General features: G+C 42.3%; 9 protein-coding genes across 9 annotated transcripts in view; 4 read left to right on the top strand and 5 right to left on the bottom strand.

Moving 5' to 3' along the window:
- narfl (nuclear prelamin A recognition factor-like) overlaps positions 1–3656 on the bottom strand; it is a gene marked incomplete at its 5' end in the record, with an annotated part of 3657 nt that extends 1 nt beyond the window's left edge. Inside the window, 11 exons of the mRNA XM_079232583.1 lie at positions 1–657; positions 853–1010; positions 1200–1337; positions 1431–1503; positions 1601–1730; positions 1844–1962; positions 2278–2412; positions 2498–2627; positions 2741–2884; positions 2968–3063; positions 3591–3656. The exon at positions 1–657 is cut by the window's left edge and continues 1 nt beyond it. Coding sequence (XP_079088709.1) covers positions 416–657; positions 853–1010; positions 1200–1337; positions 1431–1503; positions 1601–1730; positions 1844–1962; positions 2278–2412; positions 2498–2627; positions 2741–2884; positions 2968–3063; positions 3591–3656 — 1431 coding nt within the window. The 3' untranslated portion in view covers positions 1–415. The remainder of the gene's footprint in view (positions 658–852; positions 1011–1199; positions 1338–1430; positions 1504–1600; positions 1731–1843; positions 1963–2277; positions 2413–2497; positions 2628–2740; positions 2885–2967; positions 3064–3590) is intronic.
- A 1153-nt stretch (positions 3657–4809) lies between these two features.
- Positions 4810–11838, top strand: e4f1 (E4F transcription factor 1; the record flags this gene model as incomplete). Its single annotated transcript, XM_079232643.1, has 14 exons — positions 4810–4906; positions 5181–5305; positions 5386–5470; positions 5832–6007; positions 6192–6312; positions 6418–6570; positions 6962–7188; positions 7368–7604; positions 7765–7876; positions 8068–8285; positions 8405–8603; positions 8696–8859; positions 9743–9805; positions 10166–11838. The coding sequence occupies 14 exons, from the start codon at positions 4810–4812 to the stop codon at positions 10535–10537; spliced, it is 2349 nt and encodes a 782-aa protein (XP_079088769.1). The 3' UTR covers positions 10538–11838.
- A 1071-nt stretch (positions 11839–12909) lies between these two features.
- grid2ipa (glutamate receptor, ionotropic, delta 2 (Grid2) interacting protein, a) lies at positions 12910–36009 on the top strand (the record flags this gene model as incomplete). Its single annotated transcript, XM_079233229.1, has 23 exons — positions 12910–12991; positions 14555–14808; positions 14907–15239; positions 15331–15485; positions 23374–23649; positions 24595–24680; positions 24874–24943; positions 25184–25480; positions 26300–26451; positions 26549–26716; positions 27156–27262; positions 27382–27529; positions 28569–28900; positions 29734–32148; positions 32260–32347; positions 32793–32879; positions 33143–33339; positions 33443–33598; positions 33974–34060; positions 34168–34297; positions 34405–34523; positions 34621–34785; positions 35929–36009. The coding sequence occupies 23 exons, from the start codon at positions 12910–12912 to the stop codon at positions 36007–36009; spliced, it is 5985 nt and encodes a 1994-aa protein (XP_079089355.1).
- Positions 36010–38912: 2903 nt separating this feature from the next.
- slc5a11 (solute carrier family 5 member 11) lies at positions 38913–44497 on the top strand (the record flags this gene model as incomplete). The annotated part of the gene is made up of 15 exons (XM_079232704.1): positions 38913–39011; positions 39195–39266; positions 39384–39488; positions 39590–39649; positions 39735–39839; positions 39969–40074; positions 40161–40241; positions 40330–40535; positions 41258–41393; positions 41623–41730; positions 41824–41974; positions 42885–43053; positions 43293–43508; positions 43963–44137; positions 44268–44497. The coding sequence occupies exons 2-15, from the start codon at positions 39198–39200 to the stop codon at positions 44495–44497; spliced, it is 1917 nt and encodes a 638-aa protein (XP_079088830.1). The 5' UTR covers positions 38913–39011; positions 39195–39197.
- A 1409-nt stretch (positions 44498–45906) lies between these two features.
- Positions 45907–65848, bottom strand: arhgap17b (Rho GTPase activating protein 17b). Its single transcript, XM_079232619.1, has 20 exons — positions 65609–65848; positions 61586–61625; positions 56481–56585; positions 55838–55914; positions 55039–55150; positions 54663–54739; positions 54419–54521; positions 53868–53936; positions 53618–53699; positions 53066–53193; positions 52481–52592; positions 52317–52398; positions 52096–52176; positions 51407–51520; positions 51222–51313; positions 50545–50683; positions 49454–49738; positions 48719–48840; positions 48216–48626; positions 45907–46340 (listed from the first exon to the last, which is right to left on the bottom strand). The coding sequence occupies exons 1-20, from the start codon at positions 65659–65661 to the stop codon at positions 46189–46191; spliced, it is 2436 nt and encodes an 811-aa protein (XP_079088745.1). The 5' UTR covers positions 65662–65848; the 3' UTR covers positions 45907–46188.
- Positions 65849–68416: 2568 nt separating this feature from the next.
- On the top strand, positions 68417–70185 carry aqp8b (aquaporin 8b; the record flags this gene model as incomplete). Its single annotated transcript, XM_079233347.1, has 5 exons — positions 68417–68676; positions 69124–69250; positions 69345–69559; positions 69903–70037; positions 70143–70185. 5 exons carry the CDS (start codon positions 68417–68419, stop codon positions 70183–70185), a joined length of 780 nt encoding a protein of 259 aa, XP_079089473.1.
- A 3959-nt stretch (positions 70186–74144) lies between these two features.
- On the bottom strand, positions 74145–77203 carry LOC306749387 (meteorin-like protein; the record flags this gene model as incomplete). The annotated part of the gene is made up of 4 exons (XM_079232669.1): positions 77069–77203; positions 76236–76642; positions 75035–75094; positions 74145–74479 (listed from the first exon to the last, which is right to left on the bottom strand). Exons 1-4 carry the CDS (start codon positions 77152–77154, stop codon positions 74145–74147), a joined length of 888 nt encoding a protein of 295 aa, XP_079088795.1. The 5' UTR covers positions 77155–77203.
- Positions 77204–79594: 2391 nt separating this feature from the next.
- Positions 79595–82326, bottom strand: cbx8a (chromobox homolog 8a (Pc class homolog, Drosophila)). Its single transcript, XM_079233020.1, has 5 exons — positions 82228–82326; positions 82066–82109; positions 81627–81692; positions 81179–81245; positions 79595–80726 (listed from the first exon to the last, which is right to left on the bottom strand). The coding sequence occupies exons 1-5, from the start codon at positions 82294–82296 to the stop codon at positions 79902–79904; spliced, it is 1071 nt and encodes a 356-aa protein (XP_079089146.1). The 5' UTR covers positions 82297–82326; the 3' UTR covers positions 79595–79901.
- A 7097-nt stretch (positions 82327–89423) lies between these two features.
- Positions 89424–95551, bottom strand: cbx4 (chromobox homolog 4 (Pc class homolog, Drosophila)). The gene is made up of 5 exons (XM_079233340.1): positions 95204–95551; positions 95071–95114; positions 94324–94389; positions 92224–92290; positions 89424–90882 (listed from the first exon to the last, which is right to left on the bottom strand). Exons 1-5 carry the CDS (start codon positions 95270–95272, stop codon positions 89467–89469), a joined length of 1662 nt encoding a protein of 553 aa, XP_079089466.1. The 5' UTR covers positions 95273–95551; the 3' UTR covers positions 89424–89466.
- Positions 95552–126459: the final 30908 nt, after the last annotated feature.

The raw sequence follows: 126459 nt of genomic DNA, 5'->3' as shown, positions 1-126459 counted from the left end.
ACAATTAAATAAAGTCTTTATTTTTCAATATACATATGGTTTAATAAACAAGGAATGATTATATGTTTCTGTGTTATTTCAGCTAACATTTTCAAAGTGTAAAAGGTGCCACACAAATTAACTATTTATACATTTGAAAGGACAATCAGCAGTACAAGGGCAAATGAGAAGATAATTTACATAATTTGGTTCGAGTTGAACATTGTGTCTATTGTCTTCTTGTTAGGCACACAACTTTTGGACACTGGTTTTAAAAGGTTATTGGCTTCATCAAACCATCTTATATTCAACTTTGCCCATAATCCTTCCTTTTCTCTGAAGAGAGACAGATATGACCTCATTTATTTGGACGGTTCTGTAGTCAGTGCTGGCTGAAAAATTATCTAAAAATCATGGATTGTAGCAAAAGCTTTCGTCACCACTTCATAGTTAGTCCGTTTGTCATCTTCTCCACAGCGTGGTAGCGTGTGTGCAGCAGCTCTTTGGCTCTCTCCTCCCCGACGCTGTGGAGCCAGGACTGGTACAGCTCGGCCACGCGGGCGTCATCTTCTGGCGATAGGGGGCGCTCTGCCTTGTAGAGCTCCTCGACCTTCTGGAGGAGCTCTTTGGGGTTCTGACCCGGTAAGGGCTTCACCTGACCACCACCATTTAGACAGCCTACATGTAGATGAGAGGCAAGGAGAGAGAGAAATGCTGGGTTTATCGCTTTCATTTTAGTTGCAAACATCAAGTTAGTAAAGCAGTTGAGTTATGCTTGTCAGTTATCCAATTGATAAAAACTAAAAATATATGCTCTACCATTGGATCAACAGAGCAATGATACACATACAGGAAATGCATATTTCCATTTACCTGATGGACAGGCCATAACCTCCACAAAGTGATAAGGCGACTTCCCCCTCTTGAGTTTTTGCACCAGGTTCTGGATGTTACGGAAGCCGTATGCGGAAGCAAAGGACAACAAGACAACTCCATCTTTCTCTAGAGTCACTTCCTGGAAGTCTTTATTCCTGTGGCAGAGGGGTTGAGGTGGGGAAACAGGGTAAGGAGGAAATTTGTATCTAAATGTAGTGCAAGACAATAGGCTGGTGCAATTAATTTTCAAACAGACAATCGGGCCTTCCTCTCAGCCGTCATGCCAACTATTCCACCAAATTACCACAAAGCAGTCCAGCCTCTTAAAGCGGAGACAGACTCACCGGAGGGTCTTGTAGGTTAGCTTCTCCACTTCCTCTCCAAACAGCTGCTTGGCTGCATATGTGAAGACATGATGGAGGTAACCCCCTGACCCGCTCCCAGAATGGCTCAGGAACTCATCCCCACTCACACTGCTGAACCTGGGTCAAGAATAACATGTAGTGTGTGATTTCCTCTATTCTTCTGGGAATTCATGCCGCGGATAAAAATAACTAAAAGATCACATAACTCACATTGTATCTAGGGGTGCAGGTTCCACATCATTAAGAGACACATTTTTCTCCTCCAGCATTTTCTGAACCTCTCCTGTGCGAGGCGTGAGAAAAAGGACGAGAAAAGTATTACAAGAGATGATACAGCACGTTCATATAGACAAAGAGCATCATAATAGTTGTTACTGTACCAGATGTGATGACACAGTCCACTTCTCGAGTCTCAGCTTCGTTCAGGAAGAAGTCTGACCTCGAGGCCTCAAGTTTCTTGTCAAAGCAGGGCATTACTGCTACATGGTAGATCTGCTGTGGACTTAGCCCCTAACGGCACACACACAATACACAACTCTATATATATATATATATATATATATATATATATATATATATATATATATATATATGCAATGTCTGATAAACAGGTGTCCCGGTACCTGTTGTTCAGCAAAATAGCCTTTAACTAGGGAACCCATCATCTGCTGGGGAGAGCGAGTGGTACTAATGTAAGGAAGAATAAGCTCCCCGTGGGTCTTCTCTGCATAGCAAATCCAACCTGAGCAAATCACAGACACAGACACAGACACACACACACACACACACACATTGGGAGATGTCTTTGAGCAAACACTGAAATTGAGTCATTATTACACTGAAGTGACTGACACTGCATTTTGCCTTTTGTTAAGCATATCAGGTCAGCTACATACAAATGAATAACCTTTTATTTGACCTTTACATTATATTAATGTATGAAATTTCACATTGCGGGATTCAAAATATGTCTGCAATTAAAAAAAAGGCATTGAAAGCTTGTGCAGTAGAGAGCTGACAAGAAATCAGGGGAGACAACCAGGTTTTCGAGGAATACCTGGACAGGCTGATGTCAGCATGGGCAGACTCTTGCCGTCCTGCTCCTTCCTCTGGAAACGCTCCACAAACTCCCTCTGGCTCTCCAGCAGGCTGAAGGTGCGACTGAAGCTGGTGTCGAACACATGATGAACCCCTGCAACAATGATAATGATCTTCAGAAGTGTCTGTGTCTGCTTGAATCAACCTCTCAGAACAACATAAATAACATTTGCACTCACCAAGGCCTTTAAAGAAAGACGTAAGCCTCCTGCCTGCCTCGCTGGTGCTGAGGTTAAAGCGCTCTGCGAGGGAGGCTCTGGACTGCGGCGACACTGACACCACCACCACCTTCTGCTCTGTCACGCTGGACTGTGGATGACGAATACAGCAACACCCAACATTATTACCATCGCACTCCCAAAGCTGCAAAAGTGATCATAACCAGGCAAATACTACACAAGCATTCAAACACATAAATCTACCTTGTTGCTGCGCAGCACTTTAAGGAGCTCCTCGTGGCTCTGCTGAGTGATGAGGACGCTCTCCGCCGAGGTGATACAGCCACTGCAGGCTAGACAGTCATCCAGTGTGATCTTTGCTTTCTCCAGCTTCTGCTTCCCACCATCCTGCAAACAGAGAGCTAATTATTCAAGGTAAACAGGGGTGCAATTTTACTTCACACAGGTTTTGATGAAGCTGCGACACCCACCTGATTGACTTGGACGTAGCTGCCATCATCTTCTATTTGAATCCTGGCCACAGATTTGCCTTGTTTCTTCTCTGCTTTAACAGGTTTGACACATTCCTGCAAAACAGAAAACACATTATAGTTAAATTAAGTTTCTTCTAATTAAAGTTATAACAACACCCAGAGGCACCTGACTGAACTGTAACCAAGTAAAGAAACAATATACAAGAAAAAAAAACTAATTGATGGGACCACCAGACCGATTAATTGAAGTTATTTTCTCCACTAAAACCCACAGGAACTGATGAGTAAGAGAAGATATGACCGGAATATTCGTGACAGGTGAAGAAATTAGAGTTGGACATCAGTGTCACGTTATTCAGGATATATCACCTCTTTAGATATCTGACAATACATCCAGTGACTCGTGCTGCAGTAACGGAGCTGGTTGTTTACCCCACATTGCCGTTTCACCGCACTTAGTTACATCACCGCTGACATTAGCAGCCAGCTAACAGTGTTAGCATTGATGTTCTACACGTTAACGGGGTTTGAGTTCAGTATCAGTGACATTAATTTGTTAACATCATCATTATCGTTCACAGGTCCCTTTTTAATGGAAGCGATTTTATGTATTTTACTACCTGAGAGGGGGTGATAAAATCGTCGAGATCCGTCAACTGCAGCACACCGCTGAAGTGGGAAGCCATATTCACTGCCGTAAAGTGTTTGTTGTTTACTATTGTGTCGTAAACGAGACCCTTGAGTCAACTCCAGCTGAGGGACAAACATCGCATTGTTAACCAGATGTTGCTGTGTTTGCCTGCCATCTTTTACCGTATGGATCTAATTAGTTAAGGGACAGTCAGACAAAGGGAAAGTAAGGTCAAGAAAATAAAGTATAAAATAAAATATATAAGTATAATATATATTCATCAATAATTGCTCATCAATTACTAGCTTTACATTGTATGTGTACTGTGTCCCTCTTTAAAATGTTGAATTGTGTTTATTTTATTTTATTATTTTATTTAGTTTATTTTATTATTGTGTTTATTTTAAATTGCATCAAAAATGCAGCATTGGTTTTCTCTGCAAATATCCCTGGAAGACAAATTGTGTCAAAATCAAAACGATTGTTTAACCGTTCAGTAAATGAAAAGGTGCCACCTGGACTGGCCTTCACTTGCTTTGTGCGAACAACAGTGGAGCTCACACTGTTGTTTCAACATAACCTATTATGTTGAAACAAAGGATATTGACTCACAGAAAGGACAGTTTTATAAATCATTATCATGGGGGAGAAAGGTACCTGAACAAAGATTGTTAAGGGGGACATTTGTTTGTGGCAGCAGCAAGCAAGTTACAGGGTAAACATACAAATATGAAGTATGGCAAATGTTAGTTTTGGATGTTCTCCATGTTTAATAAAGCATCTCCATATTACTGTATATCCTGATCCATATCACAGCTGCTGCATACAGCTGCAGATAATGTTTCAAGAATATTTTAACAGTAAGAGCAAAATTGAATGTGATTATTCTCAATAATCAAATATGTATTACGTATACACATAGCTAAATGAAAGTCATCTATGTGATGTATATGTATAATATATATATATATATATATATATATATATATATATATATATATATTTAACACCACATTTTGCACATTTAAAAAAAGTATTTCATGTAAGTGTTGTGAGAAAAATTAGGTCAAAGAAAGTTTTCTGATTGTCTCTTCGTGTAAGAAAGACACGCGCGCACGCGCCCTTTTGTTGTTATGACTACGAGGTCGTAAATCCGCCATGTTTTCCCTCCTCGCAGCGTTGCGACAGAGACGGAGAATTTGAACGACATGAATGTAGAAAATAATCATACGGCAGAAGCAGAGACGGAGCAAACGACAAACGGCAGCGAGACGATCACCATTCAGACAACACTGGGAGATGAAGGTATTCCCCTTCCGAGCTGAAACGAGACTGAAATATGTATACAATATTGTGTTTGGGCCTAGCTGACTTCCTTCATCGGGGAATGTTGCTAGCAGCTAGCTGCCCTTAGTAGCAACATTGGCTAGTTACTCCGACTAGAAATGCAGCCAGTCGGCAATATTCAGGCAGCGTTACGTTACACGTTTCATAAGCTAGCTAGGTGCTAGCTTGCAGCACACATACTTCATGTCGTTGTCCCATGTAATGTGTAACGTTTTGTCTCCGTGCTGTTTAGATGAAGATGTGCACAAATGCGGACGCTGTCAGTCCGAGTTCTCCACGCTGGAGGCTTTCATCCAGCACAAGCTGCAGCACAACTGCAGACGCGTGGAGGCGGGCAGCCAGGAGGCCAATCCAGAGGTATGAGCTGCTTTCTATTCAGTAAAGACTATAATCAAAATAGGAATAGGGAGAATACGGGTTTCTCTACATTTTTCCAGGTTACTGCAGCCAATGAAAGTTCTTCATCAGAGGTGAAAACAGCTGAAGGTGCATCTTCGGATGAACCATTGAAGACAACTCGTGGTGGGTCAACATTGAGACTGCAACTTCATATTTGTATCTAATAATTTGCCCATTGTTTTATTAGCAAAATCGGGATATTTTGTTTTTGTTGAAAAATGCCTATTATCATTTCCAACAGGCAAGTTATTCCGATTGTTTGTTTTAACCCCACCCAAAACCCAGTGACAGTTAGTTTACTACCATATAAGACAAAAGAAAGTCAGACATTTGAGAAAATGAGATTAGCAAATATTCAGTTGTTTTTTTTTTAAATCAAAAATGAATTGCTTAAACATATTTTGTCTGGTCCTTTCAACCTGTCAATTAGATTTTAGATCTGCAGGGGGACTGATTTTGTTATTTTATCGTTTTTTTCCCACAGACACGTTGGGTCGTGGTCGCAGGAAGAAAGTTGTTTCACTCAAAGTCCCTGACCACTCGGATGGGACTGAAGGATCCTTATCTGACAATGCGGACAGTGACAACAAGCAACAAGTTTACAAAGTCACCCAGGAGGGACGCTATATTTGCCAACTTTGTCACAAGACATTTAAAACAGTGAGTCATACAATAGTGTGTGTCTTCTATCAGGACATGTTGGTTATATTTTCTCACATAAGTAACTAAGATGAGTTTCCCTAATTGCTAGACATCCTTTTCATGAATGATACAAGGCAGGGTATTTATTACAATCTATGTTGCCAGTGTTGTCTTTGTAATATGTTCTATTTTCACTAAACAGACTAACATCTTGAGAACTCACATGAAAACTCACAGTGACCAAAAGAACTTCTCATGTGACCTATGTGGGACCTCCTTTCGCACAAAAGGCTCCCTGATTCGTCACAACCGTCGTCACACTGGTACAGACCGTGATCTGGATTGTTTTGTTAAATCTTGAATTTACGTTCTCTTATGCACATTTTACCTAATAATAACACAACTTTCTTCCTGTTCTCTTCTTGCAGATGAGCGGCCATATCGCTGTACCCTATGTGGCCAGTCCTTCAGAGAGTCGGGTGCCCTCACCAGACACCTCAAGGCCCTCACACCATGCACAGAGAAGATCCGCTTTGTTCAGTACAAGGAGATCTTGGTCAGCAAAGATGGAGTTCAAAAAGGTCAGATTCATACTGCAGGAGTTGTTATATTATGCCAAGAGCAGCTTTATGGTGTTGCACAATTAATGATATTAAAGCAAATGTTGTTTGTGAGACAACAAGTTGTCAATGTAGTAGTTTTAAAGATACTGCGAGTAAGTTTAATTTTGTGTTGATTTTGGTGGTCCCTGTGGACAAAAAAGCAGCACAAGAGTCCCTTTTTAGAAAACCTCTCATTTGACTGGAGCAGGGTCTGACAGTCTGCCCTGTGCAGTCCTGGTTCTGGTTCTCTCGTGACTCCCTTCAGCGGGTCCAGCAATACGGCCTTGGGCTCCAACAGCATGGTGTCTGTGTTGTTGTTTTTTCAGCGGAAAGGAATTGAGTCACTGACAGATCTGTGTGAATTGTGCAGGAGTCGTAGATGATCGCGTTGCAATGGCTGCTCAGCAGCATGAGGTCGTGGTTGTGGAACAACAGCCAGAGGAGCAGGAGCAAGAGCAGGAGCAGGAGCAGGAGCAAGAGCAGGACATGGTTGAAGCGCAGACTGCTGTCGTCACTGTGGTAGAGGCTGGTTCCCAAGAGATTCTCCATCAGGTTCACTTCACGATGGAGGTGAATGGAACTACACAGGAGCAACAGGCAAGTACACAATGGGTGCACATTTAGCCCCGTCGGGGTAATTCCCAATCATAATGTGCAAAAATTGTTGGTACATTTTTGCGATGATAAAGTGGAGTTTAAGGTTTCCATCTGAGATGGTTTTGCTTGTAACTCTAATACAATCTTTTCTGTTTTCCTGTTGCCCTGAATCTGACCAGGTGGTAGTAGAGCAGTCTCAGGCTGAAGCCCTGGCGGTTGCTGCAGCTGCGGGCGACAACCTCATCTGCCAGGCCATCATCAACTCTGGCATTGCACTGGGGACAGAGGAAGCCGTGGTCGAGGAGACTTTGCAGGAAACTGAGGAAATAGATAAAGAGGTTTCTGACTGTCCTGATGTTGATGAGAGTATCGCTGAGATCCAGGTGAAAGAAGAGTTTGTGGAGATGGAGACGGAGGTAAGAATGACAGTAATTGGTATTGACCAGTGCATTTACTGCATTGCTTATTAACATTTGAACTGGTTCTTAGCGGAGCTTGCTTTTGTGTTGCAATCATTATTTGCACACACAGGTTTATTTCTTGATGCCTTATTGTCTGCACGTATTTCTTTTTCAGGAAGCAAGTGATGGAGTTGATCAAACGTCATTCAAATTGTACACATGTCCACACTGTAATCGCTCTTTCAAGGGATTGAATTACTTCCGCTTTCATGTCAAGGGCCACTTGGGTAAGTCCATAGCTATTAATGAATACTTGCTGTATCACTGTATGCTCCCCTCTGAAAAACATTTGTATGGATGTATTTTAAAGAAAGCAGTTGATGGGACACTGACCAAATTCATCATGTTGGACTTTATGGACCTTTTGTTGTTCCACGGATATGTAAATCTTCTCTGTGTATACGTTCTTTTTATGCAGGTTACAAGCCCTTTAAGTGTACACTATGCCACAAGGAGTTTCTGACTGGTTACCTGCTGAAGAAACACATGGAAGTCCATGTCAGTGAGAGGAGGTACAAGTGTGGCGAGTGTGGCAAGCTGTACAAAACCATCGGGCATGTACGAGAGCACATGAGGGCGCACTCTGATGAGAGACCCTACCGCTGTGCCAGATGCAACAAGGGATATAAGACCAAGGTGATTTTATAGATATAACTCCAAGCTTTTATTTAATTGTTTAGTTTGTCCCCACCAAGTTATCATTCAGAGACATGAAAGGCAGTGCCATCTCTAACATATCTCTTTGTCTTGCTCAGAATGCCTTGCAGGTGCATCAGCGGACCCACGGCGATGATAAACCTTATGTGTGCAAGTTCTGCTTGCGAGGCTTCAGGGAGAAAGGTTCTCTGGTGCGCCATATCCGCCATCACACTGGAGAGAAGCCTTTCAAGTGCCCAAAGTGTGGGCGAGGCTTTGCTGAGCACGGGACTCTCAATCGGCATATGCGTGCAAAAGGTCTGTGTTATTGACAAGACGACAAAACCTAAAGAAAACTAGTGGTTTGCAGCAGTGTTGAACATAATAACGCAACTTGTGATTTGCACCAGGAGGCTGCCAGAAGGATGATTCCAGTGAGCAGCCGGATCTGTTAACAGAAGAGAAGGAGTCAGTGGACAGCCTCGCTACAGCGGCCATCATCTCAGAGGATCCACACGCTGTGCTGGTGGAGTTCTCCTCAATGGTGGCAGACACACAGGAGTACATCATCAAGGTGAGACACTGGGAAGCAGGGTTTAGAGAAAGTGCTGCTTCTCTCCTGACATCACAGCTCGAAGGTGTATCTAAGGGTAAATCATTAGAATTGTATTGGGATCTTGTTCAAGCACCTCTGTGCCAATCAATGTTTTAACGGCAAGTGTTCTTTTTTATTTCCAATCAATAGCAGAATACGCGCCGATACATCTTTTGTGTACATCCGTGTACATTGATTGGTTTTCTGATTAGAAGCAATCAATCAACACTTTTCTTTGCCAAGTACAGAGACCTCCGACTTTGAATATTACATTTCTGGACCATTAAAGAGCAAAACTCAATGCTGTGAGGACATTTTTGGAAGACTATCTGAAATGAATGGTTCTTCATTATGCTCTTAATCTTAGTCGTATCATTAAAACACAATTTAAAGACACACAAAATAATGTGCTTTTTCTTGTTGAAGATATTTAAACATGTGTTGTATCTAGGAGCTGCCTCCAAAGTTCTTTTAAAGTAAAAACAACTTTGACTGTAAATTAGAAGTTCTGGATAAGGGGTCGGATTGATGGCTGCAGGAATCAATGGGGTTGAAGGTTTATTGATCATGAAAGAGGCTCAACTACTATCTCCATGCTTCAATAACTAGATGCTGTCATAGAGTAATTGACTCTTTTGAGTGCAAACTAGAAGGACTTGATGACGTGTCATGTATGTAGGTGACGTGCATAACAAGTCTTAAGCACAGCTAGTTGTACTTTTGTTTTAACAGCATGTATAAACAATTTCTTCACAATGTAGAGCTATTTGTCTTGATTATTTATTTCAAGGTTCTTATGGCTGGATCCAGCTAGTTCTGTCATTCATGTTATTTGCTCTGCTTCGCTCATTTCCACATCTAGACACAAACAGACGAGGAGGTGCAGGAGGAAGAAGTTACACTCATTCAAGACAGCCAAAACGAGGTCAGTACACACACTCGCACAAACATGAACAATCATGAGCAGAAGCAGTATGTGAGAATCCTACTGTTTTTAATTTGGTTGATGAACATATATTTGTCAGTGCTGCACCAAAGGATCTGATAACTGAGGGATAATGTGCAGCTACTAAAAAAATCACATTTAATGCAAATTATTGATTCATAAAGTATTGTTTTGCTTCTGCTAGAAAAAGTAGTCCATAGCAGCGGCCTGAAGAAAAATGTCAACTTTAAAGAAATAAGATCAGAATCAATTATTCAACAAAGCGGTGGTAATTGTTTTTTCATTATTTTAAAACCCTTCTCATCCCTTTTTTTTAATTTTTATATTGCACCCTGCCAGATGGGAAACCAAATCATGAAAGTGGTGCAGCAAATTGTCAGCCAGTCACATGGCGCCGGCGGCACGGGCAGCCACCAGATTATCGTGCGCAACATGGCGATGGACGAGGAGAGCGCGTCCATCTCCGACTGCGGTGACACGATCACCATCGCTACCCCTGAGAGCCTGACTGAGCAGGTGGCCATGACGTTGGCCTCCGCCATCAGTGACGGCACGCTACTGGCCACGGCGGGCACCGTGGAGACGGTGGACGGAACAGTTACTATGGTTACCACGGAGGAAGCGGTGGAGGAGGAAATACAGATGGTGCAGCAAGAGGAATATGTCATCACCTCCCCAGAGGAGGTGGAGATTCAGACTGTCATTGTATGATGGAGGAGGATACTAACTATGAACTGATGAATTCTGCCGGACTGAACTTGTGTAGCTGATTACTGGAGAGTTTATATGAGCCTCGTCTGAGATTTGATCACAAAACAAAGGCCAAAGTGTTTATAAGGTTTATGGTTCCAGAAATAGACATGTACATTTATGTGTGGAACATAAAGGATGAGTGTGCATGAGGACCAGTTCTATCATTCATCTTTTGTTGATTGCATTCAGTATTCTTAATACATGGGTGCATACAGCTTGAGGATAGGGTTGGTAAACTTGACGAACTAGCAAGAGTATGTTAGTCTAGAAACCCAGCCCAGTATTTCCAACTCTTTCCCGATGTAGCGAGCAGCATTCGCTCCAAAAGTCCCTGAATCTAGGGAGAAGGGCAGTAAGTCTTTAGGCGTCCCGCCACAGCTACGCCCCTAAAATGATCACGATGGACATAAACAACGGACATGGCCGTTGTTAGTACCCGCAGTTGTTAAACTAGCAGTTTGAGGAAGACTCGTATGCAATGAGAGCAGGTGAGCAGGTCGGCCAGCCAATCATTTCATTCAGGAGAATGAATGAAATGAATCAATCATGCCCGATTTTTATTTTCTAAGAGCATTTGATTTATTGATTGACTGTTTGTAAAAATAATTTCAACAAATATAACAAAAAAGACATTACCAACCTTCATTTTAAACAAACCTGATGCATTTAGTACGGTTTTAATTTTGGAGGCCTCCTTCAGGTGGTACAAACTGAACATGTATGTGCTGTTGCAGCCTGGTCTCGGTTCTTTGCTGCTGTCAAAAGGGAAATCCATTCTTATTTTTTTTACGACCTAAAACGGCATCACTCCATCACAGTTTTCACCTCTGCTCTCGCCAGTAAAGTTTTGGAAGTCTTCATCCTCAAATTGAAACAGGATGCCCGTTTAAAGACTGACCGATCTGAAACTGTGCATTCTTGCCTGCCTGTTTAAGGAGTATAAACCTCCCATGGTACAGTGTTTAATCATAATGCATATTTCAGCATGACAGATGCACCAAACATTAAGATGTGGTCAGTTTACTTAAGCAGAGTTACATTAAATAAATGCTATTTTGTGATACAGTTTGCTTCCATTTATCTCCTGTTTTTCTCATTGATTGAGAAGATTGCCTGACCTTTCAATGAGTGATTTATTTTCTGTGATCATATTTACATATATTTCTTTTTGAAAGGATATTTTTGTTTATGAAACGTTACTTTAATGAGTGGAAATGACCACACAGAGCTTAACATTTGTCTCGGTAAAACTCAAATGTATGAATTTTAGATGGTAATAAACCACTGTAGCTCTTTTTTCTGTTGGAGAAAGAGTTGAGAGGCTTGTTTATGTCTGGTTGTTTCCCATCTTTTCATTCATAGCCCCCTACTTAAGTGAAAAACACTTGAACATCAGCCCATTTCTTGCCTGTGTGGATTACTATGATGTACTAAAATCATGCAGTATTTTCATTGTATTATTATCATCATGTGTAGCAGTCTTGTTCCATTCCTCTTTGTTTTTAGAAGTGTGTGGCTGCAGAGTGAATGTCATCTACCGTCTCATGGGAATACCACCTGCTTTGAAACCACACACACCTGCCAGGTAAAACGCAGCATCCTCTGGGACACTCGTTCGCCACAGGCCTTGTACTGACGGATGTCAACTTTGTATTAGCATTTGCGATCCTATGCTAAAGTCACCACAGCTTAAATATCGCAGGTAACCTTGAGCATTTCTGCAGGCTACATCTCTGGAACTGGTGCTCCAGTACTGAGGTTATAATCAGAGAAGTGTCCCTGACTGGGACGCCACACACTGGTTTCTGGGTCAGTCCTCAGCCCTCTGAGAGGGCCCTATCTACATGAGCAAAAGAGGAAGGCAGAGAGCGAGGGTGGGAGAGAGAGAGAGGGAGAGGGAAAGGTATTTATAGAAAAATGGGGCTTCGCAGTACCTTTTCTTGCAAAGAACCATTTCAGGACCAAGTGAGCGTGTCCCAGTTTCCTGATCATCGCTCAGCCATAGGGTTCGGGCTGAAGCTGAGGCTGGACCGCCTCACCCACGATGGAGAGCCTGACTTTGAGATGCTCTCCCCCGGCCTCCCTCTCCTCAGCTGCAGACCACTGGTTCTCTGATTGAGAACAGAGGGAGGCATTGGCCCAGAATACCTACAGATGTGACCTTTCGGGTCCACTTGATTTGCCTAGCAGGGCCTCTTTTGGAGGCTGTGAGCTCCGTTGAGTAGCAGCAGTACAAAGGTGTCCGAGGGGCATCCTTTGGCTGCATCGACCTCCAGGCCGGGGGTGAAGGGAGGCTGGCAGGAACGTGCCCTGCCGCCAGCCGGGCGAGGATGAGGCGTTTCCTGAGCAGGAAGGGCCGCTTCTCCCTGCGCCAGAGCAAGTCTGGGACCCGGAGTGCCTCCAAAGATTTCTGTAAGTCTCTTTCTCTGAATCGTAGTTTTTTACGTGATGTTCCTGAACTGTTTTCATCTGCTGGAGGTGAGAGGGAGAGAAGAGCTAAAGCTGACATTGTGTAACTGGATGCAGAGAATATGACAGAAAGAAGTCCTGACAATGCTCTTGAGTGCCGCTTGTGTTCTGGTGGGGAGACAAGATTATGATCCACAGCTCCATGTCAGTGATTTCCCAATCTATTTTAGATCAATAATCAGCTGCAGTTTGATGTTTCCTCTCAGCGAGCTGACACCACCTTCTGTGGCTCTCTGTGAGTCTTTGGATTTGATGTATGTTTTATTCACTCAGCCACATCTCACCATGAATATTTTGCCCTGTGCTCCAGTGAGATCTCATTTGTCTTTTTTATTTTGCATTGAAGCAGATCAAACATTTCTACATTCTTTTTCGAACTTATTTTGCACTTGTTTGTTACTTTTTTCACTTCTCGTCTCTAATTTAGTCTTTCTCCGGCTGTCTCACTTTTCCTGTTTTTCTTTTTGTAATGATCAGAGGCATAGAAAGATGGAGACGGAGCAGTTTTGTGCTGGTGGTTTGATGGATGGCTCTATGCAATTGTTTGTATATCTGCAGTTTTATATTGTATCTTACATAATTATTTTCCAATATCACATTTTTCCTTAAAATGTTGCACCTTGGAGACATTTTGTCATACGCTGAGACTCAATGTAGATCCTTCTTGATGAGACTGGCTGCGCTGCCATGACTTGAGGCAAACATGTTTCATCAAATTACATATAATCAGGTATTTTTTGCTTTAACACAGAAACTGTATCTGACGAAGTTTCTTATTTTTCCATTTTAACTGTCAGTGGCCCTTTTAATACGAATGTGAAAAATGAATAGGACAAGAGGGTGGGGCAAACAAATTGAAAAATAATAACTAAACAAAATTAAACCAAAATATCCACAAGCACACATGTTGTGTACATCTTCATGTTGTATCCACAATATCATGTCATAAAGTGGGCTGAGCAGTCCCTATACTATCATATGTCTTTGACATATCTACATGGCTCTAAATGAGAGGAGATAAAGTAAAGTGAGCCTGTGGGGACATTTTCTGCGGCAGTAGAATGAGGCCAGTGACCAGGGGAAGACCAGCAGGTCATGTGGACCAGATACCAACAGGCAGAAATAACCTCCTTCACTCTATTCTGTCCTTTTACTGTCATTCAACGTACATAAAAACACATCTATCTATCTAAAAGTGCTTTTTGACTTGACTTCTGTGTCTTCACATGTGTGGCTTTATTAGGTAGACTCGTGTTCCTTCTGCTACAGCTCCATCACTGAGATGCCCTATTTATACCAACGGACTGCTTGACCTCCATTTTACAGCTCACTACCTGCTTGTTTGTATGAGAAGCTTGTTCCAGATTAGCAATGTGTCCTACATGCTAATGTAACATTCATATCCTACAAGCAGTAACACATTTCACCTCCCAATTACAAACCTATTAAAGTCTAAGCCGATGTACTTTGGCCTTTTCCAAGTTTCATCTTCTGTCCGTCCTCCAGACCTCGGCCTCCCAGCCACCAATCAGAACTGGCCTGAGGCGTTTGGCTTCCGACTGGGTGGCATTGGGCCGAGCTACATCCTGTCCGTGGTGGAGAGCAGTAGTGCCTACCTGGCTGGCCTGCAGCCAGGGGACCAGGTGGTGGACATCGAGGGCCAGGATGTGACCAACCTCAGCACACCAGCACTGGTCGCTCTGGCTCAGACGCTCAAGACGGTGCCACCCAGCATCGGAGTGGTGTCACGGATTGAACAAGTAAGCTGACCATTTGCTCTATATTTAGTGTTTTTTTTTTTAATAACGTTTAGATGAAAACAGCACTAAGATGGCATCCATGTTTTCCCCCTCCTCAGATTGACGTCACTCCCGGCCCGGATGGTCGTTTTGGCTTCACCATCGTTGGCGACAGCCCTCTGATGGTGGAGGACTGCATGCCCAACGGTCCGGCTGGTCGCAACGGCCTCAAGGTCGGGGACTACGTCATGGAGGTCAACGGCATCCCAGTGAAGCATCACGAAACGGCAGCGGCCATGATCAAAGCAGCTCAGGGTCGGCCTCTGCATCTGGGCGTGCTCAGTATGGCCCGGCGGCCGAAGCGGCTGAGCAGCAGCATGAGGGTGTTGTCGCAGAGCGGGGACAGCATCAGGGATAGCCGCGCCCACAAGGCCATGGAGTTCAACAAGAAAGTGGGTCTGAAATAGGTGTTTGTAATTTTGTGCTTATGTGCATTTGTATTTTGTGAATTGATTAATGTACATGCGTTTGCTTACCCATCAGGTGGAGGAAGTGCTCGGAGAGGAGCCGGATGTGAAGGAACAGCTGTTTGAGGTGCTGAAGCTGTACGCTGCTGAGAGGGATGTGGAGAGTCTGGCTGAGGCCCTGCCCGACATCTTGATCACAGAGGAGCATCAACAGCTGATCGACAGTGTCAGGTATCAGTTGCTCAGACAGACATGTCAATGTGTGCATGTTGTGTGTTTCTCGTTTAGAGTCTACGTGAGTCTTTTAGTCCTTCTCGTGCAGTGATCAAAGAAGCCTTGTCAGACACAAGAACATTTCTTAAAACTGCTTTTACCTTCTCTTCTCTCCCGCACTTAAACAGACTAAAACTCTGATGTGCTGCTAAATACAGTCGGTGGCTTTATATCTTGTTTTAGTATCTGTCACTGCCAGTGATGCAACTAGGACCATGCATTAATATTTTAATCTGCTGTGCTGTTTCCAGTCTGAACTCTCAAAGGGTTTACATTATGTGCTTTTTAATTATAGAGTTGCTTTTTAGTTTAGCTTGTGAAGAAGTAACGGAGATGTTTATTTGTAGGGGATGCTACTTTCTAAAACCTAAAAACTCTTTTTAAAAATGTTTTGTTTGCATTCTACAACCTCTGTAAATTCTTGGATTTGAGCAACGACTTAAGTGTAAAACATTAACAAAACACAGGAACACAGTTTATTAACAACCCAGAAAAACTAATCAAACTGTGCATCTCAGTAAAAGTTGAACCTTTTTTGAAAAGCAGAAAAACATTAAACTAAACTATCCATAATTCATTATATTTAGTGGCTTGTGGAAATTAATATTCAACAAAGGCTAACTGAAATCCCCATGCAGATAATGTTCTAACTGTGTTTAAATGGTTTTGAGAAAGCTTGTAGAAGTAGACTTCTATTCTATTGTGTGTAAATGATCCACTGCACAGCAGTCTTTACACAACAGTAAATGCACAGAGAGGGAACAAAAACTCCTTACTTGCCTTGTAAAATAAATCGTTTAGGAACTCCCCCTCTCAGCATTTTACTGTGAAATGCGGTAGAGGTGTTCACCAGGAGCTCATATGAATAACTTCCCTGATGTCAAGCACTGATTGCTGCCCTTGGGTGCTTGAATTGTTCCGTTTCCTCGCTCTCGGGTACAATACACAAGAGTATGGTTAAAAATTCTCTACAGAATATTGCATTTCTTCCTCATCAGCATTGATCGGAAAATCAAAACCCAAAACACAATACCTATGCATTTTTTTTCTCAGTCCCCACCTCCTCTCACTTTCTCTCACTTTGATTTTCTCCCTGTTGGTCTTTTTCTTTCCCATTTCTCCCTGTCAGCTGTGCAACACTCTTTGATACAAGCACCATCTTTTTTTGTGTGGCTCACATCACTGGATGCTCTTTATTCCCTCCTCTGCATACAGCGCTTAGCTGCAACAGCCAGTTTGCTGCTGCTGGTGGAGATATGCACATACACCAACACAGAAAACATGCAGATGCTTAGACTGAGTGCCCACAGCACTGATTCTCTCACACACATGCATGCAGTCGTTGCTCTGAAGGTCTATGTGGGAAGAAATGATGAATTGCTGCCTCAGGTAAGTACTTAGAAATACTTTGACATTGTACATTTGCAGATTTTGAAGCATGTAATTGGTCATCAAGTTTATATTCTATGTTTGATTGCTCTAGAAGTAAGCTGTAGTGCCTCTAAAGCATTCTCTGGTATCTTGTGAAAATCAATTAACGTGGAGTTTTTCCAGTGACTCATTTTTGGGGAGTAATTCGTTCTCCTTCCAGCGAAACAACAAAGCTGTTTCCTTCGACACCGCTGTCTCTTATCACAGCTTTGATAGCACGTTTCCTTCCTTTAGAAAGCTGCCTGTGAAAATGCGTTGTAATGGTTCTTCTTAGCACAGAAGTACCATTAATTATGCATTAGCTGTATCCATAGAGGACCAACTGTTTTTGCTGATTCCCTCACCTCTAGCCAGTGAGAAAAGTACAGTAACAGCAAGCCTCTCTTTAGGTTAGATATATTTACATCAGATAGCAGTCGTTACCCATGATTTAATTTTGGTGTGTCAAGATCAGGTGCACTGTAATCTTGACATGTTTTGATATGTAAAGTTAGTGCCATTGTGGTGTTGTCGATATCAGTGCGGTTTTGTGCAACAATATGTTCATTAATGCCAATTAGGCTGTGAAAATCTTTGGAAAGGGATAAAAAAAAAAAAAGATTTTTTATATTCCAGGTTTAGAATAGCGCTTCTCCCGGTGAACATGTGTCTGATGTAGCGCCTGAGGGAGTTCTGCTTCCAGGTGGTCCATGAGCCAGGCCTCAGGGTGGTGTTGCTGTTAATGGCTCCTGCTGACAATGAAATGTCACAGACAGCTGGAAATGTGCGGGAAATGTGTTGCTGATTTATATTTTTGATTGGCATGCTTCAAGGCAGCTTTTTTTAGTCTTTGCCATTCTAGCAGCATGGCTGTATGTATGAATTGGCATTTGTACAAATATCTATGGTGCTCAAAGGATGATTCCTAATGAATTTGACGATTCCTTGACTTTTCCTCGGCCACCGTGAGGTGGACATTTGTGCGTTTGAATGAATGTCTCGAAAACTTTCAGATTGCCATGAACTTTGGTGCACATTCATCATATCACCTTCACGGTTAGGGATGATAAATGGTGATCCCTGAACCTTTCCTGTAATGCCATCATCAGGTTGAAATGTGTATTTGTCCAATCTTTTGGTTTATGACTAAATACCTAATGGCATTCCCATTGAGCTGCACTTTTAGTTTAGTGCTAATTAGCATATATTAGCATGCTAAAACAATAAAAAATACAGCCTTAGAGCGAACCAGAATATGTTGATTTGATTGTCTTTTTCCAATTAACCGTTGGCCTTAAAGCTTCTAATCGGAGTGATTTGAACAGTTGTGCGTCCAACCTACCAGCAGAAATGACTAGTACATACATTGTTAATCATGAGCTGGATGCCATTGTCCTAGTTTGAGGTGTGGAGAATCTATGCGTCTGCCACTGAGGCTGAATCTCCCTCTTTTATTCATTCGCTGTCTCCACTCCCTTCTGTCAGTCTCGCTCCCTCTCCCTCAATCACTGTCACTTCCTGTAACAGTGACACTCACATAGGAAAGAATCTCCACCCGCCCCACTTCAGTCCGATAATAAGGGGTCGTGTGTCAGAGGATGTGAGGTGTGCTTAACAGCTCACTGAGTTATTTCTTCCTTATTGCCTTGTAAAACCTGACCAGCTGGGCCGTGCTCCGCTCAGTCTGCCTCGGTCCCCTCGCCGATTTGCCCCACCCTCCCACAGGATGTATTCTATTTTTAAGCAGCCTACTTCTTTTAATAAATTCTCTCTTCGGTTTCTGACATATTTGCCAGTGTTGATTTAAATGGCTCTGAAACCCAGGGGTTAGCGAATGCTTGAACACTTCAAAGCTATGCAAAAGATTGTGCGTGATTATGAGTGTCATTAGAGTCAATATTGGAACATCGAGTCGCTCTTTTGTTCATGCTGTCCTGTTGTGTTATGGTAATTGATTGTAATTATAGTGAACTGAAGGCCTTTGTCTCACACTCTATCTGTATATAGACTGGAAGATATGAATTTATTAGAATGATGCATTATCAACCCAGTGCAGTGTTTTCTTTTGTTTTCATTAATATCTGAATACCAGAGCGTTTCTGTCTTTTACAAATGTTTTTAAGAATCTGTCAAGTTGTTTTGGGCTGGAAATATCTGCAGACATTTGGATAGATGTTGTCATAGATGTCGCACAGACATGACAAAGTTTCTGTATGTACACTCTCACACACACACACACACTCACACACAGACACTCACACATACACTCACACATAGTCATTGTGCTGACCTGCCTATGAAATTCCACTGGGGGTCTCCTCTCTTCTCTCATCTCTCCCTCCTCACTTACTCCTTTGTTCATCTCATTCTTTCCTTCCTCCTCCTCTGAGGAAAAAGAAGATTTGTCACTCACTAGCTCTGACTGCAAAATGATGGACGTCTCAGTGGCGAGGATTATCCTTTAACTGTGACGAGAAGACTTCTCTGCGGTGACCTGACTTGGCCCTGGCTTCTTTTGAGGAAAAGGGGGACAAAAGATGGGCACAAAGAAAAGAGTGCTGCCCCAAACAGCTGATGTTGCTATCTGAGGATGTTTTGGATGTGTGGAGGGATGTGAACCACAGCCACTCTCCCTCTCTCTCGTCCTCTCTCTTTCTTCCTCTGGCTGCTTCTCGAGCCAACAGCCAACGCGTTTGAAAACCAGGACACCTTTCTTTTCTCAACTTTCTCTTCTTTCCCCTTTGTCCGGGACAGTTGTTTTGTTCAGACTAGATGAGGACTCACCGAGATAGAGGAGAAGCATTTGCATTGCTTAACTGAGCACAGGCGCTTGCTCAAAGCCCCGAAGAGCCATGGGAGGGGATAGGAGCCTTTCCAGACACTTTCGGTATGGCACTTTTACTTTGATCTCAGCAGCGCTCACTGTGCTTTGTGATGACTTGTATTTGAAGTTGCTGAAGTATTGTTGTGCAACTATTTTCTGCGTGTTTGTTCTAAAGTTTGTATTGGTGATTATTTTACACTTTTGGTTGGCGTATACAAATATGAACCTGAATTGTACCTAAAGCTGTTTCCAGCATGTGAAACTACAAGAGTCTTGTAAAACTCAGAGTTTGACATATTTAAATAACTACTGTTTTGCTCACTGTGGCTTTTTTAAGTTTAACTCTGTGTTTACAGCTATGTCTTTGCAAATGAATAACTGGCTCAGCTGTGGAATTAGCTGATCAGAAGTGGGTCTGATAATAATGGTTCTTGCAATGAGTTTTCCAGCTGATTGCAATTGTCATTCATCCCTCTGTGCACTGTGTCCTTGATCCACCCCTCCTTCAGGCCTAATTATAGACTCCTTGCGCCCTCTTTATAATTGAGGGCATCCCAAGGCCTACATCCAACTTCAACAGAGGAAAGCTGTGAAGTTTCTGTTCACTTGTTTTGGTTGATTTAGAAGATGTGATAAATTAAATATTCCTTGACGGAGGTCTTAATATGACGAAGAGGTGTTGGAGGTGATACAGTTAATGGAAATCAATACAGCCAGGCCTATGACTGTCATAAATACATAATAAATGCCCCCATTCTGTTTAGTTTTCCCTGTCCGACATTTGTCTGAGCAAATGTGACGTCTGAGTGTACTTTGGGAAAGTTCGGTGGCCTACATCGCCTGTAAGCACATACTTGCCTGCTTCATTCCCAATAGTAACATGACCCTGGCCTAGAAATAGCTCTAGTTCTCCATTTTCTCTCTTTCTTTGTTCCCATCTTTGTGATATTTCACTCCTTGTGTGCTGCAATGATTTTCTTCCATTCTTCATATGAACTCATCACTTTCGGCTTTTTTTTTTTTACCAACTTCTGTCTCTTTCTTTCTTCGTCACTCCCTCTGCTTCTTTATTGGCTAATTTTACCAATTGTAGTACCAATTTATGTTATTGTGTTATGTCTCTAATTCAAGTTGTTGTAGTTCTACTCTTGCTACACAAAACTGATCCTTGTGAGCACATTTCAGCTATCTGGTGAAGTTGTGACATCTTGCTGCAAGAACACACACATCACTTCATCACTGTTACCCATCTACACCAATTCCCTTGGCTTTTATTTATATGATTGTTTTCATAGTGAGTAGATAACATTATATCTATGGAAGTGATTATCCTTTCAAGATGAGCCTTCATGTTTAGTTTCACCCTGGCATTTTTATGTCCACAATACTGAGTTTACTGATAGGACCAAGATCATCCATGAGAGATATGATGGAATATCATTATCAATATTGTGGTTATAATGCAATGATGGGTTAAGGTTGTAGATAGAGGTAAAATAAAAGGGGACCCACGATTGATCCCTGTGGAGCACCATAGATTCACAATTGTTTTGACACATGTAGAGAGTTGTTAATACAATGTAAAATAATGCCAAGGAGTCCAAGTCACTTTTTCAGTCTTTCTGGTGATTGTGCTTTGTGCTTTTTTCTTTTTTATGCATAATTGATTGCGTTATTTGACATTTTTTCTGTGATATAGCTTGTCGTCAGTGTTGTTATTGTTATGAAGCTGTAGTTTCTTATGACACAAGCAGTGTTTCCACAGATGGGTTAACTCACAAGAAACCGTATGCACTTATCAGATGGCACACAAACTCAAACTCCGTGATCAGCAGTTAACTCTCGGATTCCCCTTTTGTTACTGCATGTGTGTGTATGACTCCACAAGGTATCAGACCAAGTGGAATTGTGGATGGGACAAACTGTACTGTTGCTGAAGAGTTATTCACTGAATGCTGTTTCACTTGCCATAAATACAGCTGAGATAAATAAGATGAAAGTATGTCACACTATAATTGGACAAAAGACTTTGATGCATGGATTGCAAAGCAGAAAATATGCCTTGTGATTTACTCTTTATATGATTAAATGTAGCTGATTGAATTAATTATCTCTGTTGGCTTCCCTCAACTTTGGGTTGTAAGATATTGGAAAGAATCAGCTCACCTTATGCAAAACTTTTCATTCGGACCTACTTTCTGTATGTTTTTCATGAAACTACCAAATCATCTAATCTTTGCCTCCGAACAATGTTTCCCAAATGTACCTGCAAAAGGACAGTGACAGCTTTGAAAACCAAACTGTACCACTGAGTCTTATTCTCAACAGTAGCATTGGAGCGAAGAGTTGTGCTGCGTGTCTGCTTGCACACTGGAGCTGGTGCAAAAACCAAAGCATTCGTCTCTCCTTAGCACAGTGGAAGTACCCTGGAGACTCACATGATGAAGCGAGAGAGACAGCGAGAGGCTTGTGTTGAGGATGGAGGCAGCATCATTTTGTAGGGGGGGAGTATGCAAAATAGAAAAGGGACAAATGAGGTGTGTGTATGGGTGTGAGGTGGAGGTTTTATTGTGTATGTGTATGCAGACCCATCAGATTAAAGAGAAATAAAAAAGTGCCCTATATATACACAGGAAAATCATAGCCTGAAACATATTGCACAACATTGGCAATGATTCTTCCATATCTGGGTCATTTCTGTTGTTATGTATCTTTCCTTTTCTTGCAGATAATTGGCCTAATATAAACAGGGGGTTTAATAGGAGTAGACATTTAAAGCAGAACAAAAGATCAGTGGTAAATGTCAGAAAATGCTGCTTTCTTTACAATTCTTTGCTGATGTTCTGTCATAGAAGAGGCAACGATAAATCCCAGACAGCTAAAATACAAGCCCTATTTGACAGGTCTGATGCCAACACTACAATCTTCATTTTATTGACTGGACAGTTTCTTTTCTAATGCGGCACACAAAACAGACTGCAGGAATGTGGGTGCATTACACTCACAAACCCACCCCTGGAACACCCTGAATCTCACAAACTGATATCTCAGAGTATCCGAGGGTGGGTTGTTCCTTAAGAGGATAACTGCATAAGGCGTTGATTATGGGAGGGGGAAATAACACTGATAGGGGGAGAGGAGCACTTTCTCACAGAGTTGGCTCCTTTTTGAAAATTAGCATAAAGCTGTCACTGACACTGAACACTCTTACCTGCAGCTGCTGATGTGACAGGACCACAAAGACACAGCTCATCTTTTATCGCTTTCATTCTCTCACACACATGCACACACCCACAAAAACACACAAAGACTAATGTTGGACCAATCCTTTCTATCTACCTCGGCCCTCCCATGAGACAATATGCACTGAACTATTTTTGAACCAATTAAGTGGATCCTGCAGCTGGAACAATATGTAGTCAGAACAAGAATCCCGCTTTTGTTTCTTGGACACTTTGGACGATGGATGCTTTGAGAGATCAGGATGAATACTTTTAGATTGTGTCGGGTTTTGGGCTGAAATGCTTCTCTGATAGGATTTTGTTGGCTGTGAAGATTTTTTAGTAAAGCCTATTTCTGAGTTTGTGTGTGTGTTCCCACAATGTTCGCCAGGATCTTCATTCCCAAGAAGCACCGGGAGCGTTTTGACGAGGTGGTTTCCCAGAGCCTGATGAGCCGGATTAAAGGGCGGAGCTTCAGTGACCCTAGCCGCAACAACCTTCGCCGCAGCCGGAGTGAGGATCACCCCGAACGCCTTCTGGTGTCCACCCGCGCCAGTTCAGTGCCACGCACCCACGCAGAGGAAGGCGTGGTCCCCCCTGCCCGCGGCATGCGCAAGACCACCTCCCTCATAGCTGGTCACTCCAGTGGCACCACCAACAACTGCAGGTCTGTGTTAAGTGTCATGTTGCAGATTTTTATTCAACAGAATTTTCTTTGCTCATCCTGTCTTTTTTTTAGTCGACCTTTTATCAGCAGCAGTCCCATCATCATTATCATCATCATCCCATTTGCCTACTAGTTACAGTGCCGTGTCATTTTAGCTTTCAAACGAAACCTGTTTTCCTAAAATAGCATCTCCTCTCTCTCCTTACGTCTGATCAAATTTATAACCATTCCACATGAGAACTGCTGTGACAGGTCTTCCTGTGTAGCATGGAATTCATGTGAATTAAGATGAGTAGGAGTTAAGTAAAAAATAGAGCCTTTAGAGATTAAGCCAATGGGAACATGGACCTATTGAGGCAGTCGTGCCTGTCCTCTTGCTCTCTTCCTCTGCTGTGACATTGTTTCTTGTCATATCTTTATGAATTGATGACATTAGGATTAAAAGATGGTCAACAAATAAGCACAAACATCCTTTCACTATCTATTGAAACGGTAAGAATAAAAAGCCCCATATCCCTTCAATGGCTCTGACTTATGAGGATGTGATACAGCTCTCCTGGGATATATTGTCCATATTGAATTTTTTTTTATATGCCGGATGAGAATTTAAAGCAGTCTGTTGAATATGGAAATCTGCAGTTGGACTCCAGATTAAACTGCATACTTTGTCTCATTGCAGATTACTTTTTGAATAGATGACACTGTGTGCAGCAAAGTATCGTGATTAATGGGCTCTACCACCCTTATTTAAGCACAGTTTTGTGTCCTTGTGTCTTAAGTCTAGCAGGGTTTCTATTATATTATAGCCCATGTATTATTTACTCGTAGCAATAATATTATTGTTACTTTATTCATTATTATATGTGTATATATGACTATTTTAATTCATGCAGCCCCTATTTCCTCAGTCCTGTCATTAATCAGAGCTCAAATGTGTCTCTTTAGGACAGTGAGAGTGTGTAAGGGGAACGCCAGTTTTGGCTTCACTCTACGAGGCCACGCTCCAGTGTGGATTGACTCTGTCATCCCTGGTAAGTGAAAATATTTCTGTGTATTTAGCTCATTATGATTATCTGTGTGTAAATTATCAAGCTGTTGTCGTACATATACTTTTAGTTATTACACTGTACATTTAACAGTTTATTTCTTCATAAAGCTTTCAAAAGCAAATGTATTAGGGAAATGATCAAATCAGACATCTCTTACTCATTTTCTGTTCTGCAGGAAGCCCAGCAGACAAGGCAGGTCTAAAACCAGGAGACCGCATCCTGTTTCTCAATGGACTGGACATGAGGTTGAGCACTCACGCACATTCATTGTATTAATTATTTGTACAGTTATATATTACAGTTATATATTACAGATGTCATGTTATCTGCACAATACAAAAAGCATTTCATATAAATGCATAACTAATTTAAATTGTGAACTATTGACCTTTCTAAAAAGGAATGGGCAGATTAAACGGTTATTGCAGTGTGTGCATTCATGTGCGTTCATGTGTTTTCATGCACTACCGTGTGTCTGCCTGTAGGACGTCCTCCCATGAGAAGGTGGTGTCCATGCTCCAGGGCAGTGGCGCCATGCCCACTCTGGTAGTGGAGGATGGTCCGCCTACTTTCACCCTGTCAGAGCAGGACCTGGCGGGGGGCAGTGGTCCCGCAGAGCGCGCCCGCTCCCCTGTGCTCAGCTCCCTGCAGTGGGTGGCGGAGATTCTTCCGCCCAGTATCCGGGTTCAGGGCCGCACCTTCGGACAGCAGCTGGAACACCTGCTGACCATCCAGGAGAGATACACCATCTGCAAGGCTCTGGAGAACTTCTTCAAGCACAGGTGAGCAAAGGCTAAAGGGGAGGAAAAGAGGGATGAGATAGAGGGGGCCAGAGGATAGATGTGAAGTGATGTGCAAAAAAGGAGGATGGTAGAGGGACAAAAAGTATTGAGAGCAATAACTGAACATGTTTATATTTTTGTACTGTTGGGGCTGGTATGTGCTTTCATATTAAACCATAATTGGCATGTAGGTTACTGTGAAAAGTGCATTCTGGAGGTATAAATACATTAAAATAAGGTGGTTAAGTATCACAATTTAACACAGGAATCAAGAAACAAAATTGACTTATATTGGAATAAAATGTTAGTCTAAGTAGTCACACATTCTTAATTATGTTTATACATTTATGATAGTAATAAAAGGGGTACTCCAGTGATTTAGTATTTGAGTTTGGGGACTTACAAGATACAGTTCAAGACAGATTGTTCAAAGAGGCTAAGATATCATCACTTTGTGTTGTCTGATTTGGGTTAAGCTGCTAATTACTGGATCACCAGCCTACATTTCCCATAATGCCACCGTTAGCATCACTTCAATGGAACCTCCCTGCTTGGTATTTGCAAGTTTGTAACAAAGACTTTTTGTTAAAGGTTTTTAGTCCTTATGCCTAAAGAAAGATACACGGACGACATCATACAAACTTGGTAACACTCCTTGTGATGAGTGAACTTCTCGTATAAAATCAGTGGAGTGCCCCTTTAATCTCGTGTCTAGTTTGCCACGTCCGTGGATGACCATTTCCATGAGCTCAACGTCTGACCTCTGATTGGAAAGCCAGGCGATCTCTGTCACCTTGCCTGTGTTTCCGTGGCAAACAGGAATGTTGACACTCTGATCGTGGATGTGTTCCCGGTGCTGGATACTCCAGCCAAACAGGTGATCTGGCAGTTCGTTTACCAGCTGCTGACGTACGAGGAGCAGGAGCACTGCCAGAGCAAGATCTCACGCTTTCTTGGATACAAAGCGCCAGGTGTGTGGCTCTGTAAAGTGCAATCAACTCGAGCGCTGCAGCCCTTCATACACCTTTGCCTCTTCCTCTGCAATGCCAATATGTGTGTGTGTTCCAGTTCCACCACCACCACCACCACCACCACCTCCTCCTCCTCCGGAGCCCGAGGTTGCCTCCGAGCCCCATCGACGTAGCAGCTCCATGAGGGTGACAGGGACCACGTACAGGAGCAGTGTGAGGGGACGTAGCTCTGATGACCTGGTCATTGGCACACACTTGGGCATGGGTACAGAAATTAATATCTTCATTATCATTTATAGCAACAGCAACGCCATGCAGATTGATTGTGTGCCCCACCATGCCACCCTTGATTAATTTCACCAACATTGCTATTATTTTCAGTGTTAACATTTTCCTCATTGAGAGCATAAACGCAGTCCTGTTAAATCCTAGTGAGATTTATTATTTCGAATCTGTTTGCTTTTTGTTTCCAGCTTCCAATTTATTTTTACGTGGCAAGAGTGGCTCATGCTAGTTAAGTTCCCACCGTTTTTAGATTCTGAATAATAGTTTAAAATAGTTCAAAGTTGTCAAAAGTGCTTGGTTGGTGGCCCAAAAGTTAGCCTGAGATAACTGTCAGCCCCAATCAGTCCACACCCTAAAACCTGGCCAAACCTGTCCACCATATAAGGGCCGGAGCTAACTGGGTCACCTGGTTGTCTTAGGCCTTCATGTAGAGACGGTGATGGAGACGGGTATGAGGCTGGCTCCAGGAGAGAGACAGTCAGGAGATGGTACTTCCCTCCCTGAGACTCCTAACAACCTCACCAATGTACGTAGAAAAGTCCTCATGTGAAATAATACACAGTAAATATCAATGTAGATTTCACCATTCACTTCATCATGAGGACAACTCTTACTCTGGTTTCTTTGTACATTTCACCATACAAGCTGTCAGCCGTGTACGCTGAACTGGAGAACATGTATTCAAGCAAGAGGTCCAAGTCTCTGAAGAGTCGTCCTCCTCCCGGCCCTGAGAGTTTGCTGGATCTGGAGCATCCCTCGCGCACAGCCTCCCCTACAATACATGCTAACACAGGTAGCTTAACTTAAAGTATACATACAGTAAACTCTTGGAATTATATTTACCTGACTGTAAAAAATGATTACCTTACGGATTTGTTGTGTGCGGAAGTACTGCGTGTGTTTTTGATGTAAGACAAGGAGGATAACAAAATGTTAAATCCAAAGGTAGCCAACTCATATCTGACTCAACTGAATATCCTTGAATTTTGCATTGAAAGAATATTTGTGACTTTATCTACATACATATACAAGATGGAGGAATCTGAAAACTGCTTTCAATATTTTCTCAGCCTGGGTGTTATAATTAGTATAAGTTTGTTAGATAAGGACTCGTGTAGGAAAGGTCAGAACTGACCTCACACACCTTGATATCGCATTATTTAGAATTTTTTAATAAGTTGCCACCTTTGACTTGATTTAGTCTAACCATGAGGTGTGGATGCAGAGCTCACATATGAAGGAGAGATAGGAATGCCATCATATTAAATCTACTCAGGTTGCAGGCATGTTGGGTGGAAGGAAGGTTCTTTCAAGTTGAGTCTAATATAGTCCAGAAATACTGAACTGCATACAGTAAGGAGACTATGGTGATGGTGGAAGTGGAACCAGAAAACACACATTTAAAGAGCCCCTTCAATCAAAAATGTGTTTCCTGCAATGTATAGCTTCTCTGAGAGACATTTTCAATTTGACCTTTTTACATTTTACATTGAAGAGGAAAAGCCTCTTCTTCGTGCACACAATAACAATTTACTTTGTAAAATCTAATTAATTATTGACCAGTGGGAGATTGGGGAAGATTCCTACATATTGTCTAGAAGGGAAACGTGTCGATGTTTTTTTCTGGTTTATTGTATATTTAGTTGGAAAAGAACAATCTCTAGTATTATACTCGTTAATGTAACAGTTCTGGGTGAGAAGACCCAGCCAAACTTGACTGAATTAATTTACTTGTCAGAGCCTGTTATTGATTGTCTTTATGTCATTTTTTCTATTTAAACAGATATTTAGCTGTCATTATATAACACTGAATGTCTCTTCCTTAATCTCAGGCAGCCGAATAGGCCCCCCACTCCCAACATGCTGGCCCGAGCCCCTCCCCAGCCCCCCCCAATCCCACTTCTATTCCTCAGGGCTGACGAGCCAGACTAGTGGGGAGTCCAACCCCTACATCAGCCTGGACAGCCCTCCTCCATCCCCCCCAGAGCCCCCGGACTACCCATGTACTCCCCCTGGCGTCCGCAGCAACAAGCGGCGTTACACCTTCTCCAAACCACCTCGCTCAGAAGACACAGATCGCTTTCTGGATGCTCTGAGCGAGCAGCTGGGACAGAGGGTGGCCATCATTGATGACTTTCTGACTCCGGAGAACGACTATGAGGAGGTAGGATCACAGTTATTAATGAACATGAAGTCTCTATCCTCATTATGAAGAGACATTTTAAAAGAATTAGCTAATAATTTGACTATTTATGTTTATTTTAGTAATCATGTGTAGTCGGATGTTATCAGTGCATGATGCACATTACAGATTATTGAATTACTTCTCTACAATAGGAAACTAAGACAGTAGAAAAGCCTCAGACAGTCTTTTGAAAAGTATTGTATATGTTGTTTTGTTTGGTGTAGAAAGAAAAAGACACATTTTATATTACAAATATTTTGAAGTCTTAAAGGGTCATCTATGAGCTATAATATTTTTGTGAAAATACCCATGTTCACATAGTTTCTGGTGATAGCGGGTTAATTCTGCATGGTGAACTGATTCCCTACGGTATGTAGAGCTTGCATCCAAATGTGAAATAGGACAGAACCCTTGACACACATACAGAACAAGTGCAGAACATACTCTCTTGTAAAACTAGGTTTCAAGAATAATCTTTTGCAGAAATAAAATTTCAACGTAACAAAAGAGCAGCTATACGTTCAAAATATAAAACACACACAACCATTAAAACCTGCTGACAGTCACAGATTCATTGACAGATCAAACACACACCAACTACTTTTGATGTGAGACGCCTTGATTGATTCTGTTGATGACAGAAGCCATTAAAGCTGTTCCCGTTGAAACCATGTTTGCACAGCTCTTGCTAATACATCCTGTAGAACCTGCCCAGTTTATTTAGATGACTATATGTATGTGTACCAAAATAATTTCACAAGTTCCACTTTGACCTTAAATGGCTAATGCAGTGTAATTGGTGTTAATGCCAGGATGTTGTGCAGATGGGCTTCCCAGATGAGGAGGATGAGGATAATGATGAGGAGTTGGGGGTGGAAGAAGATGAAAATGAAAATGGAGGATTTGTGGCCCCAGAGCTCAGCAGTCCGAGTGATGTTCAAAGCAGCAGTGGAGAGGAGAATGCCTCCTCCCTCACCTACTCCTCCTCCTCCGATCACATCCCTCCACCCCCGATGAGCCCTCCGCCACCCCCGCCTGTTCAGTTCAATGACACGCCTCTTCCACCTCCACCTCCAGCACCTGCACAGACTCAGTCTCAGCAACAGCTTAGCTACACCCCAGAACATTCTCCAAGAGCGTATGTGCCCATCCGCCGAAAATCTGGGCCCCCTCCCCCACCCCCGCCCCGCAATAATCCACCACATAAACGTCTCTCCTTACATAAAGTGCTGCCCACTAGAGAGGACCTTCAGGTCCATACAACCATACAAGAGCTAAAAGCCTTCCAAGATCAACAAGTCTACCAGGAAAGACAAGCCTATGTGGAGAAACAACAAGCATATAAGGAGAGGCAGGCTTATGAGGAGCAGAAAGCCTATGAAGAACAACAACTGTTCCAAGAGCAGCAGGCTTACCAGGAACAACAGGCCTTTCAGGAGAAACTGTTCAAGGAGAGACAGGCTTACGAAGAGCAGAAGGCGTATGAGGAGCAAAAAGCTTTTGAAGAGCAACAAATGTACCAGGAGCAACAAGTCTACCAAGAAAGACAAGTATATGAACAGCGCCAAGCTTACCAAGAACAGAAAGCGTTCGAACAGCGTCAAGCCTACAAAGAGCAAAAAGCACTTGAGGAGCTACAAGCCTACAAGGAGCAAAAAGCACTTGAGGAGCTAGAAGCCTACCAGGAGCAAAATGCTTATGAAGAACGGAAAGCATATGAGGAGCGTCAGGCCTACGAGGAGCAACAAGCATTTCAAGAGCAACAGATTTACCAGAGCCACCACTCGATGCCTAACCAGCCAACACAGCAGAAAGCCCACTCTCCGCTGCCTTTCCAACAGCTCCATCAGTCCTTACCCCCAGTCCCCTCTCCAGACTCCTCTCATCCCCACGCTAATCATCCGCTGTATATAATGCGTCAAGCACAGCAGCAACAGGCCCTCCAGGGTCATCATCACCGACGTCTGTCCCGTTCAGCCCCACCTCCACACCAGGCATCGCCCCAACCAACAGCCCACCCAAGCCAGCAAGGTCAATACGCTGAAGGCATCTACCAAAGCCACCAGGTTATGAGACCCCAGGCCCACCATTCCTCTGCAGAGATGCTTCACCAGATGCACCAAGCCCCAGCCCATCACGCTTCTACCGAGATGCTCCATGAGTTGCAACAATCCCAGTCCCACCATTCATCTGCTGAGATGCTCGAGCAGATTCAACAAGCCCATGCCCACTTCTCGTCATCGGAAATGCTCCACCAAATGCACAAAACCAAAGCCCATCATTCCTCAACCGAGGTTCTGCACCAAGGTCACCAGATGCAGCAAATGCAGCCCCACCACTCCTCGACTGAAGTTCTCCATCAAGCGCACCAGATGCATCGGGGACAACCACACCATTCATCTACTGAGCTGCTCCATCAAATGCACCAACCCCAAGCCCACCACTCCTCCACAGAGCTGCTCCATCAAGCCCACCAGATGCAGCAAACCAAGCCCCACCACTCCTCCACAGAGCTTCTGCATGAAGCCCAGCAGGAGCCTGCCTCCCTCCCTTTTCAGCTAAACCGGGACAGCCACTCCCATCAGAGTCGGAAAAGTCTTAAAGGTCATCATCAGACCCAAGTGTCACCGCAAGGGAGACCCCAAGAACAGCAGATCCACCAAACCCATCACCCTCAGCACACCAAACCCTCTCCCCAAAGACCCCACTCTATCCAGCAGACCCACCACCACTCCAGCACACCTCAGATCCACCACATCCACCACATGACCCCACAGCCACCTCCGCAGGACTACCAACACCAGATTCATGTGATCCACCCTCCCCAGCAACCCCACAGGCCTCAGCCTCTTCTTTCCACCTTTCAGCCGCTCCCGCCGCACCAGCCCAGCCTCTCCTCTTTTCAGCCTCTGTCCCAACACCACCAATCCCAGCACCAAGTCCAGCCCTCCATCCAAGCCACCCGCTCGCAGTCCCAGCCCTCACATCATCTGCTGCAGCAGCAACACCAACATAAGCAATCCCATGGCCAGCCCCAGTCCCTCCCGCACTCGCTATCGGACCCTTCAGAGCACCTGGAGCTCCCTCCGCCTCCACCCTTGCCCCCACCCTGCTCACCTCCACCCTTACCCAGGCCTTTGCTCTCCAGGATGGACTCCAACCACATGAGTGTGAAGAGGTTACGCTGGGAGCAGGTGGAAAACTCAGAGGGGACAATCTGGGGACAGGTGAGCTTTGTGGGGTTCGGACTTGGGGGAGCTGATATCTCATTAATGTAAATTATCTAACAGTCATGAAATCGTAATTTGCATAGCATCGTTTTTGCATGTCTTTGGTAGTTGGGAGCAAATTCTGACTATGACAAACTGCATGACATGGTGAAGTATCTGGATCTGGAGCTGCACTTTGGGACACAGAAGAGCTCCTGTGAGTACAAGTGGCTCTATGCATATCTGCAGTGCTTTAAATGGAGGCACTGCGGAAGATCATAAGATGATATTAAAGCATTCTGAATGTATCAGTAAGCCCCACTCATATGCTACAACTGTTTTAATCAGAATGACAACATGCATCGTTATTTCTTCGCAGCACATCATTATCAAGTTCCTGGATCTCTGCATCCTTGGGGTGTGATTATTTAGTCATTAAATCTACAGTATTTCACCGCTGAATTCTGTTTGGCTGACCTAAAAAAACAACACTACGAGAATACCCAGCTTTTAAATTACTTTCCTATCATTTTTGTTATTTTTGACTGTAATTGTGAGATCTAAGTTTGTTATTCTGCACTTGTACTCCTTGTAATTTGCTCCAAACCTGCTGAAAAAAATGTAAGATGTTAACAACTTACCAACACTGATCCCATTTTTAGTGGCTGCGCCAGAGCCATCCCTGCAAGAAACTTTCAAAAAGAAAGATGTGATTGAAATCCTGTCCCATAAGAAGGCCTACAATGCCTGTAAGTATACGAAGGTACATTATTACGTATTTCCATTAGCCCAGAGTCATGCACTCATATATGGTTCAGAATTAGGAATTCACAATCTGTTTAATATGATGTTTCATCTGTCTTTTTAATTGTGTGCTTTTATTTTGCTGTTTGTATTTCTTGATAATATGTATTGGTAATGATCTGCTGTCTAAGGGAAGCACTTTGTGCTCCCAGCTAAAAAAGTGCTTTACAAACACAATTATTATTATTATCTTCCTTTCAACATTAAGCCATCCTGATAGCCCACTTAAAGCTGTCTCCCGGTGAGCTGCGCCAGGTGCTGATGAACATGGTCACTGACAGGCTGGAGCCAGCCCACATCAAACAGCTACTGCTGTATGCACCTGATGCAGAAGAGGTCAAAAAGTATGAAGGTTACAGACAGGACCCCAGCAAACTCAGTGAGCCAGACAAGTTTGTGTTGCAGGTATAGTGCTGGCAGGGTTTTTACTGTGTCTTACATTGTCCATATGCTGTTATTATGTTCATCACCACTCACTTATTGGCTTTTTGTGCATGTTGTCCATCAGTTGTTATCAGTACCAGAGTACAAGACCCGCCTGCAGTGCCTCCTCTTCAAGTGCTCTCTACAGGAGAAGACGGAGGAGTTGAGGGGAGCGTACGACTGTCTCTATAACGCTTCGATGGAGCTGAAGACGAGCAAGAAACTCGCTAAGATACTAGAGGTAGCCTGCTGTTCAGCTAAATACATAAAACCGATGAAAAAGAACATTTTGTTGATAGTTTAATGCAATCCCGCTGTTATGATGATACCAGCTTAAAAGCCTGTGTGATTCTGAGATGACATGCCGCAAAAACAACCTCCCACTACGTTTCTAAATAGATAAACAGTATATTGTATTTTGTATTTCTTTTTTTCTTGAACTTGAATCCAGTTGTATGTGATTTTTGACTAGAATAAAAATATATGAAAAAATTATTCACATTATTTCAAATGAGAGATCAAAAATATGTTGCAATTTAAACTGTAATACACATTTGTTGATAAAGCAGTTGTTTGATAGAGTTACATTTCTGCTTGCTGCATTCTGTCTCAACAGTTTGTGTTGGCAATGGGGAACTACTTGAATAATAGCCAGCCGAAAACTAACAAGACCACAGGCTTTAAGATCAACTTCCTTACAGAGGTGCATCATTCACTAATACATATTTAAACCATGTGACCAAGAAGTCTGTGTTATATTCTCATCGTATTATGTTTATGCTGTTGATAACTTCATTGTGTCCTCTGCAGTTGAGCACAACTAAAACAGTGGATGGGAAGTCGACATTTCTACATATTCTGGTCAAGTCGTTATGTCACCACTTTCCTGATGTGTTAGATTTTGCCAAAGATTTAACTATGGTTCCTCTCGCAGTCAAAGGTAAGATACCTTTTATTTGGCTCCAAAGCGATTTACTGAGCAAGTGCTCCAGATTGCTTATCGTTGTGTTTTTCCCATTTCATTCTCCTTCTATCGTCTGTCTCCAGTGAACCCGAGGACTATCGCGTCAGAGCTGAACGACCTTCACACGACCATCCAGGAGATTCGCTCAGCTTGTCAGAAGATGCCTGCGACTGCTGAGGATCGCTTTGCTGTCGTCATGAGTGTATCCTTTTCGAAATGTGGAGCCCTGATGAAGATTGAAATATATATAGTAGAAGAGATGATGAAACTGTTGGGCCCCTTTACTCCAGTTCGTGTAGAACTTTCTGGAAAACAGTCACCCAGCAGTCCAGTCTCTGGAGTCCCTGCAACAGAGAGCAATGGAGGAATTCAGCAAAACTGCCTCTTTCTTTGGAGAAGACAGCAATGCCACAAACACTGAGGCCTTCTTCAGTATCTTTGCTGAGTTCATGCACAAATTTGAGGTGAGCAAGAGAGATTCAGGTGTTCATTTATTACAATAATTCCTGCTGTCCCACCTCTACAGTGTTAGTCAAAACTATATGCATGTTGCCCTCTATAGTTCCTTCTCAGCCTTCCAGCAAACAATAAAACATAAAACTTCAGGTTGCAGATAAACCCCTTTTATGATTACCTAATTTAAAAATATATTTAGCTTTATAAACAATAATTTTTAAAACCAAAAATGAGTTACACATTCTTACATTTATGCTAGCATTGTTCCATAATTTAACAATACAAACAAAACCAACAATACACACTTTTTTAGCTTTTTGTACAGTAAACTTATCAACAGCTCTCAAGTCATATTTACTTCAGTGACTTTGTTTTAGCTCTGAACATTGTTTGCATTATTTTAGTTTTATAACTTGCACACATTGCAACTTGTCTATTTTTCAAATAGCTTTTTCGGCCAAGAGTGAGCTTATCCCTTACTTCCCAATGTTCTCAATAATTAGCTGTGTTCTGGAGGTCAACGTAAATACCAATAGAATACTCATAATTTTCAACAGCCTTTGTAATTCCTTCCAACATCTCAAATAATGCATGGGTAGTAATTCATTTTTTCCTAAATCCTGATGTTCACTCAATAATTCATTTTACTTATAAAGAGATCTAATTACGCACAAGATGTTCTACTCTGCCAATGTTTTGTTTTTAGAAAAAGTTCCCTGCAATGTGTTTAGTAATGAGCACAGTGGGAATTTCCTCAAAGATGGAGAGAAAAGTCTGCCAGGCGTTGATACTAATAATGAGCTACATGCAGTAGCAGGATCATTACGTTGATCATTAAATCTTCAGCACAGATCTGAATAAAGAATTTTAAGAAACAAATTTTAAGTTATTTAAAAAACATTTTTCTAATTCAGCAGCTCAATATGAGCACAACATTCAGAGCACATGCAGCCTCAATGAATAGCGCTTTCAAGATCAGATTTATTCACGACTCAAATCCTAATTACCCATTAAAATACCTAGATATAAGAGCGCCAAAAGTAAAAAATAAAATATATAGATGAAGTATAACTACAGACACACACAACATTGTAATAGTAGGTAATAATAACGTTTATGTGAGCTGACACACTGTTGTTTCTTTACCAAAGAGAGCTCTCAGTGATCAGCATGCGGCAGAAAATCAGAAGAGCCCCAGAAGTCCACGATTGGCCTCCCCAATGGCCTGGTAACACACACACATATGGGAATGATAACATAGTACACACACACACACACACACATGCACAAGCACATACACACCTCTTAATGCACACTTTTTTTGGCTAAAAACTAGATTCTATGTATTCATGTGTTTTGGGTCAAATTAAGGGAGGGAGAAGTGTTGACATGAGGCAAAAATAAATGTTTTTTTGCATCAAAGATGGACGATATAGCTTTATACCAGTGGTATAGTAAATATTGTATATCCTTTCCAAAACAAAGCGACATAGAAAACAACTTTATTTGACTGTCAGCATATCTCTTCTCTTCTCTCTTTAAAAGACAGTTCCTCAGTAACATCCTGTAGTTGAAGATTTATTTCTCTGAGCCTGAGTGTATGTGTGCTATTACAATTATACAGTGAAATCTTTGTTATGTATCCACGATTAAGACATAGATTTACAAAAATAATTTTTTCCCTGAAATAGATATTTAATTAATATACATTCACATTCTCTTGGTGGTTTTGAAGAAAACCACAAAAGCAGATAGTTTTCATGTTCTGTATTTTTGTAAGCCGCCCAGCACACTGAATGTAACATAAGTTCTTTACTGACTAAGTTTAGCTTATTTTCTCTAGTAAATACTCAACTGCTTTGTATCTATGCCTCACTGTCACCGGATTTCCCATATAATTTCTTCTTTTCTAATTCCAACTTCAAGTGTTATTAACATATATATATATAAATATGAGACAACATCAGTGAGAAGTTGGCCCCGACCGCTTGTTTTTCTACAGTTTAACTGGTTAAAACTGGTTAACTTGATCTGGTCTGCAGTCTTTAATACACCAAGTATAGTTGGTAGAAGTGGGATTATGTGGAGCTAACAGCGGGCAGTGTGCAATATGTGAATGTTTAACTGTGTTGGATATTATACTACATTTGAATATACTATATGAAACTTTAACAGAAATATATTGTGTTTGTATTGTACAGAATGAGAGTAGATATAAAGTAAACAGAATCAGAGGCTACAGTATATGAAGCACTTTGTTACTTTCATGTGTTACTCGAATATTTATTTTATTGATTGTGTCATATGGAACAACTATAAAGTCATTAAGTAGAGTAGCAGATGCAGCATTTTACATACATAGTGAACAGCTTCTGAGATGTGCCAGTGCTCTGTGAAACATACATGTATTCTCCAAGTGATATTTTTAAATGATAAGGCAAATTATTATGATAATAATGTGTGCAGCTCGTAAAAGCTTTGTTTTCTAATAGTCCAAGTTGTTTTTTTTCTGCTTAAATTACAGAATGTAACCCTCTAAAGCATAAAGGCCTATACAGTGTTATGTCTGTATTTTGTATTGTATCCTAACAATGTCGAAAACTACAAAGAATGGAATAAAATCTACTTTTGCCTGGATGTCTTTAAGATTTTTTATGTAAAAACTGGAAATGGAAATCTTATCGAGAAATAATACTGTATGCCCAAGTGTGTTATCAATAGGACAATAAATAAGATTAAGACTGGAATCACAACACTTACTACACGTTCTGCAACTCGTCTTGTCTTTACTGCTGCTGACACACCTACTGTTGCTGCAACCAGTTTATCTGTCCTGCGGTGGCAAAGTCTCAGATTAACACTGAGACAAGCCTTCACACAAACACACACAAATCATACATTTTACATATTAATATCCTGATATCACAGCACACATCTAATGCCCTAATTAAAACTCATTAAGCAATCATTTTGCTCTTCCATCAGCAGCAGCAGCCTTTTATGCCGCTCTGTTTAAAAAATAAATCATTTACATTTCAACTAAACCTTCTCGTACACAAGGTGAAAATGGAGTTTGATCTTTTGGCATGTAAGGGAAACTTTTGAAACAAACACAAGATACCTGGGAACATCCTTGTGCAGTTTGTGACAACTCGGCTCAAGGAAACAATGGATGACAGCTTGAAAGGTGAGTTAATTTACCAGATAATACTCTTCAATACACAACCTGAGGATAGTAAGAGACTAAGTTGTAGTTTGTATTTATCTAAATTGCTGTAAAACCTCAACATGTATTGATTGTGTGCCACAAAGTGCTTCATAGATGCGTTAAAGTGCAAAATCTGTCTCTTCACATGCTGATAGAAGTGCAGTTTCTATCAGCAGTATAGAATTAAACATTACGCTGCGTTCCACTCACCAACAGTTCATTGCCTTTGATAACAGTACAGACAGTTTAATAAACATGTCTTTAGTAACAGATGCATTTTAATATTATATAAATGTATTCTAAGCTTTGAGTTTAGAGTAAGATACAGTGTGTCTCAACCTCAACGCAACTGGTCAGTTTTAAAACATTGGTTCACAATCTTTCAGGACGACTAGTGTCTTCATTCACCAGCCAGGTGGACATCATTTCAACAGTTTTTCCTCGATGCAATCGTACTTCCTGTTCTTTACGGCAATAAAGCAATGGCTTTATAATTGTATATGATAAGAAAAAATGCACAGTCCTATACTCTGTGCAAGTTAAACAGGATGTTGACACTAGAGCAGTCTGAGTTAGAAAAATCGTCTCGAAAGTGTTTATACAACATGTCTTATTCTTTCTGTTTCAATTAATAACAAGGCATTATGTTTAATAAACTCCTCATATGTTTTGTCCAATCTGTTCAACTATCTGTCAAATAATTGTGGTGGAGCGGGAGAAAGTACGTAGCAAATAAAAGAACGAAAGTACCTCAAACTTAAAAACGTAAACTTAGTTTAGTTACTACCTTGTTCATGACTTTGGAATCTATTCAAGGCTTCACTTTTGATTACTCTACTTACTATCAAGGTAGTGGACAGAATTTCTTTGATTCCACAAATTATCTTTGATCTTACAGAAGGCCGACAAAAGATGAACATGCCCCCGTCTCTATCGGCCTCTCCAGGCAGCAGGAATACCCTGGGCACTGTGGATATAGTTGTACTGGTAGTCTACTTCCTGCTGGTTCTGGCTGTTGGATTATGGGTAAGTACAAGAAAAAATGCTGTCTTATAGCTTTACCAAACATTCTTACACGTCACGAATGGTCTACATTAACAACCATTGATGGAGCAGTCCTATCTCTCAGTTGAGGATCCTGGTGTTTTTCTGGTAGTTCTCCTGGAATTGTATCTTCAAGATATTCCCCTTTTTCTTTCTCTCTACCAGTCCATGTGGAGGACAAAGCGCAGCACGGTGGATGGATACTTCCTTGCTGGGAAAAGCATGACCTGGTGGCCAGTGAGTCAAACAAATTGATGTTTTTTGTTGTTTTCACAGCCTGTCAGAGGCAACATTTTCTGCAGGTCAAAGTGATATACGGAGGTAATCCTAATTCTGGCTCTTGTCTTCATTTAGGTGGGTGCCTCGCTGTTTGCTAGTAACATTGGCAGTGGTCATTTCATCGGCCTGGCAGGGTCTGGAGCTGCTGCAGGAATTGGGGCTATTGCATACGAGTGGAATGTAAGAGATGTTATATATGACATGTTAATATAAAAACAAATTTGATATAAAATGTTGAGTGTTTTTTTAAGTGTGTAAAGCTCATATTTGGTGTTGGACAGGGTATACTGATGCTGCTGCTGCTGGGATGGCTTTTCCTGCCCATTTATATCGCCTCTGGGGTGAGGCACACGCACAGGTGCTTATGTATTATTTTGCTCATTTACTCCTTTATATATAATCATCTTTGAACTCTTTCATCTCCAGGTGATAACCATGCCAGAATATTTGCAGAGGCGTTTCGGTGGTAGAAGAACACAGCTATTTATAGCTGTCCTTTCCTTAGTTATTTACATCTTTACAAAAATATCGGTACGATACTAATCCACAACACTTCTCTGTAACAAATAGATATATTTGTATTTGTGGATGTATTTTAAATATGTAGTGTTTGTATTATCTTGTAACCACATATGTCCCTCTGTGTGTGTTTCTCACCAGGTGGACATGTATGCTGGTGCATTGTTCATTCAGCTCGCATTGCAATGGGACATCTACGTAGCTTTGGTGATGCTGCTGTCAATCACTGCTCTCTACACTGTAGCAGGTAACTTTTCTCCTTCCCCCGCCATAAAAACAAACAAACTCTCACTTAGAAAGTATACATGATGTTCTGTGTATGTGGATTTCTAGGCGGTCTGGCTGCAGTTATCTACACAGATGCAGTTCAAACTGCCATTATGCTGGCCGGAGCTCTCACCCTTATGGGCTTCAGTAAGTCAGATCTGTCTGCACGGGACGCCAGCCCATCACCAGCACCTTTGTGTTCCAGTTTTTCTGACCCTGCTGTCCCCCTGTTGAGGCTTTGCTGCGGTCGGAGGCTGGGATCCTCTGATGGACGGATATCCAAACGCCATCCCTTCGATACGTGTGCCAAACTCAACCTGTGGCATCCCTCGAGATGACGCCTTCCACATATTCAGAGACCCTGTGAACTCTGACCTCCCTTGGCCCGGGGTTATCATCGGCATGTCCATCCCCTCCATGTGGTACTGGTGTTCTGACCAGGTAGGGTAATACAATTGTGTACTTTTTTGTGTAGCATTTTTTCGAACAAATAAGAGCAAATGAAAGATTAGAGAATTACTACTGCAGCAATTAAATAAATGTCCAACAAGTAAACAAAAGAGTAAAATCAGATATCGCAAATCAGGATATATAAAAATGTATTCTAAATTCTCATTTTATTTAAACTAGATAATTTACTGGAACGCCTGATCTTAACAGAGAGGGATATTTAGAGAATATAGAAGCCTAGAGTTGCCAACATGGATATACAGAATGTGTTATAATTTGATTTCCTTTTAAAATGTCACAAGGTCTTTCATCTATGAAAAATGAAAGTGTAATTTAGTGCTTTGCCCTCTTGTTTCTGCATACCCTCTGAAGTCCTCATCTGAAAACCCCCATCTCAAGAATTTGGCATGTTTTGCTCCTGTGAGAAGTAAAAAATTCCTTTAATACAATATCAGAGGGATAGCTCACCACCCAGCCCAAACTCGAGACAACAAAAGACAGGAGTGGTTTTAATGAGCATTTATTTTCTCCAAAGTTCAGCACTTCTAATCTAATCTAATTTGTGCACATAAAACCCTTACCCTTGATACCTGCCAGACTGAGTAATAACTGCAAGCTATGTGAATTTCTTATCCATTCTGATTAGAAAGCGCCCCATTAAAATGTACTTAAAAACTGTTGAGTAACTGAGGGTAAGCTGTGATTTCCTGCAGGTTATCGTGCAGCGCTCCTTGGCTGCTAAGACCCTGACCCATGCAAAGGGCGGCTCACTCCTGGCTGCTTATCTAAAGATTCTGCCTTTCTTTGTTATCATGCTGCCCGGCATGATCAGCAGGATACTTTACACAGGTACAGTATGAAATAGATGTTTTAATGAATCAAGACAGCAGCTGGGAAAATGTGCTTGATACACGCTTAATGCGAAACTACATATGACTTCTGTTAAATAGTATTTACCCTTATAAATGTACTAGAGGCGTATTCAGTACTGAACAGACTGGTTGCATTAAGATCTTGTTGATACATTGGGAGTTTTAATGTTTCACATTTTGTTGTGTGTTTGCATGATATTGTGCAGATGACGTGGCGTGTGCAGACCCGGAGCTGTGTAATCAGATTTGTGGCAACCCAGTGGGTTGTTCAGACACAGCTTACGCCAGACTGGTCATGGAGCTGCTGCCTGCAGGTGAGATACATGTCCCTCGTTACACCTCCTGTATCGACCCTTTGCTCTCTCTATACATATATTTTATGCCAATCTCTGTGTTTTCCCTCCCAGGGCTTCGAGGTTTGATGATGGCGGTCATGATTGCTGCCCTAATGTCCTCTCTGACCTCCATCTTCAACAGCGCCAGCACCATTTTCACCATGGATCTATGGATGACTTTCCGATCCCGGGCATCCGAGTGGGAGCTTATGATTGTGGGCAGGTAAGTGACATCATCCTGCAACTCCAAATATGGACCTGGTTGTCGCATGCATGCTGTATACTGCAGTCTGCAACAATAACATGTTGTTTAACATGTCAAGAAAGTTCAACATTATTGATTAATAATGATTATCATAACTTTTTAGGTAGTTATTAAACTTACTCATCAACTTCATTATAATTTTAATTTATTTATCTCTTCTTTCTCCTCCTACTCGTTGGACATACCTGCCTCTGGTATGTGCAGGTATAGCTATGGTACAGCTATTTATAAAACACTAGGACTATGACACACACAACACACATTCACACTTACTCTACTCCCAACAACCAAAATGTGTACAATATTCAAACAAAACATTGGTTTCATATGTCGTTTGTAAATGTTTGTATATTTTGTGCTACACCTTTGTTTGTTTGATTAACAAAAAGCTAGAAAAGAAAAAAGCTTTACAAAATGGTTTGACATTGTCTGAGGAGTCTTCAAATGTCTCTATACAGAGGGCCACCCTGCGGTCTGCATTTTCCACTGAGGCTTTAAGTTCATGGTTAAGGACTTATACATCTTCACAAATATGTAATTCCCACTCAGACATCTACAATTAAAGTATACACCACAGATGGCATTATAATGCACCAGATGAAATCCCCCACAAAATGACATCGTAAATCATTAAATGCATCTTTCATGCACACCCAAACCATAACCTCTCTTTCCACATTTTGTTAAGCGATGACTTCACAAGATTTTCCTTTCTAGCCAAAACACACACACACACGCACACACACACGCACAGTGATGATCACATAGTTTTCTATTCCTTACGAGCCGTCTTGTAATCAAATCTTCAGTATACCGCGTCCTTGTAGAACTGAACTGAATGACTGTCGTTGTTTCCTGTGTGTTGCAGGGTGTTTGTGCTCGTGCTTGTGGTGGTGTCTGTGCTGTGGATTCCTGTCGTCCAGGCCAGTCAGGGTGGGCAGCTTTTTATCTACATCCAGTCCATCAGCACCTACCTGCAGCCCCCAGTATCCATCATCTTCCTCACAGGCTGTTTCTGGAAGCGGGCTAATGAAAAGGTAAAATCAACCTCTTTTTTTTTCATCCAGAATATTATTTATTTTTTGAGACCGGGAACCAACATAGTACAGAAATATCAATGTTGGGGTATATTCTACATGGAGGCGGTTGTATATGTAACGCATAAACTGAAGATCACAGGCTGTACACAATGCTAGTAACCGTACTTATTAAATGTACAATCAGAAATAATACGTTCATATTTACGAAGCGAAATGTGAGAAATCTCTGTTTTCAGGGTGCATTCTGGGGCTTGGCTGTCGGCCTGCTGGTGGGCTGCATCCGCATGTTGTTGGACTTCATTTATCCTGCGCCCCTGTGCTTTGAGGAGGATGACAGGCCCGCGGTGCTGAAATACGTCCATTACCTGTACTTCTCCACGTTGCTGTCCTTCTTCACACTGGCTGTGGTAGTTGTCGTTAGCCTGGCTACAGATAAACCCAAACCAGAGCAGGTGAAGTCCCTTATTCACTTTAATATTCTCTATTATTCTATTTAAATATATAGCACTCATAGTGATCCTGATGGGGGAAAAGAACAACCTTATTTTAGGCCACTGATTAAGATGTAGAAAATACCTTTTGGATAGCTTTAGATTTGTTGCCTCTCACCCAAAACTTGTGCATAACTGAAAACATAAAATTTATTTCGTTTCATAGAATTGTTTTTAAAATGTGTTTAAAGAAAACAACATATTCCATTATTGCTGCTGCACACAATGTTTAATCATTTGGGTCCTTCAAAAAAGAACGGACGCCTATTTTTGCTGTAAATTACACCCGACTTAATATAAACAGCTTTAGGTGTCTGTCAGCTGCTGATCCCCTCTGAATAATGACTACAGGAGAATAAATCAGATATTCTGAGATCTTTGTAAATTCACTTTTTGCATATTTTTCTTTGATCAGATTAGCCGCCTCACCTGGTTCACTAGGTCTGACCCGGTGGAGCCCAAAGAGCAGGTCTTCTCAGTGGAGCGGAGCAATAGGAGCTTTGAGGGGATCTCTAGTCAGATACATGACATGGACATCACAGGAGCAGAGCAGGAGAGCAGCAACGGAAACTCATTTCAGCCCAGAACAGGTGGGTCTCTGTCCTGCGTTGCCACTTCTCTATTTTTTCATTTGTCAGTCAGTCCTGCAAGTGAACACACACACACACACACACCCTCTCCACCATTCAGTGTTTTCCTCCTCCCGCCTGAATGCTCCAGACTCATCATCCGTGTCCAGCGTCCAGAGACAGTCCCGGCTGACGTCTGCCCTCTACTGGATATGTGGCATGGAGAGAAGGAGGGAGGGAGCTGACGATCCTGTGACGCGTCCTGCACCGGAACAGGCGATCTGCTCTCTGGAGGAAAAGCCACGACTAAGACTCATTGTTAACATCAACCTCCTCATTTGCCTCACTGCAACGGTCTTCATCATCGGCTACTGGGTTTGACAGACAGGTCATGACACTCGGTGTGTATGTGTGTGTAGGAGAAACTGTACATATCTTTTGTTTTTCACAGAGTATGAGAAGAAATTCCACTTTCTTGTTTTGGTCCGAACACTGGCAATAAAATTAGACCTGTTCATACAGTGATGCTATTTCCTTCAAAACAAACGGTTGTTTGCCATGTTTGACAATCATTTCTAGTACAATTTCACGACATTGATGCCTGAAAGAATGCTTAAGTCACATATTTTGATAAAAGCTCATCATCTCATCTTTTATACCTAAACTGAGTACGATGACAGATGCAGGTGAAGTCTTTTTCAGGCTTTGCGTCCACCTTTGTTTGAGGATCAATTACATTTTGACAAATAACTGATAAGAAGCTGACAACACTGTAAAATGTTGAACAACCTTTAATTATCAAGAGTAACGACGCATTGTATGATGCATTATGTGCAGAAAAGCCAACATAAAAAGGCTAAGAAATAACAAATAAAAAACATAATCAAAGAGCTGAATACTACCTCAAAAAGGAAAAGATTGTCAGCCGGGGTAAATATTATACACAAAGAAGAATTTGGCTGTACTTGGTCATAGCTTTGAGCTTCAGTGGGAGTGATTGATTACAAGCTATGTATTAACGATACAATTAACACAATGCATTTGTTAGAATAATCCCTTTTAATGAGAAAAGCTAATCTAATCTGAGGTTTAAAGCCATTCTGAGTTTGTCAAATCAGGTCATTTGTAATCAAATAAAATGAAAACTACCCTACTGGATTAATAGAATGAAAATTGAAATACCCAAATGTACAGCATGTGTATTGTGGAGAGGACACCACTGGAAGACAACTGCACTTTATACTGCTCAAAATATTTGGCCATGAACAACCATAATAGAAGATGAGCAGCGCTACATTTTCATTACATTTCCTTTGGCCCAGATTTCTTTCTTTGGTCCTTTACGTTTGTTTGTTCAGTGTGAAGTTTGACAATTATTGAAAAGCCCTTTAAGATGAACATCACATTTAGCCAGTTGAAACCGACAGATTGGAAAATGATAAATAGATCATCAGGCAGGCTAACGCTCAAATATCTCCGCACAACTCTACTTAATAAAAAAAAAATACTAGTTGCCAGGTCCATGTGGTGTTAAAACAAGATTCACAGATTTCTGTCTCCAAACACATTCATAGCATTGAACTTGTGTTATCAATAGCTAGAAGAAAAAAATGAATAATCTTTGAAAGCTCAGCACCCTTTGAGTTCAGCTGCTATGTGTTCAGGTTATACACACACACATTTTATATATATATATATATATATATATATATATATATATATATATATATATATATATATATATATATATATATATATATATATATATATCTCATTAGCCTCGAGGCTAGCAAGGCTCTGCAGTCCAATCCTAAAATACCATGTGAAATAGAACCAAGGGAGTTTGATATGAAGTCCAATAGGTGGACAGGAATCTTTAGGTTTTTCTGAGGTAAGTCTCAGCAAATCAGAAGAAAAGGCAGCCGTTTTCCCGAGAAAGCAGTCTGGTCTCATGTGCATGGAGCGTGAGGAGCAGGGGTGAACCAATGTGTTTGAGTTATTTGATTTAAAACATTCAAATCTGTTACATGGACTGGCTGAGTGATGGAGGATTTGGATGATCCCTCTATTCTTCACAGAGCAGTGAACTCTGTCGGACTCTGAGGGTCCATTTGCGAGGCCGGGTTGGTGGCGGGCTCTTGACCAGCAGAGCTCTCCGCTTGTTGGTCCGCTATCACCTCAGGGATGAGGGCTCGTCCAATCCCCTTTAGGAACAGACCTCCATCTGTGCAGGACAGTTAGAGGGACGCATCAGCAAAAAAAATGTAGTTTAGACGTCTTGAGACTTGAATTCAAGCTGTTAAACAAACATAATAGCAACACACACACACACGATTTCAAACAGGGGAGCGCACACACCCCCTTTGTAAGACACCAAGGATCAATCGTTCTATTAAGTTTAGTCAATATTGCAATTTTAGTACCAGCTAAGTGAGGTTTTTAGAGGTGGAGGCAGTTATTGGAGAGTATCCTTGGTGTGTTAATCATTAAATGAAACACATTTTTCACACAGATCTGGTCAAGAAAATGTACGTCCAGAACAACGGAACACGGTCAGTTTAAAGTCTGCTTAGTTTATGTCAGTAATCACAGAAAGTGTTAGAAGTCAAAAGGCCTCAGCATCGGGAATAGTGTGGAAATCACAAGCATGTTAGTTTCACTTGACAGCGGGGTTAAAATGCATACTAATATACATACATATACAGGATGTATGTATTTAGTATGTACACAGCAACACACACATGCAGTGGACACAGGCGTAAGGCTAACCCATCAGCCAATCAGATCCTTACCATTACCTGCCTTGCAAAGCTCATCTTACAGGCAGACATCTTCAGCTCAGACATCTGTAATATTTACACATTTCCTGTCATGCGTCAGATCACCACATTTACATAAAGTATGTGAAGCAATATGACACAGTGACACCCAACAGCCAGAAAGCTAAATACAGCAATGCTTTGAGAGGAAGCGGAAATCACTCGATACTGAAAACAGTATCAGACGAGCAGCAAGTGATTTCTGTCATTGCAACGTCGACACAGAAAAATAAATCATGTTAAACACTAAAGATGTGTTTCTGCTGATGTTTTATACCCCTTCATGAAGCACTGTAATTTATAATTACATATCCACACACACACACACACACACACATATACATATATATATATATATATATATATAAAAATGTCATTAAAATGTTGCATAAATGGTAAACTTATTTATTCTTTGGTTCAACTTCATGTTGGAATGTAACCAACTCAAGTATTGAGCTTGTGTATACTTTTTAGGTACTTTACCTGAGTATTTACAGTTACTTTATACTTCTACTCAACTACAATTCAGGCATAAATATTGTACTTTTTACTTTTACTATATTTATTTGACAATATATGTGACTAGCTACTTTGCAGATTCAGATTGATAATACAAAATATGACCAACCAAGGAAATAAGATGTATTATTTTAGGTTAAACTTCCTAGCAGTATATAAAGTAATAACATTAGCTACATTTGTATCAGCTGAAACAATACAGTGATTAATACATTGATGCATCAATGATTATAATCCAGTTGTATAATACATACTGTTATGAAAGCATAAAGCCTGTCTGCATAAAGAGACCTTTTACTTTTGTAATAGTTGATACAAAAGCTTTTCTACTTTTCATTTTAAGTAAAACTTTAAATGCAGGACTTTTACTTGAATATTTGAGTAAAGCAGTACCTTTTACTACATTTATTTTACAATTATAGCATTTTATCTTGCAGATTATGATTTTGCATTGTAAACACACAAGCTTATAAAATATGACAAACAACTAAAACATTTATAAATCAGTTAATTAGCAGCAACTCAACCAGCTACAACATTGAAATGGTTCTTACATTTTAAAATATTATAATACTTCTGTGCTTTTACTTAAGTGTCATTTTGAATACATTAATTTGACCTGTAATGGAGTACTTTTATAATGTATATAACTACAGTTTTCATTTCAAGCATTGCTGACACTTTGAATTTCATGATATCTAGCTATAAAATTAAAATATTGAACAACAGGATTCGTGAGGCACAGAGATAAGATGGTTTACCTGTTATAATCTTGGAAGCGGAGCCGAAAATGCCATTATCGTTGTCATTTGCTGGTTGGGGGGGCGGCGGCATGCTGGGTCGGGGCCGTGGTTTGGGGGCCGGCCTGGAGGGGCGAGGGAGAGAGCCAGAGTGGTAGGAAGACAGCGGGTTGGAGTGCGGCCCATCGTGTGGTGGAGTGCCAGGAGGAGTGGGAGTGCTGGGGGGAGAGGGCTCTGACTCCCCCTGGGCCTGCTGGGCTTGAGGAGGCTGCGGGGGCGGGTGGCTCGGAGCATGGATTGGGCTTTCTTTGACGGTGTGGCGTCGGGGGGTGATGGGTGGATGATGAGGGGAGACGGGTGTCTGGGTGCCACTGGGTTGGGAGGCAAAGGGGCTGAACTGTTTGGGCGGGGCTGGAGCCTGCTTCTTGGTGCCTTCGGAGGAAAGCAGTTATTACATGATATTAAAAACATTGACTTGATAGTGTGACAGAATCAGAATCATAAAAATCGGTACATTCTCTCACCTCTGCGAACCATGTGTGGACTTGGCCCCCTGGATCCACCCTGAGAGTGGGGAGTTCCTACTGCAAGATGGGCTGAACCATTTCTCTGGGGTGGGGGGGTGGACATGAGGTCACGTTGTGGGCTGTGGGAATACAATGAATCCAAATGTCAATCCACCAATACGTCATCTGTACATTAACAGATTTTAACAAAGAAGTGATGCAAGAAGTCATGCGAGCAGGATACAAAACAAACAGCACACATTTCCATTCAAAAGCTAATTAGATTAGATGAAGGTTTTCACACAAGAAACGCACAAAACCGTACAAAGACAAGTGTAGTAAAGCGGATGCAAAACCCGTTTGTTCAAAATGTTCAGTAATGGGCTACATGCAATATCAGACACTGTCAAGCACTGAGACATGCAGGCAAGAAGAAGGGAGAGCGGATCTTTAAAAATAGACCGGTAATTCATCACAACAAGCAGGATGGATGATGTGATCAAAGCATCACATATTTTTGTTACATTACATTCTTAATTTGTTAAATTAAAGTCAGATTCAAAGCTGAAGACGTATCAGACATTGTTATTCTTCTGATTATATATATTTTAGGACATCCGACATGGGAACTGAACTTAAAGACCAATCAAACACATGACAAACAACATAAAGGGCGGGTGAACTCCGGATTTGGCTGATTGTCTGCGAGCAGGCGGTGGAGTATTGTTGCTAGCTCAGCTTGCTCCTCCTTACCTGCTCTCCTCTGCGCTGAGCTGGGTTACAACCTGAGGTTGTACCGCCGCTACCTGGACCCCACCACCCAGAACGCCAACAACACCACCACCAATACTAGCGCCATTCAGGCCAGGCTGCTCAGCCTCTGTAGCCGGGGAAACAAGCTGGGGCTCAGGCTGGGCGGGACCCCCGGCTTCCAGAGGGGTCATTGGGGGTTGGAAGGTGGGCGAGGTTAGCTGTGGCTGCTTTCTATTTACAGTGCTGGCTCTACGTGGAGCGGGCTCCGGCTGTTTGTTAACAGTGCTATAGGGAGGGGGGAGAGGGGAGAGAGTTCAGGAGGGAAAAGCACACGCCATCAGACAGAACGAAGAAGCGAGAGACCAAGAGAGGGGAGAGAGACAGATTGTGCAGGAGACGGAAAGAGACGCCACTTCCTGAGTTCAGTGAAACCAGTTCAGATATATGAACCCAAAAAAGAACATGAAACCACATGAGTGACCTTTTTAAAATAGAACTGTTTTAACTGCGACATCTCTGCAGAAACAGAAGAGACAGATGCCGCATCATACAGACAAAATGCAACAGAGGAAGCCCACACAGAACATAAAACCAGCAACCTACAAAGTGAGCTAAGCTTTAATTAGGAAACAAAGACGATAACACAAGAGTACACAAGAGCAACACACCAGAATTATAGCTCTAGACAAAATGGTATCCCAGTGAGGCTGAAAATTGTTCAAAATTATTTGTGTTAAAGAGAACTGCTTTTTCATGTTCAGTACCAATCTTGAGGAACACACAACTGATTAGCTTATGCTTAAATCACCTAAACATAACAAAACTGCGGTGCAAAAATCACACAAAGCATCATCCCCTTGTTTTACTTATCAGTAACTGGATTCAGGGGAGCTACTTTGGACTGCGGCACAGCTTTGAAGTCTGGACTGGGCAGATCTTCAGTGGGCGTTTCTGTGACCGTGATGGACTCGTTGGCCACTACATAGAGTGCCGACACGACCGGGCCCCGCGACTCCTGCCTGCTCAGTGTCTTGGGACGAGACGGAAGGGTCAGGGGCAGGCTGAGGCTGAGGGTGGGGCGAGGCAGGTACCTGTCTTTACGGGGGGTGTGACTGTCCCCGTCCTGCCCCACCAGGCTGCCGGGGCGTTTCCTATCCACGCCGGGGTCCAGGTCTGGGGTGGCTGGGTGGGTGGGCATGGCGAACATGCCCGACACGTTGAAGTCCACCTCTGGAAGGAACACAGCAAATAGAAAAGAGATGATGATGTTTGTCTTGTTTTCAGTTGTAATGAATACGGTCATTTGATTTGGTGGATTTAGTTTCTCTCAACTACTTTCACTTTGTTTACTGATTTCCCAAATTTCCCAAAAAGCAAGCCCTCAAACAACATTAATGGATACAGCAAATACAAAGTAGGAGTAAGGTTATTTTTATTTTAGCAAAGACAACACATTCCTCACTTAAAGCTGCACAGACAAGTTTAGAAAGTACCATCATAACGAGCAAAAAAAGTGGTTGAAACATGTCGTAAACTCGGCTGTCGTTGCTTTCAGTTTATTCAAATGAAACACCACATGGTCTTAGTTTGGGCAGTCATCATAAGGAATTAGTCCAAACAACATTAAAGGGGCGAACAGTTGGTTAGTACATTTCACCCCAAATATCCTCGTTACGTTTTGTGTTCTTTGCTGTTCTTCTCAACTTCACCTCTTTTAGGTAAGACAGAGAGAATTACTGATGCAAATACAGCAAAAGAGATGCTTTACCGTCAGGGAAGAACCAATCAGCATGCTGGATAATGGGCTCAATGATGGCGACCACATGGATAGATGTGGCTGCTGCCATCTCTGCCAGCGTCCTGAACACAGACAAAGACAGACGGGCTTCATCAGCCTCAGCTTCACGTTGGACTTGGACATAAATGTGAGGTAACGATGCACAGTTTTCTTACCCCTCCATCTTTGGCCAGAGCAGGTTGGGCCCAAGGACTATGGCGATGTTGCTGGGAGTCATCTTATTAACGTCACTGTCCTGAGCCAGTTTAGCCAGAAACTTCACCAGATACCTGGAAACAGACTCAAATTGCTATAAAAACCTCGAAGCTACTGCAAAAGTGTCTTACAGGCTATTAGGTAACCAGTATTATAGGCAAATAAATCTAAAAGACCGGGGTGAACGCCGCAAGACGGTCTGTGAGAGCCGGAGCTAATAAAAAGCATCACGAACCTTAATACCTGGAGTGCTGGTGTCATTGTGCAGAGGGGAAACTCACTGGGGTAACGGGAGCTCGTTAAAAGCATGATTTTTTACTAAAGGATTTTATTTGGGGTTTGACCTTGAAAGATGCCTGAAAGGTAAAACTGACCAGTATTTTAGAATTTTAAAAAGCATTTTTTTTTTTTTTTTTAAACATCTTCAACCCTTCAGGTTTTTCTGGGAACCATTGTCTGAAGCAGTGGTATGCCTAATAAGGCATACCACTCATAAGTCTCATGAATGAAAGTGAAAAATAGAACAGAAAATAACTCGATGCATTCAGTTCAATTGACGTAGAGTATTTTTAGAAACGAAGCGCACACCACTGTACAAGAACCTGTTTCTATTATCGCATCATGTAAACAGAAGACAAGATGCTCTTACCTGAGGTTTGCCTTGTGAGTTTTTGGCAAATGGTCACATGTCACCCACAAGGCCTGAAGCCTCTTGTCTGGGTCGGGCACACTGAAACCACACACACAATATTTACTTGTTACACAAGTCTCAGATTATCTAGCGGAACCTGTGAGCACACACTGCTTCAGGTGTGTGTTTAATGCTTATTAGAACAGAGGATATTAAAAGAGATCTGTGTGTCTTCTTACTTGGAGGCCTGTGTCCACTCGTCATACAGCCCAAAAGTCATGAGAGGTTCAGGCAGTTCCCTGAGGTAGGACTTCAGGGCTCCTGCGTACGAGGAGAAAAGCTATGAAAAAATGATCTGGACCAGATGGGCTTACTTTTTGTGAATTTGTATAAGAGGTTGTACCGGCGACAGCGTGGGGATCGGAGTAGAACTCCTCCAGCTGCGAGGTGGAGCAGTCCAGCGCTGCTTTGAGTTTCTTCAGTTTTGAAGCTCCGGCAGCTATTCTGAAGAGACCCTGCAGGGGAAGTGACTGATTAGTGCCCTTTGTTCAGGTACAGATGACTGGTTTCAGTCCTGAAATTAAAGAAGTGAGTCTGGTACTGGGTTTCTGGAAAGGAGAAGCAAAGCAAACAAAGTGCACCATCCAGTAAATGACCGAGAAAGTCAAGTTGAATTGTTTTTGTTGCCAATAGAGATGTGGCTCTTTACCAATGAGCAGCAGACAGACGTGCAGCAAGAGTTTTGTTTCCGTTAATAAAAATCTCCTTCTCGGGGAGTCTTGTTATATGGTTACATTTTAAGAAAGAAATAGTGAACATGCTAATGCATAACAGATGCTCTCACTCACAGACAGACAGACAGAGAGCTAGTCCTTATGAACCACAGAGTGGAGTGAAGTTTTATGGGTACACATTTATGTTCAAATTCTGGTTAATTAACCTCAACTTTGCTCTACTTTAGCTTCTCCTGCCATCGCTCCTTCCATACCTCCTCCTTCATGCCGGTCTCCAGCAGCATCATGACGCAGGCCTCTATGGGCAGAGCGATCTCACGGTTACTCCTCTTCAGGTGCTCGTCCAGAGCCGTGCCGAACGCCGGCTTCTCCATCCAGGAGTCTAGGAGGAAACGTCAGTGTCTTTACACTCAAACACATTTCTGTTCTGTGTCCGTCAGCTATTCTCCTTCAGTTTTTCTATAGTCGACAGTGAATATGTTACAATGCCAGGTGTAGCGATCTCTGCGATGAGATTGTCGTCATTGTGTTTTCTGGAAAATTCATTGACTTTGCTTCCGTTGAGCTGGCTCGGTTATGATTTACTTTATTTGCAGTGTTAACCTGAACATGTGACAGCCAACAAGCCATGACAAGCCAGTCTACATTTCTCAGAGCAGCTTGTGTGTTGTGCACTACAACAACAACAACAACAACTATGGCTGCCAGCTCTAGAACTATGTTGTAGTTTAGTGACACATGCATGCAACGGTTATGTTCTTTTATTGTTAGCATATTTAATTAATCTTTTAAATTGTGCTGTTCACCTTGCTGTATTTGGATAGTCGGTATAGCTGCCTCCAGAGCTGCTAGCGACTTCCTGTGGTAGTCTGCCTGGGCCTCTAATAACTGGTACAAATACACAAACACAGGTCATATATACAAACCTTTGGCAGAGAGCCAAAAAGGTAGCGCATTCACTCTGCATAACAAAGTGATACAGTTATGGTGAAATGGATCATATTTGCATCACATTTCCATTTCAGTTGTAGGTCATTCAAACTGAAGTGCACCCACCATGACATAGTAGCGTGCATAGTCTCCCTCTTTGGAAGCAAAGTTGTACAAGTCTGCAGAGAGCTGGTCCTGCAGGATGAAAAAAAGAAAGAAACATATATATACACACATTTTATATATATATATATATATATATATATATATATATATATATATATATATATATATATATATATATATATATATCTCCATGCATGACAATTATTATGGCAACCTTAAACCTTCTGCTTTACTTTGCACTGAAACTTTTCATTAAGACGCAGATGAACTCCAGGGGACAAAGCAATGACCTTTAATGAAGTGTTCTTAATAATGTGCAGAGTGTTGTGCGTTCCTGTTACAAGGCTTCCTTTGTTCAGCCAGTTCATGAGATATGATCCTGACTTAATGAAGAGGTCCTGACTGGAATGTATATTCATTAGATTAAATATTGTAAAAACAGTACAACATTCCTAAACCGGCAAAGCATTGTGTGACAACAACACAAATACTATTTTGAGTAATAAATTAGAAAACAGAGCACTGCAAAGAAGATCTAAAGCAGGATCTACCTTGCATATTTCTACTTTGTTGACAGCCTCGTCCATCTCGTCTTTGAGGGAATCGGTCTTCGCTGCCATAGCCTGGTTGTTGGACTTTGTTGCCTGGTACCACCTGCAGGTCAATATATTATTTAGACACGTAGGCATGCCTATAGTAATATTGAGCTTGTTTGATTTCAACATTTACTTTTTTATAATTTAAAATGTGCATTTGAAAATAGCGGGGTTAAATAAAGATTCTAAGCCAGTGTACCTCGTCTTGGCCGAGTCATAGTCCAGAACCAGTTTGGCCAGGTTTTTTCTCTGCTTTAGTATATTGGGAATCTCAATCTGTGAGAGAAACGGTGAGGATTAGCATGAGTGCACACACACTTCATAGTCAACACTGAGGCTAACACCTTTCCAGTGAGAACATTTTGTCAATATGAATCATGCAGAATGGCAGTATAACACAAAAAGATGCCAAAGGCCATGTTGAATTTGGCACAGTGAATGAGTTTAAACACACGCAATGTGAACAGATCCTGTTCTGAGAGTTTCAGTCAATATTACTTTGTCTTAAAATGCAGATACAGCCATGCAGGTCATAAGTGATCGCTACAGTATGAAGAGCGCTGCTGTGTTTTTACCTCAGCCAGCTGGTTGAGAGGATCCAGGATGTCTCTCTCAATCTGGACTTCATGCTGCATCAGTTCAGCAGCTAACCTGCTCTCAGCCTCCCCACACACATCCATCATCTTGCTGCACACACACACACACACACACACACACACACACACACACACACACACACACACACACACACACACACACACACACACACACACACACACACACACACACACACACACACACACACGATCATTGAGAATGTATACAGATAGGGTGGTTATCACAGGGAGAAAATAAAAGATTTTAAAAAAAAACACACTGACACAAAACAGGCCGCTTGTTAGACCGTAAAGGTTCCTTCCACAGTACATGTTTACACTTTTAAAAAAGAAACATTATTTTTCTCATACTGTCCGTCTAAATGTAAATACCGGTATTCACCCTCTGTCTGAAACACTATTAGTTGTACCAACTGTCTCTTTACGCCTAGTCTGGGTAGATTGGTCAGCGTCTCCAGTCTTACGCGACCACCGTGTAAGTCAACGACAGAGTTTATCGGTGCTTCTAGCAGTGACAGAGTTATGATCCCTCAACCACAGTCAGAAGTCCTGACGGCTCGATGAAAGACACCGTTTTTGATAACAGGCTGTGTGCATTTTCCTGTGGATTGAGCGTTCTGATACTTTCACACACAGTATTTTTATAGCGCCTAGACCGGCTTTATATTTTAAAATAAAGACATTGAAATCTCACTTTCTACAATATGGAACATTTAAAGTCTGCTGAAACTGGCCTCTTAATATAACAAAATCTCACCCAATCAGACTCTCGTCTCCCAGCTGACTGCCTCCCTCCTGCATGGCCTGGGACAGCGTCGTTAGAGGCAACTTTTTCTACAAGCAGACCCGCAAACAAAGTTTAGCCAACAGCCAAAATACCCAAACAATAACCCAATTATTAGCTGCAGGCATGTCAAAAGAGAAAAAGTGATCTAAAAAATAAGACAAGTAACATAAACCACTGAGTTTTGCCAGTTTTAATGTGTGTGTGTGTGTGTGTGTGTGTGTGTGTGTGTGTGTGTGTGTGTGTGTGTGTGTGTGTGTGTGTGTGTGAGATAGTGAAGCTGGCTTGAGGCCAGTGCTGAATATTTTTCTCCTGAGTGTCTCTCATATCAATGTGTTACATAAGATGAGATACTATGTTTTCATAGCACAAGATAGCAGGGCCTTGCGAATACTGACAATAATGTCAGAGTGATTCACCATTATTTCATTTCTGTATGAGCGATAGTGATTCTTACAGCAAAATGGAAAATCTTTGCATAGAGATCCTAACAATGTAGCACGTTGCTAACATGCTGAGATGGTAATAATATGGCAGACCTGCTCAAAGTTGCGAGTATGTACAAAGTGCAGCTGCTGAATGAAAGAACAGTCAAGAGACACCGAGTGCTTCTTACATGTCTCTTCTCTGTGTCTGTGCCCAGTTGACCCTGCAGACAGGACACCAGCCTCTTGTGATTGTTGTGGGACACAAAACGCACCAACTCCAATCGCCTCTCGATCTGCGCACATAAAACACAAAATGTTATCATATCAGAACAAACAAAACAGGCACACATCATTTACTGCAAAAGAACAGAGAAAACCTCTTTGTCCTGACATATGAGGACTCCATGCAGAGATATTATCTGGGAAAACAGATAATCATTCTGACTGCGGGCCTGATCTTCATGCTTCATGAAGAAATAAAATACACCATTTTCCCGTTTTAACCCTTTACCTAAACATCATATATGCTTTACCTTCTCACAACCCATATTCCAGAGCATGACTTATCTTTTCAGATTGATTTACCTCCTTCCAGACTTGAGTTCATTTCACTTATCTGCCAATATTGAATGCCCATCCAATACATTTGTTCAACAAATTTAAACTCTGTGTAACAAGTACCTTATTACAGGAACTCATTGAGTACACACTCTGGATTTCGGTGACTAAATGTAACTTGCAGCCGAAACTTTGTGACTTTTATAAATGTCATTAGCATAGAAACAGTATTCAATGTGAATTGGTCACATTTGTCCGACTTGCTTCATAAAGTCGGTATCGAGGGCATACTGAATCAAGCAGATCTTTGAAACATTTGACAGGTTATTAATCCTTTACAGTTATTATACTTCATTCATTATATTTGTTGAGTTACAGTGTCATCGCATGGCAATAAAGCTAAACACATGAGCATTAAAGAACAATCCAATAAGAGTGGGCTGAAATGTATAAAGTTCTTCTCTTCTTCAAAATGAATTAAGAATATATCCAGCAATATAAAAACAATACAATTCAAAGTGTAAAAATGTTATTTATCTCTGTTAAATGATTAGCTACAATGGCCAAAATTAAAAATGAGACATTACTACTGAAAAACCCTGGATGCCAGAGCTTGAAAAAACACTGATGTTTTGCTCTTGAAAGGATTTTCGTTGGCATACAACTCTGTGATCCCAGATGTCAGTGTCGTTGAACGTTGAATGTGCCACATGTGAGAGTTTTCAGTTCCTGCTCGCAGCTTTAATACCATGCGATAATAACTTAAGTCGGACAAGTCTCCAGTTTCAAGCAACTGCTGGCTGATTTACATATGTTACCGAAATGAACTGAACAGATAACTATGGTACGCTATGGAAAATGGTCAGCAGTAATCTTAAGTGTACAAAGTGTTGTGTGCTAATGCGTGCAAAATAATAGTGTCTTTAAGTATCCACTTCCTCTTCCTCTTTCAGCGTAAACATCCAGCTGTGCCACTACATCTGAGGCCCCTCATGTCTGATCACCATAGCTCTTACTCTTTTTCCATTACTTTTATCCTCGCAAATTCACTGTTCTCTTTACGACATGCAAGTCTCTCTCTCTCTCTCTCTCTCTCTCTCTCTCACTCACACACACTTTTCTTCCTGCATCCCCTTTTACTCTCTTCTCCCTCCTCCCTGCAGCTGTTGCTCCATGCCAGACCACAGCTGGATTTGGCTTCCTTGCCCTGATCCTATTGATTCGCTGACTATTCGGCTGATCCTCAGCTCTGATTAATGCATGGATGTCTAACTCTATCTGGTGCCAGATCGATTGGATCCAGACCTCCAACACTCAAAGCCAAGAGGGAAAGAAAGAGGCCTGACCGGCTACAATTGGTGATCGCATCGTCTCGGCTGAGTTTTCCGTAAATTTACAACAAAAGACCCTCAAGAGATGCACGAAAGCCCAAAATATTGCGTCTCTGATATTGAATTGAATCTTGCGTATTGAAAGTATGTTGTGCACCATTTAAAATGTCTAAAATAATGATTTGTCTGCGTCTCGTCACATTGGGCGTTATGACGTTGTTACTCTTAGAACCTCGTTTTGACAACAACAGTTCTGATGGTTTTTACTTTCAAAGAGCCTCTTACGTCTTATGTAGCCAGCTTTACTGAGCTCATTAGAAGAGATCTGGCCTCGGGGAAAGACTCGCTTTAGAAAACGGACACACACACACACACACACACACAGTTGAAGAGAGTAGAAAAATAAAAGCAGGAAAACTCCCTGATCATAGGCACAGACAAGCACACACACAATCCCCTTCCGCCTGCCTCTCTAGTTCTAGAGCTGTCCAAAGGTTTACAGGACAGTTACTACCATCTTTTTTTCTTCTTCCATAAAGCAATGAAAACAGTAAACGGAGTGAGCTGACGACCTCTGAGATGCAACAGCAAAAAAAAAAAGTGGAACGTTTAGTGAGTCACAGAGGAACCGGGAGGGTGGAGACAGTTTAGTTTTCTGGTTTGGAGCTACTTTGGTGGTCTAGAGATAGCTGGTGAACCGATGGGCTGGCTGACCACGTTGGCAGGATGGCTAACTGTCTGGTTAGCTGATGACAGAGCAGGAACAGGATCTCTGAATTGTCATGCTTGCTTAAAAGGAATAGCTTTTTTGGGGGGGAAATACGCTCATTCTCTTTGGAGTCTACAGTAGAGTTAGAAGAGAAGATTGATACCACTCTCCCATCTGTCCATTAAATAGGAAGCTGGTTATCTTAGCATAGCTTAGCATAAAAACTGGAAACAGGGGAAAACAGCTAGTCTGGTTTTGTCTGAAGATGACATAATCTGCCTTCCAGCTTCTTTAAAGATTACCAATTAGCTCATATACATTGAAATGTTGCAATTTTACAGTGCAACTTGTTACGCTTCGGATTTTGTGTTGATTGAAGCAATATATAAGATGTTAATTAGTAAGCTAGCGGTTTCCCCATTTTCAGTCTTTTAGTGATAAACTAAGTCTCTCTCTCCCTCTCTCTCTCTCTCTCTCCCTTTTTCTCTCTCTCTCTCTCTCCCTCCCTCTCCCTCTCCCTCTCTCTCCCTCTCTCCCTCTCCCCCCCTCCCCCCCTCTCCCCCCCTCTCTCTCCCCCTCCCCCTCCCTCCCTCCCCAGAAATAGATGGTTTTATCAACGAAACATCAAAAGCTGTGGTTGTATTTTTAGTTCACTAGCTGGTTAGCTAACATACCTGCTTAACATATCAGATGAACATGCTCCAGCATCCACAACAACAGCCCTTTGTGTCTTCGAAGTTGTGATGAAATACTGAGCTAGGAAAACAGTTCCAGCCTGACTCTCTCTTTACTGTACGAGAGCCTCTCAACTCTACTGAGGCGGGACGCGTTCAAACAAGACAAAGGCCTGGGCCAATGCAAAGGACTATTGGAAAAAAATGGAAAAGGAAACACTACTACGACACCAAGTAAATCATAGTGTCAAATTTCAAGTTGGATGGTTGAGAGAAGGGGGTGTGGGAAAGAAGAAACTACTCTTTGCTCGCAACTGGAAAGAGGGAACCATTTCCCCAGCAAGTGTGACTGGATTGAAATGCCAATCCTGATCGACTGGTAAACGAATCAGTAAACCGCCAGCCACACATTTTATCTGCATGATCGTAAATCAGGTTGCAGATTCTGACTTGGTGCTCAAGTTGTTATGCCTGAAGACTTCCAAACCACTTCCACAATGCCGACCTCTTGACAGTCGCATTCCTCACAGAGAGCTGGAGCTGAAGGAATGTCTAACGCAGCACAAAGCTCCTGTCGTTCAGAACGAGGACCAAAGACCAGAGAAAGCATTCTCTGGAAGGGTTGGGTCGGTTTGTGCTCTTGGGACAATGGTGTGTGTGTGTGTGTGTGACTAAATGTAACTACTGGCACTGTTAAAGCAAAAAATACAAGATTGATTGCAGCCAAACAGTGTATATATATTTAAAGAAAAATTCCCCTTTCTCACCACCAAGCATTTGCCTTGTATGTTACCGTGTGTGAGAACCACATGAGGTTCATAGTTCACTGCTGCATGTCATAAAACATTGACTTTCATGATTGAATAAGACACTCAAGACTTCACCTTCACTTTTCCTTCCACAAAAGCTCCTTTCTACTGTAAACATGCTTCGTCTTTTTCAGCCTCTCTTGTATTTCTTCAAAACTCTTTTCCTAGCAGTGATCTCACAGTTTCACATGCCAGAGTACTCCCATCCCCCAACACAGACACACGCACACACAGCGTACATCCAGTATGATTTCAAGATAACAGAACATTGCCAGGGTTTCGGCTTGAGCGGAAAACCATAAGGCACTTTTCCGACAGAGCAAAACCCCCGAGCTGGCGAGGTGCAAGTGAAGGAAAGTCTCCCCAGTAATATTTTAATGCCAGCAGTTGTGCTCCTAAGACTGCAGCGAGACTTGGCATCAACAGGCATGCTCAGGCATGATGGCTTTAACAGAGCATGTGAGGAGAACTTGTAAGTCTTTTCATAGTTACGGCATTTTATTCTTCCAGGTAGAGTGGTTCAGAGGGTCTGGCGGTGAATAGGGCGTAGCGGCCTTCATGGGTGACAGATACTGAATGACAGTCACATACTTGAAAACAGTAGACGCTAGGAGTGAAACAATACAGTCCACTCATAGTTTGCTATGATACAGGTTTCACAGAGTTTCACTTTTTCTTTTGATTTGAAAAAATTATATTCTTTAAAATATGATAATTTAAATACACATGCCTATTTGTTTTACAAGCAGGTCCTTATTGGTTAAAATGTTTACTGAAGAATGCAAAATTTTTATGTAGGATTATTTTCATTATCCCTTAATCTGCTCTTTCTCCATTAATCATTCTGTCCACTAATACGTCAGAAAATAACATGCCTGTTAGAGTTTCCCACAGCTCGAGATGATTTATTCAAATCTCTCGGATTGTGTTCTTTGTCAATTTGTTTGCAAAATTATTCAAAATATAAAATAAATTACCAAATCTAGTTGTCGATTAATAATCTGTTGGTGGAATGATCGAATAATATATGGTATAAATATGGTAAATATTGCTGTTCAACTGCATAAACGTATAATAGAAGAAGTAGAATAAATACCATTATGTTTTTGTAGCGTGAAATACTGTGCTACAGTCATACCGGAATCCTGTTTAATCCCAGATGTTGTCACTTAAATATATATAATTGATAAAGAAGAAGAAAGTAATATTCACCAGTAGGAGGTCATCACTCAGCACCTCGGTTTTCTCAGCCCTGTTGAGGGAAACAGGAAGTATGAGTCAGAGGTCAAACACTGACAACAAGTAGAGAAATAAAACAGAAAAACACCTTTAACATACGACACTTGAACAATAAAATGCAATGCTGAGGATTTTATTTGAGAAATGCGTGACGAATGTATGTTAGAGTATTTGAACAGGTCTCACTTTGTTCTTCACTTTGTATTTCAACAAAACGATACCCAACTTGATGTGTAAACTGAGATGAACCGATGAGCCCAAAGCAAAGACCATCAAAATAAAGCAGAAGTTTTTCCAGTCCGACCTGTCAGCAGTTTGTGCCTGCAGCAAAGTTGCAAAGTGCATAATATGCCTAAATGGCTAAACTCACAATAAAATGTCACATGATGGTCAACAAGCATTCTGTGAGCTACTGGGTACACATACTCAACATGTATGCACGCATGCACCAGCCAGCCCGAGCCTCTGGCTGTTTTCCATGATGGACCAGTGGGATTCCTCTACCCGGTCCGAAACACACACTTCCTCCCGTGTCATCTGCACCTGGTTTGTTATGGCAACAGGGGAAGGTGTGTGTGTGTGCGTTTGTGTGGAGGAGGCTGGGAGTTGCCAAGTGTTTTGTTGATGGTCTGAAAAACACTGCATGTTGTAGCAGAGTCTGCAGAAAACAGGACAGTGACATTACTCCAAAACATCTCGGAAATGTCGAAATGCCAAAGTCCCCCTGAAATAGGAAACGCATCGGCTTCTCTAAACAGATCTTCACCCATTTTGTAATCTTGCTGAGCTAGTGAGAATCATTGCTCACCTTGTCGATATCCAACGAATACACCGACCACACACACATACAGATCCCTGAAGGCCTCTCCCCTTCTTCTACACTATAGATTTAAATCTCGCAGGGATCAATTAACCCTCTCCCGCACAAGAACATGACCTAATACTGCTGGAAGTCACACCCTGAAGATAAAGGCTTACCTCACTTATGCTTGAACTATCCCCTGCGTTATTCAAAAACACCTTTGGCTGCACTTCAGAGATAACAGATCATTGTTTTCCATGATCCTACAGACAGTTTCATCGTATGTGTTCAAAAGCTTGCTGTTTGGCTCGCAGAATGTACTGGTTTAAGTATCTCAGATGCTAGTATTGCTTGGTCTATGACAGTTAAGAGAACATATTTAGGTTCTGGACTGTTGGTCAAACAAAATATGACATGTTTAAGTCACACTGGAGCCTGGGATCTTTTGATGGGCATGTTTTGCTTTGCTGAAATTCTTTGGGCCAAACCATTTAACAAGAAAATGTATCGATTAATCGATAAAAAAACAATCGTTAGTTGCAGGCCTAGTTGATATCAAATATCTTGTCAGATTCATATTGACTTATTCTTTGATCAGATAGTTTGAACACTTCTTTTTGTCAATTTTTGACTATTTTATAAGCAAGAGTTCATATTTGTGACTGCTTTTTCTGCCAATTGTATTCAACATACACAACATCATGTCCTGAGCAACGGAGGATCTGTCCAGGCAAAGAGGAAACTCTAATCATGTATAAAACGGAGCATATGTACAACACGTATCTATATATATTTGATGGCATGATATACGATCTGGAGCCAGAATATCTACACACTGATCCACATGATGGCATTACACATTAGGCTTTACTGGCTCACTACGTGGGCAAGCTTTAGATTGCTATCCGTATTGAATCAGCATTGATTTGACTGGAGTTCTGCTCGACTCTGGCCAGCAGCTATTGTTCTAAGAATAGACTCAAAGCTGGATCCCAGACCCTCAAAAACAACTTGGAACAAAACAACACAGAAAGGCAGACAGAGTAGAAACAGAAACTGTGTTTTGTTAAATCGGTATAAAAAAAGAAAGAAACATTGCTACCCTACGAGCTTAAACCAAACTGCAACAACTATGTAAATCAAACCGCTTCCTCTTTTAACAATAAAACGCCCCTGTGGCTGTGTGACGTCCTCGGCCCTTCACTGTGTCCCCGTCGTCAACAACTCTGGAAACGCTTACTCAACAAAAACCCTCCGTGCCCGGCCCTTCCTGTGCCAAACAGAGAACTACATCATCCACACACACACACACACACACACACACACACACACACACACACACACACACACACACACACACACACACACACACACACACACACACACACACACACACGTTTGTGATATGGAAAATGCCCATCAGTTCCAAGTTTATGCTCATGATTTCTTTTGTGTGTGTTTTTTTGGTACATGACTTTTTAAAGTTCATGGGAACAGACAGAAAAACTGTTTCCAAAGCGATGTAGATCAGATCCTGCTGAAGGCAGTTTGATATAACTTACTTTAAGTGTGTGTCAGTAAACTGATGTAGAGCTACAAGATGTGGTTGGTTAATATCTTAAATTAAGGATTCACTGCTTCTGTTTGTAACGTTTCAGAGTAAACTTTTGTTTACTTTTGCATTTGGGATTAATGATCAAACGAAATAAGACGTTTGAAGACATCATCTGGAGCTCTGGAAAGTTGTAATTGAATTCAAGAAAACATTTTGACATTTGACCCACTGGTTTGACCTCAGTGGTTGCTCAATTTAAAAAAGCATAGTTTTACTTGACCAACCTCTGTATTCAACGTTGACACTGCTAATCTCACCAATGTATTCATAAAACAGCATAACTCCCACTTTGATTTAGTTGTGCAGAGAGAGCTACCAATGGCACCAATGGATTTCCTGGTATCCTGCAGTAATCCACAGTGGGTGTGCGTAAGCTTGCAAACATTTCGGCCTATCAGTAAGCAAGCCGTCATTCTGCTCTGAGTTTTACTGCTCTTACACAACATAAGAAGCAATGTATGTGACGAATCAGAGGCCAGTGGCTACAGGCCATCGCTTGGAAAGTCATTTTGCAGAGACGTTACGAGGACATCATCTGCACACACCATTAACGCAGCAATAACTGGAGACATCGGCTCATGGGGGCTGCTGATGGAGAACAGGGCTGGAAGCCCATGTGGGGACGGAGATGAAGGGGGGAGATGGTATAGATAGTATGAGTGTTTGTGTGTGTGTGTGTGTGTGTGTGTGTGTGTGTGTGTGTGTGTGTGTGTGTGTGTGTGTGTGTGTGTGTCCTAACTGCCAGTATCGCCACAAATCAGGAAATATGTGTTTGGGTACACACCCTAGCCTTCAAACGCAGAATATCAATAACTCCAAAATAGGCTTTTATAATGGGTCAACTTCCACTGAAGCTGGTGACATCACAGGGGCCCGAAGTGGACGAGGGCCCACAGGGATAAGCTGTTATTCTTCTGCAAGGCCTTTAAGTATACTCAGATATATACAGAGGAAATTAAAATAATGTAATTCAAACTAAAACAATTAGTCGACTATTTTGATAATTTGCTGCTTTTCTCAGGTTTATATAACTTCAAAATGGATATATTTGTGTTTTAGAGTGCTGGTCAGACAACAAAAAAGACATATGGGGATGACATCTTGGGCTCACAGAACCTACGTTGGACATTTTTCGACTTTCCCTTCATATTTAATCCAAAATTACAACAAATATAATTAATCACTAATGAGAATACTTGTTATCTGCAGCCCTACATGTCATGAAGTTACTAACTTGTATTGTCACAGACACACTATTACTCCCCACATAGATAGTAGAATAGGAAAGCCACACGCTTAATTAAAACCAATGTACCTTTTCAAACCCTTTGTGTTGCTCTAAGAATCAAAGTTCGTGTCAGATGTGAGCAGGTTTAGTTTCCTTTCCTCCAACTTACAAACTCTCCAGGTATGCATTACGTAGCCCAGCCCTTCCGACTGTACATATATATGACAATAGAAGAACAATAGCTCTGAAGATTTCACAAATCGTGGGAAGCAGCAACATTGTTGCCCTGCCAAAAACATAAACGTATGACATCAACTTGCAACAATGCATGTTGTCCAAACCAACGCTCACCTTCCAACAGTCTGATTGGCCAGCTGTTTCATGCGATTAAACTGTTTCTTCATCTTGTCTTCCTGCTCTGCGTCTCCTTAAGAGTGGAAAAGTTAGCGGCGCCTCGGAGCGCTGTCGTTCATCCGCCGTGGATCCACAAGTTGCGCTTTACGTCGCAGCCATTGCGGCAGAAAGGGCTGCGCTGGCACCACTTTAACGCACTGCAACCGGGTGGTTTAACTCCGGAGAGAAGTCAGTTGAAATCGCTCCTGAATCCACATTGCCACGACTATCCGACTTCCTATTCCACTCACTGGTTTGCTTGCACCCAGTGCGGTAAGGAGGAAGTGCCTTTACTTCCCGACTGTACGCCGAGCGGCCCATGTGACATGTGATACCTTTGCAAGAAAAAAAAAGAAGAAAAAACAAGTATAGACTCAGCTATTGGTCTCACATAGTCATGGAAAAGTCACAGTCGTTGTTTTGGTTGACTATAAAAACGTTTTTTTTAAATATATTTTTGTTAAGTTAGGCTGATTATTTAAAATAAGTAATAAATAGCTGAACTAATGGAGTAAATTGGAGACACGTGACACTAAAATGACACTCCACTACACGTGGGAAAGCTGTCAACAGTTGCAGAAATTGACCGACAGGCGTTGAATTGCATTTATTCCACTGATCCAGGGTCAGTCCATGTCACATAGGGCTGTTTCTGCGGACTGATGTTCGGTCTGTCATTAGTCACTGGATCAGCTCTCTGCTGCCACCTTGTGGCTCTGTGGCGACATGGGCACCGTCTGAAAATCAATTCAGTTCAGTTGTTTCTTATTTGAGCAGAATTACACTATAATGCATGTTATGATCAGAATACAACACACACAGGACCTTTGTCACACCACTAGGTGTAAGTATCTGAACATACAGATCATGTTGGCTTCATCATGGCCACCTCTGAGATGTTGTGCCACCACCCAAATACAATGGAGGTGAAGTAAATGTGTCCCACGGTGATCAATTCAGTCTCCCTTCATTACGGTGAAAGTGAGTGTTATAGAGTTACGATATTCAGACACAAAATGTTTCTTTTCAGACAAAGGCCACACCTCGGCCTTATCTGCCTTATATAGCCTATCAATTAGGAGGGTCAATATTGTACACATGGTAAAGTCATTCCTATCTGAGCAGCAGCAATGGCATAGGACCTATGAACTGTTTGCCATGGGACTGATAATGACTATATGACCCCAATAAATGGAGGGACATGTGTGGGGTCTGATCATTCCTCTGTGCAAGACTTCACTTGGCTGCTGGTACTTTAACCCTGGTTTGTGGACGTTAAAGAACAACTAGCGGCTTAGTTGCATATCTGTAAAGTCAAGTGAGAACTCAGAGCCACACAAAATCCTTTGCATATGAAATGAGGGTTACTGTGTTCATGTTTTTTCTGGTTATCTATTCCTCGTTTAGCTTTCAAACTCTTCTGTCACGTTGTTTTTAAGGGTTGCTTTTAACGTTTTGTCAGTAAAAGCAGTTTTGGAAAAGTAGGACTTTTAAATTTAGAATGTATGTTTATGTTCTTAAATCCATGTTTTTTTAAATAAATAGTATGTGGTGCACATTTCCAAAAGCAACAGTCCGACTTCAGATATAAATTGCCCAAACATTGCTGAGAAAGTAGGAGAGGCTTTTAAAATTAAAAAGATGGAATGTGTTTGCATCATAAGAATCTCTTTTACACACATCAGTGCACATTTATTTTTTGATGAGACACTACACTACACAAGTTTGTATTCTCACAAGCTCCTGTATGTTTTAGGTGGTTTAATAATATATAAACGTAACCAAAGGATCTCCGGTGATCCTCTAAGTGTTTTTCCCCACCTACTGGAGGATCTTAACCACTGTGCAAAATGATCCTTGTCTGACCATAAAGGCACATCTTTAGTTCACTTTTGTATTACTAGACGTCTTAAATATAAACAATCCATGATATGAGAACAGCAAAGCATCAGAATTACAGTTTATTTTTGTGTTCTACCAAATAAAGATGACAGGGTGGCCATGTGTACTTAGAGTCTGTTTGCAGGCTCTCTGTGGTCACCTCCATGACACTTTTTCTCTTAATGGGTGATCATCTTGTAGGAAATGATTAATTAGTGGGTGGAATCTGCTGTATCATGAAATTATACTATTTAACTTGAGTTGTAACTTTATGCAACATTTTCCTCATTTAAAACCAGACTTTGCTCTGGGGCAAACATTTATCAAGTGTTTTGGCTCGCATCCTTATAGGCTTATGTTTTTGTTGCAGCTCTATCCATCAACTTGGCTTTTACAGAACTGAATTCTCTATCTACATCCAAATACCAAGAAAATCAGACGAGCCAAATATATAACATATAATAGGAAATCTGTATATTTGTTGCCATAGTCCCTGTCGTGTCCTGCCAAGGGAATGTAGCATCTGAATACCTGCTTGTGTAACTTTGCAGTGAATTATTAAGTTCCAATCATTGACAAAAACTAGCTGATTTTTAAACAGTTCATGGCACAGTTCACAAACTTGTCAGCCAATGTATGAAATATTCACGTCTGCAAGTGCCCTCTTGTAACGAAAGCACATGTGATGAACAAACTAGGCTGGATTAATAAGAAAATGAGTCAGTGAGTTCATAGCAGGTCAGTGGAGCAACTCTACCTAGACTCTAACCTTAAGCCCCAAGGTCTGTGTGATTAGCAGGCACAGATATATTTGTCTGCACACCCCAGGTGAGACCGCTCAGTGTTACATCCTCAGCTCGGACCCCCAGACCTCACTGAAGACTCATGGCTGATGAGAAGATGGAGATGGGTGAAGTTGGGGCGTCTCTGATGTCTTCAGAGTCTAAGTCGCCTCCAGCCAGACCTCCGAACAAATTTGAGAAGTTAATTCAGCCCTGTCTGGCCGAGGTGGTGGGAACTACTTTCTTCGTGTTTATCGGGTGTGTGTCGGTCATAGAGAATGTGGAGTCTGCAGGGAGGCTCCAGCCAGCTCTGGTGCACGGTCTGGCTGTCGCCGTTATGGTGGCTTGCATGGCTGAGATCAGGTGAGGAGCATCACGTTTATAGTGCACCATGGATTATAAACTCTTTTTTTGTTATGATATAATTATTTCCTGTATGCTGAATGGACAATTAATCACATATTCATCAGAAACAGGATTTCAAAGCATTCAATCTTGGGTAGCTTTGAGTGCAAATATTCTTATCTTAAAGATTCATTGTTTGAAAACATTAAAAAAGAGCACAATGAGCATTATTCTTTCACATGATTCTGCACATTTCATGAAAGTTAGAATGTTATAGAAAAGATGTGTGAATGGATTAGTCCTGTATACTCATCCGTGTTAAACTATTTCATCCTCTGTAAATAATGCACCAAAACATTGACCTTTGAACCCCTGTAAAAGTTCCTACCCTAAAGACAGCATTGCCAAAAACTCAGAAGTTTACCTGCAGAACGTAATTTGTTTTGTCCTGACTTGTCCCTGCAGTGGATCCCATTTCAACCCCCCATTCACCCTCGCCATCTATCTATGTGGGGGGATGGAGATGAATATGGTGGCTCCGTATATTGCAAGTCAGTTGGTCGGAGGGGTGCTTGGAGCTTCTATGGCGAAGGTGAACCGGTCGCATTTCTGTGTCATGAAAACATCCAATTTAGACTCTCTTATATATGCATAGAGTAGACTAGAATCTTTGATGCTCCCAACAGGTAATGACCTCGAGAGAGAACTTTGCCAAAGCCCACGGGGCTGCGTTTGCTCTGCTGCAGCCAGACAGCGAGATAGGAGGAGCCGTGTTTGGAGAGGTCGCCATGACCTGCCTGGTCACCATGGTGGTGCTGCTCGGGGCCGTCAACGCCAAGACCAGGAGCCCCATGGTGCCATTTATGGTGGGATGCACTGTTGTCATCAACATCTTGGCTGGGTGAGGAAACATTATCGTAAATAGAGATAAGTGAGATAAGTAGAGTTCATTTCTGGAAGAGTTTGAGGGGCATTCTTGCAGTACAGTTAGTTATGACTTGACATCATGAGGGATGCATCTATGGTATTTGACAGGTTTGTCCAAGTAAAAGAATGTAAGATATCTCATCTGATTTGCATTTTTCTTTCTACATCTCACATAGGACGGTAGGGTGTCATGTTTATGCTGCAGCAGTAATGCAAATGCAGAAATACACGATGACTAGTATTAAACTTCACATACATATTGTTTTCTGAATAATGGGAAACTCCTCTGAAGAGCTCGTACCTGTTTATTTTGTCAGTGGAGATGTATCTGGCACCTGCCTCAACCCAGCCAGAGCCTTCGGTCCCGCCATAGTGAGCAACTACTGGGGTTACCACTGGGTCTACTGGGTGGGACCCATCACAGGAGGCCTGATAGCTGCTGCACTGGTTCGGTAGGTCCAAAAACATTTACACATCACACTTTCAAGGAATCCAATGTCCCTGTATTTGGTTTAAAGAGTACAGTACTGATTGTTCTTCTTTTCTTTTTTTTGCAGACTCCTCCTTGGAGACAGGAAAATCCGACTCATTCAGAAATAAGATCCTGTGCATGGACTTTAGTGGGATGAATCATGAGATGGTTTTATCATCTCCAGTTACAATATAACCCCTTCTCCACTAAGATGTTTGTGTATGTCTATGCGTTCTTTGCTATTCAGTAAAATAAGACTTTTTCACATAATTAAAGATACTTATTTTTGTTTTGGGCCACGTTAAGGATGCATCTTGACTCTTGATTCTCTAAGTACAAGTGACAGAGTTTGATGGTTATAAAACAAAGCGTGCCAGAATGTGATATTATGATTCACTCATATTATTTAAGATGATACTGGTCCCACCACACTACTTCAGATAAAGAAGAAACACTACAAAAAAGGTAATTACACTCAAATCACATGACATATACAGGACATTAATAGCTAAGTGTGTAAAAAAACTGTCAAGTATTTTACAGAAATACTATGATTAAATAATAAGCCTTCTTAAAACCTTCAATGTGTGTTGTTCCTAAATGTTTCAAGAGGTTTCTTGTGTTGCTGTTTGTGGCACTTCATTCGCATTGATTTAATGTGGCCGCTAAATATGTCAGGGCGTTTTTGGAACAAACATACTACACTAACATACTATGAGTTATTTTTTGGCCAGCCCTTCTGTGTGGAGTTTGCATGTTCTCCCAGTGGCAGCGTGGGTTTTCTCCAGGTGCTCAGGCTTCCTCCCAGTCCAAAGACATGCAGCTCAGGTTATTGAATCTAAATGCCCAAATGTGTGAATGTGAGCTTGAGTTGTTGTATGTATCTATGTGAGATATTATGATGTACTGGCATACTATACAAATAGTTTTATTGTGTACTTTAAATTGACATACATACCATGCTATGACTTTATTATGACTCTATTCAACATACCATAATATAATATCACCATATTATACTACGACTTTATTAAGACTTTTTGACATGCTCTGTACTATGACTTCTTTCGCTATACGATACTATACATTTTTTTATGAACATTGACATACTATGCTGTGAGTTTCATATGACTCTTTTCAACATCGCATATTATGTCTTTTTTCACCATTCTATACTCTGACATTTTGGCTTTTTAGACATAATATACTATGTCTTTGTACAAAACATTGTACTTACTATATTCTGACTTATTTTGTGATGTTTTATCTTCAAACTAAACTTTTTTGTTAGCTCTTTTTACTCTATTGACTTCTTTAGACATACTATACTGTGACTTTTTATGACCTTTTGCAACAAACTGTACTATGGCTTTTTTAGAGATACTAACAAGAACATTAGGGTAATCTAGTTTTAACCAGGTGCACGAGGGATCACTTTCAGATGTAGAGATTTAGTAAAACTCTCACACTATTTCTTTTTGAATTTAGAAAAAGATTTACAAAAAAGCTTGAGCTAAAATTCAATTACTTCAAATATTCAACCAATAATACTGCTCGACGTTAAAAGGAGACCAAATGGCAACCTTTTCAAAGCCAAGAGACATCTCTGCTCCAGCTTTGTGTCCCGGGCTCTCGGTCCCTGGTCTCTATAGCTGGAGCCGTGAATGCCTGTTCGGCACTAGAGAGTATCACGCTGTTTCCATATTGTACCCCTGGGCCTCCCCACAGCAGTGGCCCACATGGGAAAGCAGGCCAGGCGGTGGGATAAACCAATTACCCCCCAAGTCTGGGTGGACTCCTGCCGGTACACCACGCAGCCGCTCCGGGCCGAGCCCTCCTGGGCTCGTTCCCCGTGAGAGCCTGTTGGAATTCCCAGAGATGAGAATTGTGTGGTCTCAAAAGCCTGCAGAGAGGCTATATTTCGCTTGGAAATTTGACATGGTGGCCCCCTGGGACAATAATGAGGGAGGAGACTTCCAACTGGACTCCTGCTGGATGAAAAAGGTTTTTGGAAAGCTTGACTTTTGGGCAACATTTATCAAAGTAATTTGTTTTCGCCATCTTGAACCATGTCTTACATACATAGATACTTCTGGATCAACCACGAAAAATGTTTTTCATACTACAGGTGATTTAAAAAATGGATCAAAAAACAATTGTGCATCATTTATGTGTATATTAAAGTCAGAAAATGCCTAAAACAATCTCAGGAGTGAGATATCTATATAAAGGAGAGATATTTTACCAAAGCACCATATGTGTATGGTGCTTTTCTAAAATAACATTGTCAAAATAACTGAAAGAAAAGAGATATAGCGAAATAAACAAGAGGATAACATATCAGAATCAGTCAGAAAAAAACGGCCCAGCTTCTTGGATTCATGAGCCCTGATGGTTTCTAGATGACGGCAGCTGTGACAATGGTCATTATGTCTGCTGGAGGCCTTGTCACTGCAGGGCCATTGTGTGGTCCCCATTCACCACACAGTCATTTACACTTTCATTGGCAGCTATTTAGTCCTCATAAAAAGTTCAACACACCAATTTGTGAGCCCTGCTCAGCCAAGGAGAAGTGTGGAATAGCCAAAGAAAGCAGTTGCTTTTAAAGTCAATTAATTGTTCCCCTCTTGTGGGAGGGGCTGAGAGGGAGGATCCCGGGCTTTGGGGCCTCACATCTGTCCATTCGTCTTCTCGGCCGTAGAGGGGCCACACAACTCAAAAGAAAACTCCAATTCAATCTGCTCAGAGCTTTTCGCCATCTAAGGAGATTTTTGTATTGCATGTATGGTAGGGCTATCCTATTATCATAAGAATCTGATTACAGGGGGAAAAGATTGGACGCAGAAGGAAAAGGGGCTAAATAAGCTTGTAGGATACTTCAGCTCTAAATCACATTCTCCTAAAAAAAACTGAAATTATGCAGCATATGATGGGAAATGGGGGTGTTAGTTCATTTAAGCCTTTACTCAGTCCCTTAAGGGGCCAGAGTATTCTTGTGAACCGGAGGGCCTCATGAAATTTAGATTTTTATGCAGTGTTCATGAGCTCTGTTCACTTCTAAACACTTCATCAGGCACAGAGCTGCATAAACTGACCAGATTCTCCATTAATGTTTAAAATAAATCAGCAAATTATAATAGTTGAAAATGTTTTATTTATTATTTGTGTCGCAAGAAGAAACACAATGTGAATTGCAGATTTTATTCTGATGTTAAAAAACGTTTTTACTGATCACCATGTTGTAGAGCAAATATCCACATATTATTTGTTGTGTTTGTTTTGATGTTCACTTTTTCTTACATCCCTTTGAGAATAAAAATATTGAGTGTTACTGATGAAAACTGAGTCTTACAGACCTATTTAATTGTTATGTCTGGTCAATGATAAACAAAGCTATACTTTGCACTGAAAGGTCAATATGGAAACTGAACAGATAAAGAAATGTCCAATTCTTACCTGCATTGGTCAATGTTATAAATGCTCTTTTTAATGAATAAAACAAATATGATCACTAACACAGTAAAGAATTTATTTTGCATTATAAAAACAATAATTCTGAATTAGATGCAAAAACATTTTCCGTAATTCAAAGGTCATGCTTGGGGTATAACACAAATAAATAGACAGAACAAAGAGAATTTGAAACTTAAGCACAGATTAATCTGAATAAAAATAACTTCACAGTCGTATATATATATGTACAAGCCTATTCACTATGACAAACTGGCATTGGCTGTGCTTCATTCTTTCTTCCCACCTCAGTTCAGGGGGCAATTGTCACACAGAGGCAGCAAAGTGAACAACGGTTGATGTGGGGAGACGCACAAAGAGAGAGCAGCAACCCAACCCCTTCTCCCTCTCCCAGGGATAAGGGCAGTGATGGGAGGGAGACAAAGGCCGGCCCTATCTGAGCCCCAGTGCAGGAGGCCCTGCTGTTTGCTCTTGCTCTGCTCCTCTAAATGTGACTTTTTTTTGTTTTCACCAGAGATTCAATTACTTTGTCCATGCTGGTGATGCTAGATGCCACCTTCCAGGCGCATGACAACTTCACAGGGATCCCACAGCAGAGCTCAAACACCAAACTTCCTCAGTCCAAAGGGAAGTCGCAGGAATTCTGACGCGCTGCCCAGGCGGTCTGGTAGACGGACAGGAAGTCTTTGTATCGCGGGGCACACCCTAACCAAGCTTCCCCAAAGTGTTCTGACCCTGTGAAGAGGAATTCTCCGTCCCCGGGCTTCACGTGGCACTGCATGAGCGTGTGGATGTGTCCACGCCAGGTCAGGGCGGATCCAGATGCAGAGGCCGCCGCTCGCTGCTCAAACACTCCACTGCGCTGCCAGTAGACCCGCTGTGCTGACACCTCCACCCGCGACGTCTGGCGTGAAGAGTCGTGGGTGACATTGGTGATATAGCCTCGGACCACTGAAACAAAAAGCAGAACCATGTCCACACGTGCTAAGAAAATTAAATGAAAAATCTGAAAAACAAGTGTGTTTTCAATGAAGAACTCTTGGAGGTTTCTTCTGTGTTATTTTTTCTTTTCTATCTTTGTTTTTCTCCATTTACACCTTAACTGCTCATCCATCCCTTATCTTAAAATGGACACACCACAAACATCCTAAGTCACAAACAAAGTCAGACTGAAGCATGTCATATAAGATATATAGTATAGTAAGTCACAAACATCATAGTTTAATGTTTCAAAGTAAGTAAGTCATGGAAATCATGGTATAGAATGTCATAAAGTCATACTTCACTCGTATTGATGTCGGTATCTCTTTCATGCTTAATGACAGCCACCATTTACAAGTTGGATATCTCTTTGCTTGGACCAAATCTCATTCATAATCAGTTTTGTTTTCCTTTTTTTGTTTTTTAAACTCCAGCTACTTCATTCTGGCTCCACTACTTTGTCGCTCCACTTCATCTTTGTGGGAATGTGATAGTGTTCTGTCAGTGAGAGAATAATATACCTACCAAAGTCACTGTTGCAGATGGCCATGAGGAGTTGTGTATTATTGCAGGGTTGGCATGACGCTGTGAATAAAGAAAAGCAGTACAGAAACGTTAATTTAATGATAAAACTTGCATCAAATCTGTCGATCGTTCAACCTCTCCCCAACCGTGCGTGACCCAAAGCTCTATGGCTGACATTGACTGATGGGTGTCGCTTCTCCTGACTTAAAATCAGACACACATACCAACTTTGTTCATCTCCCTGCTCACATCAAAGAAAGAAGAAACCAGGGGTTCGATGAAGGAATGTGGCTCTATATGTTTAGGTGCTCTGCCCACCAGAACGCCTCCAGATCAAAAACCCTCACTAGTCTTGACCCCGTGTTTTGACTCCCATTGTCTAATTGAATGACCCTTTGCCAATGCAGGGGACAGCAGGAGTCAAACACTTCTGCCAGTCTGGCAATCCAGAAAAGATAAACCAGCAGCTGTCTATTATGGACATAGAATGACATCACCGCGGTGGGGACAGGCCCTCACACATGGATAAATGCTAATAAACAGACATGCACAATGAAAAGGCATTTGTGGAATTTGCAATGTATTTGCGGTCTCAATTCAGGCCCCTTGGCCTGGTGCCCTTCAGCCGCCCTGTGGTCTGCTCTGTCTTCGCTGCTTTGTCTCCCCGATGGAAACCAGACAGCCAGACAAAACATGCAACTGACCAGCAGCTGCACGTCCAAGTGAGCATGATTGGGACTGTAATCAAATGACCGCTATTTCTCATATAGGAATTAGGCCTGGTTGGTCCCTCGCTCTACACGATAGGTAACGCAATAGCAAGATGGCAAAGCAATATGGCATTAAAATTGTATTCGATTACTGGTACCAAGGCACTCTAAGGTTTAGCTGATCAAACTAGCAGCTGCACTAATGCTTATGTTCATATTTTTGGTTACCAGGTTGTGAACATTATTTTTGTTGAGATCCTTTATATGTGCTGGCACTCTATTAATAAATGCTTAGTAAGTTGTGTATAAATAGATTTTGGTCATGATCCCCTGCAGCCATTCTAGAAAAGGAAAGTGTGGTCCCATCAGCAAAAAAATCAATTTCCACAACCTGGCAACCCAAAAGTTGCCCTTTTCAATGGCTTGTAACTCATAGTTTTATGAATAATTCCATGTGTTTCCTGAAGCAAAGTGAAAGAGGGTCCCCTCACCCTGAAGCCCGCCGTGGCCCACGTTGGTCGCAGCGCTCCTGTTGCTCAGCAGCTCATATCTGAAGCCCATCGTCCGTCTGCTCCAGGACCCCGCGGTCTGCGGGCTGGACTGGAGGTAGATGGCGGGCCTGTGCGGACCGTCCGCCCGGAAGCAGAAGATCTGCTGCTCGGGCCGCCCGCCTTCCGTCACCAGCAACTCCAGCTGCCCGGCCCGCTCGATGAACACGCTGGCTCCCCGGAGAGAGGGAGAAGGCTTGATGCAGACGGTGGTGCGCCTGGCGGTGGACAGGTTGGGCTCCAGGACCACCCGGAGAGCCTGGCCCGGGTATATCCAGCGCACCGAGCCCTCTGTGCAGCGCAGCTGCACCTGCAGTACAATCCTGGAGTCCACACCAGCTGCAAAACCGCTGGATCATCGGGGAAAAACGAGGAAATTCAAATTGTGTAATTCAAATTATTGCTCTATTGGATGTATTACATTGTTACTAATGGCTTCATCAATTCTTAATAAATAATATACAGATGCCATTATATTATAGTTATACACCACGATTAAGGACAAAATGTAGGTTGCCGGGTTACACAACATCTCATTGACTGCAGACTTTCCTTTCTTTTTGCCGTTATATATGCCAATTCATTCACTCATGCTCATATGTTCCTTGCTCTAATTAGGATCATGTAAGCAGTTCTACATGTGAATAATTCATTATTTCATCTTAAAGTCTGCAGTTGCAAGGGTTGGCCAGGTTGTTTTCAGCCCATCAAATTGTTATTACAATCCCCTTCTTTTGTAAGGCAGTAATCTTGCAGTAATGACATAAACTGCTCACCTTCCAGTCCAGTTGCACAGATCAGTTGCACAGCTCCGGAACTGAAGACCCAGGAAACACATCCAAATAATCACACCAGGCAACATCTCACCCACATGCAGAGAGATCCAGACAGAAGTTGACGGCAGTGCATGGCGAGAGGGTTTGTCTGCTAGTCGAGAGCACGCGCGCTCTTGTGCGACTCAGAGAGAGAGAGAGAGAGAGGGGGAGAGAAAGAGAGAGAGAGGGAGAGAGAGAGAGAGAGAGAGAGAGAGAGAGAGAGAGAGAGAGTTTGAAAGCCTTTAGCCATCTGTTAACGTCATCTTTCTACACAATAATTCCTCTACTTCTGAGAGGCTAATAAGTTTACATGTACTCAAGTTAAAGGCTACTTTGCATTTTTTTTATAGTTATATTTATCCGGGAAAATTAAATTAAAAAATCGAGATTAATTTGACCACCCTTCCTCCAAAAGTCACACTTTACGTGACAGCCCGTGCTTTAAGAACAGTTAATCAAATCTTTACGAATGTATCATATCGGCCAGCGACAACAACAAAAAAATAAATAGATCCGCGTATTTGTGCTGGAGCTTCATCTAGTGGCGGGATGGCGCAGCGCACAATGGCCTCACATCTGGAGGACCAAAGTCTGCTGCAGGCTTTCAGAGTCTGTAACTCAACAACCACTAATATTGTAGATGAGTACACACGTAACCAGCTTTCAGCAATGATTAATCCACTTCGGGTGAGCGGTTTCACTCCATTTTAACTCGCTGGGTCTTTGTGAGAAAATGACTTGGCGCCGTTTCAAGGTCTCGCTGGTGGCGACATCTCGTGGAGGCGCAGTCTGTGGAGCGTGACCGTGCAGGCCGCAGCCTCTCCCGAGGTTTGCTTATAGCTTATTGCTCAAAGGCCCCCAGGCAGCCTCACATCAAAGGGCTGAGCTTCTTGATGGGCACGTCGTTGAGTAAATTACACTCATATGGAGAATTTGACCAGATGTTGTCACAGCTGCAGTAAAAAGCCTTCGCTGCTCGAGTAAATCTGGATGTTTCGGGGATATTATCAGTGACAATTTTGAAAATAGAAGCATATTGACCACACATTTGGAGATGAATGCGGAACATGATATATGTGATACATTTTAGACAATGCAAAGTTGGCGACGTTGCAACACATTTAAATTTTTTTTTTGCATCAATTTCGCATTAAACCACAACACCAAATTCAGATATTGGCCGATTAGCCACATTTTGAAATGGCCATCGTGAGACAGAAACCAGACAGACAGTTCTTCCAGTACCGGATGGTCAGATTAGGTCACGTGTCTCAGAGAGACAAAGCGAAGTCAAATGAATGGAGGCTTTGTGCCTGACAGAAGTGGCCTCTGGTGGAGCCTGCATCATTCATAAACTGTAAAGGCCTGAAGGATCAAGGTGATCCAAACTGTGTGTAGACAGAAACCATCTTCATTGATTGCAAACATCACGACCTATAGATTTTTAAATTACGCAGTTTAACGCATAACAAACTTATTAAAATATCACCTCTTTACTCAACCAGACACGAGGTCGCCGTTTGGGAAAAACTGTGATTCAGTATGTTCTGTGCTTACAGCAATCAAATGGCTCACTAATGACAATAAGCAATCCTATTAAAATCATCATCATTATCATCCAACTGTCGAAACACTCCCTCATAGACTCGCTATCAGCTTTAAGGCCCTTTGGCGTTTTACTCTCTAATCGTAACACGTCAGCGGAGATGATGAAGATAATGATGATGACGATGAAAGTACAATATGCATGCTGGTACATTTTAATTACGTACGCCTCCAGTTCTAAGATGTAGGGTACTCATATTGTCATAACATATAATGTATAGCTTTTCAGCAGCTATACTTAAAAAAATAAGATAATTAAGAACTTTAAATGAACGTGAATGCAAATGAATAACGGGATTTCTTCAACTTGAGATCAGGCCCTCGTGGTTTGATTTGAACCGGTGGGATCACAGAAACAGTATTATCGTGTGACAGAAAGCAAAATTACAAAAGAAAATTATATTTTGTTCATAAATACAAATGAGTCCATTTTAGCTTTTGCATGTGTTCAAATAGGGTTATTGTATTAATTTATTGTAAAGAGTATTTCGTACAAACAAAATCTTGCTCAGCAGGAATGAGCAAAAACGAATATTATATCCACCGTCTAATCAAGCGTTTTAGATTAGGGACCATGCAGGCATGGGTAATTATTAAATCCTCTAAATAAATTGAAGTTGGAGTAAAATTGTCCTGCAGAGTGAGACATATTATTGCTATTATTGAACGTGATTAAGCTGCCTGAACATCAATAACACGTTTAGAAACTAAGAACCATATTAGACTCACGTGGCTTTTTAGTTCAACCATGACTGGAAATTATCTTCAATCTTCTAACTTTGGGTGAAACTTGGATCAAACTTTGTCACTTTAAAATTGTTTTATTATTATTGAGGGAACACTGTCACAATCAATAGTTGAATGCATTTTAATGAAGTCTAATTGTGGGATTATTCCACAAATTATATTTTTGATAATGAATGACATGGTGGGACAGTTAAAAAAAGAAGACAAAAACAGCATAATCCTAACAAGACGACAGGACTGAGTTCAAAAACATGAACTCACAATAACTTTCTTTTTTTATTTTCTCAGCAGCGTATTAAATATTTGTATGTACACGTTTAACAGTTACATAGACAAAAATATAGTATTACGGTATGCGTGTTAGTTAGTTAGTAGCTTGTTAAACAATAATATACGCATATATTAGCTCCCTCTGACCTACATCCGCAGCGCATGGGCCTGCTTATCTTTTCTTTCTGAAAAAGCCTTTCTCGGTGCTGCTTTCTCTGACGGTGACAGTCAAAAGGTTCATGGTGACATCTGTCACGGTCACGGTGTCCAGACTGGTGAGACTGGGAGACCAGGTCGAGGCCGATCGCGTGGACTGATCGCGGATGGACTCGGGCTGTGTGGAGAGGGCAGCGGGCTGGTCCCGGGTCGGACAGCACTCCTTCCCCTCGTGTCTCCGGTGCTCTGCGGAGCCGCTGGGCCGAGGAGCAGACAGCCTGGACACACAGTTAGTCCTGCGCTCCCCCGGATCACTTCCGCGCACATCTGGACTGAATGCGCAGCCGTAAGAGAGCCTTTGCACGCTGCTGTGTTTGGGTGTGATCGTGGTCTCCTCCTGAAACCTCCGGGTCAGCTGCATGAGGCTGTGCTCGGACGTCTCTCCGTGATGGAGCACGTGTCGAGGCATGTTGGACGCGCCGTGTGACCCCGGCTTCTCCGCTGGCCTGCTCCGCTTGTTGTCCGGCTCTGAGCTACCGCCATCGTCCTTATCATAAATTAAATGCAGCTTCGGTTTGCGGCCTCTCTTCTTGGGGAACCGAACGGCGTCCTGGAGCGTCAGAGGAGCTGCTGGAGGCGGCCTGGGCCTCCGCTCCAGCTCCGGCGCTCTGACGTGGACACTTTCCCCTCTGTTGACCGAGCTCGGTGGATAGATTGTGGGGACCACGGTGCGCAATCCGTCCCGGGCCCTCGGAGTTATGACAGGCTCCGGGATGGGGTAGGACACCTGGATCCCTCTTGGAGCCTCTCGTTTAAATTCATACTTTTCTTTGGCTTTGGCCTGAGGACAGAGCAAATACCGTTTACAAGAGGAGCTTTCCCGGAGATGAAAATGTGAAGTCTAGAGGAAATTTAAAGTTTTAACAGAAGCAGCAGATCTGACTTTGCACTGAACGTCCAGCTGCAGATCTGACTTTGCAAACGTGCTTTGCATCAGATATATCAACAAAAATCATATAATGTGTCGAGGATGTTTAAAAATTCACAAGCACCGTGCCCAATTTAACCTCATAAAAAAATACTGGGTAATTGACGGATTTTCGTCTGGTTGCAATTGTCATTCTACAAATTGGTTTATTCTAAGTCCAACAGTTTCATAAAATTAAGGCTGTTGTTGTCATATCATAAAAACGATCATCTTCTCACCTCAGTAAGGTAAAATCATCTTCTCGCCTCAGTAAAGCGAGAAGATGGAATGAAACCCCAAAGATGCGCATCAAACGATCCACTCACCTTCAGGAGAAAGGTCTCGGGTTTGGGACCCCTCTTCTTTGGGCCGAACAGCTCCCTTTCGCGCTCCCTAAACCACGAAAAGCATTAAAAGATTAATTTAATAATTACATCAGAAAATCTAATTTCCAAATTGGCCCTATTTGCCAAAATTGGAATGAGATGGGCTACTGTTTTTAGGACGTTTATATTTTAATAGGTTAAATTACAATAAAATAACGTGTCCGAAGAAAGCAGATAGCCTGTTTGTGATAATAAAATAGTTGCACACATTGCAACAGAGTCAACTCGCTCCACTGACACTTGTTACCACTTCCTTTATGGAAACATATATAACATTTAAAGGCTCAAATGTGGACTTAATGTGTTACTCAGATGGCCGTTACTGGTCCAAAGTGCCCCGGTTCTGCAGAGAGAGAGAGAGAGGCCTACGCTGCTGTCAGAGCCTCACCTCTCCTCGAAGGCAGCGAACAGACGAGCATCCAGAATGTTTTCCTCCGGCTCCCAAGTGCTGTACCTGTTCCCAACAACAAGGAGGAGAGCTGTTGGTGTCCATGCCGGAGGGGAAGGATCATGTCAAGGTGGTGTAATACTTGTATATCACGTTGCCGATCTCGCTGGCTGGCGCCGCGATTACAGAGCACACGTAGCGGACAGTGACACATGGTGAACCGGCCATGGCTAAAGCTAGTGAGGAGTGAACGCTCGGGCGGTCACAGCCCTTCAACATGGTGCACGCGAGCATATACTGCACTACAGCACACACAACGGATCATATGGTTATACAAAAACAAACATCCACAAGCTGAATACACGACAGTGTGACGTGGTGCAGTTGTTCGCGCGGCCAGGATGGAGCGCTGTCCTTCAGCCTCGGCTACAATACTCACTTCTGAGACCAGCCCTTCCATTTCACGAGATATTCCCAGCGACCCTGCAGCAGAACAGAACCGAGATAGATTCAGGTTCGGGTTGCCTGCTGGCGCCGTACATACAAAACGGTTGCGTAATAGGTGTGAAAACAGCGTGTGGGTGAAAACCGAAGCACATACCCGTCTGATTCTCCGTTTAATGATGGACTCTGCCGCGAAGACGCTCTCACCGACAGCCGAGAGCTCCATGGTTCACCATACACCTCGCTTATTTCTGTCTCTTTTAATATTTTAGGCTTCCCCGTGTGCTCTTCGGGTTGTTTAATTCCGCACATCCCATAATACGCAATCTGGAGAGGACGTCATCACGTTTTTTTTCTGTTGCCAGGCACCGCAGTCGGAAGGACGGATCGCGGTGCAGCGCATTGGCTCGGTTGTTGCTACGTGCTCCGGGTTTGTGAGCGAGGGGGCGGAGTCCCGCTGAGGGGGCGGGGCCCCGCTGCTCGGGCTGCTGTACAGGAATGTCTGGCTCAGTGGGGACGAGCGCAATCAGAGGCGATCCACGGACCCCCTGAGGTCCCTGAAGGGGTCTCCAGAGCCCAAACCAACACATACATTAAAAACGCTTCTTTGACTTTCTTCACAATAAAAAATATAGAAATTTAAGTCAGAGAGAGAGAGAGTAGAATGACTGCAAGGTTTCATACAGGCGCAACATCGGAATCTAAACACATTTACACAAGACATCTGTCAATATTAGTGTATACGTTCAATCGTGAATAATTCAACAATACAATTTAAATCAATATACTTACAATATAAATCCCTCTATTAAAATGTGCCGGAGAGGAACATAAAATGTCAGATATCGGCCCATTTAAGATAAAACGTTTCGGGTACCCTCAGACAAGCTTTGCTTTTGATCCAAAGGTGCATGTCTGATTGTTCAACATCATTTGATCAAACAATCTGCTACAATGCAGTTTGATATACAATTTCAGACTTTCAGGGGATGAATATAAAAAGAAAGCGCCACAATGTAATGCCATGTCTTGGGTAATTTGACTTTTGCGCATTACGTTTTTTGCACGCGGTGCCGGAAAACGCCCTTTAAAAAAGACTGTCAGTTTTTAATGATCATTCCGGAAGCTATATATATTTTCAATATTTCACGGAAACATGAAGCAACGTCAGTTTATTTAGAATTTATATTATTTGATTTTATAAGACGAACCAAATTACATGAAGAGGATATATGGTCTAAAACGAACACATGAATATCGATTACTTCATTATTCACGGCCTTTTTATTCAAAGGGAGTAAAATCATTATTTAAAGTGTTGGATGAGTTTTGAGACTCGGAAAGCTTTCAGTCAAGGTGAAACTAAACTGGACCTCATCCAACAGGGCAGAGTGGGATTTACCTACATTATGTATCTACGTAAATCTACAAAATATTGAGAGCCAATCAATGGAGACATACGTTTGACTACATTTGCAGACATAAACATTTCTTAGACAATATTAAAATATAATCTTTTTGTAGGCTAAATGTCGTCATGAGGGCCTATATTGTTACTGATATTTCGGTTATTGATGGCAGTGGTAATAATATAAACAGAGTTCTGACACATTATTACAATTAATATTTGTATTATTATTAGCATTAATATTATTGGGTTTTTATCTATTATTTCTAAGCACTAATTATTTAATTGAATCTTTGTATTTTTCAACTCAGGAGCAAAGTATTATCACTATTATCATTACTATTGTATCATTAGTATTATAGTTGTGTGTGGGGGCGGGGGTTGCCCAGCAGTTTTTGGGAATATATTGAACCACTAATATGCTTGTGATGATAACATTTACTCGGAATATTAATCACACAAGTGAACTACAAACATGGAAAAGGTGAGGGCGCAGAACGCATTTTTCTGTCGGACTCAGGTGCAATTTGTTTTACATTAATCAGCTATTCATTTAAAATGAAAATAAAATAGAATAATAATTACAAAGTTGTCCTAAATCTTACATTTGGCCAAGATACACGTCAGCGTATCTTAATCGTGCAGCCTTCTACCTGCTAAGGCCTCCAGGGCATCCTCATGATCCATCCAACTAATTGCACTTGGAAAAATAATCAAATTAATTAAAAATGCTCTACACACAACAGGGCATGGACACAATACTGGCTCGTTTTCATTCTAAGATTTTTCCTTCGATTTTCTTCCTCTTTGCCAGTTTGTCTATTTCAAATGAAATACAATATGCAGCCTGTGCAGAGTTTAAGTCCCCGCATCAGGCTCTACAATCAACGCCTTTTTGTTGATGCTGTGGGCCAGAATACAAATGATGTGGTGATTGTAAAAGACGTTGCAGCTTTCACGGGAAGACGCAGCTAAAAACTGACATCACAAAATTAATATTCACAGTTATTTGACACAAATTGACTGCGAAATCGTTGTATTATTGAGAAATCTCGCCTACAAATTGCTCTCTAATCCTTCTTGATCTGCGCTCTTCATTAGCTTTGTTGTAATAAGCATGAAATTCCGACTTAATATATCCCATAAATTACGCGCATTAAAGTAAACAGGCAGGGTTCTAACCAATTGCAAATATGCGTGAGGTCAAATAGATGTGGGATCATTTACTGCAGATGTGTGGAATGAAATCGCAACACAAGTAGGGAGGATGTTTGTCGTGTGTGTGTTCCTTCTGGGTCACGTTTAACACGCTGCACTCACACATGTACACGCGTTGTGTATTTCTGCCGCTATCTGGTTAAAGTCTCCTCGCTGCGCAGCAGACAAAGGCGGGCGCGCCGCGGACAAAAGATGCGCTGTGGCTGCCGCAGAAATATGAACCACCATTTTGATAGTCGTAGCCTGTAGACCGACATTTCCTGTCGGTACTATAATGGCTCGAGCCTGCACGGTCTGCGTTCACAGAGAAAGGCGGCTGGTGCGCTGCGGCTCTCCATATTTGGCTGTGAGTCGATGAAAAGTGAGTCTGCGGGAGCCGCAATGGCGACAGCCGTACATGAATAAACAGTGCTGGCTCTGTGAGAACATTATTGGCTCTCTGGTTTCTGGGCAACTGCTGCGCACAGCTCGCTGTTGACTGTCCTACTTTACCGGGCGACATTTTCTGCTGAAGGTGGCTCACACGCAAAAACCCACAGGCGAGAAACTGCGAAGCCATATTTCAGCCCATATACTTTGAATTAGAAGGCACCTTTTACAGCAGCCGGATAGACCACACCACAGCAACAGCGCTCCTTTTCTACACTATAATCTATTCCGCTTTTTCTGGATGAAAATTCATTATTCTGTCTTTAATTATCGTTTAGTCTCTGTTGTCTTTAATCTCTTTTTTTAAATAGTTATCCTGTTTATTGTATAGAATATGTATGTATACGATGAGAGCTACGTGAAACCGGAGTTCCACACAAATTCCACACACATGGCTAATACAGCTGATTCTGCTTCTGATTAAAGATCCACTGAGGCGTTTTTCTCCATTGTTTAATGAATTTGAAAAGAAAATACAGGAAGTCAACAGCGATTCCGCAATGTATGAACGATTTTTTTCGGGTTCTAAAATGTCATCTTTTTATTCAGATCTATTAAATTGACTGAGCAGCAGGCCTCCCCCGGGTCACACACACTGCTTTAATTTATCCAAACGATCCTGCTGCTGACATGATCCTGAGAGGCTGCACTGTGCAGGGATGAAACCGACACTGAGCAGGCTGCTGCGATGATAAAGGGGGAATGTGAAACATCACACTTGGTCTATAAATACGTCCCCTTGCTCAACGACGTTTCAGTTTGGATGCATGACTGAGTGCGCTGGTTCAAAGCCATGGACGGCCTGTAGAGAGAGAGAGAGAGAGAGAGAGAGAGAGAAAGAGAGAGAGAGAGAGAGAGAGAGAGAGAGAGAGAGAGAGAGAGAGAGAGAGAGAGAGAACCGTGTGTTCGTGGGTTTTGAAACTGCGCTGATATGAGTTTCGAAACTGAGAAACGCGTGTCTTTGGTTGCCGTGGTCCCCTATGGGCCTGTTTAGAGTAATTGATTGGTTGTCATATTTTTGCTCTTATTAGACTTCAGTAGCTCACGCAGCTCAAACGATAACGGACGTTATTTATTTGTTAATTAATATATATATTTATTCTGATTTGAAAGTGAACACTGACAGCGATGTTTGAACTTTAAGTTAATTAACTCTTACTGTTTCCACTTCAGCTGGTTATTCTAATCTAAGTGGAAATGAAGTGAATAGGTCAAAAGATAATCAAATTTGAATTTGAGGTAATTCTTGGGACATTCTAGCCCTCTCGACCCTGATTATGAGAGCCATACAGATTCCAGCTCTGTGAGGGTTACCTGGTGTGTTTTTTTACGCACTTGTAAGTCAGAAAACCACAGTGAGAAATGAATATTAACTGACAACAAAAGAGGATCAGGGAAGTTGAGAGAGAAAGATTACTCATTTAAAAAATAAGTGGAAAAAAGTGGCTCATCCATTTGGTGTAAGTGCTGTGAACATATGTCCCAAGTTCCTGTTCTTGTTTTTGTTCTTAAAGGGTTCTTTGTTTGTGTCACATTCTTTAATAGGCAACTCCCATGACTAAACTAAAGAAGACACAACATTCACACAAACACACACACACACACACACACACACACACACACACACACACACACACACACACACACACACACACACACACACACACACACACACACACATTCCTGGGCCTTCTATCACTCAAAACATTCACATTCAAGTTAATCTCTTTACAAGCTTGAGATTCCAGTGTAACAACAACAATTTCTGCCTTCGTATTTTAGATCAGAGTCCATGGTTCGAGGCCTTATAGTGATTCTCTTTAAGTCTTTAAGTCAGTTTCAATTATATAGCTCAATATCACTAATTTACCTCAAAGGGGTCTACAATCTGTACAGCACCGTCTGCCCTTTGACCCTTGCTTCGGAAGAAACAAAGATAATAGACAGACAAAGCCATAGTGTGGAGAGAATTACCACATAATAAAATTACAGTAATATATAGACAATACTGACAAGACAAGACTGAGAGAGGCCCACACATTTGGCAAAGTCACGAAAGGTCAGCTGAGACATGCGCTAATGTGTATGTGAAGCTCTGCATGCGTGTGTCTTCGTAGGCCTGGACTTGCCCTTTATGTTTGATAACAATACGGAGAATTGCTGTCATAGTGACACAGCGTTTTACGAGACAAAACAGCCCTCTATAAAAAAAAAGGTTACACAGCGATCTGGAAATGTAATGACCACGTTGAAGTTGCTATTTAGATGTCATATAAGTGACACTCCTTTAACAGGCACGTTGTTCTAGAAGGCACACACACATATTAGCCGTAGGACAAACAAATACCCGGCATGACTCCTTTCTTCTCGGTATAATCCAAGAGTTACATAACAGTCTTCCCTCCAGTTATGTTGTGTGTTTACATTCCTGCTTGGGGTCGAGCTGCAGTAGAAAAATAATGCATGGCTAAAGTTTTAATAATACAACTGGCCGGTGCAGTTATGCAATACAGAGGGCCCTTTGTGCAGGATCGTTTGTGATTATGCAACATGATCTGTTTTTCTATTCATGGTTCACAACCAAGTTAGTGTTTCTTGTGTTTATTGTTCCATTTGTTCTCAGTATCAGCAGAAACGCTTCATACCAACTGCAGGCCAGGAACAGTGATACATAAATCTTTCACTGAACACCAAAAATAAAACAACGATAGAGAAGTTTGCCAATAGTACATCTAAATAATCAGCAACCCATCAAATATAAATGCAGAAACATTTAAGAGGTTATTTCTCTCTCTTTATTGTGAAACATACCATCCAATACGCTGTGCCAACAGCAATAAGTCTACCAACTCCCGGTAGAACATACTTTATATCAATCATTTTGATTTTGAACCAAGTGCGAGAATGAACAAAACAAAGCACAAAAATAGAGAACAAAAATGAGCTAACGGACTCAAAATATCTCCTCAACTGTTCAGTGGAATTAATTGTAGCTTCGGATGCAGAGAACATCATTGTTACAAGAAATTAAACGTCAATAAATATGCTATATTTGTTTATTATTATTATAGCATTTTAGCATTCTTACTGGTTTGCATCAGACGTGCGTGGAAGGCAATTTTGACTCAAATGTAGGTTACATCCAACAGCTTTGACATTTGAATTTTCAGCAGCATAATAAAAACAGCTTGCACGCATTGGCTCACATGTAACAGTATACAAAGGCAGCCGTGCGACTCACATTTAATCTGTGTAACGTACTCGTTAATCACCCTGGTAGCTTTTTCAAAAGCAAATAGCAGTAACGTGTGTTTTTCCAGATCATACAATGAGCTTAAAAATCTAATTGAGATGAATATCGCTTCATAAGGAGAGTCCTAATGAGACTAACATATGTATTTTAAAGTAACTCCAGCAATATAAGTTAATAAAATTATGATCTAATTATGGAAATAATCCACACGTCTTAATGGGAAGTCACACGTTTGATAAATGACACCATTTTCTTAATGGTAACAGACCTTGGAGATGTCACATTTCAGTCCATAAAGGTTTGCTCAAGTTGAAATGTGCAACATAGCAATAGATCGGGTTGCAACGTCATATTCACTGACGGCTTTGTTGCCTTTCAATGGCAAGATCAAAAGCCCCACAAAAGAAGAAAAGGCCGGGACATTTCTTTAAGGTTGTTGATACAGCCGAGCGCGTCCCACTCCGGGTTTCCACTGTATTCAGACACACCTGTTTTGTAAATTTGCATGTCATAGCTACTCATGTTTTCTCAAACAAGCCACAAACAAAACATCAAACAAAATGTGCCAATTCCGTCCAAGGGAACCTGTCTGAAGTAAAAAGTGAAATAAGACTTCAAGAGAACAGCTGTTTTCCTCCTTGTTATGACACAAACCATCATATGAAAATGTAATTAAGTGCTTTCAATTTGATCTTTGATCAACAACATCCTCTCTACCTTCTATCAGGACCAAAATAAGTGATATTATTAATACAAAATATGTATAAGCCTTCATACATCTCAGGTTATAAGTTTGGTGCAGGTATGAAACAACAGCAAAAGTATCCCATTCGGCTCCATATGACAACACGTTTTCTTTACAGTGGAACACATCCACCCGGATGCATTCGCTCAAATCCTCGAGGGCACTTTCTTGGCTACGACGTCACAGAGGAGTTACAGTATAAAACATTCTAAGAAACATATTGAATTTGAATGATAAATTATAAATTTCAACATTTACAAAATTCTGATGTTTTTACATATATACATATTCACAGGATTCATCCAATCGGCCACCGGTAGTCCTATTTTTCACAAATGGTTTCTTAGAAAGAAACAAATTCCTTGAATGTGACAGTGAGACTGTTTGTTGTGATGTCAGTGATTATGATATTTCCCATAAAAGGGGAGATATCTTTAAGAGGTGCTTCTTTCGATTTCTCTGTGGATTTCTGTGTGTCTTCTACCACATTAGGTGTGTCTGTGACGGCAGGCTCGGGCTCGGGCTCGGGCTCGGGCGGTATTTCCGTCTCCACCTGCTTCTTATTCTTTGGGCAGCTGAGATCCATCGGCTCCTCTTGGCTGCCAGAGTCCGCGACCTCGCATGTAAATGTGCTGCTGGGGCGCGGGCCGCTACAGTGGAGGTCCATGGGTTTGTCCTGAGGTGGCGTGACCACGGTGCTGGGGACGCTGAAGCTTCTGGAAGTCAGGTAGGCTTTGGAGACGCTCCTGTCCTCCACGGGATCCGATAGCTTTCGCTTGCGGTCGTTGGGAAAAGAAGGGATCCTGATCTGGTCAACGGATGTCGGGGTGGGGATGTTGTTGTCAACAGACCAGGACGTAAGGGGTGAGCTAGCGGTCAGCTGAAGGGGTAGATCGTCCGGTAAGTCGGCCTGACCGCGAGCCACCTCGGTGTTGTATTCCTCTGCTGTGCTTGGCGACGGTTTGGAGAAATGCCTGTCCTTCGGGGAACACTTTATAGGATGCTCTGCAGCAGGGAGGGAGCGGCCGTTACAGAGCTCCTTCGGGATACCGTTCTCCGGGTGCTCCACCATTTTGGTTGTGTGTGCTGGATTGTTGTCCGACGGTTTGGTGTTTTGGGGTTTCACTTCGCTCGAAGATTCCCCGTGTTTACCCTTAGCTCCATGAGCCTTGTTGCTGTCCATATATTTGCTCATCACAATAACAATACGTCCATTCTTGTTTTTGTTCTTGATTATCTTCATTTTGCTGCTAACGGCGCTGGGCAGGGTTGCGTCTTTAGGATTGGGTTTTAGGGCATGTTCACTCTCAGCATCTTTAACAGCCGGCTTCCTCACCTCCACTGCCATCTCTTTAACTTTGCTCAAGCAGCCTGTGTCTTTGTCTCGAACCCATTTCTGCTGCAGGGCCAGCGGTAAGTTCCAGCCAGGATTCGCCGGTTTACTGGCCGGCTCCTGAACTTTGACCACCTCTTTTAGCCTGGAAGCCTGTGCATCATACATGCTCGGGTCAGGTTCATAGTGGTGGTGCTTTTTGCTGTTGAGCTGGTAGATGAACTTCTTCTTGCCATTTGTTGGCTGATCCGCGGGCACCTCCTGGCTGCTGGGCTGGTACTGATGGTGCTTCTTGCTGTTGAGCTGGTACTGTTGAGGCTGAGGCCGCTGGACCGGGACGGGATCGGACTTGAGGATCGGCTCTGCATCCTGAGATGATTCTTCAAAACCTGAAGGGATACAGGATCTTCTGGCAAAGGAGGGTACCTTGAAGAAAGAGAGAAGACACCAAGTTTAACATTTTCCTTGTTTTCATCGAAGTGTATTTAAGATGTATTTAAGTAATAACTAACATAAGTCAACTAAGTGTAGTACTTGTGGGTGGGGTCTTACAGGAGACATATTAATAAAAGAATGGCAAAAACGTTGTTTTTAGTCCATAGTATATATAAGAACCTCTATGTAGACCAGATCCTACATTTCCCATAAGGCAACACTCGCCTCGCTGTGTTTTACCTTCCCCGGCAAAGGCAAATCTCTTTCAAACACTATACCACTATTTTGAAATACAGTTTAATGTAATACAGTTGTTGTCTCCAAGGCAGAGCTTAGATGACCCCCATGACAGCACTATGACACCATCAGGGTTATTTCTCCCCAAAGTGCCATTCTACAATTGTTTTAAAAAACGGTGCATATGGAGTAAGGTTTAATGCCCGTTTCAACGGAGTTCAAACAGCAGCGACAATAAGCAAACCTACAGGCTGAAAATGAAAGAGTTTACAAGAGGCTGAAGCCTTTCGGAAATTGTAATAAAATATCCAATCAGTGCTCAGATTACAATGGCCCTCCCACCATCTTGTCCCCTCCCCCCCCCCCCCCCTGTACAGGCTGACCCTTCAGGCTGTCAAAGGGGAACTGCAGCGGAACGCTCAAGACGCTCTGGCTGTGACCTCAGGTCAGAGAAGTGCCACCAGACATGTCACGCTTTATTCCTGAGTGCTGGCCACGTGTGACTCTGGCAATGTGGAATGCCTCTTAAGGAGTGACACTGCATAACAATTGGCTCCAAGTCTCTCAAAATATATAATCACATTGTAAAGGACAGGAGGTAAAATAATCAAAGCACGAGACGAGTGCTACTTTCAGCAATCTATTTTTATCTTTTGAAAACAGGGAAATGAAAGAAAATATTCTCCTGGTACAGATTCTCTTGGTCCAAAAAAGACCATACAATAATAAGCTCCCTTTGAAGCCGTTTGTCGCATATGAAGCTATTTAGCATAAGAAAATAATGAACATGCAGATAAAATGAGTGCACTCATGCGGCACTTGCGTAACCTCAGGCAACAAACCCTGTTTCATGAAGAGTGAGCCGACAAATCCAGCTGTAGGACCCCATCCTTCCTTCACCCTTTACTCCATCTCTCTCAAGAGAAATCTATTAATAAACGCAACCGTGATGACTGCAGCCCTTAAACACCTGACAGGCCCCCCTTTCTGGCCTCTTGCAGAGTGAAACTTGACAGGAAGGCTTAGAAAAGCAGGACATTTCATTTCTAGTGAAACTATCATGTCAGACGACTCGTAAATGATGAAGATGATTACCTGGAGTAAAAGATGTTTTGGTTTTGGCCCCCGTTTGCGATATCCCAACAGCTGCTCTTGCCTCTCTCTGCGAAAACAAAAAGATAATTACATTTTCTTGCACCATTGTTACCTTCTATAAGCAACATCTTATTTAACTGACAGTGTTTCACTTCCTGCTACAAAAATGTAATTATATCACAAAGAAAATTACAGGGCTGACATTTGGAGTATTTGTTCATTTTCTTCCACCTATTCAAGGTTAAAAGTGGAATTTAGATTGGGAGGACTAATGAATGCCCACGTGTGACCTGCTGCAAAGCATTATGGTCCTTATTTGCATAGCTCTCCATGGTAATAGGCCCATTCCATATTCTCATTATCCAGGAAAAATTCAATTAAGGCTACAGCAGAGAAAATCTCCCCTTGTCTTTCAAGCATCCTCCCTCCTGCAGCACGCCCTTCCTTCTACATTCAATCTCTAATTAGGGTCAGGAGGGTTGAATTGGGATAAATACAACAGAACTTCTGGGATACGTGCTGCTGTTGAAAACATGCAAACCACCAACCTTGTGCAACACAACGCCTACACTCACTCACACTCAAAATGTAGGGAATATCTTACGATGAACAAACATCTCTTGGAACTGTTTTTGTAGAGGGAGGAGAGAGCGTGTTATTGTTGCACTGACTAGACTGAGCACTTGGGTCGTCTGTGAAATATTACTCCCTGATATAAACCTTGACTCATCATTGGCTCATAAATAACCAGCGGTGGGTGAAGGCCGGCTGCTCACAGGCTTCACCAGGCATGTGTAAATCCAACCTATTGTTGGCCTCTTGCTGCAGATGTTCAAACTATCAGAGCTGCCAGAAAATTGCCACAATAAACAGTCTACATTTTAATGCTATAATGTGTGCGATTTCAAACAGCGTCCAACGGGGTGACCCCTATTCACAGAAGATTTGGCAATTACAGCCTCCCTTGTCGGATCCCCTCCCCCATCCTCTGGGAGCAGAGAGGAATCCACACACACGGCGCAGAGGCAGCACTCCATGACCATCAGCAAAGAGCCAGACACACACACACACACACACACACACACACACACACAGCCGGGGGAATATGAGAGCCGTACACTGGAAACGCTGGAGAGCACTGCGTGTCAATTAGCCTTTTCAGAAACGCAAATTCCTTTCCCCAGCCATCGTGGCTTTACCCAGTCCCACAAGCGGCCTGGTGGCCTACAGTGAGAGTAAATCTCACGGGCCTCATGAGTCCAGGCAAGATGTTGCTCTGCACGCGCCACGGCCAAAATGACAGCAGCATTTGTATTCATTAGCATCTCAACCTCTGAGATTGACATTGATGTGTTTCTGATTACCCATCACCCTCTTTTGACCCCCGAATGGAAGCAGGTTGATGAGTTAAGCATCCAAGGTGAGATGTTCTGTTTCCACAACATTAAATAGGGAAATAAAGTTGCAGTTTCTTTCGGGTGGAAAACGTTGTATGAAACATGCCTGCAGAAGTAAAGCACAGCTCAGCATGTGAGCAGATCTCAGGTTGGTATAGTGATGAGAATCAGGCAGCAGCTTGGCACCCTCACATGAAACCACAACAAACTGCTGCACTGGTGTCCTGCACCCTCAATGAAACCAGCCAGGCTCTGGAGTGCAGCTGCTAATTCAGCACCTGTCCTGCTCGAACTCTACAGTTGCAAACTAGTAAATATACGATTATAACCAAATATTTCTCGTTTAATCCACATGGGGAGCATTGCTTTTCCATTTTCATTAGTCCATCGTGCACCTTTGAGCAAAAAACAGTGCTACTACAGTTTTCTGTCATGGCATGCTGTTGAGACACAACATCCCATAATAAGATGCTAATTTGTTACAATTTACATCTACACATCCATGTATATATTTCCGCGTGTCCGATCTTCCTATCAGTAGGATTTAGGAATTCTCACTACCACATACCCAGCCTTTCCCCCAGGAGACAGTCCTGTGGGGGGGATCAGTGCTAGAGTTACCGCCCCTCCTCCCATGCCCATATATGGACTGAACTGGCTGAACTGGAGCCTGCGCGGCCTGTCCTAAGTCCACATCTCTCACCTGTGTTGAAACGCGACGAGGAGGCGCGGGTCAAGGATGTTTTCCTCTGGTTCCCATGTGTTGTATCTGTAGAGAGGAGAGAGCAACTGTCAGCGAGCTGTCACGTGCACACTTCCTTTTTCTAACTGACACACACACAGGCTTCAGGGTCTGTCCGTCACACACACATTCCCACATATTCACCGTGACTGTGCAGTGTGGAGTGGACAGGTAAAGGCAGGCGACTGCTGCAACATCTAGAAATGTTGCTTTCAATATTATTGTGCTACAACTATTAGTCACATTCCCGCAAACAGCAGATCAACCCTTCATGTCATGCAACTGCAGAGCAAACATGTTCAATACGAATTGGCTGTATGTGCTTTTCCAAACGGTCCTCCAGCACCAACATACAGTCGGCCATTTTAGCACCACTGTCTCGTAAATTCGCTGGCAGAGCAGAAATAATTAAAACGGGATTACATGGCTGTGCCTACCCCCCTTCCCTCGCATAAATTAGTGAAGGCATCCGCGGATACACTGAAACACATACCGACCGCGCTCTCCTTGCACGCACACACACACACACACACACACACACACACACACACACGCACACACACACACACGCACACACTCAACCACAAACAACTACACGCTCTGTGCGCGCACGCCCTTGGTGAATGGCATTTTTAGGCAACACTCGATTCTGATGCAAAATGTTGCATTGAAGATGTTAAAGATTATTATCATTGCATTATGACTTACTTCGGAGACCAGCCTCGCCACTTGACCAGGTACTCGATCTTGCCCTGTGATGGTGGAGAAGGACATCAAATATGGTGAGGCTCGTGTCAAACGCAACATTTCAACGTTTGCAAACATGCTTCCCTTTGCCTACCTTGCGGATGCGCTTCTTTTCGATGCCCTCCACCGCAAAGACGTGCTCTCCGGCGGCAGGGAGCTCCATTCTCGGCTGAATCCGATCGCGGGGGACCGGGGAGGGGGGAGTCGGTGAAATGTTGGCTCCGCACAGTCGATGTGCCTTCCACTCGGTGCGTGCTGTGCGCGCTTGGTAGTTTTCCAGTTGTATCCAAATCCAACTGTATTCCCTCCACCTCTCTCTCTCTCTCTCTCTCTCTCTCTCTCTCTCTCTCTCTCTCTCTCTCTCTCTCTCTCTCTCTCTCTCTCTCTCTCTCTCACTCTCTCTCTCTCTCTCTCGCCCTCTCTCTCCCTCCTTTGCACACTCCAGTCCGGGCTACGAGCGTACAGATATTCACAGTGCGGCTGCGAGCAGCTCTTTTCGTGCAATAGCTTCAGCTCGATGCATGACGTCACGAGGGGAGGGGGAGGAGGAGACCTTGCACAGAGGTTGGGGTTCATCCCGTGCGTACCGGACTGCGGGAGGGATATCTGGAAATGCAAATCAATCACTACCTTACTGTTACAGCACTAATGCATAACATCTATACTCGCGCAGATGTATTGATTCTTTAGATAGCAAGGCTCGTGGGAACCCCTCCTCCAACAGCTGATGCACTATTCACATGAGAAAAATACTTCGAGTGGTTGAGTTTTATTAAAGTATGGTGTGTGTGTGTGTGTGTGTGTGTGTGTGTGTGTGTGTGTGTGTGTGTGTGTGTGTGTGTGTGTATGTGTGTGTGTGTGTGTGTGTGTGTGTGTGTGTGTGTGTGTGTGTGTGTGTGTGTGTGTGTGTGTAGGTTAATTAGGAGTATGACTTTACGATAGATCTGTCATTCAAATCTACAAAACGCTTATTTTATTACCGCATCCGGCATTTTTATTGCAGCAAAACTGTCCAGAGGGAGCTGAAATAACCAGTTTTGTCTCCAATCACCTATCTCCACGTCAGTCAAAAAGCTGTTTTAGAAGGAGACCTCCAGTCTTGAAGGTGACAGCATGTGCGTCACCAAAGCTGAGGCACTGATGAAAGACAAGTTCCCCTGTTTTATTCCCAACCCCCTTAAAGCAGCGCAGATGATGTGCAGACGGAGGCTCACACTTCGATCTGTTGACAGCGCCCTGCAAATATAGGTCACACAAACTGATCGTCAAACCAGGGACTCGTCCTCTGGGCTCACCAGACATTTGAGAGGGTTGCTGTGCAGCCTTCCGCCTACCTGTGGCAACTCTAATGATGCCAGAAAGCTCAGCTTGTTTCCTCTAATATATCAGCAGTTCTGCCTGTCATCGGTTGAACTATTGGTTGTCTATCTGCATCTTAACAATTTAAATCCAAAAGCATAAAACACATCACCAGTGAGTATGTACTGTGTGCTGTAAATGTCACTTGTATTAAAGTCAACAGATTTATGGGGACTTAATTGGAAACATGAGGAAAACAAACGTGCGTTCGTGCATTAAACGCTTGTTTTTGTGGGCAAATTGCGATCTGTGCGCATGGTTTACATCAAAAAGGCGCAATTCGTTTGAGAGTGTGGCACGGATGGCGCCAAAAGAGAATCAAACGAGTTAAAACAAACGACGCTTTACTTGCTCCAAAAATAATTCAGCAGCGCAAGGGTTAAAGTGAAGCCTCTAAGCAGAGCGGCAGCGGCCAGCCTATTAAACGCAGGCACGATATATCTCTGCCCTGCCATATAAGGCAATGGATAAAAAGCGCCGTGATATGGCATTTTAGACTCAATAATTCCCGAGTTTCACTCTTGAAATGTATTCAGGAGAGGGTTAAGACCCGAACAGAGAAAGCGTGCTCGATTAAAACGGCGTCTATTCGCCTTATTTCTGTTTTTTTCCTGTGCCCTTCAGCCGCGGCCAGGGAGCGCATACGCCCTGCTTCCCTAGCAACAGCATGAAAGGAGAGAGAGAGCGAGAGAGAGACGCAGAGAAACAGAGAGAGATAGAGAGAGAGAGAGAGAGAGAGAGAGAGAGAGAGAGAGAGAGAGAGAGAGAGAGAGAGAGAGAGAGAATTTAAGTTTGTGACAAACAAACGAGCTCTTGATAAAATGGAACCAAGGAACTGATGTTTCCTCAATCATTACATTGTCTTTGAACAGATCTCATCGAATCGAAATGCATATATTCAAAAGGTATGAGCGCATTATAAAGGACATTTTGTAGTTGGGAGGTATTCACTGTGAGCTCTGTTTATTCACCAAGTACCCAAAATACAAATTATGTATCATGTTGTGTTTGCACTGTCTGTATAATGACGCCTGGAGTCTGCGCCAAGACAGAGATAATCATTTAGAAAATCCTCTGACTGCGCCTGTCGGAGTCTGTGATCTGATCACTCGATGGAATATAAATATATTTGGTTATACTTCAAAAAAAATATTAAAAGACTTTATCAGAATGGCTTCAATCAGCTGGCAGGACTAAAGTGAAACAGCGTCACCAACACGCATGTATCTTCTTAATTTACAGTGACCAGGTTTGCACATCAGGAATGAAGGTTTGAGGAATTGGGAACCTTTCGTTCTTTAAAAGTATTATTTCGTCTATCTTAATTTGGTTCGATGAGGAGTTGTGAGTGCTGTCCTCTGTGGCCGAGGGATCCATACTGCCCGAAGCACCTTGATGACGACCATCTGGGGAAGTGAACACATCTAGACCAAATCCCGTGCACTAAATGGCTTCACTGTTTTAAATGATAATATTTACAGTGTTGTTAATCGCAGGTCTGCACGCATGCACTCTTAGGAATGCGCTCAGGTAACCACGTGTCCATTTTTTGTCATTGTTCATCTGCGACTTGTACATTCAAGGTGTTTAATAAAAGCCGCCGACTAGAAACAAACCAGTTTTTCCCCCCCTGAGAGCTTCGATTACCGAAAGGAAGCTAAACGCAAACTCTGCAGGCAAATAAATAGACACATATTATAATTGTTTTTTACCAGGGCGCTGATCAAAACCAACCGGCGGCGATCAGGTGATTTGTTTGAGAAATAGTTGGTAAAAAAAAAAAAAAAATGCGCTTCTGTGTGCGTCTCTCCATTTCATTTCTCCGCGGTGTGAAAATGCCTCTAAATGAACAAGACACACGGATATTCAGACTACTTTGTGACTGTCCTTGCCTTCTCCTTTTGGGAATTAGACGTGTTTGTTTTAAAAGGCTGCGGGAGTGCTTTTGAAAAAACAAAACAACTTTCGTTTTATTTTGTCCTTGCTGAACCCGTCAAGGTCAAATGAGCTGTTATCTAAAACATGAGGATAACTCAGGGTCAGTCAGCCTGCTTCTTATCGCCTGACTCTTCAAACAACCCCTGGTGTCCTTTTATTTCATGCTTTACATCGTTACATGCTGGACAGAGAGAATACATCTGAGACAGCAGGAAATATTAAACTCACAGTTAAATTATGAGTTGTGAAGGAGTCTTTCTGATTGTGAATTCTACAGAGAAAAGGAGTGGAAACATTGTGCATGTGAGAATGTTTGTGAATGTGTGTGGAGTGTATTTATGGGGGTGTAAATGTGCCTGTAGGAGAGCCGGGGTCAGGGTGAGTCCTGATCTCTGCTCCGGTCTCAGCAGGAACCACAAGCAGCTCAGCCTTGTGACCTTTTTCTCTATTGCAACACCAATTTATTTCGCCATTCTCCTTCTCTCTGTCTTCCACAAATGCTCTGCAAAGCACACAGCTGGCTCGCTCAAGAAGAAATCCACAAAATGGTGGCTCATGGGGAAGCCAGGAGGCCTCCCCTCCTTGGCACCCAACCACCCACGGTGCCCGGAGTGCCAACTGAGGGAATGGAGAGAGCTGGAGGAGGGAAGGGAAGGAAAGGGAAGGGGGTGCTGGGAAAGTGTCATTGATGCAGAGAGGAAAGGAGAAGAAAAAGGTGTGGTTGGAAGAGGAAGGAGGAGGGACAAATAAGGAGACAGGAGAGAGGAAGGAGAGAAAGAACTCTGCGTCGGCCATAGCCGAGCATCCGATTCATTCCTCCACGGCGACGAGGAAGAAAAGAGTTGATTGGTTTAAGGGACAGAATGCGAGGACAGGGTTTAGAGGAGGCGAAGGAGGGGGGGGTGTTGCAAAAATGTTGAGAGGGCCCTACAGCCATTCTCACGGCGCTCAGCGGGCGGTCATTAAGCTCCACTATCACACAGGCTGATGTAGCCAGGACATACAGAGGAAACATGCACACAAATGGCAAGGAGACAGAAGAATTAAGATTAACACTGTTGCTGAAAACAAGATGAAAACTCACTGACTGAACAACTGCAATAGAAGCTCTTTAATGTAAATATGCTGTGTGTGGCTAATTATGCTGTAACAATAGCTATCCCTTTCCGGTGGCCGCATCCCATTCTGCTTCAGGTGCTCACACAGGAATCTCCCATTCCCTTTGTCTGCCCCTGACATATGTTTAATTATGATAATTGTAACAAATGAAAGCTATTAGGAAACCATTCATCTTGGTGCTGCAGATTTGAATGCACTATGAAGATGGGGTGGGGAGCTGTGTGTGTGTGTGTGTGTGTGTGTGTGTGTGTGCGTGTGTGTGTGTGTGTGTGTGGTGGGGGGTGTTGTGTGTGTGTGGTGGTGGGGGGCAGCGGAAATTCCTCCTCCAGTGTCATTGTCACAGCCATTGTTGCACCGAGGCGACAGGTCTGCAGAGAGGGGTGCTCCTCTGCCAGGGTGGGCTCTCCCTCCCTCCCTCTCTCCCTCCCTCCTCTTCCCCCTACTGCCTGCTTGCCTGCAAGGCTGCCGTCGTGTGGGGTTCACCCCCCCACCACCACCACCACCATCACCACCAACATAAGCTTCCCCCATTGATCCCCCTCTACCCAGGAGCCTAAGCAGGAGGTAGGGGGGTGCATGGAGCCCAAGAGAGAGAGAGAGAGAGAAGAGGAAGGAGAGAGGGGGGCCTACACAGAGCACCAGGCGTCAAGGGTGGTGGTTGGGGTGAGGGCCGAGATCAGGGGCGGAGGAAGGAAGGAGGTGGTGCGGTGGAATTCTGGCAGAATGCTGCTGAATGCACGACTTGTCGATATGGTATCGAGCCGCAGCGAGGAGGGCGGCATTGATGTGCACAGCCGCCCTTTTCTGCTAATGCACGCAGCACGGTGCTATACTGTATGTTGACATTATTTATTCACCGCCATCAGTGATATATACTCTGTGGTTTTGCGCACGGAAAACACAATAGTAAGCACACAATGGTACGCCTCAGAGAACAAAAGCTGAATAATCCACTGAATGATTGTCTGGATTTCTGTCTGATGTAAGGCAGAAATGCTTGGCTCTGCACGGGATGGGGCGGCTATTCTCATCGACATGGAGACCTCGCAGTGGCAGACACAGCTCCTCTAAATGTGCCTGTGACCCAGTGTTCAGATTTAGCTCCCTTCAGTCTAATGCCATGCTAATGATGAGTGACGCAGGCCCTTATCCTGAGAGCCCTTTCCCTGCTTTCCTCCCTCCCTCCTCCCCTTCCCATCTCCCGGGAACAGCTTATTTGTCTGTTTTTAATTGCGTTTTAATTTACATGTAAGCCTGGAAGCACCATGATGGGGAGCTGCCTTTCTGTCCCCGCCCCCTTCTTCTTACCCCTTTTTTTCTTCTCACCACTGCGTAATCGTGAACTGTAGCTTTTACAGGAAGAAGAAGAGGCTCGATTGAGCAATGAAAACCTCAAATGACCAATCTGGGGGCAGGAAAGCCAGCAGGTTCCTCTTTATGGGCTCAACACGGGTTTAGAAACAATCAAGTGTCCGGGGCAGATAGGAACACAGCACAGGGAGAGGGTTGGGGGGAGAGAGGGAGGCGGGGGTTTCAAGTTGATGATGTAGATGAAGCGTCCATCTCTCCATCAAAATGTAATAAGAGGAAGGGTGGACAGTGAGCTTGCAGATAGACAACTTTAATGTGCTCGTCTATCTATATGGAAATTCAGTCGCGTAGGCGTTCGCCCCGCTGTGGCTTTTTCTTCTTCTTTTTATCATAATTCACTTTGGGGTTTTGATTGGCTGCGTTTAGAGCAAAGAGAAGGAGCTTCAGAGGAGGAGCTGAGAGATAAAGCAAGCTTTCTTTACTAGAGCAAAGAGCACAACAGGGATTTAAGATTTGTATTAAATTTGCCTCTTTTTTTTCTTTCTGCAAAAAGGTGACAATCACTCAGAAACCGCCATCCACAGCAGTTTTATATCACACTATAAACAAAGCACTGCAGCTCAATACTATCTATTGTTTTCTAGCTCACGCCCTTTTTCCGTCTCAGATGTTTTTTTTCCTCTCATATTCAAAAATAAAACTATCTTCCAGACTGTTTACTCATCTTCTGCAAATTAAAAGATATCCCACATCATGGAAAACTTTCCAGACAATAAATCTTAATACCCACATGGCTCTATAATCACCTCTCCACACTGATGGTGGCCTACGGCAAGCCAGTCAGGACTCATAGAGGCAGAGCTGACTGTGTGTGTGTGTGTGTGTGTGTGTGTGTGTGTGTGTGTGTGTGTGTGTGCGTGCCTGTCTCACTCATCGCCCCGTCACCAGCACTCATACAGTCAACACAGGAACTCGCTGTGTGTCACAGGTAGTGCAGCTCGCCACATCAGAGCGAAACCGGCCTCTTCCTGAACACAACGCACAAACAGCCCTTTGTCTGCTGCATGTCCTATATTGTTGGTATCAGGTCAACAACACGCCTATACTTCTATTTAAAAACTAGTCTTTAGATACAACAGTTGTTTCAACAGCATTTCATTAGAGGATGTTTCCAAATCTATCTTAAAACAAAGCTCACATGCTCTCATGTACGTTGGAATAGCAATTAGTTGCTGTAATTGTCCTTCTCTTCCTTCCAAAAGATGCATTCTGAAGTTTAGCCAAAGTGATGAAATGTATATCTTCCAAATTTCAAAGTATTTTTAATGTAAAAAACATTCTTTCTTCTTGCTGAGCTTTGGTAGAAGGATAGCAACACAAAGACAGAAAACACAGTCCTTTTGGAAGCAACCATTTCATTTAACTCAGTCAGACTGCTGAAGCCGTATTCTAGATCTGGATGAACTTCAAATGTAGATTTTGTGCCCCATCTCATGAGGACCGGATCTCTTCACACAACACTCTTTCAATGCATGTCAGTATGAATGTATCCTTCAAGATCTCAGAGTGAAGCAGGTCCCAACAAAACAACAATGACCAATATATGACCTCGGCATTTAAGAAACTTTCACTTTTCAACCAAATTTTACGTGATCAAAACTCCATCTGAAAAAGTACTTATTTTTGTCAAACTTAGATTTCCAAGGTCAAGAAGGAACTTTAACTCCAGATGTCTCCATATTTACTGGGTGATATGGATACGTGCAGATTTATTGGTGGAGCCTCCATGTGAGGAGGAATCCCTCCCAACAACAACACACACGATCAGGGTCTCTAGAAAAGCCTGATTCAGCAAAGCTTAACATAATTCACCAGCTTGGTCTTTGTCAGACATAAGACACACACAGAAGATTGCCTCGCTTACACCGGGTGTCCCATGTGTTCACATTCGATATGGTTTCTCCATGATATATCTCTCTTGTCTTCATGTGATGGTTATTTAAAGAGAGAGCCATGGATTTTCTCCCACATACAACATAATGGCAAATCAATAACACAGGCCATACGGGGAGAGTGGGCATTTCATACAGCGGTCTGAACGATGGGAGGCCAAATTAAAGTGGAGTTCTGGCAAAACCGAATAGATGGATTTAAAAACTGCATTACGTAAATAAATGTTTAATCATTCCTGCCATTTACCGAGTGAATGCTAAATTTCTCATAATAAATATGTCATATTTCTGGTTGCATACAGTGAGATTTCTCCTTCTAAAATCAAAGAACAAATCAATTTTAAAATAAAGTTTTATTTTTTTTTGGTGTACGTGCTGCTCAATTACAGCTGTATGTGTCTCTTTAGTGTGTGCTTACACACATGTGGAGCATGAGGACGTGCTCCACATGTGTGCTGATGTGCCTGCAAGGTCCCCGTGATGGGTGTGAGCTCACACACTTAAACACACTTATGCATGTTTTTCCCATTGCAAGACCTGTCAGCAAGCAGACGTCTGACATCATGCTCTGAGCGAGGAGGAGTTGGTTTTCCACTGCCTGTGTGTGTGTGTGTGTGTGTTTGTGTGTGGTGTGTGTAGGAGGGAAGGAGGAAGACGGTTGTTATCATGACTTATGGATTGGACAGCAGTTTCCTACTGGGCAAAAGGAGACAGGAATGGTTACACAGAGGAATGCTGAGGTTTTTCTTTTTTTCATAGTGGAGGGGTTTGCACGAAAAGAAACGAGAGGATGAGAGAAAAAAAACATGGAAATGAATCTCCACCAGCCACCAGCAAGGACAAACACCCAGGGAGAGAGGAGACAGATGTCAAAAGGCAAGACGCCTGGAGGTCCTCTGTGTTTACACTTTCCATTCTGTCAGTCAATGCCTCCTCTGTCGTCTTCATCTCTGACACGGATGGCAATCCCTCAATGACTCACCGCTCTCAGAAGTGCTGCGAACCTGGTTGAGGATCGACAGCAAAATCCTGCTTAATCATTCCCGCCGCTACCACCACTGCCAGCCTTTGGGTAAGGATGTGGATGCTGTGGGTGGGAAATAAGGGGGTAAAACTTCCCATCCAGATATGGTGACAGCTGAAGTAACAGTTTGTGACTGTTCAGATTTACCCACGCTCCCACACTGACAAAGAGAAGGTTGTCTTTCCTGTGTCCCAAGTTGGAGAGCCGTCATCAGTGTGAAGCTCTCGCCAACTCCTTGGGTCGAGGCTTGCTTTCAAAGAGCCTCTTTTGTGTTTGTGCAGCCTGAGAAGAGCGGACCCTTAACAAGCTGTCAGTGGGATCCAGTTTTCTCAGTGTAAACGCGCTCAAATCAAACCAGATGAGCCTCATGTTTTCATTGATCTGTGTGACTTGAAATGGCGAAAAACAAAAGCATTTCTGCGCACGTACAATAAGCTGGAAATAAACCTCACCCTCCTGCAGGCAAAAAAAACAGAAGCTCATGTAGAGCTGAAGTGTTATTTTGTAGCCAGCACTGTGTCACTTTTCACACCTTTGCAGAAACTGCACAAGTGGATCGTCTATGTGTGTGTGTGTGTGTGTGTGAATGTGTATGATTGTGCACACAAAGCCACACACACAACAGATATTCAGCGGCTGTGGCTGAAAGTGAATTATGGAGGAGATCACAGTTTCATAGGCTTTTCCTCGCACATTGTTCTGCAGATGCTGTATTGTCTGCATTGAGTCTATCAGAGCAGTGGATGGGAGCAGGCCTGGAGGAAGGGCTGGGATGTGTGATGCTAATCTAACACTTTTGCGCTTGAGAGTGAGCACAGTAGCTGAGCTTTCTATGACCAAGGTCGTGCTGGCAGAGGGCTGTTCGTAGCGTTTTTGCAGCTTTGGATGTCATTAATCACAAAGAACTGAAGCTAGATTTTAATAATGTCAGTGAGGCAAAACATGGAATCGCTGGTTGAGAAAAAAACGTACACAGTCAAATTTATGCAAATAGTGAGACACGCTTCTTGCTGTATCTGGATGCAGCTCACTGATTGGGTAGAGAGAGGAGTCTTGTGGAATGAGGACAGACACAACGCTCCATGGTCCAGGCAAAGTCACACAACCAGGCCGGTTAGGGAATAAAAAGGCTTAATGCATAAGGGCCTCCAAATATTGGCTGGACCCCAGACAGGCCCTAGATTACTTATTCCCCTGCAAACACACCACAGACACAAAGACAATATTTCTGGTTATCATGCATACAAGTGCAAACACAGATACTTGCTCTCAGTAAACACACACACACACACACACACACACACACACACACACACACACACACCATTATCTTCTAGCATACTTGTCATCTGCTCTGTCATATTTCTGCAGAACTGCCAGATCGTGTTGTCAGCTGAGCACACACACACACATGAGTTATGAACACATGTTTGAAGCTGAAGGAAGGAACAAGGCTGTTTAGCGCCACATACACAAGTCTGTTCATTTGCTACAGTGAAAAGTCAAAGGCGTCCGATCACCAAAGCAATGGATGATTCACAGTTGTCAAGAAACAACTGCACACATTTTAATTATTTCCACACCCTCTCCAGCCAAATTTCAATATCTCTATGAAAAAGCCTCCTCAAGACAATACCAGCTCCGTAGATGTCTCCCTGAAGTCCCTTGATGTGGTTACTTCAGAATAATGATGCTGTTAAAGAGATATGCAAAAATACTTGGAAATACATTGTAATGCAATTTTATTGTGTGTAAGTTTGTTTGAGAATTAGTTCCATTATATAAAACTAGTCGTCATCCCCCAGAAAGCGTAAACTCGTATGTTGGATCGAAGAGATTCATAGACAAATGGCGTGTTCTGAAATGTATATTTGAGTCATTATAACTTAAATAAAAGCTCTGAAGATGTTGTTTCGTAAGCTTATATAATAAAGTATGTTCCGGCTTTTTATTCACGTGAGTGTATCAAGTTTCACTCTGTTCCCTGTTTCCAAAGCTGCCAATGTTTGTGAATCACCCTCCAGCAGAAAGTGCAGTCGCTACACATAAACACTAATGAATGGCCCCTTTAACCAACAGATTGATAGTAAATGGCTGGTAAACTCCAGATAGTAAAATGAACGTGTAACAGTGCCATAAAACTAATGTGAAACCTCAGTCACGTGAGGCAGAGTTTGACTTGAAGGTATTGATTGAAATGGCCACATGAATGATAGCATCAGTTGGATTATTGATGGACACGTGGAGAAAGCGTGTGTAATTAAACAGTCCCCCGTGTGTGCTCAAGTCACCCTGATGGCTATCAGCAATAAACACAAGACGGACGGAGAGGAGAGCGGATGAAGATCAATGTCTCAGTCTCCAATTTCAAAGCAGGAATATAGCATGTGACATGAAATCACGGAGAGTTAATATCCATTCTGGCCTTTTTTGGTGTGTTATCTCGAATACTGTGACGTTAATCCTAAAAGCCTACAAATTTTGGATAACTTCATCAAACACGGCCAATTCTTCTTCATAAAAACAAATTCTCCGTCATGTTTTCATGTCACGCATGTGTCCAAATCTTGTTCCCTCCGGGCCTCGTATACGAGGTGACCTCTTCCATCATCTGCGGAGGAGAATGACTTTGATTCCTATTTCAGCACCTCGTCTCATCCATCTCTCGCAGCTCTTCATTGTCTGAGGCTGCATTTAAATGACAGTGATGCATACGGCGCATTACAAAGACAAAAAGGTCGACAAGGCCCGTTTTTTGCACGCATTAGAACCGTGAAAGAAAAACATGCCACGGCCACGCATTCAAAATTCACGGGGAGCTGTGTGAATTTATTGACCCCCCTCTCTAACGGCGGCATCCAGAGACTTAGCCGGGCTGAGGTGTGCGTGAGGATCCCATTAAAATGCACTACAGAAAATGAGATTTGGGGGAGCCCTGTGAAAAACCATGCATGTAATCATCTCTCTTCCCCTCTCAGTTTATCTCCGAAGGATTTGGAGGAGGCTTTGGTTCCCCATCCGCTCTGCCCCTCAACCTCCCCTGTAACACACATTAATATTCATAGAGAAGATTCTCTCCTCGCTGTCTGTTGCCGCCTGTAGCCCACAGACATGGCTTATTAGAAATCCAAAATGTGGCGAGCAGACTCTCTCTGGAAAAGGCTATTTTGCTTTTCATAGGCCGTTGTGTGGACTGACTGTGAAAGCTATACACATGGAACGAATCAAGTTATGACTCCATTCATCTGTTTGTGTGTCTTTAGTTTTTGTTAAAAGACTCTATTTGGATAATTGGCCCGTTGTGAATCTGTTGCCCTGTGCTGAGCAATAGCAAATTCACGGTTTCAGTGCACGGACTGACTGGTTGATCTTGTGGCTTGTTTTGGTCAAAGCCGCCTCGGTGGAGTGAGTCAGAGTGAAACTGAGTGCTCCACTTTGCCTTTCCTGCTTTAGTTCATCATCACAGAAAGAGAGAGAGAGAGAGAGAGAGAGAGAGAGAGAGAGAGAGAGAGAAAGAGGGGTGACTCATGCCTCCCATGAACCACCTTAGTAATTACATGCTTAAAGTCATTAAGTTCACCTTACAGATCTCTGAACAACAATTAAGCGCCACAATGACTAAGTCTAAATATTACAGGCTTTTCTTTCCTCTCAGGGTCGCCCCAGTTTAGTTTATTTTCCCAACACTGAATTTGAAGTACATTACATTTAAAGTGAAATCTCCTTCATTTCTCTCTTTATCTCTGTGAGCATCAGGTGTGATGTCAGATGTTGGCCGACATTCATTATGCAAAACACTCACCTGTCTCACACTGACACGCGAGCATACACAATACATATCACTAATAGAAAGAACCATAACTTTAAATAGAAAGCAATGGGTTTTTGTTACTGTTCCCCTGAATGCAATTAATATAAACAATTTGTAATGCTTTTTTAAAAGCCCTGTTTGATTCTTGAGACACACAGGAAACCCGGTAAGAGAGTAAAGATCACATGCACGTGTTGTGTTTCATGCTCTCAAACCACAAGGACGCAAGATCAGAAATGTTTTCAGGCACACAATGGCAAATGAAATGTATTTATTGCATTCAAATTTAAAAGTATATGAGTAACTAATGCTTAAGCTGACAAGATGTTTACTATGATATACCTCAAGCAGGTCAATAACACACACACACACACACACGTTGATCGTCAAAATGTTGGTCAAAGCTTCTGCAAACATTTGCCTGCGCCCTATCTGACCCTCTTCTGCAGAATACACTAACGTGAGTAGAGTGTAGTCTCTCTCTCTCTCTCTCTCTAACCACTCTCCTCTTTCACATGTAAATTAGTCTTTAATCTCTGCTGCTCTAATAGACAACCATGGCAACGGAGGCAGGCCTAATGAGGCAGAGGCGCAGGTTAAAATCTGCCTGCATGCTCCCACCATTCGCACGATCAACAGTTTAAAGATGTACACACTCACTCACACGTACGCACACACACACGCACACACACACACACACGCACACACACACACACACACACACACACACACACACACACACACACACACACACACACACACACACACACAAACAGCTATACTTGGGACACATGCATATATCCACTCCTGCATCAAAGCCCTGCACATGAGATTTACAGTTGAATCTAACGTGTGTTAATGTTGTAGCTTATAATTGAGAAATAAAACTGAAGTTTAAATTTAAAGCTGGAAACGTTGCAAGAACCTTTTGTCAAGCAGTTGTCTGAATAATTAAACAATCCATTCAAATGAAGCTTGAGCTTCATAGGCCGACAAGAAATACATGCAATCTGTAGGAAGCAAGGCATGATAAATCATACGCACATACACACACACACACACACACACACACACACACACACACACACACACACACACACACACACACACGCACACACACAGCTGACAAAGCTTTGAATACAGCGTTTAGAGGTTCTCAAGTAGTGCTCATTTCCATGTGAGTGGTGCTGATGCTCCGGCACTCTGACTGTAATTTACAACCATATTAAATCCATTAGACCAACATGTGTTTTCAGAATAGTTCAGAACAGACAAGCTTTTCAGAGAGCTGCAGTCCCAAACCTCAAACACACAGACACGTGCTTGAATATCGTCAGCGAGTAAAGAAGAACATGGGTGTGTGTTTTATAGAGGGCTACAACAGCTGTGAGTTGAAATTATGTCATGAGCAGATTATTGTTCTTCACCTTTAAATCCTGTTTTACTGGTTACTTGTGTGCCATTTTGCTTCTCGAATGCCTGACAGTGACAAACTGTCTCCCTCTCACACACTCATGACGTTTAATTAAAGTAACATGAAGCTGTTTCACAGAGAAAACGTCTTCAGCTCAAGGATATACCTGTGCTCCAGGAACATCAGATATACTGAAGATACGCAAACGGACACTGACTGGTGTTCAAAATGCATCGCTGACATACTGGGGATGTGTGTGTACACACATGTGGTCATGGGGTTTTACCAAACATTGCATTTCTTCAGGGATTCCTCCCGCAATTTGACATTTCATTGGTTCGCCACAAGCTAAGTTAAAAAAACAGTGTAGCAAAAATAAGATGTAACATTTTTTGGTGACGGAAATGTATGTTTATGTATGAAAAGGTTCACACAATGAAACGTTTTCTCTAAATCAGCTGTTCTGCACCAAAAGACCTGCGAATACCGCCGTGCCGATTGTGAGCGGTTTCTTTTCTTCCAGCCACACAGGGAGCAGATGTTGACACGCTCCTACAACACCTTTCATTGTAATTATTCTGTGTACACCGACACAGTGCTATCACCTCACACAGGGGTCTGTTGCTACACCGGCCTAATTAGCAATTAACAATCATATAGTCATGAAAACAATGTCTATTGGGATTCACTGGGGGATATGGGCTGTGAATGAGAAAAGAAAGAAAAGGGTATGAATGCCTTTTTCGTGATGTATGATGTATGTCATGATGAGTAACATTAGTTTATATTAATATAAGAGATACGGTTGTTTAATATGTACAATGGTTGTGTCCTTTTGTCTTGGCAGAAAGGCGTAGGCTGCTGACAAACAGAAGACACGCTGTCTCCATCTTTGGTGCAATGTTATTTTTGCCCTGAGGCCCAACACAATTAACACCCACTGTCAACTGGTAGGTTGCGTGTGTGTGTGTGTGTGTTGTGGAGGCACGTGTGTGCATGTTTCTGCTCCAGATACATAAACTGGTTTAATTTGTTTATTTGTTCAGGCAAAAATTACAGTTATATCCGACAAACCGTTTGTTTTGCCATAATTATGAATGCACATACACGTCTGCAGATGCATCACGAGGGAAATTTTAGTGTGATTGATTTAGATCTTCATCATTTCCGGCTTCTAATTAATTGCTCTTCAGAAGGTAATTTCTCAGTAAATTTAAAATAAACACGCAATACAGCTGCGTTTAGTTTGGCTCAGAAAGAGGAAAAATACAGCTACACACACACGCGCGCAAACACACACACAGAGACGGTTCGCTTGCCATACATCATCTGTTGATAAAAAGAAAAAGCACAAAACTCTCCAGATTGATCACTCAAAAGCAAATCAATGGCATTTGGACATTTTGGAATGTAACCGTAAATCAATTCAACCGCCTGCAACAAGAAACAATAAACCTTTCTTCAGAGGTAATAAAAGAGTACATCCCATTTCATTAATTTATTGAGCCCCCTGTGTGTGTGTGTGTGTGTGTGTGTGTGTGTGTGTGTGTGTGTGTGTGTGTGTGTGTGTGTGTGTGTGTGTGTGTGTGTGTGTGTGTGTGTCTGTCTGTGTAAATGAAATATGAGTGGATAATCACAGGCCAGGAATTCTTCCAGCGGTCCGACAGGCAGGTCGGTATGCCGTGCGGAGGAATGCGGAACTTGGAAAGTCATAACAATGTTCGGTAATGGAATGAGGGGAAAAAGTGACGAAGGGCGTGAGGAAGGTCCAAGAGGACAGGAGCGAGGGAGAGGAAAAAAGGAGTGGCCAAGAAGTGGAGGAGGAGAAGGAGGTGGAATGAAGTGGGGAGGTTTTTTTTTATCAGGCTGGAATGAAAATATTCACAACCTTTTTGTTGCATCGAAATCTGTCAAAGCAGTGGGAGAGCCATGAATCCAAATCTGAGACATAAGCTTGCATCTAGACAAAAAAAATTCTCCCTGCTTGTGAGTGAACATGCTTTTCAGGAACCAAAATATGCATAAGCACTCTGTTTAGGTGATCTGTTTATAATGAAGCTTCAAAATCCCTCCATAAAGGGGGTTTACCACTATAATCACTCTTATTCTCCACCTTCTCCCTGCTTCAAACCTCATTTATAGCCTCCCATGCCCCATCCAGAATCACTCTAAATGTGTAAATAAGGAAATGCTCCCATTTCGTTGCACACCGCAGAAGAAAAGATGCATGAAAAGATGCGTGAGCCCCGTAACACAATACAATTCAGAGGTGTGAAAATCTCCCCTCCTTAATCCAGAAATCAGTGCTGTGGAAAGAGGGATTTGGGGCTGTCACTGCTAAGCTCCTTGTCCTTGGTGTATTATTGGAGCTGTGGCATAGAGGAGAAACACTGGGAGGATGCTGCCGCCGCTCACTGCATTGTAAACATATTTCAGCGTTTGGAAAATAACAATCTCGCCACAACCAAATTTCCAGAAGCAACGCAGGAAGAATGATGGCATCGAGCGCTTATCTCTTGCGCTGTATCTGCGTACATATGCAGCTCTGACTCCTGAGCTGCAATCTTTGGAGGAATATGCAATGTAGGCTGGTGTCTGGTGCAGGAAAAGTGGGGAAAAATGTGTTCAGAATGCAAATTAGTGTCACAATTCATGAGCAGTTTCACACTTTTTATCATCTTTTTCATATCAAGAGGAGCAGAAAGATTATGCACCTCTGTGCCTGCTGTTAATGAGCTGAGAGATGTGTTCACGTTATTTGAGAACTGTGATATAGTGTCTTTAATCTGCACATTCACAGCACATTATTAAATACAGCATATGGAATGTAGATAAAATATTCTGAGATTGTACAACATTTTTTGGAAACTAATTGTTGTAGCAGAACTACAGCCGAGTGACTGGAAATAGGGCTTGAGGGATTCTGCATGCAGGAGCAATGCATAAGACATGAGCTATGTTAGGGGGCTGAGTGGGTCGCAGCTCCAGCCCCGTGCTATTCATAGACCCTGCCGATAACAGGTTGACTTCTCTGGGAAAGCAGCAGGCAGGGAGAGGCGGGAGGGGGAAGGTGGGAGACGAGAGACAAAGGAGGGAGGGAGCAGGAGAATTCACCTGTGGAAAGAAAAGAACAGCGCTGAGAAATAGGGGAGGATGTTTTAGAGTGGAAACAAAAAGGATCAAAAGCAGGTTAATGAGGGAGTGGAAGCACCTTTCCATCCACATGCACCTGCACTGCCAGCAAGAACAGAAGGAAAAGGGGACACACAAACAAACATCCCACGTGTCAGCTTTATTTCAGTGTGAAAGGTGCATCTTCCCTCACTCCTTAATATATGAAAATACACTTCAGTCATGAGAAAGCAGAGGACACTGAACACATTCTGCAGCTGCAGTCGTCATGTGGCCGAGTGTGACAAACTACAACTGTCATCCCTCTGACGACACCCTTTCTGTCTGCAGCAGCAATTTTACGCACATTTTCATGCTCCAAATTTAGAGCAGAAGAAGTGACTGAAAAGATAAACAAGTAATAATCATTTATTTTTAAACACAGACGCCACATCTGTCCTGAATCTCCAGGCCAAGCTATCGGTTTCCGATAATATTTATGCAATAATTTTACTTGCAACAGTATTACTTTAACACAACATATGAGTGCTTCTTCCCATGTTGGAGACTTTGCTCTGGCTTTGCCAAGAACCTGCAGGTTATCATTCTCACCAAACGTCTGCTGATTTGGCCCAATATCTCTTTTTACATCTGTTTTGATTTGATCCCTCAACTGCTTTACTTCATATCACAAGGTCCACATTCTCCCCAATCGAGAAGCTCTGGTAACGTAGCTGAACCCTCATGCCAACGGAAATGGCTGCCTCTAATTTAACTGAAGCGCCTGCATTCCTCGCCTAAAACAAAGCCGTTGCTGTTCACCATATTAAGGCGATCTTGCAACAGATATCGGCTCCAAGTTGAAACGGACTCTAATCCCTCTTTTCACGCTGGTCTCTTGGTCCTCATCCAGTTGTACTAGAATTGACGACTGAACTCCCTCGAGCATACAACCCTCAATTTTCCTTGCTTTTATCATTATAACGCATTTTTATAAATAACACGTTTCATTAAATGCAAATGTCAAAGGGGAAATGGGAGGCTGGAGCCACAATGTAATTAAAAACAGGTAAAACAATCGGGAATAGGCAACATCTAGAACAGCGGGATACAAATTAGTGATTGGCTTTTTTGTAATTTAGAAATACCGTGATAATAAAACGTGAAAGGATTTCTTTAAATGAGTCCAGTGGCTGATGTGCCTTCATGTGGTCGGGAAGTGCGTTCAAGAGGAATAAAGCAGCTCTTCCGATAGTCAGAATCCTCCTGTGGTTCATGCTAGACCTCGACAAAGGTCTGAGTGATTAGACTGGACACTCTATCTGATGCTGCAAACAGAGGTTTTAGTACTTATTGGTCACGTTTAAATCGGTTTACCTTATTACCTCTTATTTCTCTTATTCACACTCATTTCCCTTCCCCTCTGCGTGCTCTCCCTCCTTCTCTCGTCCTCTCCGTCTCTCTCTCTCTCTCTCTCTGCCTGAGCCTGCCCTGACCCAGACGTCTGTTCACTGTCTGAGCTCCTGCCAGATTCCTGCAAGGGGAGGAATGCACAAGAAGGCCTCGTCGAGCCACAATTAACATTTCGTCGGTGCTGCGCCCACACCTATACAGGGTGCTTAAAAATGGCATATTCTTGAAAAGCAAATATTTGCCCAGGAAAGCTGTTTCCCAGCGACCGTTGAGAAGAAGGGGAAGATAATTGAAAGGAGCTTGCAGCACTTCTAAACAAAAAGAGAGAGAGATATAAAAGAGGGAGCTGAGATAAATGGAGGGCCGGGCTTAAAAGAGACTGTTGGTAGTGAGAGGGTACCCTGTGAAGAGTGTGTAGTGACAGGAGAAAACCCTCTCAGTGGGAGACAGCAGAACATGCTGAGAGGGCACCAGCAACAGGGAGAAAAAAACTGGCAAATCAGATGGAGAGAACAGGGGAAGGCAGAGAAGGCAGATAGAGGGATGGGGGGAGGGGATGACAGGTAGAATGAAATGTTTTTTAGCAGAAAATCTGATACAGTGAAACAGAGATATGTTTAAAACAAAACAACAAAGACAAGAACAAGAAATTCACAGTTGACAAAGGATTGAGAGAAGGAGAGCTGATACTCTGACGGTTTTCCAAGAGGAGCAGACTGCATATCGTCCTCCATTTCCCCAAAGAACATCCCTCCCTACTGCTGCCCCCAGCTGGGAGCACGCACACACACACACACACACACACACACACGCACACACACCCACACACGCGCGCACGCACACACACACACACATACATACATCCAGCCCGGCTGCGTGGTTGGGGGAGGGGAACGCCAAGATGCAGGGAAACGGCGAGGGATAGTGATGGAGACGGGAGAGAGAAGAGCAACAGAGAGGGATGTAACAAGAAGGGGAGGAAGGGAAAGATGGGATCGGAGGACGTGAAAGAGCGAAGAGAAGAGCAGAGAAGAGGTGGAATGCTGGCAGAAAAATAAAAGAAGGAAAAACATTACACGTGGCATGTGTGTGTGTGTGTGTGCAGTACACCTGCACTGCAATACTTACACTGTAAATCACCCACCTGACTCAGCAACTGTCTCCATACACACACACGCACACACACACACACACACACACACACACACACACACACACACACACACACACACACACACACACACACACACAACTCTTTATTCATCGACCATGTTCTCCTCCCCGCCGCCACACACATAAAATTCCAGCAAAATGCCCCTGCAGAGAAGTAATTCAGGAGTCAATAACACGGTATACATGCACACCACCACCCTCCAAGCACACACATATACACTCGCACACACACACACAGACATATAATATTGACATGTGTGTACACACATGCACACACATGCAGTCCTAAACTAGACAGCTGGAGCTATCAAACCAAAGCCTGAGAGAGAGCCAGCTTTCTTCAGATGGATTTGAGATGTGGGCTTTACTGTATCATCTGCCAGCACGCTGCTGGGAATAAGACGTCACGTTCATAACAGCCTACTGCCTTATAAGGCAATTATCTCTCTCTCTCTCTCTCTCTCTCTCTCTCTCTCTCGTTCTCTCTCTCTCTCTCTCTCTCTCTCTCTCCCCCCTTCTGTGGGGGAGGGATGAGTGGTTTCAATTATGTGCAACAAAGACCAAATTAGGCACCTGGCAATTTCAATATGGCCTCTTTCTCTAAGTTGACAGGATGTGGTTTTGATGAGGAGATAATGTGGTCGCATGTATATCAGTCTCATGGACAAACACATGCATTTGTTTGCAAGGAGATACACAAATTGCTTTGAAATGGTATGGGTGGCAAGAAGAAGAAAAAAATGCCATTTATTAACCGTGAAGAGAAATGACCACCAACAGACACAAATTCTAAAAAAGAAGAAGTTCTTTTGTTCTTATCCAGGAAAGCAAACACTTCACATTGCTGTGCACATTCCATTATGCCGGTCACACAAAGGCTCAGCAGCAGGCCGGGATCGATCCGGCCGCGGCAGCTCTGAGGGCACATTGAGACTCTACTCTCATTGACTACTTTACAATCAATAGCAGCTGATTACCGGCTGTAGAAACTAGCTGGGGTATCTGTCGCTGCTCTTCTGCTGCGCTCTTGCACTCGGTTTCACACACAGACCACAGTGAACACAAGGTTTACAAATGCAACCAGTTGCTGCTCCCAAACAGTCTTTCTCTGTCACCAGCACACGCACAAAACCCACTGCTTAATGGACAAACGCACACCCACGCAGACTGTAATGTAGATAATCTCTCTAATGACGGATGGCAGGTTGCAGCTGCATGGAAGCTGTCATCTGTCGGACAGTACGACCCGCGCACAGAGCCGTGGGATGTGGGTATCACTGCAGAAATAACTACAAATGTGGGAATGCAGTTTTTGTTTAAATTTCCTTTTTTCCTCAATTTAGTTGAGCACCATCCGCCCCGTAAAGCCCACCATTTTCTCCTGGCACCATATTTGAACACCTCAAGTCAAGAATGGAAAAATCAACTCTTCTTCGTGTGAGAGTGTGCACTCAACCATCCTCTTGTTTCCATCTCCATGTATGGTGCTGCAGTGTAGCTGTGAGGGGACCTTCCTCTCGGTCTCTGCACCTCACAGGCAGCTCGGCGTCTGCACGCCTCTAATCCACTGAGCTGCTCAGGAAAGAGTGCTGACGGTGCCCTTTTCCACTGACTATCTCCTAATCCAGCTGGCTGTGGGTCTGGGAGTATAATCCTGGATTAGGGACTCCTCCCCACGGAGCGACCATAGGGTCCCTCGTGGGGGCCCCGACGCAGTCAGCTGTGCCCGAGGCGCTGTGCCTTTCACATCGAGAGAGAACATAACAGCCAACTCAAAAACAGGCAAACAGTGTCTGATTAGGATTGAATTGCATCAAGCCTCGCCTTGTCGCCCTGAGGGGAGCTGTAGCGCTTATTGGAGATGAATAATAGCAAAGAGGGATAATGGTGGATAGGTCCTTGTGATGTTACAAGTGCTTTTCATTTGAGCTGACAAAGATTTGGATTGAAGAACGGGAGGAAATGAGCCCCCCAACGATGCACTTTGTTACCACAGGATACACTCTAATTGGGGCATTGTTGGAAATGACAGCTATTGTCTTAATGAGTGTGTGTGTTCCCACTTTAACCTTCCTTAACACAAGTGAAAAGAAGAAAAGAAGACACATATGTGCATCTGATACACAAGCAAGGAATGAAAGAACCATGAAAGGAGTCGTCACACGGTCACGGTTGTGACGCATAGCTTTCTTTTCCACACATTTGCGACATCGGAATAGTTCAGCCCTGAGTCAGATAACAAACAACGCAGATGTTTCACAAATAAATGAGGTTTCAAGACACATTGAGCTGAGTTGTTCGCAGTTTGGGGCGACTACAAAGCGACCAAACTGTCCACGGAAGCCACGAAGATTCCCCAGACATTAATACGGGAACAAACTCAAGAGGTGATCATGCTCTTCTGACCAAGTCAAGCTGCGTCAGAGCCACAGACTCACTGGGTGGCATGAAGTAACAATAAGTCATCCACAACACAAGCAGAGAGCAGAGATGTTGTTCCATATTAAATAGCAGGAGAGTTTCAATTTCTTTAAATTGATCAGTAATCAAGGTGAAAGACCATTCCCATCATCTCCGATATTGAAATCAATGACTGGCTGCCAAGCTTGCACATAGATGCAATTAAATACAAATAAATGATGCTGCTCGGAGGAGAACTTTCCAGCAGGTCAATACGGAATTTGTATTTCAGTCACCGTATTAAAGATTGATCCAGAGCTCATCTCGAGGCTGAGAGTCGGGACATGGAGCATTATTAGCGTGGCTAGACGATCGGTAATCAACAGGCTTTTTCATCTGTGCACATGATGTCCTCCCTCAGCACACAATCACCAGTTTATTTACCTGCGTGGCTGCCCAAGAGAGACGGGAGCTTGCGTCAGTGCACATATCCCTCAGCCCCAGTGAAGCACAACAGCGGACAGCAGGGAGGCTTAATGCACCGAGGGTGTGTGGACACATCATGGCAACATCACTAATGGTTGTCAAGTTGTCTTGTTATGATATCTTTTTCTTGTTTCTATTATCTCTTACAAGACTGGTGTTACTCAAAATGTTTCTTATTTTCAAAATAAATGCCATGGAAAGATGAAGCACAACATTTTAGTCTGCTTCTCAACTCTCTCTGCATTCTTTGTTCTATACTGAAGGAATGTCTCATAAATATATATATATGTATATATATATATATATATATATATATATATATATATATATATATATATATATATATATAGTGTGATGCTTAAGAAAGGCTCTGCATGTTGTAGGTTTTAGCAAACGTTGCAAAAAAATGATGTATTTGTTGGGGGGGGCAAAAAAAAAAAAAAATTATTGTCTTTCCACATAATGTTGAATAGCTCTTGTAATAAGAGGATAAGCCTGGATTTTTCTACAATTGTGTTATATCAACCAAGCTCAGAAAAAGAAGAAGAAAACAACAATGTGTTAGTAAATGGTAAATGGACTGTACTTGTAAAGCGCTTTTCTAGTCTTCCGACCACTCAAAGCGCTTTAACACTTTAACACTACATGTCATCTTTCATCCATTCACACTTATTCATACACTGATGACAGGGGCTTCCATACAAGGTGCCCCCATCAGAACTCTTTAACATTCACACACATTCATACAGCGCAGGAACATTCAGGGTTAAGTGTCTCGCCCAAGGACACGTCGACATGAAATAGCAGAGGGGTCGAACCGCCGATCCTTTGATTGAAGAACGACCCTGCTCTAACACTGCATTTCTCGTAATTTTTTTACTTTTCTATTTTGTCTGCACTCTGCCTTAAGCCCTGCGGTTCCTAAACAGATACATCTATTAAAAACAGCCCTTGAATAATTTAAGAGAAGCATGACTAATTTTCTAAAACAGCAGAGAACTGTAGTTTTTAGAAAAAGTGTCTAACAGAAGTAAACAGAGCATTTGTTGGGGACTATGTTCAGCTGCAAATTGATACACATTTGCCCTCGTAATTATTTACAGCAGCAGGAGTGTGTTTGGGACTTACTGAAATAAACTACAGCATCCAACAATGTCACTCAGTGATGCATGTTTATTCGTTTTTAAACAACGATGAACTCTCTAACACAGAATAATAAGATGTATCAGGATTTAGAAGAACAGAGTGGATTGGTCCGTGGACTGATTTATTGTTGGTTTTGGCTTTTTCAAGGAATTTGTTGCTAATTAATTAGAAAAAAAAAATAATTAGAAAAATATAGAACAATATAGAACAATGTCAGACTGTGAGCAAAATAATCAAAAGTATAGCTCAGTGGAAATTAAAAGCACTGGGCATTCCAGTAGGAGATCAAAGCTCTGTGACGACAGCCTCTGATTTCATACTGTTCAATTATGCTTATGAGAAGTCATTGTTGAGGATTTAAAAAAAGGCCACGTACATAAAAATGAAATATATTTCACAAGCAGCGTTAATAATGCATTAAGCATATTTTTAACCAATCATAGAGCTTCTTTAATAGGAGAATAAATGCAAAGCTTAGTCTTAGTCATTAATTTCCTCCCTTGTTTTCCTCCCAAAATATATGCAAACACACACACAAACATAATGTCTCACACACACAGCAGACAGACTGAGGAAGTGAGGGAGAGCATTTAAAATATACAGCCAATAATACAAATGTATGTTTGTATTCAGGAGCATGCACACACACACACACACACACACACACACACACACACACACACACACACACACACACACACACACAGAGCGTGTGTCTCTCTCACACTCACACAACGTAAACCAATTGCAAAGTTAATGCGGTACACACAAGGTCGACACCTGTGACAAATCTCAGACGCATTCGGCACGGCAAAGACTCAAAACAACCTGCGAGCTCTAAAATACACAGAAAGTCAGAACGTATATCTTCACCCCAGTCACCCTCAATCCTCCAACTACCCCGTTTGCCTGCAGCTATTCTGAGAAATGCCTCATTTTCATTTCAATCTTCTGCATGATATAGAACACGGCTGTCATAAGCTGACTCTTTCACCTAACCGCCGCTAACAGTTGAATAGAGCACAGATGAGACGGGCTTCAGAGAGCGACTATTGTCATGATAAGAGGTAGAGTCAATCTATTTGCATTCAAGGGTGAAAAGACATAGATCTATTTTTGTGTCTTCGTACATGAAAGAGGCAGGTGGCGGGTGCAGATCCAACATGCAGTGATCTATACGCGTGTCATACTTGATCGCTTCATATAAAGATAGCGGTACCTACAGGCAAAGTACATGCTACATTCTTTCAATGCTGCACCTTTTCTGGATATATAGCCTTGAATATTGCGAGGTCTGAAGCTTCAGCAGAGCAATGAGGCAATCATTCAGAGAGCAGATTCTCTCTGCTGTGGAGGGACATGGTTCTCATACTTGTTTAAATAAGTCTGACCCCACATTTCTCGTCCGTATCCTGCTCTGCACATTGTGAACTCTAGCTATAGAAAAGTCCTTTTAAAACCTGTCTTTTAGATAGGGGTGCAAACTGACAACATGTGTTTTTTTATTTTTTAAACTAGACATAACGCCTTGGGATTGTATGCCTTCTCCAACCTGTCCATTTCTGTCCAAAATGTCATCACTTCTTCATTTGACCCTATTTGACATTTGGGGCAAATTGTCAAAATTTGCTGTCGCAAGTGTGGAGGCATAAAAATACACATCTGTTCATTTCCTTAACTTAACTTTCCTTAACTTCCCATTTATTTATTCAACCATTATGCTTTTAATTATGAATTTGAATATGGTCATTATGTCCAAACCGCTTGTTTTACATCTTCAGCGTTTTATGCTTTATGTGAGGTCACCAATGCATACCTATCAACTACAATGAAATGGCAATAAAGCCATATATATATATATATATATATATATATATATATATATATATATATATATATATATATATTAAGTATTTGTGATATATATGTATACATGTATATATATATATATATATATATATATATATATATATATATATATAGATCACAAATATTTAATATATCAATCCCAATTATAGATCTACCTTTAAAAACTCGTCCATGTCTCCAGTTTGTAACACAGGATTTGTATTTAACAGTTTGTACTATTTGACTCCAAGACTAAGCATAGATATTAAAGTGGTTTTACAAAGCTCAACAATTCCCAATTTTACAACAATTTGCACAGGATGTGCAGTCCTCCACTATTAAATTGATTAAATCTGGTGCTCCTTTCATGCATCTCTCACAGATCTATATACGTAATGCAATATACCAGAGCCCTTTCATTGCAATCTGTTTCATTCTGAAATGATCTCTTGAAATTCATGTCAGAGTTAAAAGGTTTATAGCTTTAAAACGGAACATAAAAGATGTAAAATCTGTATATATAATGAGAAATGATAACGTATCTAAACTAGAAATAGCCATTAAATTCCCAACAGCGGTGCAGCATGTCATCAGACACTCTGATGGATCAGCCAGCTGACTCTATACCCCTAGAAGCCCCATTAACACCTCCAGAGGGTAGAGCCCAGCCCCCTCCATAAACAACCCAGCCGGAGGTCCATCCTAATGGGCTGAGCTCATTCCCAGCCTGGCCTGCTCCAGGTGTGGAAGCAGAGCCCGTAATTGATAATTACGGGGCAATAGCCCAGCGTTCAATGCAGGCCTCGTAACAGGAGAGTGGCCAGGCCTCACACTGTCAGTCAGGGCAGGGGAAACAAGTTGAGGAAGAGGAGGAGGAGGAGGAGGAGGAGGAGGAGGAGGAGGAGGAGGAGGAAGAGGGCAGCAATTCAAAAGGTTGGGGGGTTTCAGGAAAGAAGGAGGTGGTTTCTTGTACAAATAGGCACGTTTTAGTGTGTGATGTTCATGTAAAGACTGAGCGCACAGAAGGAGTATTTACTCAAAGACAAAGCCTCCATAGAGCTTGACTTACTGTTACGTAGGCTACCGATAGTATTCAATTAAATTGATGTTGCTCATGCAGTATAAGTTGTAACACCGTGGACAACAGGTCGGGCATTTCATTCCACATTCATAATGACTGTTAAACAGCAGATCTTATCAATCATAACGACTCACTAAAAACAATCTAATCTAACGCCATGTAGAAATAAGCAAAGTGCCTCCAACGAGCAGTAGACTTTACAACGGGGTGATATAGTTTTTATGGTGTTCATTGGATCCCCGTGTGGCTCCACCATCCACATGTACTGTCATTTAATTCCTCCTGCAGAAAGACACTGCATCAGTCACTCAAATTACTCAAAGATGATTTGAGTTATGAGAAGTGGCCTTTTATTCATTTATGTATTTACTGTAATTTCCCCTTTATTTTGTTTTCTGCTATAGCAATGCATTAGCCCTCGGTGATGCTATCAATCAGGGGCTAATAGGTTCTAATTGGAGGCCGACAGGCTCCCACATCAGAGGCAGCGGGGTCTCTGTTAGAGTACAGTAGAGAATTGCTTCCAATGGATTAGGTCCATTGTAAGCAATTCTCCTTGGGTGACCTCGGGGCACAGGTCATCATTTCAATCTCATTTTCCCATTGAAATCCATAATACCCGTCCTGGCGAAGTCTTGCACTAATCAACAAGGTTAATACAGTCAGGGGTTAAAACTGGATATCTTGTCTGGATTTCCCATAAAATACATTCAGAATATATTTGGGTCTTTCAGAGACAAAAGGTTCAAATGGTGTTTTCATGGAATCCGTCAGAGGGACGAAACCAGAATACCTGCGCTGCCAGAGCCATTCCCCAAAGTCTTCCTTTCTCTTTCAAGGAGCCACCTGACGACTGATGCTATCTCCACAGCTGTCTGTGACAGTCAGTTGATCGCTGTCAAATACCTCAGCAATCACACACCAACACACCAACACACACACACACACACACACACACGAATGCACGCACGCACGCGCACGCACACACACACAAACACACACACACACACACACACACACACACACACTATCAAACAGCCACAACAAACAGCAGAGGCTGATAAGACTGTGGGTTTAACTCTGGGATGCACACCGTCTGCTTTGCTGCATTTTCTCATGGGAGGCCTTATATTTTTTGTCAGAAAACTGGAATGGAAATCCCCTGTGAGGCAGAATTCACACCTCATATTTTTCATCTTTGCCGAGTTAAAGGAAGGCACACTAAAAACAACAACTTCTTTCATACTTGCTGCCTCGGGGCACATGTGCGTCAGTGTTTTCAGACTGGAACTATAGCAAAGCTTGTGTTGTGGATTTCTGAAATTTGAGAAGTACCACATTAGTAAAACATATGCTATACGTATGTATAGCTTAATTTCAGATGCAACATACATATTATCTGTTTTCACACATTCAGCAGCTGAGAGCCCAACATTTTGAAAAGCCGAACACATTAGCCATTTAGTGGGTGAAACAAGCTGATGCAACCGCAGCTATAGACACAGAAATCACAGGAGGTGGTAATTGTGTATCTATTGCATGATAACAGTTTTTTTTCTTCTTTTGTTCAACTTTTTCTTTGGTAAATAAATCAGGTAGCTTTGTGCTAAAACTATAGTGGTGTTCTGCTCTCCTGCCTTGAGATCACATAGATAGTGATGTAACAGCTGCTGGAAAAAAACAAGTAAGCAAATTCAGGTCTCCGTCTTGCAGCTTCTTTCAACACTTTCTTGTAAAATTGGCTCCAAGAGGAGGCAATCACAAAGTTTAAGCATGTTGTTCTTCATTTAAAAGGAGAGTTCACACTGGGATTTGATTTCCACTTTAAAAGGCCTCTATGATGTCATCAGCATGAGACAAATCCTGCAGCTGCTCCATATAACTTCCATAATCATGACTTCCTGGTCTGAGATGTTGAAGATATTACGCACATGGAATATTTCAAACAAATCCTGGACCGACTCTGAAACGTAAGATCATTCAGTCTTTCCAGATAGTTGTTGAGCCGACGGGCCCAGCACCAGGTCCACATTAGTTGCAAAGCCACGATGGAAGATGGTCTTGCGATACTGTTTTGAAAACATGCGGCCTTCAGCTTTCATAATCCGTAAACCAACGGTATGTTGTCCAAACTATGTCTTACTAGTATTTGAACAATGAAGTCATAAAATCATAGTTTTTGTAAATATAAAAGAGGAAGTTGTGTTCATAAGATAATAAAATAAGGATCATTTTCTCGTCAGTCGACATTACCATGTTCAATATCGCTGGAATTTAGAGAATCAAAGCTTTTTATTATGACTCCAAACATAATGGGAACCAAGCAGTCCGACTTCACATTCAGGGTTCGAGCAATCCACAAAGTTTTCTGTGACTCGCAAGGCTTGTATTGGTTTTATTTATTTATTTAGGTTTAGTTGCCAGGTATGTTAAGTTAAAATGTTCTTTTGTTTACATGCCTAGTCTACAGCACGTTATCTCCGTGTTCCGGAGCTAGTTACCACGAGGTGGGCTATGAGGAAGATAATGCGTGTGTGTCTGTTACGTTGCCAGTACGTTATCTCCGTGTCACGAATCTACTGGAGCTGTCTGCCTGAATAAACGGCTGATTGGAGCCAATACAACATCAAGTGTGACTAAATTAATAATACACAACGCAAGAGAGAGTACACAACCGCTACAATGGTTATAGGCTTGTATCGGTTTTAGACCCGTGACGCCATTGATGACGCCAGAGGCCCAAACATGTTGAGAAATGATTGTTGCTCAATACAAAAAACTTCACTGTCAATGGTCACACAAGCACATTCACTGCCCTCCGCCCGGTTATTCCACTGCTTCTCCCAATAGTTTTAGAACACTAATATTGCAATTATTGACCAAAATAGTTGATGCAGTTACAATACAATTAGCCTACTGGCGCAAAATATAATAGCCTATGTCACAAATTAAAGGGCCAACAACGTTGCACGTGAAGCCTCGAAAAATGACCCCCATTGAGCTCCATTGAGCTCCATGAAGCTTTATCTCGCCATAACTACATTGACACTGACACACATCTGTGTACCAAATACATCACCAAGGCATGTGCTATTTTAGCCCTAAACGGCATTTTTTTAGTTACTTACGGTTCTGGGCAGGTAGGAAGACATGGTAAGCCTCAGGGAGGCGCCAGTCAGCAGCCATCTTGGTCACATTTGACTGACCTGCACTGTGGGGCGCTCCGGGCCCTCATATGCAGTCTGTTATGCCTGCTACGAAGCGCTGTTATATGTTTAACTGCTTTGTATTCATACTACAGGGCGAGCTGGTTGTATTGAAGCACTGACACCAACAAGCATCATGTCATTGTTTTCAACTAGCTAAGACAAATCTGTGGATATCTCAAAACCCACCGTGGGTCCGGCATTCTCCTTTCATCGGTCTGTAGCACTGAGCTATTCAGTCATACATATATGTTGGTATTAATGGTGTTTGTAACTTTTATTTTCTAGGTGTGGATTTATGTTTTTTGTAACAACTTTATGGAAATAGTGCTTTGAAGTAAAACAGTCAGCAAATAAACAGTAAACATGACCATAGCATGAATATCTTTATAAAAGTATATTTTAGTCTATTGACATGAAATTTACAGTTATAGTTGTAGTAAAGAGTATGAGAAGGCATTGAGTTGCATCATCATTCATGGGATTATATATTAAATATAAATAGTATATTATGTAATATAATGGTAAAATTGCCCTTGACATTTTGATTATATACTATAGGCAAGTATTACAATCCTATTTTGTTTCTCCTTTAATCCATATTAATTTACTCTTAAATGGTAATAGAAGGTTTACTTACAAATGGATTCATATTCCATAGACCAGAAATATGCATAAACTTTGTGGTTGAGAATCTATTCCCGATTCATTTTGGGTATGATTTTTTTGCCGTTTTTTACTGGAAGATACTGGAATTACTTGAATTCTGTTTTTGGGTGGATATCCCATTATTTGTTTTACCTTTTATTTATGCTTTTTTAAAAATGGATGTTCACAGTAAACTGGTTCCTACAACAACAACAAAACAGTGAAAAATGTATGTCTAGAAAGTAGGTTAGTGCAAACTGATTACGAAACTATTAGTAGTATTATGGTAATATTATTGGTATGAATGCATTTCGTCTCATTAATTATTTTTGATTTTCTTTCTATATTAATCCTGATATCCCATGTGTTTACTTCATAAATAAATAAAACAATACACAGTTTATGCTATAACTTGAGCGGTATTTAATGATGAAAACTATTGTTGGTGTAAATCCAGCATTATGTAACTAGCAGATCACAATCACAAGTCATTCATTTTCAGTAAGGCATTTATAAATCACTGGCGACGTTTTGTTGGTCAGGAAATAATTTTCAAGAGCTGTTTTTTTTAAAGTACGTCTTTGTTTTTATTAATACCAAGAATAAGAATCATCTCTTTTTCTCTGAGGTGTGTACAGTAATTCATCAACATAGCATAGAGATCAACAGCAACATTGTACATTCAGTGATGACTGGTCAAAGGATTTGTCATTGATTCAGCTCGTGACTCCCGGTGCCTGTGTAGACAATGTGATTTCATAAAGACACTAACAGACACACACATACATACACACATAGTTTGATTATTTTCCCATCGTGCATCTCTGACTTTGCCCTTTTCAACGCAGCCACCCAATCTTCAAAATTCTGCTGGCATTTCCAGCAAGCACATACACATGATAAGTAATAG

This window comes from Taurulus bubalis (genome assembly GCF_910589615.1).
Source record: "Taurulus bubalis genome assembly, chromosome: 17".
In the NCBI taxonomy this organism is placed as follows: domain Eukaryota; kingdom Metazoa; phylum Chordata; class Actinopteri; order Perciformes; family Cottidae; genus Taurulus; species Taurulus bubalis.
This window is presented reverse-complemented; position numbering and strand designations above follow the sequence as displayed.

What these genes read in the sequence shown, in the direction of transcription:
- arhgap17b (XM_079232619.1), bottom strand. Translation starts at nt 65,661, where the DNA reads ATGAAGAAACAGTTTAATCGCATGAAACAGCTGGCCAATCAGACTGTT. An exon ending in CAGACACAGAGAAGAGACAT is followed by an intron (nt 55,915 to 56,480) that starts GTAAGAAGCACT and finishes GTCTGCTTGTAG; the next exon opens with AAAAAGTTGCCTCTAACGAC. An exon ending in CTCTCAACCAGCTGGCTGAG is followed by an intron (nt 54,740 to 55,038) that starts GTAAAAACACAG and finishes TTTCTCTCACAG; the next exon opens with ATTGAGATTCCCAATATACT.
- cbx8a (XM_079233020.1), bottom strand. Translation starts at nt 82,296, where the DNA reads ATGGAGCTCTCGGCTGTCGGTGAGAGCGTCTTCGCGGCAGAGTCCATC. An exon ending in TGGAAGGGCTGGTCTCAGAA is followed by an intron (nt 81,693 to 82,065) that starts GTGAGTATTGTA and finishes TGTTGGGAACAG; the next exon opens with GTACAGCACTTGGGAGCCGG. An exon ending in TTCGCTGCCTTCGAGGAGAG is followed by an intron (nt 81,246 to 81,626) that starts GTGAGGCTCTGA and finishes TTCGTGGTTTAG; the next exon opens with GGAGCGCGAAAGGGAGCTGT.
- cbx4 (XM_079233340.1), bottom strand. Translation starts at nt 95,272, where the DNA reads ATGGAGCTCCCTGCCGCCGGAGAGCACGTCTTTGCGGTGGAGGGCATC. An exon ending in TGGCGAGGCTGGTCTCCGAA is followed by an intron (nt 94,390 to 95,070) that starts GTAAGTCATAAT and finishes TCCTCTCTACAG; the next exon opens with ATACAACACATGGGAACCAG. An exon ending in CAAAACATCTTTTACTCCAG is followed by an intron (nt 90,883 to 92,223) that starts GTAATCATCTTC and finishes TCTTTCTTCAAG; the next exon opens with GTACCCTCCTTTGCCAGAAG.